A 143,821-nucleotide genomic window follows, 5' to 3' on the forward strand; every position below is an offset into this window, starting at 1 on the left:
AATAGAGTAGTAATGGGCTTTGTGTTGATAACAGCGATGTACCGGACTATATACAAACATTACCTATACATACAGAAAGTGTTTCGCTTTTTCAGCGAATATGAACATTGCAATAACTGTCTGTTGGAAGGCAAAATTGACCAAGGGCTCGTTGTCTTTGTTATGTGCTACCTCATGACACCAAAAACAATGGAATCAGTGAAAGTATAGGGGCTTTATTTGTATTTTACAACTGTAATGTGGTCATTACGATATAATTCTAAAGAAATTAAAATAGACGAAAAGACAACTTGCCGCTGGTAGGGACCGAACCTACAACCTTCAGATGCACTCGCCGAGGTGGTCTAGGGGTTGTGGTGCTCGACTGCTGACCCGAAGGTCTCGGGATCAAATCCTGCCCGGGGCGGCCGCATTTCGATGGATGCGTAATGCTAGCTCTAGGCTCGTGTTCTTAGATTTAAGCGTACGTTAAAGAACACCAGATGGTCGAAATTTCCAGAGCCATTCACTACGGCGTCTCTCATAATCAGATCGGGGTTTTGGGACGTTAAACCCCAACAATTATTTTTTTTTGCATTTATATCATCATCACATTACCGTTAACCACTACGAATAGCGACGCTTTACTTTTCTTGGCTTTATTTTTTGTTGGTTTTATTAGGTTGTACATAGTCAATGTCTGTTGTTTTGTATGCTCTCTTGTTCTCCGCGAGGACTACTACACTTATGAGTAGACTAGCTGCATGCGTGTAAATGGTGTCATCAATCTGTTCCTAATATTTTGCAGTCAACTTTATTTGACACTATTCAGCGTCCTTAAGGAGATATCTGAGGTTTTTACATTGATATACTACAACATAGACAAAAATTCACAGGAAACAAGAAACATTTTGTGTATTTATTGGCTAATGACTGTACATGATCCATTCAGATTATTTTTGTTTTTGTGTTGATCTTCCTGACTATTCTTTTTTTTCCTCTCTTTCTCTCTTTGTCTTGAAGGTTTTTCTGAGGAGCACATGATCTCTTTTTTGCTTAGAAAACACAGTCAAATGCATGCATATAGTGCGTCTTCGTTAGGAAACATGTCAGCATTCTCCTCTCTGGACCAAATCGGGGGTTTTAATCATCTGTTTGGCTGTTGGTGGGTTCGTGCTCTATTATATCCATTTAACACTATAGCCTTTCAATAACACTATAGCACTTAGGCCCCCTTGACCATGCCTCCCTTGGTGCCAGCCTCACCCTTGGCAGCAGCAACAGTAAGAGCTTCATCTGCTTTGGCGGCTGCTGTCGCGGCACCCGCCTCTATTGCATTGCCAATGCCTGAAACTAAACCTGCCCCGCCAGCACCTGTGCCGCCGCCAGCTCCTCCTCCAACGCTTACGCTCATACCACCGCCGGCTCCACCACCGGCTCCAACACCTGCTGCACCGGCGCTAGGCCCACCGACGAGTCCACCGGCTTCACCGCCGACTCCGCCGCCAAGTCCGCCGCCAAGTCCGCCGTTGCCTGTAATGACATTGATAGCTCCTGCTCCTCCACCACCAGTGGCTCCTGCGCCGCCACCGGCACCGCCGGCCATGCCTATTCCTCCTGTAACACCACCTGCGCCACCCGCTCCGCCCTTGACACCCCCTCCGGGGCCGCCCTTCGGGACTACGACGGCCACACCACCGCCTCCACCAGCCGCGGTTCCTGGTGGCTGCTGTGGCTGTGGCGGCGGTCTGGGAGCGGGTACTGGCTCGGCCCTGAGCATCACCACTCCGGACGGGTTGACAGTCGACGGGATGTCTTCGAACGGCTTGAAGACGACCGGGGTCGCGTGCGGGTCGTACAGGTCCCACACCTTGTAGCCGTGCGGGTACGTGAGGCCGATGCTGCTCAGCTGCAGGGTGACCCGCACGGGGCCTCCGATGTGACGCCTGTTGAACAGCACGATGGCCGCGGAAGGGAAGCCTTCGTCATTCACCGGCGTCAGAGGTCGTGCCCACACTTCGATACCGTTGACCTGCGAGGAAGGGGAGAAGAGCAGAGTAAATAACACATTCGTGAAATAACAGTGCTCTTTCTAGAAGAAGCAAAAGACCGGAGGGACGTCCAGGTCGTGGCAAATATGAGTACTGTCGAAAGTAGTGCGGAAGTCAGCGGCACGAAAGAGCAAATGCTAAGAGTTTAAGTACGGCCGCTTCACATAGGAGTCAAGAATCTTAAGTTCTATGTTGTTATCATAGTTATCAGTAAGCAAGCAGTTATGACTATATGATTAGATGAATTCACGGCTAATCTGTATTGCGGGGGAGAATAGTGCTGTGTCAGGAGAAGTGTGCTTAGTTTAGTTTGACATTACTTGCCGCTTCTTGCATCCTTATTTATTTAATGTCAGCGCTAGCTTATATCAAGTTTATGCACGCCCCGACGCGATAGCTTATAGCGTTGCACTACTAAGCGCGAGGACATGGGTCAGGTCCTGGCTGCGGCGACCGCATTTCGATGGATGCGAAATAAGAAAGAAAAAGCCCATGGGTCTACTTAAATTTAGACGCGGGTGAAATAACTCCAGGTGGTAACTACGGCAATGAGGTGGTCAGCAGTGTGCGTCATGATGAGATAATAATTTTGGCACCTAAAACCTAAAACCACAGAATTTCGTATACGAGGGAATATCTTAGCGCAACTCTCTCGCGATTCCCCCCCCCCCCCCCCCCCCAAATATTCCGTGAAGTCGTAGCGGTCTCCTACGACTTCATAGAGGCGACCTCCACAACGTAATTATATGGTACCACGAAGTAGACATACTCCGGACGTTGAGCACTTCGGAAACAGCGCAGAAGGCTTGCCTGTCGTGTAGTGAGACCTATCAGACTATTCCGCCGCATACGTGCCTGCAACGAATAGGCTCTCGAGTAGGTTTTGCTCACCGACACGATCCGTCTTCCCATCTTGCCAAGTGGGTCCTGGTTGACGGCGATGATCTGTCTGTTGAGCAGAATTTCTTTGAATTCGGGCCGGATGGTCCTCAGGTCAACGGACATGAAGAGCGGGGCGGCCATGATGGCCCACAGCGCCATCTGGGCCTTACTCTGGTCGTAGCTCAGGCCGTAGTTGCCGATGATGAGCTGAAAAAATAAAGACCGTGGTGTGGCAATCAGAATCGAAAGTTTCAGTGACAAAGATGCACGAGAGTTGCGCCAAAACCTGCACAACGCCTTGTGTGAACATTTTTGACACCATAGAGTGCCCTTTTTCAATGCCCCTTGACAATCTATAATTTACTCACTCGAAATGGTCCAATGCACTCGACACTTCATCAAGTTCAATTATGCTGGAAATGCAAGTGTGATCGATACGAAATGGAGTGTTCAACTATGCATCACTCGCATCCTGCCGAAATACTTTTCTTTTAGGCTTTTTTTTCACCGCATATATCGTCATCGATCACTACACGATGAATTCTTCTCTCTTCCCCATTATGCATTGCGATTCTTTCTGCGATTCCTTTCTGTCTCATGCGAAGGTTTATTGGTCGGCTGCCGGCTCCTAAATATGACGTAGGGGGCTCTCTAATATCACGTGCCACGCGGTGCCATCTATAGCAAAAAGGAGTGTTTCACATTCGCCGCCGTGGCTACGTGTGGCGCTAGCTAACACTACGAGGCTTAGCCAGCGCCGTGCTAGTGTTTGCCTAAGAGAGCGGACGGTGGAACAGCCGTCGCCGTAGCCCATCGCACACGTAATGCGTACGTTGTGACATCACTTCGCATTGGCGCAAGTTGTTGTTTTTTCGCCCACATTTCTTTCATTTCGTCTTGCAACCCACACTTCAAATAAAGTACAAATAATGCTCCCTATGCTTTCCCTGGTTTCGTTATCTGCTGAGTTCATAAAGGAGCAATATTGTTCGAACTTAAAGACGGCGGTACATCAGAATCCTAATTGCATGCGAAGTGACTTTCGACAATACTGACAACTGGTGTACTAGATGTAATGTACCTTGGTGCGTCGACGCCTACGAAATTGTATACCTTTCTCTCACGCGCCTGGACGAGTGCCGGTATATAATGTTCGCTCATCGAGGTTTGAAAATGGCGGCGGTTGTCGTGCGGTAATACGGGACTCATTCGCACTAGATTATGTTAGTTCAACTGAAACTACAGGTGGACTACATTAAGATGTTGCGACGAAAGGAAATGATGGCTTAGCGCGTTCCACCAGCGCATCTTCAACTGTGTGCGCGGGAACATATATACCAGCGTCAGAGCGTGTACACATCGGTGTACAATGAGCTGAGGCCAAGAGCAGCATTGTCGGACCTTAAACTCCTAAGGACATATAGGACGAAGAGGTACCATGTCCGGGTCGCTCCATCGTCCTGGTCCGGATGCACGGATCAGCGTGTCCTGGACGGAGGCGTAGTAGTCCAAAATTGAGAGCACGCTCTCCCATGAGTCCGAGATGTCGTCGTAGTAGCGCCATAGATTGCAGGAGTGGGCAATTGCCCGGTAGTTGGGCTGCATATAAGACAAGCAGGGTGACTGTGAGTTCTACAAGCCCTAATTTAGGCACTCACTGTAGAAAACAGCACGGCAGCACAAATCGTGCACATTCAACAAACCACAGTCTGAACCTCAACATATTCATTACCAGTACAAGCGCCAAGGAAATGCTACCACACGTAAAAACGTTTCGGTACGTATGTAGAATTTGAGCCTTAATGGTTTTCTTTTTCGTTCTTTTTGTCTTTGGCGCTGCGGTAGAGCTTCAATAAACAAAAAATTGGGGGACGCCTAAGCTTCGCCTTTAAGAGTTGAACGCGATAGCGATATTCTGTTCCTAGTGCGCAGTTCGAACACTACGAGTGTTTAACAGAATGCGCGCACTAAGGTGTGTGCCTTATGTAATGGGTAGCATGCTTTAAGCCAGGAGCAATTATGCGCGAGAAACTTTTTCGAAGTTGCGATGCACCCACTACGTGGTCCTAAGGGTATACGAGCAGTAATGTGTGTGCCTTTTGTAATGGGTGGCTCTCTTCAAACCACGAAGTCGTTATGATATTGACATGGTGTGACGCCCGATGGCAATGTACGCTTGTACCACGCAATATTACTGCGATATTACATCTCGTACTGTGACACCTGTAGACAGGACACGTATTTTTGGGAAGCATGAAAGTTACTTCCAGTGAAGCTCCCAGCAGAGGCGTGGCTGTGTGGTAGAACATCTGCTTGCCACGCAGACGGCCTGGGTTCGATTCTCACTCGGACGCAACATTTTTATTATTTATTTTATTTGCAGCGTTTTCCATTTTTCGCTCACGGACAAGATGATGATTTTTCGCTCACAACCAACGGCCCCGACGCCGACGGCGGAATTTCTGCGATACGAGCTCTTTAACGCTATCGCGTTAAAACCAGAAGGATACCTATGTGTCGTTCACTTTTGCAATTAGCTGTGACGTCCAAAACCCACGAAGAGTACTCGTGCGAATGCTGTCTCAAGTGTAGTAGTATCTAAGTTTCTAGGGCACTGACTACAATTTACATAGTAACAATGCTTTACGCACCCTCATTCCAAGATCGACTTGATAGGCAGGCCAGCTGCAAGAGAAGACTATCGGCCGGCCGGTCCTGTTCAGGGACTGGGTGTACGCTGGATACACTGCACGGACACCATAGAATTCACCAATGAACATTCAATGGAGGTACTTATGTACACAAAAAATTTTCAGAGCACTATTTTGTCGACACGTACGATGGAGGGGCCACTCATGGCAAGCGATGTTCTGAGTAGCGGTTACCTTGCTGAGTAGCCCCTCGCTGAGGGGCTACTCAGAGACAGCTACTCACGGCGACCGCGACGTGCGCTTCGTTACACCCGGGAGTGCCACTGTTTACGTCCGTTTATGGCACTTGTCGTTGCGAGCACAACTACGGCCAAGTAAAATAACCTTCAGCATATTTCCAGAGGTATTCCGACGTCATGCTTCTGCACCGCTGATTGGTTCAGCGGACTTGCGACTCTAGTCGACGTGCTCCAGTCGTGGAGCTGCTCCAGTCGTGGACTATCGGCCAGTGAGCGAGTTCACCAAAACTGTCCCTTTTCGACCAAAGTGACCATTTGCTACCGTCACCTTGCGACCAACCTGATCCCGTTACCTGTGTCAGGCGACGGTTTGAATGCGCTCTAACAGATATCACGCAAATCGGTACATCGAAACATGATGCAGCAATATTACATCACACAAAAACGACGAACTTTTGTCTTCCAATATGCCTAGTATTTGCATTAAAGGGACAACTGAAGAGAAAAACTATTTTTCACGCACTAGTGAATTAATCTTTCACAATACCAAAATTACCACGCTTGCAACGAGAAGAGGCTTAATAAGCGAGAAAACGTGTAAAAAGAAAATGCGGGTGGCGACGCCACCTTGAACTTCTCTCACCAGTCGCCGTGACGTCGCAGAATTTGACGGCGTCCACTGAGAACTACGTAGTTCCTAATCGGTCAGCATGTAGTACACTGTCCTCTGAGGGGGCCAGAGACTTAACATATCAAGTTTCAGGAAATTTCGTTGAGCCAATATCGGCAAAATATGAAAGATACACCTTGAAATCCGTGACGTCACGCGCGGAGATTTCGGTGCGAAATTTGAAAATGAAACTTTGGCCTTGATTTTCTCCTCTCTTAATAAACCTATAATGGTAAATTAGCGTCATTAGAGTTTTCAGAGCAGAAATTTTCAATCTAAACCGATTCACTTTCGTGTCTCTTTGAGAGAGACAAAACACGCTTCAAACTAAAGCCAGCCAACAGCTGGTCTTTCCATCCTTCCTGCACTCACTTCTCGGTTCTGTGCCTCTCATATTTTTTTTAAGATGTACAAGCCAAACCCAATGAGCACGCTGTTAGCTTGCAGAGCCGAAGGGCAGTCGCACCGTCGTTCTGTCGGTGGAGCTTAATTTTTTTCTTCTCAGTTTGTAACCCGCTATAGGAGGCCCTGAGCTCAAATTTCGCCGTCAGAAGATTTTAGCATTTTATTTACGTTTATCCGACGTACACATGTACTTCGCCGCCGCTACGCGCGTGCATGTGACGTCACTTGCTGTTAAATGACGTTACTCGTGTGTGCGTGAGGTCACTGGAGATGCTAGATTGTCCACTCCTGTGACACCTGTCGTGCTAGGCAAAGAAATACGATTCACATGAAAAAGGAAGCATGTAACAACCAGTTCTGCCTCTGCACAACCAATCACAGGGAGTTATACGTGGACAGCCTTTCTGAGTGGCAAACGCTAGGCCCACCTTGAACAGAACTTAATACATGAAACATTCGTACTTTAGAATAATTTTGTGACGAAAAAATTTAAACATATGATATGCCTGCAGCTAGAGCGTAGCGCAGGGTCACTCACAAATGTCCATCAGGCGTGGGTTCAGGTTGCACCCGTCTAGCTTTACCATGTCGACACCCCAGTCAGCGTAGGTACGCGCGTCGTTGACGTAGTGGCACAATGCACCCGGGTATCCGGCGCATGTCTTCAGACCGGAGTCCTGGTAGATGCCAAACTTCAGGCCCTTGTTGTGTATCTGGTAGGAAGAAAGAACGTTTGGAGAGCAGTGTTCGAGCGTATTGCTCACAGAAAAGAAGCATTAGCGGGCGAGACTTCCAAAAGTCCACCAACACCGTTGCAGGAGGGCTAAGTTCGCCTTTTAGCAAGACTTCGCTGGCGCCAAAACTCGTCTCTTTGTCAAAGGCCACTTGTGAAGAAGTGCGCAGAAAGTAATTATTAGTTCTGGTTTCGTCAAGTTTATCAGAAAAAATTCCGTCAGCGGTTAACGTCATGTTGACTGTCATCTTGACAACAATGTTACTAGAAAGCAAAGGGTGTTGTTGCTACTTGAAGAAGCCGACTTTAAAACGTTGGCGATAATTGGATGCGTCAACACGGGCAGAGAAAGAGAGATGTAATGCGGAAAGGCAGGGATGTTAACTGGAAAATAAATACCCAATTTGCTACCCTGCACAAGGGAAGGGATAAGGGCAAAGAACGCGTGCAATTTTCTAGGATATTCTACGGGCTTACACTACTGTGAGACCACGTTTCATCTGCCTGAAAGTAACATATTGCAAGAAAAACATGAAATGACTTTAAAATGTCGGCTTTAAATGTGCGCTAAAAATTTCCACCATTCATTCGAACATAACTTTTTAAAGCAAAAGTGAGCGATATTTTGTTTCTTTAAAACGCCTTTAATCAAGCTGTCTGTCATGGCAAAAAAATACTTGAAAACAAAATGAATGTCGTAAACGTTCTATCCTTTTTTCTTCCCTAGAACAAGTGTAATGTCCTGTTTCTTTGGACTTAATTAATTACAATGCAACAATGCTATGCGGCGAAGCATACGTAATGTATTTCAGTGAAGGGAAATGACAATTAGCTCACGTACTAACTCTAAAAACTAAACAACGTACTGTTATTCAGTGTGTTTGGCAGCTTCAAATTAAGGCAGAAAAGGCAACGGGGCTAGAATTCCGAATGATCCATCGTTTGGGGCGTTTGCCGAAGCTTCCGTGTACAAGAGTAGCATAGGATCAACTGTGCACGAATGTCCGAGATAGCGGACTGCCGATATTGTGGGCGAACGCCCTCTGTACTCTCCGGCCTCGGTGGCACCTAACAGCAAGCCACCCTAATTCCAGCTTTGGCACCTCCTTTCACGGCCTTTTCGGTGCACTGTATATGCTGTGCCACCGGTTTTGCTATGAGTATAGTCTCAGGTTCCCTACTGAGGTTTTAGTTGCTGGTGCTCCTATTTCCGCCTGGCAAGTAATCTTGCACCGCAATACTCTTCTGCATTACGGGTATAGAGTGGGAGAAGAAAAGGAGAAAAGGGATAAGCCAATGCAATCACCTGCACGCTACCCCGTGCTGAGGAAAGGCATAATGAAAATAAGACACGATATAAGGAGAAAAAGAAACATTTATAAAAGGTAACGCAAGTTATGTAACAAGCTGCAGCCCTCAGAGTTTGTCAACAAATCAATACTCCTTAAGTAGGTTACTACAGCACATCCGTCATTACAGAAGGCATATGAGACCCTTTCTTAAGTATCACCATTGTAGCAGCTTACCTAAGAAATTTCTCATATATCTTCGTAAATCACACAAGACTCGTGGTACGTGGAAGCAGTGTTCGGCAGCATCAGTATGCGCCCTGTACTGAAGGTCCTCGTGTAGAGGCAATTAATCAAACGCTGACAAACGCTGATAGCCGGCGTTTGTGTTGTCTTGTTCTCTCCTCTTGTATCCGTGTTTGCACGCCTTGCCTTCTTTATGATGAATGCTTACCAAAAATTCGGCAGATCCCACGTAACCCGGGAGTCGATGTTATGCGAAGCATGCGGCGGGAAGGTGACTGGCGTATTTTTTTACTGAGCGAAACGATATAAAATGACGCTAAAGATTTGTATAACTTTTATACGCACACATATATGTTGAAGAGCCGCATATTTGTTATACAACCAGTTGTTTACAGATGGGCAACGCTGCCAACGGCAACGTGGGTGTTACCAACACCAGAAGCAGTAAGCTGATATGTAGTGCTTATACGTGTCCCTTATGATGGAGAACGCACGCACGTTTCACGAACCCGTGTGCATGTGTGAAAGAAGTTTTTGACAGTTCTTGAACAAGGTCATCATCACCGTGGTCATTGAGCACCAGCAGCTGGTCATGACTTGTTATTGGATTCGGTCTGATCGCGCTGACGAGTGGTCCCTGTGTAGTGAAGTATGAGGTATAGTACATCTGTTGGAAATCGTGGATGCCTCGGTACTTTCGTCGACAAATTGTCTGTTGATAGAGCCGGCGACATTTCGGAACCTTAAGTCACCGTTCGCGTTAATGAGGTATAGGCCGTCGAAGCCGGTAGGCCTGGATAGTGCTAGGTAGACCAACATCAGTGGATGGCGCTTGCCGTATTCGTAGGCTATCTGGGTGCATGTGGCCTACGTAGCCTAGTCTACAAAGTGGCTGTCCGTCAATCTGGCATCATCCTCGGTCAGCATGAGGCCATCGCCCAGCTTTCGTAAGAAATGAAGAGGACACTGCGCCGTTCTGTCGGACTAAGTGCACTTTACGGTGCGGTGATGTGAATATCATACGTAACTTTCGTTAATGTATTCCTCCGGGGTCGAGCAATGCTTCAGTATAGCTTGTTGGATCATAGGAATACAAATGTAATGTTTATTAGACTGCAATAAAAGCGAAGCCAACACCGGGATCACAGACGTTAATCTGATAACACGCCTGTATCGTAGGAGTATCATGTAGCGTTTATTACTTTCTTGCAAAATTAGATAGCCAGCACCATATCCACAATTGACGCTGCACCGACATTACGCCTGCATAGGCTGCTTTTTCAAACCAGTTTATATACCTGGCGTGGCTCTGTGGTAAAATACCTGATTGCCACGCAGAATGCTTGGGTTCGATTCCTGCTGGCATCCTGATTTTTATTCTTTGTATTCGTCGGGTCAACGCTGTCGATGTCGGTTTTTCTTAACGCTCTCGCATTTAAGATACTAATGTCTGTTCTCACCGTTCCTGGGTAGATATAAACTGCCAATCACCTGTGGCGCATACCCGTACACCGCGGCCCGTTGTAAACGGGTATGTGCCGCACGTGACTGAAGGAAAGGGTTTGACGACGTACGCGGCAGGATTTTCATGTTATTCATGTTATGACCCGACAGTCATATTCGTCAAATCCTGTTACCCTTCCATGCCAATTTTGGTCTACACCAAGTTAAGGAGGCGATCATGAGAGCACCCAGACGTAGGCGGCTAGATAGATAGATGGATAGATACGTAGATAGAAACGCTCAAAGTGCCAGAGGTTCACTCAGAAATGCTTCGCATTTAAAAGCACAGCTTTCTGTCGCTGTCTTGTTCGCCGGGTACCGCTACATGGGCTGTTCTATGTGCAGCGAAAAAACAGCAATGGCTGTGAGTAATAAGTCAGAACTGGGTACGTTCCGAAGCTCGCCTTACGTAAAGCCGTGCTGTTGTTAAGGCATACCAGGATATCAGTGAGAGACGGTAGACAGCGAAGAGAGCAAATAAACAAAACCAGTTAATGTAGTGATTTAAGGTGGACCTCAAGTTGTCTCGGCCAGTGGTCACTGAGAAGGCGTAGCCATAAATAATTTTCGGGGTGGAGGGGGGTTTAACCATACTTTATATATGTTCGTGCGTGCGTTTGTATGTGTTCGTAATATATTACAAATACAAAATAGAAAAATTTCGACCCCCCCCCCCCCCCCCGGCACTTCTTGTCTACGCCAGTGGTCACTGACGTAAACATACTTTTTAGTAAACTATTCACGCGTACTTGAAAAGTCAATAGAGAAATTGATCGGGCGATTTGATATCTTGAGAAGTTCGCATCTTGAAAATTTGTTGAGCGGTATCAGCAGATAGGCACCGTATCGAACGACGAAACCTTAGCATTTAGGCAAACATAATCACCCCCCCCCCTTTCATCGCTCCCCAATTTCCAAGAAAAGAAACTTACGTATGCGGCGAGTGCCTTAATGCCATTGGGGAAGCGCGTGGCGTTGGGTCTCAGGTGGCCGTCAAAGTCTCGCTCGTCGGCCATCCAGCAGTCGTCCACGTTGACGAACTGGTAGCCCGCATCCCGGTAACCCTGGCTCGCCATGATGTCCGCCATCGTCTTGTACAGCTGCTCGCTGCACGCAGTGCGCCAGAGTTAACGTGCGTAGTCACAAGATTCTATGCAGAGCAAAACTACAAAAAAAAAAAAAGAGCGAAGCTTGCATAATGTCGCACAAGGCTTGTAACCGCTGTACTGGACGACTCTGAAGTCTAATCTGGTTGCTTCTAGATCAGTCAAGACACGGATGTCCAAACTCCAGATTCGAGCGTTCGCGCCTCTCATAGAATGACCCTTTCTTTATCTCTGCTGTTTTCTCTCTCTTTCTTTCTGTTTATTTCTGTCTTGATCTCTCTTTCTCTCTCTGCTTCTTTCTCTCTCTTTCTGTGTCTCTCTTTCTTTCTATTTCTCTCTCTTTCTGTATCTTTCTCAGTCTATCTTTTTATGTCTTTATTCCCATAGGCGTGCGCACAGGGGGGGGGGCGACACCCCCCCCCCCTAATCACCTAAGATGGGGGGCGCAAAATCTGTCCCGTACACTGACCCTTCTAGTTATGTAAGAGGGAGGGGGGCGCAAAATTCTCTCTCTCTCTTTCTCTCTATAGCTTTCTGTCTCTCTCTCTTAGCAGACCAGTGGTGAGTAGTGGTATTTGCCCAATTTTAACAGCTAAGCCTAAACAGCTTTGCTGTTAAAATTCTCTGCGTGTGCGTGCTTCTGAGCTTATTCCTAGGATAATAGCGTTTTGACAACAGACATTCATGGTGTAGATAATGCAGCTGAAGTAACATTTATCTGCAAATACACGCACACATTTACTGTTTTCCCATCTAAACAACTCTAGCAGCAATTAAGCCACATTGCGTGCTCTTATGTCGCGTTTTCGTAGCTTATTTTCTTGATGGATTGATTTCCAAATAACAGAACTTTCTTTCTTTCTTTCTTTCTTTCTTTCTTTCTTTCTTTCTTTCTTTCTTTCTTTCTTTCTTTCTTTCTTTCTTTCTTTCTTTCTTTCTTTCTTTCTTTCTTTCTTTCTTTCTTTCTTTCTTTCTTTCTTTCTTTCTTTCGACGTTACTACGGTGAGAGTGATCATTTACACTGATAGGTGAACAGACAGGGAACCTGCCTCACCATACGGCTCTTTTTTCCCTCTTGGTTTGGTGTGATTTATCGCGTTTTGGGTAGTGGCAATATTATTATCGGTTTCCCTCTCTCTCTCTTTTTAGATATAGATTGTTTACAGCCCGATAGAACTTGATTGAACTACCAGTGTCGACTTGGCGTATTACGCACTTAGCTCGAAGCGTTCGGCGCTGATGGCGGCATTGTGTAAGAGACAGGGTTATTTGATTTGTTTTGTAAGCGGTTCTTCGAAAGGTACTGCGACGATCAGGATTGCTGGCAGCTCAATGAACACTCGTTAGCGGCCTATCGAGGATGCGGAATTAAATAATTCCAGAAGCAATAGCTTCATCACTACGGCATGAAATGCAAGAATTAACCTACGGATATACTGCAGAAGTATATCATTAGTGGTTAAATAAAGGTTGAGGCGTCCAGCATCGTTTTTTTTTTTTTTTTTTTGCTATGAGGCCGGCTAACAGCTTCGCAATAAGCTGCTTGTTAGGTAGACATTCAATTCATGTTTTAAGTACTTCGATTTTTCTTTCAGCGTTTATTTGCCCTCAGTCTGCACAATCCGAGTGTATATCTGTATATGCCTCCATATAATTTTTATATCTAAGTGATTTTTTTTCGACAGAAGTCCAAACTTAGCGCTTCCTTACGAACCGCGTACTATTAAATTTTGAATCAATTTCAGCCTGCTAAATAATGGCGTTGTTTTTAAGTCTGTTAGATATTTTAGTTCTGACGAAGAAATTAGAAGACGAAAAGTGCAATCTGCAACTTATACTGTACTTAGCCGGTACCTAACGTAAGATAATTGTACGTGTACAAAATACAATCAGAAGCCTTTCATAACGACATCCCTCTTTTTGTGGAACGAACGGCCGTAATAAGTTCTAAATTGTTAGTTATTTGGTATCTTCCACGACGAATGTAAGGAAGAAAAAAGTTCGAGAAACAACAGGAACGACTGAGGCATTTCAGCGTCTTTGTTGTCATTGTCTCGCACTGATTTTTAAATGCGATTTTCTCCACCAGTAAGCAATCTTTCTTTTTCGAAAAATAAAAGAGATAAACTCTTTAGGTGGTTGCAAAGACATACTGCAACTGTCTAGCGGGAGTTAGTGCTCGCCTTTTGTGTCACTTTATACGGAGCTGCGTTCTATACGGATTTTCTTTTGTTTTTAATCCTTTTATATAAAACTAAATTGTGCATTACAAAGCCTGCTTTTCTTGTTAGCGATCCGCTTTCAGCTCTGCGCAAAAATACTGATTGCTGTGTCCTCTTTGTCCTCGAGGGTCAGCTGCTGGCCGTTTTTTTTAGAGCGATGTCATGTTCCAACGTCGCTGTAGAACCACGGCCATCCATTGTCCGTGAAGCAAACAAAAGCTCCTAAAATGGCGGTGTGATTGATACGTCTCATCTGTTTTCCTTATTTTTATAAAACAGTGAGCGCGCATGCTCATCAAAAACAAGGCAGTCGACCACACCTGGGCTACATAAAGGTCATCGGGACGATCGTCTCGAAGTAATTCAAGCTTGGAGCTGGCACGGCAGCTGGAACAGAGAACCTGCCTGTCCGAACTTTTTGTTGCACAACCCTACGCACTCGTCATAACTTGCACATTATCTGAGTCGTTACTGTACTATAGGCCGTGGTTCGTGCAACAAAAGAAGAAGGTTTAGTGTCGCGAACGCGTCTGAGTAATAAGAAAGAAGGCACCATGAGCACAATTAAAGATTTACTGAAGCGGCGTCCAAGACAGAGTTGACAGGGGAAACGGCTCACACTTTCACTTCGTGCGTTCTAAGAAGCGAACGCACGCTGCAAGAATGATGACATGGTGGAATATATTTAAGCGCGAGCATTTTGCTCTGTTTTCTTTAACGCCAACTGGCAGCCAAGTAATTATTAAAGGATGAGGTGTCGATGTCTCTGCGGGCTCTACAGGAACTTAACGATTAATGAAGCTTGGGCACTATTCTGTTCTTTTTTTTTGGCCAGTAGCCTGGCGCTACTTCATTAAGATATCGCGCCATTTCTAAGCAAACCGAATCACCAGCTCTCCCAATCAACCGCTCTGCGAAACTGGGATTGTCTCCCAAGAGCGTGAACCGTATATACACCCGCAACTTATATAAAATCACTCTACATCACGTGGTGTCTCCTTGCCGTCACGTGGTGCCTGCGCTCTGGCCACGGCTCAAGTGCTTCTTATGTAATCGTAAACTGAAAGAAGCTTTGATTAATTCTAACGGCGCGAGGGGGTCTGCGAGCCGAGTACCTGAACGGCGGCCGTCCGCGCTTTATTACTCTGGGATGCGTGGGGTTCATCGAGAAGTAGGATCCCCCTCTTCGCTATTTACCGACATCTTCGGCGGCATGATATCAACCTTCTGAATGCAATCTCTCCCCAACGCTCTTTCTTGCTGTCTCGCCATCTTGTCTCCACTCCAGCCTTTCCCCCTTTCCCCTTGTAGGGTAGCAAATCGAGCAAACATTGTTAACCTCCCCGCCTCCCCTCTCGCTTCATCCCCTCTCTCTCTCTCTCTCTCACCTACCCGCATTCTATAACAGGCTACGGCGATGTCCGATTTGCTGACCAAAAATATGGAAGAATCCCGAAGGCATCCAGTTTAACAGAGCGCCTCACTAAGTCACGTAACTTCAACTACCGTATTTACTTGCATACTACCAGAGCTTGTTAACACTGACAAGTCTTGCCTAAGTTATGGCTGATGTCGGCTAGTGTCGGCTGCTGTTGGCTAAACGTGACTAAATGACTGTTAATGTTAGCTAATAATTTTTGCTGTGAGCTCTGACAGTGGCCGCCTTGGCTTCAGTCAGTCCAATAATTCACTTCTCCACAATTTGCTTTAATTTTACACGCTTAAGGTCACTCGCGTGGCTCGTACCTGATGCAGTTTTGCGGGTCCTTATTGCAATCGATGTTACACAGGAAGCGCTCCCAAGAGAGCCATCCCATAGGTGGCGTGAGGGCCACCCCGTTGTCCAACCCATGGCTGCAGCCCGCTATGTACAGGATCCCCACGAGGGGAAGCAGCAACCACGACGTCATACCCTCCTGCACAAGTCGAAAACATAAAAAAATCGACAACGATGTTCAGTAACCAAGTAAACAAAAAACAACAGTTAAATAGCATGAACACACCGTGTAAGCCCGGAGCTAAGCAAAATATATTGTTTCTTGCAACCAAATCAATAAAATAGATAATTACGCTGAGGAAAGCATACGGGCCATCAATTGATCTCTTTAACTGTCGTGTAGTGATCATTGCATAAACTGAAAGGAATTTACGTAATTCAATTTAGGTAATAATTATTGCACTAAAGTTAAATAATTCAATTGGTGACCCGTACGCTTTCCACAGAGTAATTGTCTGTTGTAATTGATTTGGTTGTCTAACAAAGAAACGAGGCCCTCGAAAAAGTTCCCATTCTCTTGTTGTTTCGTTCAAGTATTACGCGGAGAGAAACATTTTTTTTTATGTTGGTATAAGATAATCTTATCTCTCAGTTGAGTTAAAACTCCAACGGCAATTAAAAGGTGCAGCTAACTAATTTATTTTAACCATCGTTGTTAAAACTTCATTTCCTGTCCTACAGCAGTATAGTTTGCTCCTTTAATCAACGCTGTGTTCTAAAGGCGAGCACCGGAAAACAGCAGACTTGCTCAGAACAGTGCTTAATAATGGCCAGTGATGGGCCCCTACGTTCTACTACAACACCACTTTGTGTTTAATTTTAAATTTTGTATTTAGCCCGCGAATTTCTTAAGAGTTTCCAGAGCGAGAAACCACAAGCGGCTCATAATTAGTAAGCTCCATATTTTGTTTCTGTGGCACTGTATTTCGTCTCTGTGTTTCGTTCATGTCTCGTAAGAACTGTCGGACATCAAAATTCGCCAAGTGGAAAGCAAAAAAAGAAATATCAATCATTATATCAGAAGTGCTTGCCAGGGCCTCAATTCTGTGAATCGTCTTTTTTTGGTGAAAGACAGCGAGGATGAGGCGCTCGCAGAAAGGAAGTCGCCTGCAGCGTGCTGTGATGCGAGTGGATCTCAGTAAGCCCCCAAAAGCTGTGAAGCGAATATTCCTACTAAAGCCATCTTAGCCATCTTCAGAAGAAAAAAAAAACACACAAAAGTGAAGTGAAGGTGAGAGAACGAGAAGAAGAGATGCAAGACCCTAACAGTGCCACAAGCAAGTGGAGGAAGGACTAGTCAAGGTGTAACCAAAAAGAAATGACACTTTCCTCCAAAGGTGAAGTACTGAAAGCGATGGCAAGGCTTAGCGTTCTGAGGAAAGACGTGTCAGAACGCTGGCGGGATGAGGCGCTATTCTTTTGTCCTTCATTCCATATTTAATACTAGTAACCGAGTAAAAAATGGGCAGCTGTTGTCAGAAAATCGCGACAAACACTCCTCCATCTTTAAAAAAAGAAAAAAAATAGGAAAGGAGTGCCGATATCTCTGCACCGTGGCGTCGCTTTCCTTCGTATGACCAGGTTAAAGGAGAATGGTAAAACATATTGCTTTGAAGAACGCAGGTGCTTCCCGCCTCCACACCCAAAACTATGTCGATCTCAAGCGATAACGCTTAGGATGATGTCATATCCCTCGCGAGGTTTCCTAAGGTGGATCGACAGAGAAAATGATCCACAGTGCACGGATTGCGGGGAGGAGTTTAGCACTCTAGCTCATATGATCTGGCAGTATCCTGCGTTATGGAATGCGTCGCTCACCAGCGAACAGGACTGGGACGAGGCCATCTCAAGTAGCGCGCTCAAGATCCAGTCAACGGCCGTCCAGAGGGCCCGCGAAAGAGCGGAGAGGCAGGGCCTCCCGATTCCGACATGGGAACAGCCAGCGGCGAGCTGGGGGCCCCAACGGCTCCTGCCCGGCTAGTCCCTTCAACAAAGTTCTTTGCCTGCCTCTCTTTCTCAAACGAGTGCATGCACTCCCGTTGGATAGGCACTGACACAAGAGCTCAGAGGGAGCGCCTGCGCCCCGCCTGATGGAGACGGCACGAATTAACGAGCCTAGAGCATCCGTATAATTCGTACAAAAAGCAGCCTTTTTATGGACGCTTATAAGAGAAACTTGATGGCCAGTACTTGATGGGTGTCCGGCGAGGTGTCCAGAGGGAGGTTAATTTCAGAATCTGCCGCGGTCCACCATCTGAGTTGAATGACCTGTGCTCATCGAACGTCCTGTTCCCATTCCTTCGTCTCATTGTAAAATGCCAATGCCGCGCGCGTGGGACTCGCTAAAATTGGATCTCGTTCGAGATACGCATGTCTCTCAAATCCTTCAAATATAAATACTAAGCAATTCCATGAGTAACAAAAGAAAGGCTGTGGAACCACGACCATAGAAAAAAAAAAAAAACGAGAATGAGGAAATAAATGTAACCGCAGCGTTAAACAAACGGTGTGTGCAACAAATGCATGCAGTGGCGTCGGGTTTCTCTTCAAATCTCGTTTCTATTAGGATGAGCTGAATTTTGATAAAGCAGCCTTCTCAAGTTCTTGAAGACATCACTGACACTAGGATATTCGATGTTCCGCCTTTGGGAGAGCGATCATAACCAGTTCATGATGGCTATTGCACTGTTCGCTCGGTCGCGCTTTTCCTCGCAGCGTTCGCATGAAGTTACACGTGTACAAATCGAATAGTTAACTGCTTTAGTGTAGTTGTATCTGGATTTTGCCGACAGCTTCGCATACTCCAACTTCTTAAGTATTCCTGACTCGCATACTTTCGATGCGAAAGAATGTCACAGTTAACCCACCATGGTGGTCTAGTGGCCAAATGGTGCTCGACTGCTGACCCTAAGGTCGCGGGATCGAATCCCGGCCACGGCGGCCGCGTTTCGATGGAGGCGAAATCCTAGAGGCCCGTGTAATTAGACTTAGGTGCACGTTAAAGAACGCCGGATGGTCAAAATTTCCGGAGCCCTCCGCTACGGCGTCCCACATAATCATATCGTGGTTTTGAGGCGTAAAACCCCACAAATTGTTATGTTATTTCTACAGCATTTAATGAGAAAACGCCGCGATAATGCTCCCTCTTTCGCTTCGCGTGACTTTTGCACGACTTACAATTCACGATATGTGCACGTTTCTCGTTTCTCGTTTCCTTTCTTTACTATTAATCGGAATTTTGTCCTCGCTTGCTCACACTTGCCTCCGTTCAACGCAGATTATTTCTCTGAAACACGAAAGCTGATTCGAACGCTATATAAAAAAAGTCGCAGAAGTTCGCTAAGAAATGCTTCGCATTTAAAAAAATCTAGCATTTGGGGAGTATTTCTACCGCACAACTATAACTGTCATCTGGCTTGCTCGCTTTTCCTTTCTCGAAAACCCGGCTCTCGCCACTTTCCTACCAAGAATGCTATGCCACGCTGATAGCGCGCACACGTTCGTGACCGGGAAGAGCCGGGACCGCTGGTATAGCGCTAGGAATGTACGCAAGCTAGATGACGATTATAGTTGCGTGCCAGAAATTTTTCCCCAGATACTCCATTTCTTCTTAGAGAGAAGGGCTCAATTATCGGTCCTGTTTTCTCTGTCCTTGTGCTCCTTCAAAAGGATAAGAGCAAAAAAAGCGATACGACTGCTGAAATAACGGTAGTCCGCCAGTTATGTATTGCTCCTATACAGGAAAGGGTTGAGCACTTGAAAGGGTTGAGGGTTGATGAAAGGGTTGATGAAAGGGTTGAGCACTTGACATGTACAAGTTGAAACGCTCTTTTTGAGGCTGTATTTGCGCACTGATTAGATCTTAAGCCTATTCTCGCAGACCACTTGGCAACAATTTTGTGACGAATCTTACATATGAAGGATGAGTAGTTATGCGCTGAATACTTCACAGACGTCCCCGTGTGTTTGTCGTGAAGTATTCATCACAAGAATGTCCGAAGCGAATTCTGCCACTTCCTCAATAAGATATCTGACAACGTGAAAGGGGCTATGATAGAGTGGCGCCATTTAGCGGGAGTTGTAGACCGTAGAGAAAAATACTAAGTTCTGAGATTTTACGCGCAAGAAGCACGGTATGATTATGAAGCACGCCGTAGTGGGAGTCCCTGGAACAGCAGGTTTGACCGCCTGGTTTGCTCTAAAGGTAAACCGAAATCTGGGTACACGCTTGTTTTTGCACTTGGCATCATTGAAATGCGGCCGCTGTGGCTGGGAGTCGAATCTGAACCTTCAAGATTAGCAGCACAGTATCTGTGCCGTTACAAGGTACCACGGCCAGTAGGTTACATCAACGTTACTGAGGCAGCCGTACTAGAAGTTTGTTTGCTGCTTGACCACACATGTAAATGATGATATACATTTGAGTACGAATAACCGCGCGGCTACCAAATGGCTCGAGTGACATCAAAACTTGGGCTCGTAGAACAGTAAACAGTTGACGCTCCCGTAAAACCCACCACAACTAGTTTAAGCATTGATTTAGGCCTAATAAAGAACGAAGAGCAAAAATTGGAGGGGCGGACGCTTGGCTAAAATACTTACCGTCATCGTTTTTATTTGTTTATTATTATTTTTTATACGGGTCGTTTTTGCCATATCGTCTCTTCCGCCAACAGAAAATTCCGCGGCCTCTTTCAGTCTTAGATAACAAGTAGTCTATCTTACGACACCGAAACGCACCTTAGCCCAATGGGAATAACAATGGGCACGGAAAAGTAAACGAAGAGCGCTATGCAGTAGCCGTGACCTAAATGCCGGCATATTGCATGACATAATTGTGAAGGCTATTACCACTGACTGTTTTCCCTGTTTCTTTCTATCATATAATTAAGTGTAGTCGACTGAGATTGTAATTCAAGTCTATATAGAGCAACGAGATGAATTCTTTCGCACTGTTCTTTTGAATGAATGCGAAATGTACTTTTTCTTTTTAATACTGGAACCTCTTGGATCTAGGAAATCTCTGAGTACATCGTTCATAATTGCACGCCGTTTTGACGAAGCGAAAATTTGGCGGCGGAAACGACTGATTATTGAGTATGTCGTCGCACATATCCTTGCCAATGTTTCAGGAGGTCGCAGTTATTGTTACGTTTTGCGACCTTAAAATCTAGAATGAAGAAGAGGAACAAAGGCAGGCTTAGTGGCAGTGGCGTTGTAAGTAAATGCTTTGTGAGCTAAGACTTCGTGGCTTTGTAAACATAGACAGCAGGTTAAAAGTTCTGCCTGTTATCATCGAGATAAGCAAGCAGTCTGATTATTGTTCCCCGTCGAAGCACCTTAGTTCAGCGCTTTGAATATTTTAAGTCCCGGCTGAAGTAAAGTGTAGCAATCAACATTACTTCAGTATTAAAAAACTCCGAAGAGACTCAACCCACTACTTGTACTGAAAGCTGGCAGACTTTTAGCGGCGACGCGGACAGCGTAAGAACAAACATGACTGGTTGAGAAGTAAACTTGAAATCAGTCGCCAGGGAAATTATGAACGAGCTTCTTAAACTAGAAATAATACTTTGCAAATCAAGGGTCCGACATCTCGTCGCATTTTATCAAACACTAGCGTCATAATTAACAAACTTATAGTTCTGTTTCTCAGGTTGTGAAACTCCAATGTGCTAATGCTCTTTGAGTACAGTTTATAAATAGCATTATTTTTTTTCTAAACACGTACTTTTGTTGGCTGCATACGCGCCACGGTCGTCTAGTGGTTATGGTGCTCGACTGCTGAACCGAAGGTCGCGGGATCGAATTCCGGCCGCGGCGGCCGCATTTCGGTGGAGTCGAAATTCTGGAGGCCCGTGTGCTTAGATTTAGGTGCACATTAAAGAGCACCAAATCGGCAACATTTTTGGAGCCCTCCACTACAGCGTCCCTCATAATCATATCGTAGTTTTTTAGGCCCATAACCCAACTGTTATTATTATTCTGTTGGTTGCATGTGAGCTATGACCTCAAATCAGCAGTGAAAAATTCGGGGACTTTCACCGTCGCCTTTGCGTGTAGCTTAATACACAAATACGCACGAAAACTCCGCGTCACAACAGTGAACCGTCAAGTATAATCGATGTCCGATCAATTAGAGGAAAACCATTAGGCACCGGTGCACTACCTATACCAACGCCGTGATATAGCACATGCTGGTACACACGTACCTTTGGTTACAGGCCCTCGGTCCGATAGCCAGCGAGGGAAAGAGAGGAGGGTTGCAAAAGTAAAACGCTGCGCTGGTCTTTATGCGGCCGAGTGATCGCTAAGGGCGCTCCGGCCGCTACTGCCGCTTGCTGCCGCTGCTCCTATCTCGAACGCCCAGTGCGTCCAGACGCGTCGCGTGATAGCTGAAAGAGGAGCGGCGGCGAACGAGATTATCGTGACGCAAGGAGGAGAGTGAGGGTTTGTGCCTATGGATTCCTCTCTCTCTCTCTTTGCATGCTTTTCTATGCGCTTCCTACAGATCCATGCTCTTTCTTTGAAGCATATCTTTCCTTTCCCTCTTCATTTCTCCTTGTCTTGTTTCCTTTGTTTTAACTGTTGTCCTCGACGATCCTGAGCGTCAACCGCGTGCGACTCTTCTGAGGACGGACTACGTCCCTTCGTATGTCTCGAATGCCTGGAAATAGCGTTCCCTTTATTGTTCTGTTCGTATGTCAGATGTTCGGTTCTTTTCCAGCTGCCCCTTGTTTTTAATCAAGCCGATTTCACTGTCATGTCTCGCCCGTTTTCGTAGCACTTATGATCGTAATTAATTTCTTCTTTCCAAGGGGGATGTAATTGGTTACGGCATGCAGCTGTAACGCAACGTTGAACAAATATACATTTTCCGGAGCTTACCACACAAATCTATCGTCCTTCGTATTGTGCTCTTTGCAAGATCAAAGGAAAAGCTTCTCGTCAGCTTTATTTCTCGTCAGCTTTATTACACAATGAAGCCTGCTCGGCAACCTAAGCTGACTTAACAAAATCAAAATTTTCGCCAACGAATATAGATAATATTGAGACGTGTCAATTTTTTTACTTTGTCAATGTTTTGAAACCGATAACTGCGGATCTGAGCAGAAACTACTGTATAACGTTCGTCAAAAGCATGTCTTAAGTATGCCTCCTGTTGTTTTGGTTGGTTGATTCGATAAACCTGCTTCGTCATCGTCTTCGAGTTCTACACACGCAAACGCGCAAAAGGAAAGAAAAAGCCACTTGGCGTCAAATGAAGATTGCCACACGTCGTAATGGAAGGCTAGCCGAGTTTACAGACGATAGAACATCGAGCCATTGCAGATCTCTGTCAGCTGCAATAAGTGACGTTGCAGTTTATGTTTACTTGCATGAATGGCAAGTAAGTTTGCAGGAGATATTAAGGTCGATAGGACGTGTTCCGGTGAAGAAAATTTTCATCTTACCGCAGAAACGGTTAATGGCTAGGTATTTCAAAAACTTGCGGTATCTCAGTGCAACGGAGACAATGTCATACTGAGAGACATGACAGCCTCCAACCTGAGCGCTTCTGGTCAGGCGCGCAGAAACTGCAACTCCGTTTACACTCTTTCACTTGTAAATGAGGGGTGATGTGAATTTGCTCTTCTTTTAAACTCACATTGGCAGAAACTTTCTGCCGCTATCTCGGTGGCCTTTCTGAGAATTGTTGTTGACATTCGTGGAATGAAGGCCAAGCCTAATATGTGGGTCCGTCACTCTCAAGGCCCATTCACACCTGCGACGAGCACCGGTCGCGCGACCAAGTTAGCCGCAAAGCGACTGGTCGCAAATGGCCGCTTCAGTCAAAAAGCATCTGCTTTGGCCCAGACGCTATCTGCTTGATGTTACAGTCGCGCTGCTGCAGTCGCAAACCTCTGAACCAATCAGATGCCCAGAAACAGTATGTCAGTTCATTTCGCGAGGCAATGGCAGTGCGGGCAGTCTCGAATTCCGTGTAGCCGCGGGGATTGGTCACATTCGCCGGTGTGAACATCGGTCGCCATGAGTCGCCTTTTGGTCGCGGGACCGATGCTAGTCGCAAGTGTGAACGAGCCTTCAGAGGCACGTCGCCGTGTCAGAGGCTTGTACTGGCTTGGATTCAGGCAGCATACACCTGCGTATGTGCTCTCCTCCTTTACTTGTGCGGCAACTCGCTTCTTTGAACGGTTTGGTCTCGTACCGGTCATTTGCACGATCCCGACAAAAGCTGACGGGCTTTATATTTCCACATACCTTTATCATTACTTGCACTGCCCACGTAACACTCGCCAGTTTCAGTTTCTGCATTATATTTATTTGACTGAACACTCAAGCACCCAAAACATTTTTTGAGCCATGCGATAGGCATTGACATCTATCACTCGAAGTATATTGTTCTTCATTTAGAAAGATAAACGACGTCTGTTCGCAGTGTGCGTATGCGAAGCGTGGCAATGCCAATGGCGACAGCTCCCGTATGGAAATGAATGGGCTGCACTAAACATTGAATTTGCATTCACAAATATTTCCATTCACTAGAGTGGCTTACATTCACAACGTATTGCACAGACTGGCAGAGTATTTTTAATAAATAAAAATAAATTATTCATCTCTGTCGGATTTATTATCTTCTCACTGGCTGTCAAAAGTCATGCACCGACTGCCCTTTCTACAAAACGCTTTTGCGATATTCCTACTTCGAACCTCTGCAGAAACCAAGATTATTTATCCAGGCTTGGAGCACACACACTAAACGGTAGCAATTATACTGGCGACGTCAAAACATATTCTGAAGAAAGGATGCTGCTCTAACTCTGCTTCATCGGAGAGCTTTGCGTTTATTGGTATAGAAAAGTGTTACTTTCTTTAATTGTTGCCCGGGTTTAATGCTTCTACTACATAGGCGCACCAGGTGAAATGTGTACGCACTCCTGTTCTTGGTATTCTTTTTACCTTCCCTTCAGTGCTGGTAAACGTTGTGTTCATAAGTTATTTCTCATATATTAGCGCATTTGAAGCTTCGACGAAAGCCGCGTGATGAGATTGCAGCCAGTTCTCGAGCGGCTAAGAATATGCGGCACTGTCGTCGTCATCAGCATCGTCTTCACTCGCATCTTCACAGCCAAACTCCATCGTCTTGACGCAAGGCTACCATCAGAGAATAAAATCCTGGGACCTTCTCCCAAGGTTGCGTGCAAACACGAGGTCACGAAAGCCCTATTGTGCAACTTGAAGACGACCGGACTTCGCGAGCGTCCGTGAACTATCAGCGCGAGTTCGTGTTGTGTGTGTTCACACGAACGGTTCATTCCTTCGTTTTCTTACTCTTATTCTCTCGTGTCCATCCCATCTATTATTCCTCCTTTTCCCCACCGCACGCGTAGGGCATCCAGCCGAGCCAGTGCTTGGTTAAGCTCCTGCCTTTCCCCTTCGTTTCTTTCTCTCTCATCGTCTTCATTATTTATGTCTACCGTGAACGAAAGCCTCTTCCGTCTCCTGTCTAAATATAGCTGATAGTAGCCTCTCTGCAAATTTTCTTTCATCATCACCGCTACTTGACAATATCGCATCCTAGTAAACTCGGTCACACCCAGATCGATCCCTTAAATCAAATTGCGCCCGCGTGGCGCTGCCAGCTGTGCTCTTTTGGTTTTTTTATCTCCCGCGAGCGTAAGACAAATAAAAAAAAGACCTTCAGAAGCTTTCTTGCGAAGCCAGTATATAGCCCGAAGTTCTACGTCATGCAAAACGTTGAAGTGTCTCGAGCTTAAAGGAAAATTTTCGTTTTCCCAATCTACCTATCTGTCGGTAGTCATTTTAAAGCCAAAATGCGGGGAACGAAGCGACCTTAGAACTTGGCTTCCGAAAATTCTCCGGAAACAATAGCTTGCTCGATATGGTCCTCTTATATTTCACTCGTCGCCGAGCGCCGATGCTGGCTTATGCAGCAGGGCCTGCCCTTCTTCGACGGACAGAGCTACGCGGTCGAGGGCATGTTATTCCTGGAGTGATGGATTTCGTCCTGTTTCGATGGAAACAAAAGCTTGTGCGAAGCAATTTCTTTTCTTTCTTTTTCTGACCCTGGACCCCCTGCACTCGCGCAGAAAATACATCTTTAAGAATAAACAAAGTTCTCGAACCTGTAATTGCACATACGTTGCAAACGTGCCTCCGCAGAGAAGGTCGAGGGAAATCAGTTCGAGATAAAGATTCAGCGTGTGTGGTCTACCCTGAATGGCAAGAAGTTAATGGCTATGGCTTTGTAGCCAGCGAAACGAGAATAATTAAACTTGCTTGTTTTAAAGTGGAAAATGAAAAAGTAGAGCGTGATAAAAGGAGAGCTGGATTTGCGCGCTTATTATTACTATTTTTTTTTTATTCGCGGGAAGGTTTATGAAATCAGACTATCTAAGGCTCTTCAGATCCCAAATGAACAATTTGGAACACTTTTTATCGTCTTGGGAAGCACGGATTCCCGAGACGATAAAAAGATATTAGCAGTGCATAGGCTGCGCTTCGCAGCAGTGAATGCTCGACAAATCGAAATAATTTACTGTACAGCATACTTTCCATTGTCATAGGGGTTAAGACAGACATTTCTTGCAGAACTTTATTTTATTTTAATATATTTTGGGATTTTACGTTCCAGAACCACGAGAGGATTACGAGGCACATCGTAGTGGAGGGCTCCGGAAATTTCGACCAACCGGGGTTCTTTAACGTGCACCGGCATCACACATTACACGGGCCTCTAGCATTTTCGGCTCCATCGAAAATGCGGCCACCGCGGCCGGGATCAAACCCGCGTCTTTCGGGTCTGCAGCCGAGCATCGTAACGCATGTGCCACGGCGGCGGCGTACAGAATTTTATTTCACTAGTATGCCATATCTTCTTTGGAAGCCAAAATGCGTGCACTGTCTCGCGAGAACAATTATAAGGCCAGGACGAGGACTCGATTTTAGGCCAAGGTGACCTCGATGGAAACGAAGTGCAACAGCATCCGCGTAACTTAGGTTAAGGACCACGTTTAAAAAACATAAAAAACATGTGGTAAAAATTTTTGCAGAGTCACCCACTACGGCGTGCCTTAACTGTAATTATCGTGGTTTCAGCGCGTGAAATTGGATGATTTAATTTGTTTTCAAATTTACGGCTAATCGAAACACATTTCTAATAAAACTCTTGAAAAATTCAGAATCTCTGAAGGAGTACCGACACAATATTTCGAAGGTGAGATGACTTGTCAGGTAGATTTCCGTGGACACTCACCCGTCACGTACAAAATATCAAAGGCAAATATAGCCTAGAACATATTTAAAATAAACTTTAGGGCGTGTACCGCGCAAGTGCACGCGAACGGGAGCTCCTGTCGACATCGACATGAACTTGGTTTGAATGCAAAGGGCCAACGACCACCTACTACACGAGTTTGTGTTGGCTGCCATGTTCATTGCGTGCGCTTAGCGCTGTCCCGCGGTTGCCAACCCGATGTCGCCGCGCGTGGCCGACACCTCCTAGCGGGTGTTGGCCGCGCGCAAACTAAGATAGCTGGACGGCCGGAAAGAGGAGCGCGTTTGCAGTACACGGCTCATTCGTGAGTCATTACTTATGAGACTTGTTGGTAGTCGCCGTACGGTAAGTCTGGGTCTTTATTACAGACATGCATCACAAATGCGAGACTGAGGAGAAGAGAGAGAAAAAAAAAAGCCGCTGAATCGCGGCTTGACGGTGCTGCCTTTCCTCACTTGTACATTGGTACTGCAGTACGCACAGAACAGAAACAGCACAGGCTAATGATGTTGCATGAAAAACTCAGAAAAAAAAGCTAGAAAAACACGCGGTGCACCATAAAATGAGCATGCAATGCAACAAATACGACATATATCGGGATATATACAACACAAGTAATAAAAAAACTAAAAAAAATTGAGGCAGCTACGCTCTAGTGGTGCGAAGACTGAGGAAGCAGCGGAGCTGGTGGCATAGCCCACCTCATTTCCCGCCTCCTCACCCTTACAATTCTCTTTCCCATCTCATGCTATACCACACTATACATGGCTATGCTATCTCTCTCTTTTAAATGCCAAGCATTTCTTAGAGAATCAAAGGCACTTGGACCGTTTCTATCTACGTATCTATCTATCTGTCTAGCCGCCTACGTCCGGGCGCTCTCGTGGTCGTCTCCTTAACTTGACACACGCCAAAATATTGCATGGGAGGGCATTAGTGTATGACAAGTCATTACTTGAATAGCGCGAAATACTTGTCACGTACGTCATGAAACCCTCTCCTTGAGTCACGTGTGGCACACACCTGCACCCCGCGGCCCATGGAATGCGGGTATGAGCCACAGGTGATTCCACAGAGTCCAGGAACAGCGATAATAGACTTTAAAAAATCTTTACGTGCTCGCGTTATGGAGCTTGTGTCGCAGAAAAGGCGGGGCAGTCGTAGGCGGCGTTCTCGGTGAGGTAAATATCCGAAGAACGGAGATTTTGAAAATCGCGTTTAGAGCCGCATTGAACCAAGGCATTCTGCGTCAAGTATTCATCCACAGAGCTAAGCCAGTGCTTGAAACAGCTTACGAAAAATAGCCTATAATGGCGTCATATCGCGGCAACGTCAACTGGGGTTGCAGTGGTCGCTATCGGCGTTTGTAAAAATGTAATAAACATTACATATTAACTTTTATGACTCTGCAAGCTCTGGTCAACCATTGCCCAAGCCGGAGAAATACGACAAAAACCGCTTCTTATGATGTGCACATCATCGCACCATAGCGTGCAATTCAGTTCGATAAAATTGTCATATGTGCTCTAGCGTGAGTACTGACCACACGTCGGACCATAGGACACCCTTTGGGTGTCAGTGTAGTCGACGTGCCTGGTAAACCCCCGAACAATCCCGTAGCCAGGAAAGGGGGGGGGGGGCTAGAAGCTTCCCTCCCCTCCCCAAATTGTTGGGGGGCTTCCCTAGGGCCCACCAACAGGAGCTCCTAGGGCCCTCCTCCCTCCCCAAATTATTGCTTCCTCAAATAGGTACTTCCTGAAAATAGGTGCTTCCCTCAAATAGTCAAGGCCTTCAGCAAGTGCTCCCCCCCTTCCCCCGCCCCCCCCAAAAAAATCGCTAGGGGCTTGCCCACGATACTGAATTCTGATACATTTCCAGCGCTTAAGCAAAAAAGAAAAAAATACAGCATATCCACGGGGTGAATGATGATGAGTGGGGCGAAGCTCCGGAGGGCATCATCGGTAAACCTTGAATACGAGTAATTCGCCCCACTAAAGTAAACACGTGAGAAATGTTAAACATCAAACTTTCTCGCATCGGCTGCTCAACAGTCACCTGTGAAGCGCCGGCGGTGGCCATTTCTCCTGATGTAGGGCTTGGCTGGAGAAGTTCCAGAGGGATGGCCTCGGGACTAAGGCCTCGCAATCGGCGACTGTAGCGGTGGACAGGAGTGTCCACTGCAGGAACGGGTTGCGGGATCGGACTGGCAGAACCGCTCCGTGAAGGGGTGGTGAGCATCAGGCGTTGAAGTCCGAAGAACCTAAGACCCGAGCGTCGTATTCCTCAAAGAAATCGTGGTTGCTGCTCGAGCTTCCCACTTCGTCGTCCTCAGTTATCTAGCCGGCCTTGAACACGTCCGAAGAACCGAAGACCCGAGCGTCGTCTTCCTCGGAGAAATCGTGGTTGCTGCTCGAGCTTCCCACTTCGTCGTCCTCAGTTATCTAGCCGGCCTTGAGCCGTGTTTTCGTCATATACAAGTACCGCCATCTAGCGGACACTCCACGAACTAAACGAGAGGTGGCTATTACATACATCGGGGACGCACGACCCACGGCTTAAGGAGCTTCGCCCCCCAAAAAGAACATACAGGCACGGAAAGAAAAAACAATGAATGCGTTAACAAGAAAGTGGAATGTCACAGGAAGAACGGCAAGCAGCTAGACTTAACTGCGTGCGGCTCGAGCACAAAGGACGCAGCAAAAGAAAACACACAAGGTGAGTGCGAACTAACAACTGTCACAGCTCGACACTGGCAGCGCGCTGCTCAAACACAAAGAAGGACGCACGAAAAGAACGCACAGGTATACGTAGGACGAGCGCGAACTGTCACAGTTATTACTTCAACTTGCCCCTACTTTGGCTGTTCTAGATAGCAGCTCACTGCTTTCGCAAACGCGGTCGCTGCAGCTAGCAAAGTGACGTTCGTGCGTTCTATAGCTTCAACGCAAACTTTGCGGTGGAGGCACAAGACGTACAAAACTCCCCCTCGAGAGATAATCGCACGAGCACAGTCGACCACGCCCTGTATATCAAAGTACAAGTGGGAGGCACACTTCACAACTCCGGCGAAAAACTTGAGTTTTAGAATTGGGGACCCAAGAAATTTGCGAGTCGCCACGACGCATGCGCAGAACGTAAGCCACCCTCGGAATCTTGCACTTGCGTTTTCCCAGTACCCTGCAGCTGCTTCATTTGAGCAGCGAACAAAACGAGAGAGTGCGCGACCTCAAGATAAGAAAATAAAGACGGCGCTTGACAGTGGCACGTGAAGTCACGGCTCGCGTTCCCTGCGGGCGTCGATTCTGGTCACTAAAATAAAACTTCTTTGAGTGTAGTTGGTACATATTCCTAAGGCTAAAATTACAGCGCAAACCCACTTCTTTGTCTTTCTTAATTTTTCTTTGCGTCTTGGTCCCTGCGCTCATTTGCATATGATTTCATGTCTTCGCGTATCTAATGCACTATCATCCTTGTTACACATTTTGGTTTACAGCTGTTGTTGTGTGTGCATGTGCGGTAAGGTTGCCTTGGGCTTATATATGCACTGGCGTATGAAAGAATAAAGCAGTTGTGAGTCAGTGCATGTGTCGTTCGTTCTGTTTCTTCGTGGGTGTCTTGTGCGTTTGCGCTGTAGGATGGATGGATACAACTTTAATTGAAATAATCAAAGTGAGTGTGGTTGGGCTCCTAGACGTCCGGGAGCCCCCTGGCCGACATCTCTAGGTAGGCCCGGTTCACCAGCCTCAGCTGGTCGTCCGAGCCAGTGGCCCGAAGAGCGGCCTCCCACGAGGAAAGGGAAAGATTGGGAATAGGGTCTACCACAAGGGGCTTTGGGCAGCTCCACAAACAGTGGAAAAGATCAGCCCGGGGAGCCCCACAGGTGGTGCAATGTGGGTGATGGAGACCTGGGTAAAATAGATGTGCCAGATAGGGGGAAATAAATGTTTTCGTCTGGAGCTGGCGCCAGACCGAGCTCTGATTAGGGTTAAGGGAGTAGTGAGGGGCAGGTAAATCTCGTCTGCCGTTCCTGTAATAGGACGTAATCTGATGGTAGGTGCAGATTCCCTCTTCTGGTTTTGTCACGGGTTTGGGTGAGTGGTCCTCCAGGGTCCGGATGGAAAGACCTCGGACATACGCATTAACGCGCTCATTCCCGAGGATACACTCACGCCCAGGTACCCACGTGATAGTCACCGGATTGGGAAGCGAAGGAATGTTTCGCAAAATGCGTGAAACCGTGTTTGGTGCTATGCCTTGACGGAAGTATCGATATGCGCTTTGGGAATCGGTACAAATTTCTGTAATAATTTTAGCATCAGGATTCTGGTCACGGTGTGACATATATACTGTGGTTCTGGTTCAGCCGCTTAGTTTCTTCCCTCTTGTGGCATAAGCCTACAAGAGCCAAAGCGTACACACTAGCTCGCGCCACCACGAGCCACGGGACGCTGTTCTTTTTCCCTGACCGACAGGCCACGAGTGGCGTGGCGCTACAACCCCAACTTGTAAAGCCAGGGTGGGTCACCAGCGATACAACGCAAACGCAGCGCGGGCAACGATGCAGCATGGCCCGCGTCTCACAATTTCAATTTCGCCACGTGCGGCGTCTCGTGCGTTTCATCCAACGCCGCGTGCGTTTGTATTCTGCCGTTAGTATCCTGGAGAAGGAATGACGCATGGCGTAATTGTGTAAGGCAGCACGCGGCGGAGCAAGGGTTCGCAGGTTCGAATCCCCGGTCGAGCACTTCGGAATTTTTCTGTGCTGAATTATTAAATACGAAGGATTTCTTAGCGAACCTTTCGCACTTCAAGCATTTCTATCTATCTATCTATCTATCTATCTATCTATCTATCTATCTGCCTACGTCTGTGTGCTCTCATGATCGCCTCCTTAACTTGGTGTAGACCAAAATTGGCATGGGAGGGTAAGAAAATTTGGCGAATATGACTGTCGGGTCATCACATGAATAGCGTGAAAATCATATTGCGTACGTCGTCAAACCATTTCCTCCAGACTAAAGTACTCCAGACACGTGTGGCACATGCCCGTTTACCACGGGCCGCGGTGTACGGGTATGCACCACAGGAGAGAGAGAGAGAGAGAGAGAGAGGAAAACGTTTATTGGGTGGCCAGTAAGTGAATGTGGGAGGGTCCCTTATTCCAGAAACCCTCTGGCCTGGACCGCCTGCCGGACCCGCGCGACGAGTTGACGCTGGTCGACCAGGTCCGGCTTGGAGATCGCACAGGTAATTAACAGTTTATATCTACTTAGGAACGGCGAGAACAGACATTGGTAATTTAAATTCGAGAGCGTTAAGAAAAACCGACATCAGCAGCCTTGACCCGACGAATGGAAAGTATAAAGGTTAGGATCTCAGCAGGAATCGAACCCAAGCATTCTGCTTGGCAATCAGGTATTCTACCACAGAGCCACGCCAGGTCGATAAAGTGGTCTGGAAAAACAGCCTATGCAGGCGTAATGTCGGTGCAGCGTCAATTGGGGTCTTGGTGCTGGCTATCTAATTTTACAAGAAAGCAATATATTAATAGTACATATATATACTCCTACGATGCAGGCGTCATATCAGATTAACGTCCGTGGTTCCAGTGCTGGCTCCGCTTTTATAACAGTCTAATAAACATTACATCTGTATTCCTATGATTCAGCAAGCTATATTGAAGCATTGCTTTAAGAAAGTTACGTGTGAGATTCACATGATTGCACCATAGGTGCCCTTAGTTTCGATAATACTGGCGTATGTGCTCTAACGTAAGGGCTCACGTTACGTCGCACCATGAGTTGCGCTTGAAACGCCAGTGTTGAAGACGTGTCTGGTAAACCCACGATGTGCACACAGCTACTACACTTACCAAAACACGTCGATCCACCACGTGAAACTTGACTCAAAGCCAAAAAGACAGCATAGAAGTACTCGCTGACTTCTTCACATGAAAGCGATTCCCACAACGCGTGGGAACTTCCGAATTTTTGTGATACGTTTTCTTTTACTGAGAACGTATAAAGCTGTGATAAGCCCACGGAATTTCGCACACGCTTTTACAATCCTGTCACGTATGCACTCCGCTGGTGAATAATGGAGTCAGCAGAATTGAGCGTCCTCACACGGGTATTTATATACAATGCGCTTATAGCTGTTTTTGCAAGTTCTCATAATTTGCGTACGACACTACAACACTTCCGTCGCTTGACGTCGCGGCCTTGGGCCGCGTTACCTTTCGTCGGCCGATTTTTATTTAAAAAAAAAGCAACGTTTTCCGTTCTAGCTTACTGCGTAAGCACTTCCTCAACTGTTTTTTTTTTACTAACATTTATGCTGCGTCATTCATGTAGATGTAGTCGCTTTCCTACACTGTACTGCGTGTCTCACGTAAGAGCTCGGCTTTGAGGGAGAGAAGGAAAATCCACGGTGATACAGTGCTTACGGTATTGGACTGCTGTCACGAAGGTCGCGGGTTCGACCGCGGCCGCGCCGGTCGCATTTCGAAGGTGGCGAAATGTTAGAGGCCCGTGTGTACTTAGACGCGCGTTAAAGAACCCCAGCTGGACGAAATTCATCCGAAACCCTGGACCACGGCGCGCATTATAATCATATCGGGTATTTTGGGTACGTAAAACTACAGATATTATTACTCGAGGAAAAGGCGAAGAAAATGCAAGGATGTTAGCCAAGTTGCATCTGGTGCTTTTTATTCGAGCAGTAGCAGCGAGAAGAAAAGAAAAAGAAACCATTAGTCGCACTGTTTTCAATACAACAAGAACGAGGAGAGGCTGTGTTTAAAGGTACCAGGCACTGAAGTTTTTGAAATAGTAAAAAAAAAAAAGCCGGCAGATCCCACGCATTGTGGGAATCGATGTAATGCGAAGCAGCCAGCAAAGAGCTGCATACATCGTCTTGTATGTCATTGAGGAAAATGCGTGTCATGGTTTTCATGTTAACTTCTATTATTTATGTTCGTCACGCAGTAACGTCGCGCAATACCAACTTCGGGGTCGATCAAGCTAGAGAAACGGCCGCCAGCGCCCCATGAGCGTGGCACGCAAGTCATGCTGCACATGATATACGTGTCATGACTTTCATGTTAACTCGTGTTTTTATGTTCCTCACACGGTCACGTCGCAAGATCTCCACCTCGACTCCACCTCGACTTCCTGTTTGTTGTTATGGGGTACATCGAAAGCTCCAGGCTTCAGCTCGAGTAAATAGACAAGAGGCGGCATGAACAATCGATTTAGCGTGTTTTATTGTATGAAAACAAAAAGAAATCTACTTGACGTTCAAGACTGGCATAAGGGGCAGCCAGCTGCTCCTCGAAATCAAAACAACAATACGCAAAAAAAAAAAGCGCAACAAAGAAAGCAGCGAGTACAGTGTGTCAAAACAAATCGTGTTCCGTGCGCCTATGTAGCAAAGCGCGTCACATCCGATAGCATGTGCCCGCGAAGGGTAAAATGCACAAAAAGTATGTCCAATAGGACTTAATTTTTCTAAAGAAATAAAAACTCCGTGTATTTCATACAATTATTGACATATACGGGCTTTGATTACAGGAAGAGTTCAGGCAGCCGCGCTTTATTTATCCGTGCGTACTTTCCTGTAGAGGAATTTTGAGTATTGGGTCTAACGGTAGCGCTGCCTAATATTTTAGTGATCTCTACCTGACTCCCTTCCCCAGCACAGGGTAGCCAGCCAGTCTGAGAACTGGCCAACCTCTCTGTCTCTCTCTTCCTCCTCCTCCTATCACGGGGAAAATTTCGACATTCCGTTGCTTCTCTGCATGCTTGGCAGGTCTGCCCTATCAAGTATCAACTGAGCAATGTAAATAATTGTAACCAGCCTAAATACTGCTGTTTGCTACGCTTGCAAACAGAGCACAGAGCGATATACATTATGACTGAACACAACTTGATGTTTATGTTCCCGCACTTACTCCTACACTTATGTGTCCGTTCAAGGGAAAGACGACTAGAGCCATAGGGCATTATATCGCACTGTTCGTATTCCGAAATTTCGTTAATTCCAAAATTTGAATGTACTTTCATTTCGAATCTATCGTACGCACAAAGATTCAATAATGATTGGAGGGATGGTGAGTTAGCGAAAACTGCACACATGGAACACAAAATTTACTGACTCAAGTAATACTTAACAGAATGCATTTCTTCGCAACAAATATCAGTCCTACTTTCACCATTATTCACCTGTCTTCACCAAGCCATCACAATGATATCGATTTGTTATCGGCACACGCCACTGCACACTCTGTCGACGTCTGCTGGGCAGTAGCTGGGTGTCACTTTTTTCCGTCGCTGCAACAAGGTCCAGGAGATCATGAACATGCCCTCAAGCAACGTCTCTACGTCGACAAGGGCAGTCTTCAGAGGCTTCTTGGGGACCCTGTGCTCCTCACTGCATGAACTCGAAGCCTTCGTCTCAAGGCTTCGGCGCCCACGATGTAATCGAACGGGACGCCGATTCCGTTTGCGTTTGTCTGAGGGGGAAGAGTTGGTATCACAGGCAGCGGCACGCTGCGGCCCGTCATTGCGATGCCTGCCACGGGTAGCTCTTGCCTCTGTGGGAACCTCGGAAGCGGTGTTGAAAACGGCCTGCGCACGGGAGGCGCCGGTGCCACGGCCTCCGCCTTCACCATGGTGACGCCACCAGCTGGGTTGACTCGTACAGCCAGGTAATCGTCGGGGAAGTACACGCCCGAAAACCTGCGCGAAATGGTCGTTGAATGTCGTTTGCGGCAGAATATGCGATAAAACGTTGATCTGCGCAGTTACTCAAACCGATTCTTTTGTCTGCGTTTCTCTTTGGACAGTGAGATAAAGTGTAGTCGTAAAGTGATCACGCATCCCTGCACGTAAGCCTTAGTGGTGTCTCGCGATGGTGCCGCAAAAAAAAAAAAACGAAAAAATAAAACAGCTGAGTTATATGAAAGATGGAAGTTGTTTCCCAGTGTTTTCTGCATGATTAGTATGATCTAAAATAGTAACTATATGCGTTATTGTCTCAGTAAAGAAGCTTTGTTATGGTTTGTTGGTTCAGCATCATGGTGAACATTTAGGACCAGTGAAAGCGTGACGTCGCTATGACGTCATATAACGTGACGTCACGTGATGACTTCATCATACGACATAGTCGCTTGGTCAAACGTGGGCTGCAATACCACGTGAGGTGCAGAAAGCTGCTATGCGTACGATCCTGGAGGCGGATGGATCAGTACAAACCACTGAGAAGAAGGGCGAGGAGGAGGTGTCTTTCGCCTTCGAAATGTCTTAGGCGAATTCACAAGGCACCGTGTGACTTTTCTGCGCCCTCGTGAGAGTCACCTGTTCTCGAAGAGGTCAGTCACGCGGTAGCCAAGCGGGTGGAAGAGGCCCAGCGTCCTCAGCTGCGTGATGTGTTCTCGAGTGGTGCCCATGATGTTTCTGTTGAAGAAGACCACCGCGTACGAGTATCCAGACACGCCCACCACGGGGGTCACCGGACGGATCCACGTCTCCACACCGTCTTCCTGTTTAAAAAAAAGAGAATTCAAAATGAACTGAAGAAGAAATTTCCTGCTGGCGAGTTGCCAAATAGTACGTAAACATTCTTTACAATTTCACTATTTAACCAACGTATACCAACATATAAGACAACAATAGCCAATATTATCCAACACTAGCTTGTAAGGTGCGGTCACTTGTTGCAGGAACGGTACTGTACTGTTCTGCCTCCTTTTCCTAGTAACATGACATTGTCGCATATGCCTGCATAAGATCTAACGCCTTCATATGCACCGTAATGCGGCATCTTACGGACGAGCACGTACTGTTTTCCGAGAGAAGTAGCCCTAAAATGCACATGGAAAAAAAGAAAAACTAACAACTATTTGCATTCATCTAACGAGTAGCATCTATGTAGTACCAAATATTTCTTGTCTATAGAGGGCTGCAACAAATGCTTTTAGCGGATGCACGCTTTGGTGAACTTGCAAAAGGTGTTCAACACCACCGTTTAACACTACCCTGTCATGCGTTCTGAATATGCGTCATTCATTACGTCTAAATGCTACCTACGTACTTCGCTCCTTAAATCAAGCCCAAAAAAAGCCAACACTCGGCTTCTCCGTGGCAAGATATTCATAGTTATTCTATGTATGGGGAGCTCCTCGACGGTTGTTGGTTGTCAAAGGGCGGCGGGCAACAGCAGGCTGGTTTGGCCTCGCATGCATAGCCGGGAAATGTTTCGCCTTAGCCTCTCGTGAGTTGATAGCTAGGTTGTGTCAACAGGTGTTCATCAGCCCCGTGCCTCACAAGAAGGTAATCAGCAGTCGGTTGAATTCACCACAAAAGTAGGTTTACGCACGTAAGTGGTGGGGATGGTAAATGCAGGCACCTTGTTTGACCCGCCGCGTCTATTCGCTGAGGAGTCACGTTCGTGTTGTGACTTTTGCGTGAAAGAAACGAGGCAGGTCGAGCTAAATAAAGGCTGCTTCGAGGATCAGGACATCGACCTTCCTATGCAGACTGTGCCCGTCCGAGCACAAAGAAGGCAGCTCACCTTACAACCCACGTGAAAAAAGAAATGAGATGGCGCAAGGCCGATGTGCTAACAGGGCACAGCAACTTCGCTTATGCACGTTCCGTTCATATGAAAGATGCGATGGTCCGTGATCAAGTGCGATATAACTTTCCAGCGAAGCACTTTTCTTTTTCTGCTGGCTGAGGGTCTCTACGGAACAATGCTGTGACAGCGAAGATCTAATAAAAATCAAGCTGATGGTTATCATGTGAAACTTTTGAGTGCGATACACGGTGTCCTCGCACTAAGTGTTACTCTAAGAGGAAGGGGATGGGGTTTCTATTAAAAGAAAAAGAAAAAAAAAACTTGGGGGCTTCCATCTAAGTGAATGGCAACAGATAACTTGTTTCTCTCAGCAATCAAGCACTTAAAAAACAGTTAAAATCTAGTGGACACAGAAAGCATTTGTTTTGTTGGGCCTTTCATTTTTTTAAATAATGACCTAGAAAATCACTAAATTAAAAAAGAAAAGAAACGAGGCTCTGTAGTTTAGAACTCTGTAACTCTTCAATGAAAAATTATGCAATAATTCTGAAAATCGCACCTTATAACGCATCTAAAGCGACAAAAATGCTGCATTATGCAACCCCCTGCCGCATTCCTCGAATTTGTACATTAAACTCTTTCAATACCTTAAGTTTATGTAATCTGCGAATTATTTTGTATATTATCCGCTTTAGGCGCTCCAGTAGATGTAATTTGCACCGAAACAGGTATTGCAATTTTGGAGCGTTACAAAGTTGTAAACTTCGTGCGTCAGTATTTTTTGTACTGAACAGTTACTCACTTTTATTAAATATTCCAGACCCTAAATTAAAATACGCCTTCGCAGAGTGACGCATTGGAGCTGAATCCGAGTTAAAAGTATCTTCTTAATTCTAAAGGAGCAATATCAGGACGACACACAGACATTGGCCTGCGACTTCTACACATACACAAGACAAGAAGATTTTGATTTCCTTTTCTCATTAGAAAAAGCCATTACAAATTACATGCATATATACATGTCATGATTAAGCGTGTTGGATGAAAATGTTATGCATTGCAATTTCAAGGGTCCTAAAGTGCAAGGAAAAATGGGCATTGTTGAATTGACGCAGACTAAACACTTATGCGCAGCTTCAACAAGGCTGATTAAACAGCGGAGGCATCAACACTCGGTGTGCCCTTCAACCTCTCTCATCAGCACCACCTGTGCTCGAGTGCACGCTACCATTGGTCGACTCTTTTCACCGGGCACAGCCAACCGCGCTCCTGCCGTCTTCTTCCCTCTCCACCGCCTGCTCCACTCCCGTAATATCTTCGCCTTTGCTCTCCTCCTCTCCACCCAGCTTCACCCTCTCAACGTCGCTACCCTTTCTCTACCAGGCTCAAATCGCTACACTAGGCTTCCCTCTCGCCCACTTAGCTTTACCCATGCTTTCCCTCTCGTCAGGCTTCGCTCTCGCAGCTGGTCTAGAAAGGGCGGACGACGGATCCCCGGGGATTTAACTCGGCTTTAAATAGCTCCGCTGTTACAACGATACACAACAGGAAATGTCCACGCCTGTAATCGAGTAAACTTAGTTACACCACCCGGCTGATTGAAGCCGCCGACCAATGGGGTCCCGGAATAGAAACTCCACCTGGTCTGTAGGAACCTCTAAAGAGGTCCCAGACCTCTCTTTGTAAATAAATGCTTTTCACCACCACCACCCAGTAGCACCGACGAGACCTTTAAACTCCGCGCAGCACTGCTAAAGCAAATAACGTGCGAAATGCAGGCTTACCACTCTTATTTTCCTTCCCATTATGCCGAGTGGATCCTGGTTCACAGCAATGATGGCCCTGTTCTGCAAGATCTGCTTGAATTCCGGGCGCATACGGCGCAGATCGTTAGACATGAGCAGAGGAGCGGCCATTATAGCCCAGAGCGCCATCTGGGCCCTGCTCTGGTCATAGCTCAAGCCAAAGTTGCCGATCACCAACTGAAAAAGGAAGAGAAGCCGACGAATGGATCGATAGACCACCTTCTATGGTAATGGACCATGATACATACATACATTCATACATACATACATACATACATACATACATACATACATACATACATACATACATACATACATACATACATACATACATACATACATACATACATACATAATACATACATACATACATACATACATACATACATACATACATACATACATACATACATACATACATACATAGTGTAGTGCAAAAGAGCATGCCCTTTGGCCGCATCTACATCGCCTCGATCAGAGGAATCCGCGCTCAATAACACGTGTCTGCTCATTATTATAGCTGTAGTCATTAAACCATATTTATTTATTTATTTATTTATTTATTTATTTATTTATTTATTTATTTATTTATTTATTTATTATGCTTCAGAATGCTCCCAACAAATGAAAATTCAAGTATCGGGACGATGCGAAGACCAGCGTTTAGAGGCAACGGGAGAAGGAAACGGACAGCATTCACTTCATGCTTCATGAATTAAATAACTGGAACGATGAACAAAACAAGTCATGCTCGTAAATAGAAACGATGTCGGAGAAAAAGTGGTTCCACTCTTCGTAAGCACGCGGTACGAAACTGTTATTGCAATGACAGGGTGTGCAAAATTTAGCCTCTGGTTTAAAGGCTATTTACAACAATGCAGTCAGGTGCATCTATGATTCTTTCCTTTCCGTGCACTCTAAATAAAACGAAGCGATAGCGTTTATGGAAGTTTTCATGTATAATAAATAGCTTGAAGCGCACCGAAAGCGCGGACAATTGAGGCGGACAGAACAGCGCGGATCGTGTCCACTTCCATTTTCCACGTCTTCGGTGCGCTTCAAGCTAATTTTTAAACGGGAACGTCTACCAACTAGTCCGACTCGCCATCTTAATTTTAGACAGTGTGACAGTCATGGCTTTGTAGTGTAGTTTCCTTCTTTCGCACACCTTGTCTCCTTCCCCTGCTCAGGGTAGCCAACCGGAGATTTATCCTGGTTAACCTGGTTGTCTCTCCTCTACCTTTCGCTCTCTCTTGTTGTTTACGTTCCGTTGTGGGAAAGAGCCATTACAAGATGCCACTATCGGGTCAGCCGCCGCCTGCCGTCTTTGTTATCGGTGTCCCAGTAGTCTATAAATCGCAATGTTTGCACGGAAACTTAAGAACATCCATTAAGTTGAGACACTGGCCATATAGTATCATACTCACCATGTCCGGGTCGTTCCAGCGTCCCGGTGCGGCTGCTGCTGTCAGTGCATTCTGGTTCGCGGCATAGTAGTCGATGACACTCTCCACACTCTGCCAAGTATCGGCTATGTCCACGTAGTTCCTCCACAGGTTGCAGTGGTGGCCGATCAACTTGTAGTTTGGCTAAAAGGAAGAAGGAACCCGAAGACGTGAAGAAAGCTGTCAGATGGATACTGAAGCAGAGAAATGAACTGGCATATTCCGATAACTTATCATTTGAGAAGCCAGTAGTTGTTAACTTCGTCGCAATATTTTCATTATTAGAAAAGGAAATGAAGGCCACAGTTTGATTTTTTAACTTCAGGTTGAAGCTTCGGCACCTGGACGTCATTGTGACGTGAGGGTTTCCAACGAGTTCTGTCTTATTTTGGCCATATATGATGAGTACAGTTTCCTGAAACTTGCTATCTGAGATCTCTGGCTCCCGCAGAACGGAATGTAATATATTTTTACAGGAAAAGGATTACGGTATGCCGTAGCAGAGGCCGTCAATAATTATCACGTTACGGTGAGTTCTTGCAGAAACAGCAGAGTGCCGTCAACACTTGTACTATTTGTGCGTTTTCTATATGAACAAGCGTCTTCTCACAGCAAAACTGGTGCTTGCGTTATCTAGAAAGGAAAATTTATCAGAGAATAATTGTGCTTTTCTCTTTTGTGTCCGTTCTATAAAGAAAGCAAGCTATGTGTGACGCTATCTGTCGTGAAAATAGTTTCACTAGGCGAGTGGTCTTTCCACCTTCCCTGTGTGGAAAACGGGCGCCCCAACCGCGTATACAGACATGTCACCTGTAATTTATAACCCGACATTCGGGTTAAGCTCCGCCCACTGAAATGTAATGCGCCTTTATGCTTTCTATGTGTCCCCACCCTCGAAAGCATAGTTCCTGAGTGAGATCGACATTGAATGAGTTATCATTAGGTTTGACGTCATTGAAATGCACGAACGCGATTCACTGTAGAATTATTTTCGTAGAATGACCTGTATAATTATTTATAGAATGAACGGCAGCATATTCGCCATTGCATCCTTGTGCTCTCAGGCACCATAGTGCTCAGTTTCAAATTAAGACTTCTAGAAGGGCAGAAGTGTGGCCTGTGAGGCATCTTCCACCGCTTGGCATCACGCTTATCTTGTGCTTTATTCCGTAAATCTGTCTATATACTAAGAGGTTCGGTTTTTTATAGTTATTCACTCAGAATGTGTCCTTTGATCAGTTGAAACTTTTGCATGCAAAACTGAAATTTTGCATGCAGAAGTTGTATGCAATTTTTAGCATAGATGCTAATATTTGTTATGACTCGCTCCGGCATAGACAGAACTTCAGAGGAAGATGAAAACTTGAAGTGATGAAAAAGATCGCAGCCCTGAAGAAGACGAATCGAAACGTTGCCCCCCGCGTCTTCTCACAGCAAAACTAGTTAATGTGTTATCCTGAATGGAAAATTTCAAAACCCGCCATGGTTGTCTAGTGGTTATGCTGCGCGAGTGCTGATTCGAGGGCCGCGGGATTGAATCCAGGCCGAGGCGGTGGCATTTTCGATGGAGGCGAAAATACTCGACACCCGTGTGCTTATAATTAGGTGCACGTTAAAGGAACCCCAAGTGGTCGAAATTTCCGGAGCCCTCCACTATGGCATCCCTCATAATCATATCGTAGTTTTGGGATGTTAAACCCCTACAGTTACCATTATTATAAAATTTTAAAGATTTTTCATCACTTCGCTAGTGCATGTAAGATCGTACATCGGCAGCGACGTTCGCCGTCGTTGACTTATGGAGCATTCCAGAAGAAAAAGAAAGGTCTAAGAGCTAAAAAGCTCTTAGACCTTTCCTGGTTACTTTTCTGGTTTCTTTTCTAAAACAGAAAAAGTTCTTTTCTGTTTCTGGAGGTGGCCAGGTTCCCCTAAAGCTGCTCAATGCAGCTTTTTTGCCTGGTAATCCTCGCAACCTTGTTGTGAATAAACACAATTCAAACGTCAATTTTTCTTCTGCAATGTTCTAGAACAATAATATAGAAGTAATAAGACGTTTGACGCCGCTGGAAATTTAGTTATGACAAATTTTCGATGACAGTGTAGCACTAAGGAGCTTTAAGAAATTGACGAATGCGAGCTGTAAAATGATCGCGATGCTTGTGCCGCCTTCCAATCCCACCTTCACTTAGCCGCCGTTCTCTAACGACGCGCGCAGGGACTAGACCCGAATTGGACTAACTTTAGAATAATATTACATGCTAAGAAGCAGAAAGCCAGAGCCGCCGAGTCACGGTGTCGAATGAAAGTTAAAATGAATATGATCGGGAAAAGTTGGCGATTGCATCGGCCCTACAGAACACGAATTTGCAAGTGGTTCAGCGGAAATACGTAGACACATTTCCATAGCACTTCTACTCTGCGAAATACGTACTTATGTGCACGTGTAGTTAAGGTAAAAGAGACATAGTGCAGTTTCAGCTATAGGGTAATGGAAGGCAAGCTGGCGCCGCCATTTGCTTGACTTGGAACTCGGGACTCGCCAATCGATCTCGTTGTAATCTAGTAGAGTGGTGAATGCGAAATGTTCGAATATTGGCCGGCGAGCTCGTTCGGAAGATAGAAAGACGTGGTAGTGCTGTGAGGGCTAGGAGGTCACGTGATGTAGGCGAGTGAGAGAATCGTGCTTCAGTTTGTTAGTTCTGCACCATGCAGCGATCGCGGCCTCCATTGTTTACAGCCTCTATCTAATGTTGTCTTATTAGGCGGTGCCCGCATGCCAACAAGTACTTTTCGTGGACTTAAGTAATGATGTTTCCAAGTCACGTGCGAGGCACCCGCGTAGACTCTGTATACCTTGCTTCCCTTTTTCTGTTTATTTCTTTTTGCTGCGTGTGGCTGTAGTTACCCGCATTCTTTTCTCTCTAGGCCATGTTGACATCCGTCCATTCTAATCGTCTATTTACCGGTCTGTATAAAGCTTCAACAAAAGGAGGAAATTTTACAGTTATGCTTATGCTCTTCCTCCACTAATACGCAGTATTCCACGCTGTTAGGCTAAATTACGTTTGCCTTTGCACGTCGTCCATAACACTTGTTCTATCTGAAACACCTTAAAGGGACACTAAAGGCAAATAACAATTTATGTTAGAGTGAAAGCCCAATGTATGACAACTTCTAAAACGGCAATATTATCAACAGTAGTGCCCTACTTACCGAGAAATTGAGCTAAATGTATCACATGACGAGCGCCACGAGTGGGACATTTTCGAAGTGATCCCGATGACGTAGGGAAGTCGGCCTACAATAAATCACTAGTAATCAAACTAGCAGCAGTAAAAAAAGAACATTCCGAGCATCAAAAGACGTAATAAAATGCTGTTTGTTCGTTTCCGCTTGATTCATGGAAAACAAAACCTCCGTGGCGTTTCCATGGGGAACGGCGCGCGTGGTTCAAAGGTTCCGTTTTCGCCGAACTGCGCCTCGCCCGTCTGAGTGGTAGTTTCGGGATCGCGTACTGCCGTGCGTGTTTTGCGCGCTCGTGAAGGTCGCTCTGACAGAAAGTTCGACAAAATGCCGCATGCGTGTGATATTGCCGGATGCCCGAATGGTACACAACGCCAGTGCTGCAGCAAGGAAACCGGTGTGTTTTTTCACTTGGTGCCGCGAAATGAACCCTTACGCTCGAAGTGGCTTAGTGTCATGCCATTGCGCCAGTGTGCTAAACAGTCAAAACCTCTGCGTGTGTGCTCGCTGCACTTTCATACTGAGGATTACGAGACCAACCGCTACTTGGTGACGGCTTTGAATGTGCCCATCCGAGCAAGTCTTTGCCGCAGCGCCGTTGTTGCTACTGTGGGTCCCGCTACTTCCGCTCGGCTGCTACTAGTGTCGGCGGCCGCGCAGTAAAAGCGGGCAACGTTGGGCATGGCAGCAGTGACGTATGAGAGTCGTATTTTCAGGCGGGAGATTTGAAGCGCGCTAACGCGATGCGGACCACTAAAAACGTGATTTTATTTCAAAATAAGCACTTCCTTGGCACAAAAGCAGCGCTACGAGGTTTCTGGACCGCTATTTCAACAATCAACGTCGACTTAATATTTGCCTTTAGTGTCCCTTTAAGGAACAACTCGGCGTTTATCTGGACAGTAGTTATTTTTCAATGAATGCAGAAGAAGAAGAAGAAGAAGAAGAAGAAGAAGAGGTAGTAGTAGTAGTAGTAGAAGTAGTAGTAGTAGTAGTAGTAGTAGTAGTAGTAGTAGTAGTAGTAGTAGTAGTAGTAGTAGTGTTTTTGTGGCTGAATTTCTGGCAGCGGTGCTCGCATTGCGCAAGTTAAACTCTGCAATTACATCTGCCGTTATAATCACAGATCTCTATCTCTCTGTGCTGCACTTTCTGCTGCCTGATTCCCACGTAATAAAGGCGTTTCGTGCACTGGTACCCGCGCATTTGAGAAAAGTTTGATTAGTTTGGATTCCTGGACGTAAAGGGTTGTTCCTAAAGTCGAAGTAGTCTATCATTGGAGCGATTTTACCTTCTTTTCCACCATCCGCTTATGTGACGGCTGCGCGATTTCGCAGGCGTAGCATTATAGAAGTCTTTGCAGACACAGCACTGACAAGTTCCACCGAATATCGGAACCTATTATATCCCTGGTGGCGGTCACTTTGTCAAACCCGTAAACTGGAAGTGTCAGTTACGAGGCTGCACTGTCGTGTACCGAACCTAAATTTTAACCAACACAGGTCTGCTCAGGCACCTACTCCATTGTGCGCATTCTGTGGTGAGCTGGATACTATCCATCATTTCTTTCTGACCTGCAGGCAATTTACTACAGCACGAAAAACCCTTTTGAAAACACCTTTACGTGCTATAGAAATGAATTGATCTGTGCCTGTCATTTTTTCTTTTGGGGCATCTATTTCTGGGTTCTCCAATGCGAAGGCTTACCTGGCTGTGCGGGATTACCTCAATGAAACCAATCGGGTAACTAGCTAATCGATATTATTATCCACCTGTGTCGGCACATGTATATATTTTAAAAAATTAAGGCATTTATTTATTTATTTATTTATTTATTTATTTATTTATTTATTTATTTATTTATTTATTTATTTATTTATTTATTTACACATTCGATCGAGCGCCAAAATGTTCTATCAAATTTCTAATGTATTTAGTCTACAACCTCCTTTATACTAAAGTACTACAGCAGTATACATAAAACCACTCAATTCTTGGCCAATCCCCCACAGTGGGTGTGAGCTACAGTTGAAGGTGAACAAGAACAAGAACTAGTGGTGGTGGTGGTGGTGGTGGTGGTGGGGGCGGTGGTGGTGTCATCTTGTTTTTATCGCCTCCAGACACATATATGCTTTTGGCGGCGCAGGGTGCGTCTGCCCAAACACTAGAGTTTTATAGCAGCACCGGCTTACCGTATGGTAAGATCGGTAATAGAGTACCGTCGCAGTCAGAACGCGCCATTTTTATACCACAAGGCTTCTGTTTAAGATCAAGAAGGGAGCCGACGGATGGATACACGTTATAGATTTCAAAACAGGAGAAAGTGCCTCAGATCAGGCTGGCCGACGTTTCGATAGGGGACCTATCTTTGTCAAAGGCGCCTTGTCATCCCTGGCGTGTTAGTTTTATGGGGTTAGTGATGACGTCATGTCCAGCGGCGGCGCGTCTGTTGCTGTTGGTAATTGATGCCTGGAAAGAGAGAAACTCGAAAGCAGAAGAGTAAAGCCCTTGCCACATTTCAAGAGAGTTTGCAAACACGTTCGGGTCTGCCATGTCAGAGTTAAAGGTAGCTGCAAAGAAAGAAAAAAAAAGAGAGAAAAAAAAGGGGGGGGCGGGTACAACCAAGCTAGAGGGCGAGTGCAGCCATCACAAAGAGCTGCAGAGGTGGTGAGGAAGGGAACTACAGGCGGGGAGAAAAAAACCGGGCGGCTTACGTTTAAATGTCCGCCAAGGAGCTGCAGAAGGTGGTGGGGAAGGCAGCTACAGACGACAAAAAAAAAAAAAGGGAAGGTACTCGGGCGGCGTACGTTTGAAATGCCGCCTGCCTACTTTAAGTGATATTGAAAGGGTTGCCTGAAAAGCAAGCTCCTGCTTAATGGGTGAAGTAATTGGCTGGCATATGCATCCAGTGTCGTCGGTGGCTTCCAAAAAATTGGGCGCCCGTCAACTAAGAGGGTGAAGTAATTGGCTGGCATATGCATCCAGTGTCGTCGGTGGCTTCCAAAAATTGGGCGCCCGTCAACTAAGAGAGGGAAAAAAAATACTCTCAGTTTGAACAGCGTTCCTGTTGCAAAGGCGGCCGAAGCAGCGAAGGAAACTAGCGTGCTTCAACTGTCGAGCTGTGACACTTGATAGTTCGCGCTCATCTTCTGTTTGTTCGTTTAGCGGCGTCCCTTCAGCTCGAGTGACTTTCGTACGCTCGGTAACATGAGCGCGGACATCACGGTGAAAGCGTGAAACATTCCTCTTCCCCCCACCGCGAGAAAACCGCGCGAGCAGACAACGGAAGGGCAATGATCTCGCTGCGCAAATATAAGAAGCGAGCGAGCTCGACGACGACTTTTAAATGCGCCCGTCGCGCTGCTAGCGCCATCTCGCTGGTAATGAAGAAAGCTTATTATCGCCTGCCGTCTGTGAGTCCGTCCAGCGGTAAAGGGTATGTATATAACGCTCGCCGTTAGCTACGTGGAGGATCTGCGTTTCGTGGCGTAGTGGATAGCGCCACTCGCTGCGGAACAAGAGGTCCCTGGTTCGATTCCGCGCTTCGGAAGCATTTTTCTGAATTATTTTTCTTTGGGGCTTTTATATATATATACATACTTATACATATACGGTGCATGACGGCGACGGCGACGGCAAAATCCAGCCGAGACTGTCCATATAATTGCTATCGCAATAAAAGTTGAAAGGAACGAGGGGCGGCCGGGGGGGAACAATCGGAATAAGACTCGTAGAACTTCCTGAGAAAGCGAGGGCTGTGACAATGCTGGCCAGAAGCGGCCTTTGGAGCGCGGAAAGGGGGAAGGAAACCGTGGCTCGGATTCACTAGAAAATGAAAGCTCTTAAGAGAATAATATCTACACGTATGTGCACATTTATACATGCAAGGTTAAGAGATATTAAAAAAGAATATTGATAGTGTATTATGGGAGCTGGTCGGGATTTTATTTTGCGAATAGGTTAAGGTTTTTGAAAGCTGAGCGTACTTCATGTCTCTTAATATTATAGGAATCATGCTATGGCTTTTAACGATTCCAAATTACCACGAGCTAGGTTTATTCCTGATGGGTGTAGGGATTGAAATTTGTGTATCAAATACGATTCCATGTATTTCGTCTCACGTGGTGACCGGAAGTTTGTTTGTAGAATGTAAAGTTTGGCTTGATCGAAATTGTGGTCTTGTTGATTGAAGTGGCTGGCTACTGCTTTTGGTAAGTTGTGCTTTGTGTCTGCGCGGTGGCCGTTCAGTCTTACATGAATTGGTTGTCCAGTTTCGCCTATGTACTGTTTTTTACAGGTGGCACACTCAATGCAGTAGATCAGGTTGTTTGAGGTGCACGTGAAGTTCGATGTTACCTTGTGAAGGTAATCGGATGCTGTGCTTTTTCCGTTGGTGGCTGGCTGTATATGTTTGCACGTAGAACATCTTGGACGCCCACAGGGTCCAGACGTTGGTGTAGTTTTTGTTGCGAGTTTTGCATGTACGAGCATATCTTTAAAATTGGCGTTGCGTCTGTAGGCAACCTTAGGCGGTTCGGGGAAGATTTTTTTAAGTTTCTGGTTGGTTGTTAGAATCGGATAGTATTTTGCGAGGATGTTGTTTATGTTCGGAAGTGCGTTGGAAAATTTTGTAGCGAGAAGAGGCGTTGTTGTTGTTCTGGTTTTAGGGCGTGGTTTGAGTGATCTAGTTTTAGTGCGTCCGTGTAAGCCTTATGAAGGAACGCGTTTGGATGGCTTCTGTTTGCTAGTGTTTCTTTTAGGGTAGTAAGTCTGTTTACGTAATCCTGATCCTCTACGCATATGCGACGTAACCTTGTTGCTTGGCTCCTGAAAATGCCCTGTTTACAATGTTTTGGGTGATGGCTAGTATAATCTAGGTATTGTTGCTTGTCAAATGGTTTCTTATACAGCGTAGTCTTTAATATACCATTCTCAAGATATATGGTTGTGTCAAGAAAGTTGATGCTCTCAGCTGAGGTCTCGGACGTGAACTTTATCGTTGGATGAAAGGAGTTTAGGAATGATGTAAATTTAGCTAGATTGTCCCTGCCGTGACCCCATATTATAAGTATGTCATCAATGTACCGAAGGTATGTGTGGGGTTTGTCTGCGCAGCGAGCCAGGAAGTCTGTTTCCAGAATTCCCATGAATATGTTTGCATAAGTGGGTGCGAATGGGGTGCCCATGCTTGTTCCTTGTATTTGAAGGTAGTAATAGGTCCCCTATCGAAACGTCGGCCAGCCTGATCTGAGGCACTTTCTCCTGTTTTGAAATCTATAAGGCTTCTGTTTGTCACTTTGATCATCTCATCATGTTACAGTATGCAATGAACTATACGCGCGGCTAAAGCGTCTAAAAAAAAATGATGGCTGATCCCTCCGTCATAGGAATCGGTATAGCACGAAAGTGAAACGTGTCGTCACAGAAGTAGTTTATTGTTTATAGCGCATTGGTATATGGAGAGCTCATACAATGTCTACTGTTGTTTGGCAAATATAGCACCACTTGATGTGGACGCATCTCACTCATGTTGACGCCTAGTGGTACATCTCCGTACCGACGACTAACGCCCATGATCATGATTTAACCCTTGCGGTATCTGAAGTTCTTAAAGGGACCGACAACTGATTTTTCTCGAACCAGTTTTTTACGGCGCGACAGGAAGCTCACCCTTCGTAGCGTTTGTAGCTGCAGTGGTTTATCCGAAAAGCACGTAGTTATTTTATAAGCAGTATTTTTCGATCTGAAAGGCTCCAAACACGCATGGAGGCTTGCTCCAGCAACGCTGAGAATTGATAGCGATTCCGCTAGCCCTTGTGAAAGCTGTCGTTGTTCTCCTTTCGCAGGAGTTACTGTAACTATGCTTAACCACCTTTATTTTGAGCTTTCCAACCATTTTTGAAAATAGCAAGCTGTTACAATGAGATGTGTGGCTTTATACACCTTCCCGGTATTTGTACAGCGTTGTGTGTGCCTGCGCCCAAGGTTGCCTGCGCCTGTGTCATGGATGGCTTGTCCCGGCGTCGTTACTCTCTCGATACACGAGCCAAGCCAAGTAATCGAAAACGTAACTGTGCATATGCACGGCCGCACCGAGTAGCAGCGCGCGTCATTTCTGAGACGAAGTGTAGGTAGCAAAACTATGTCGCTCCAATATCTTAGCGACATGGAAACTGCGTGCACGGTTGCATGAGCACGCTGAAACGTTGCTCAAGACGCGCTGACGAGCATGGGCTCATTACGTCACGCGAAGGCAGCGCCACTTTAATGCATACTACTAACGCAGGCCTATATGTACATTATTATGGAGTAATACTTTTTAATATAAAGAAGCGAACAATATTTCAATACAAAAAAAAAATCGTCGACCGCGTGCAGCAATCAACGGTCACGTGGCCGTCTTCATCGGATGATTAATGTTTTTGCCGCCAGAGGCGCCACAGGTCATTTTTCGCGACTTTCAATTAAGAAATAAAAATATAAATCCATCTCTCACGAAAAAAACAGGGTTAGTTTGAGTAAGTGCAACGGACAATCTTTACATCAATGGAGTCAACTCAATTCATGTTCTGGGCAGTTGTCGGTCCCTTTAACACAAACGTGGACACCGCATATGGTGAATCCCGCGCAAAGATGCCATCAACAAGCATATAATAAACACTGATACTCGATATGCACACCTTCAAAGCGTCGTGAAATGCCAAGAGAAACGCTAGGCGCGTCGTGTCTTCCCTCTAGCCTGGCCGTTACTTCTCACAGGACGAGCGGGGAACGCGGTGCGACAGCCGGGCGAGCGTCGGAGAGCTATTTTTCGATATGGATGGATGCTGTGAGCGAGGCTTGGGCTCAAGCTGCCACCTCACGGTGTGTTAAAGCGTTGACGAAATTAAACTTGTATTGGAAACGCGCCGAATGGGACAGTCGTAGCAACGGCGCGTTTTTTAGGGGCGAAGCTCCTTAAAGGGCCCCTCACCAGGCCAGATATCAAATTTTAGTTAGACGCTGGAAGTTGTTGTGTGCCGAATGAAGAGCGGTATGCCGCAAGAATTTTTCAGATCGGTTCATTACGAGCTGAGAAAAACAATAATTTGTAGCGGCGCGAAACCATGATGTGAGGAGGCGAGTTTCAAACCCTTGCCACTCGCCCTGTGTAGCCTTCGCAAGCCAAATCTCTTCCCTGCCCTCTTAACTTGACACATACGCATGAACACGTCATGCGCATGCATGGTCGCGTGCGCATGACGTGCCCGAGCCAGCCCGAGCACGCGAGCGGCGTTGCACCACAGAATACTTATACTACCATTTACAGAAGGGAAACTGTACCTTTGACAGTGCAACGGAAATAAGGATAGCGGTGGCGTTGTGAACTAAAGTATCCGACCAAGGGATGGCGCTGCGAAAACTATCATCATCATTGCGTTGAGGCAATATGGCTGCCGCATTGCTGGCGGGTGCGGGTGGTCGCGGTGCGCGCCCGCTGGTTCTGGGCGTTTATTCACTCCTGTCCGGGGGTTGTATTCGCGCGCGCGGCAGCCTATCGTTACTACTAATATTTCCGTTACGTCGCCAGGTGACCGAAAGGCCTCAACTGGCAAAAAACACGCCAAGCAAGTAAGCTTACATTGTTTATTGGCAATCGTGAATGTAGCAGTATACATGTAAACAAGCAGCACTGTCACTTACAGAGTTGAACAATACATACAAGAAATAGAAATATCCATCTGCTTAATAGAATTGCCAGCTGAAACTGAGCAACTCTATGTCTCTTGGCTCGTTCAGCATACCTCTTATAGTACGCAGAACGAAGCGTCAGACGATACTATTTACGATGGGTGACCCTTGCACAGTACTTGCGTACAGTGCTGCCCGTCCTCTTTCTCACTTACACATGCGCGTTTGACGATTTGAGCGGTAATAAACAAACAGCATCAAAGCTCGCAAAAGATGCAGTGCCAGTAAGATTAGCCTCAGCCCGACGTACTATTTTGACAACACATTGGCGAGACCCACTCGGCGCTGAAAAAAAAAAAGTGGAACCACACTGTTGTGCTAGCTATTCCTGTACATAACGTGTTCTCGTTATTGTGCTCAATATCCTTGTGTTCGTGCCTGCGCGCCGATCTTTGTACGATGAATTCCGACCATTTAGCTCAACTTTCAGTTCAGCTAAGCTCGTGTGTTCTGGGAAAACACCATTTACGGTATCACGTTGAAAAGGAAACTTGGTTCATGTTTCAAAAGAGGTTGCAGTGACAAACACTTCAGTTGAGTAACTGTTGGCGAATAAGGAAAGCCTTAGCCTGAATCCAACATTTCAGCAAGTGAACATTCCTGTAAAGGTTGTCATGGAAGACAAGTTTCGAGAAGTGAGCTACCCTTGCTCGCCCACTGTTTATCAACTGACGTATGTGATAGCGGATGCCTGCGCGTGTTCCTGAAAGCACTCATTTATAAATAAAAAAGAATGATGTACCAGTGGACAGCACCGACAATAGACTGCACATGATGTGTGCGCGCACAATAGAGACATTTGGAACAGTAGTATACTAGACAGCTAGGAAGTGCTGGAAGTAATAGTAGCAATGTTGGAAAAATGGGCAGTGAGTAATCATTTCTGTCAAATGTGCATAATTAGCTTCTTTGTATAATTGCTATGTTTCGCACTGAAAAATAAATTAGTCCATTTTTTCTGGTGCCAATGGTGCATAGTCGTGAAAGACACTGCTTAAACGATGGACGATTGCAGAAGCTGAATTTACATTTTCATTCTTCACTACCTCCTAACTGTCTGCCTCACTCTTAACACGGGTGTCACACAAAACTAATAAGGCGGCAATAGGGGCTAGATGGCATGTCTTCATGCTTGTGATGCGCTGCAGGTAGACACGGACCAGAAAAAACGAGAACAGCACAAGGTGTTGCGCATCACCCTGTGTTGTTCTCGTTTTTTCTGGTCCGTGTCTACCTGCAGCGCATCACAAGCATGAACACAAAACTAGCCTTTTTTGGATATATAGCTCACGCCAATATCAAAGAAATAGCAGTTATTACACATTCAAATCTTCAACATGCACAAACACTGGCCAACTCTATTGAACTCTGATTGTATCTATTGAGTGCACTCATTTATTTTTATGTTAAAAATAAACATACTTTTAAAAACTCCGTGTCATGTGTCAGGTCTGTTATCTAGAACAAATATTATTTGCTACTTGTCTGTGGTTCCACTTCACATACAAAACAAATTGCTTGCACAAATGCAACGGTGCTGTACCCTCTTTTCTGGATGCGTCTGTTTACATATCATCCCATTAATGTATTGGCGAAGTTCATTGAATAAAACTAAAGACTAAATTTTCAAATGCTTTACAAATTCAACAGCCTGTTTCATAGAACACTGCCCAAAATGTCCTTATGCACATTCTTCTATTCTCCTACTCCCATCATCAAACGTTATTTATTCCAGAGTAGCGACCCGGAAACTATTCTCCAGGTGACCACTACACGAAATGCCTTGTTTAATGAAGGCACGAGTGTTTGCACACAGTTTTCTATTTTAGAACCTTCACAATGTCCCTCCCTACAAGCAATCGGTGCACGTACATAACTCTTTGTTTCAGCACTACTGTAGCTTTCCCTGCCATTGCTTTCCAACAGCCTCCACAATTGCAGCAAACTATATTCACTGGGAAGAACAAGTGTTGCTAAATGTACACTACTACTGGCCCACTTGCTACCAAGTTACATGTGATACTCTATGCAAAGTTTCACACGTAGATTAAAGTACAGTATGTGCACCCCATCAAATGCACTATCCAAGAAATTTGAAGCCAGCACATTTCCTCTAAACTGAGTAATTCATGAAGCAAGAAGCAATAACTTGTGGACCCAATTTCGTACTGCTTCAACATGCCGTACACTATCACTGCTTTTCAGTATAAGGCTTGCATTTGTCCGCCTGGTAAACTTTGGTGGTGGATAGGCGACTCTTGAGCTTCTTACGACTTTGTGCGGGTAGCTTGAAAACCAATGATCTCTCTTTTGTCCAGTTTCCTGAGAAGAAAAAAATTGAGTCATGAGAAAAAGCAAGAAAGAAATGATGAAAGAAAAAAAATTGGTTCAATAAGTAAAGTGTCCACAACCATACCTTGTGAGGATTTGGGACGACGAATTTACTTTCTGTAGTGGAACATCCTCTGCTGACTTGAGGTAGGTTCAGAGATAAAGCATCCGAGCGGGTGCTGATATGAGCAGTTTCTTGGAGGCTGTGGTTGGGTTGGAAGAGGAAAAAATAAAGATTACTGTGGTAGAAGCGTGAGTGGACTTGTGATTCATGTCTGAGAAGAATGTATATGAGAGCACTGCATGAGAAAAATAGTGTGCACATAACATTGCTTTGTTGTGAATTTGTTTTAGTGGTGACCTTCAGTGGACCGTGTCTGACCAAGCCTCAATTAGAGGATACTAAGTCAGTTAATTTCCCAACTCTATAAACTACATGGTATGTGCAAATGTAATATGTATGATTGTAAACTTACGAAAATGTATAAATGCATATACATACTATAAGTTCACTTGGCTCTACCATGCATTGGACTTATGAGCATTTATCTCAGAAGACTAATTTGTGCAGAAATAGGTAAAACTTATGCTGTGATCTGTGTTACAAAGTTTAGCAGTAAAGATATTTTTTGCAAAAGTGAGAACGAAGTAAATAATCTTAGAAAATGTCATTGTAATCCACAAGCGGTGCATCCGATCAGCTGGACGAGTCGTAAAACCTTTTGAAATGACAAAAACCGTAGCGCATGCAAAAAAAAAAAGCTATGTTCAAATGCAAAGCAGTGCATTTTCACTCACCGGTGCGCGCACCCACATGGTCCATGGTTATTCCGTTTTCGTAGGTAGTCTCCAAGCTCCTTGCTGGCATTGAATTTTCACGCTGGCAGCCGGTGAAGCGCCGCAGCTGACGTGATTCACAGGCTTTAGACACGTTCGACCGCGGTACAATTTGAATGAAATAACCGACCGAAGCGCAATCGATGCCAATGGGCTGCTGCTTTTCGAGCGTCAATGTAATCTCAATACTTGTCCTCAAACAATCAAGCTCTTGTATTAACTCTAGAAGTAACACAAAAACTGGTCCCTACTAGCTGTATGCAAAATGACACGGTAACTAAGATTTTAACAATCTTCTGATACATTCTGAAATAAAATTTTTGGCTGCGTTGAGCGCCCCTAACACGGAAAATGCGAACTAACTTATCCGACCGCTAAAAGAGGAGTTAGTAGCTCCACTCTCCGCGCATATCGATGGAACTCGCCGCGGTTGATTTTTTCGCCCTCTGCGGCGATCACTGGAACTTGAGACTTTCCGGGGCCTGGTTGCACGGCCGCTACCGTTTTTTAGGGGCGAAGCTCCTTAAGGCGGCACCCGTTCGTCCCTCGTAGTCGTCGTGGTCGTAGTAGTGAGTAACAAGTCTTACGCTTTGACCTCCAAGGTGGTGCCGGTGGGAGATTTCTCCTGTGCGTTGTTGAACAATAAAAAATTCGCAGCGTGCGCGTTAACTAAAAGCCGAATTCTTCTGTCTCTCATTCCCCATTAGCAGCCATTGGCATGTTCCAGTAGGAAACGTTAGTAGAAGTAGAAGTGTAAGTGTTAGCTAAAAGCCGACTTCTTCTGTCTCTCATTGCCATTAGCAGCCATTGTTTACCTCCAAGGTAGTGCCTGGTGAGATTTCTCCTGTGCGTGATTAAACAATAAAAAATTTGTTCAAAACGCCGTTGATTGATGAAATAAACCAACGAAAGACGCCAGATGTTTTGTAAAAGCAGAACGAAAGAACGCCAGATGTTTTTCTTAAAGTGTAGTAGTAGTAGTTGCATGTAGCCACCTCGCCCGATCGTCAACGGGCGAGGTGGACCGGCAACGGCGCGAGGACCCTGCCGTACGAGAGTTAAATCACACTAAAAGACATACTTTGCGGGCGATACACTCTAGTGAGCTTTCAACTTTTCGTCTTAATGTACATGATAAAGAAATTATTTCTACGAAAAACGCAAGGCACACCTTGAGCAATATGTTTGGTTTTGGGACGCTAAATGGAACCATGAGGCGATGCGAAGCCGGAACACTTGCACGATCGCGTTCCGTTGGCTTTCGTCGGGCATGCTACCGACCTCGCGTCGTGGAACGCGCGTCCTGTCTTCCCTCTAGCCTTGCCTTTAATTCGCACAGGGCGAGCGGGGAATGCGGTCGCTCTTGGCGCTCTTTCGCTCGGGAGCGGACTTCTTCCTTGCATTTCACCGATCACAAGTGATAATGAAGGGACCACGTAAACCAATAGTACAATAAAAGTTTGATGTTTAATATATACACGATGTTTCACACTCTTTATATTATGTACTGGGCGCATTTCACGGAAGAGTTTCACGGTTTACAGATGATTCCCTCCGTAGCTTCGCCCCACTCATCATCATTCACCCCGTGGATATGCTGTGATTTTTTTTTAAAGACGATAGTCTTTCTTGGGGAACTTAAACGCAGAAATTTTGGTCTGTCTTTCTGTCTGTCTTTCTTTTTGTCGGCACGTCCCTCGATTCAACCACTCGGCCAAAGTTGAACCACTTGCCCAAGGGCCAGCCATCGTGAACGGCTGACTAGGTTCATACTTGTGTACATTGTTGATCAAAAAGCAAACATTACGCATATCTGAGGCGCAACATCACTAGGTAAGCATTAGGCGGTGTGTTCCTTTAACAGAAAATACATAGATACGCAATTTTAAAGACCTTGATGGTATGCGTTTAACGTTGAGACAGTAACGCGTTTATTAAAAGATTGCCACAGCTGAAGCGATCAGCGCTCCAAGCCGAGCAAGCGCGAGCGCCAACAGCCACCGTCTTCGTCTTCTTCTTTCGAAGGCGTTCTTGTCTGCGCCGTACCATGTTACAAATCACTCCCCCGCGGAAAAGGAGCCATCCTGGCGACCTAAGGAACAGGTACAGCTGGTGGGTCATAATGCGGCTTCAGTCGATCGACGTGAACAGTCTCGCGGCCGCGACGACGGCGGCCCGTAGATGATTGAACAGGCTCAATCATATAGTTAACTGGGGATGCTTGACGTAGGACGCGGTAGGGGCCTTCGTACTTAGGCAGTAGCTTTGTGGAAAGGCCAGGAGTGGAGGAGGGAACGCGAAGCCACACCAACGTTCCAGGCGAATACGACTGAGGAGGCAGGTTTTCGTCGTGACGGTCCTTCTGGCCCTACTCGCCCTACAATGTTACAACCCTAGTTTCTTAAGCTGCGCTGAAAATGCGACTGCGCTGAAACTTGTCTTCCTCCGTGCCCTCTGCACAAGCTCATGTTGTGTTTCGGTTTCGGTTCAGTATTGCATTGTACGAATGACAGGGGGCGCCGCTCTGGCATTGCTGTTTTACCCAGGCGATGTGTAAATAAAAGAGTGTGTGGAGAGTACTCGTTGAGTGCGGACGTTTCTTCTCCTTCGGCGTATCGCGCCAAACAGCGTGTTCGGGCTGGCCGGCGTCGCCACCGGTCGCGTTGGTCACCGCCGGTCTTCGCCTGCCGCTGCGCCGGGAGTACCAGCCCGCAACACAGCACTCGTGTTTCCCGACGTATTGCCAGATGGCGTCCATATCTCACGCAGCGCCTCTTCTATCGTCTTTAGACGACATTTGCAGCGAAGCACGCAGATACGCGGCCAATTTTTTATGTGGCGGCCGTGGGCGTTTTGTCGGCGTTCTCTGTGGTGTACTGCCTGTTTCTGCGGGGCGGGCGTGAAAGTTGAGACATTTGTACGGGCACGAGAGTGGCGGTGTCATGAGCCAATGCCGCATTAACGTTTACTTGGACGCGGTAGAATAAACGAGCATAATGAGTGCTCGAACGCGCCAGAACATTACTTTCGTTTCCAGGGCTGGCGTCTGCTCGATGCGCTAACCGCGGGGACACGAACGCATGGGAAAGGGAGGCACATTAGCCCCGAATCTCGCTGCAATTCGCGAAAAAAAAATATGACAAAGATGCACACATTCCCTGTGTGTGTCTCATTATTTCTCTCAAGTTTTATTAATCAATTCAAAAAACAAATTACACAAACTACACATGTCGTGTCAAATAATTATCGCAGCGTCACGTGCTACTGTTGGCGACGTCAGAGCACAGTCGTCTACGTCGAGGAGCGACGTCACAGCACTACCATCTACGTAGGGCCATTTTCTCGTGTACGTCATCCCCTCATTCTCTAAAGCGCGCGCCCGCGAGAGGAAGGGCAAGCAGCGTTCACCTTGAAATATGACCCATTTCCGCGGCGCGCAGCGTTGCAAATTTTGGCAGACGTGATCGTGAACGCCCAGTGTATGCATTGCGCTCGTTAGCTCAAAATTGTCAAACCTGGTGAGGGGCCCTTTAAGGCGGCACCCGTTCGTCTCTCGTAGTCGTAGTAGTGCGTAACCAGTCGTAACGCTAGTACCAGATCTTGACCTCCAAGGTGGTGCCGGTGGGAGATTTTTCCTGTGCGTTGTTGAACAATAAAAAATTCGCAGCGTGCGCGTTAACTAAAAGCCGAATTCTTCTGTCTCTCATTCCCCATTAGCAGCCATTGGCATGTTCCAGTAGGAAACGTTAGTAGAAGTAGAAGTGCAAGTGTTAGCTAAAAGCCGACTTCTGTCTCTCATTCCCATTAGCAGCCATTGTTTACCTCCAAGGTAGTGCCTGGTGAGATTTCTCCTGTGTGATTAAACAATAAAAATTTTGTTCAAAACGCCGTTGATTGATGAAATAAACCAACGAAAGACGCCAGCTGTTTTCTAAAAGCAAAACGAAAGAACGTCAGATGTTTCTAAAGCAAAACAAAAAGACGCCAGCTGCTTAACGAAAGACGCCAGAAGTTTTCTAAACCAATGGTTTTCTAAACAATGAAAATTCACAGCGTACATGTAAAATTAAAGTGAGCTGCAAGTCGTCATAACTCTCATCGAACCTTTAGTATAAACGCGCCCGATCTCACGTCGGTGATGATGTACTGGGCAGAATTCACGGAAGATTCACGGTTTACCGATGAACCTCCGCAGCTTCGCCCACTCATCATCATTCACTCCGTGGATATGCTGTGATTTTTTTTTCTTCGAGTCTGGTGGCACGGATGTCACCGCCCTGTTATAAAGGGGACGCTCATAGCATCCATCCATGAATCCAAGAGCACTGCGAGTGGAAAGTGTGAAAGAGAAAAGGCGCGTTCATGTAGCCTCTGTAATGTGGGTGGCGGTAGCTCAGTTAGCTAAACGCCCGCCAGCCATCGTCGCGGACCGAGATATCATGGGTTCGACTCCCGTCAACGAAACTTTTTCTTATAGTTTTTTTCTTTGCCATCTGATGGCGTTTATTTTGCTGACGTACTTCCGTGACGGAAATACGTCATGAAAGTCTTGGTGGACCCCGGCATAAAACACTTTCGTGTTAAAATAAAGAAATCTACGTGCCGACTACGACGGTACGACATTTTCGCACTTACTGTAGGTGAACCGACACGGCTAAAACCCCCTAATACGCCGGGCACCGCACCTTGCGCTAAGTGGCAGCACACTATGATCTCAGAGGCAGTCAGATGCAGCCTCATTAAAGCGAGGTGTTCGACTTCAAAACGTTGCGCTTGGTAAATGAAAAACAGACGCTTCGTAGCAGCAAACGCGAGACTTGTTCTCTTTCGTGCTTCTGTTGTCACGAGCTCGTTGTGTGGAGCGCAAATTATCAGCCGTCATGACGTGCGTTAGTTCACATCGCTTCTCTTTGTATTCCTGACATCGAACAGCAGAAGTGGCTTTTCTTTCTCGATCGATGCACTGTCTTCCTCGTCGCAGTGGCGACTAATTTTGGACATCAAGAAAAAGAAAAAGAAAAGGTGGAGTTGGCGAAAACAAGACAAAATCTGACTTCAATAAAAAAAAGAACAAAGTGTGAGGAGCATGACGAATGAGCGAAATACGAACGCAGGACCAAAAAAGAAAGAAAAAAAGAAAGGAAAGACCTGTGGAAGGCAACGGTGTCGCTTCATGCGCACACACGTTTCTTTTGTTCGGGACACTCGAGACAGGTATTGATTAGCCTTCCGCTCCCAAAATGTCCCTGATGTCAACGACTGTGAGAATGATTGGCCGCCCCTAATTATGCACCCGCTGGCCTAATGTGTGTGCAGAGAGAGGGAAAAAATAGAATGCATAGAAAGGCGGGGAGGTTAACTAAAGATTGTTCCGTTTTGTTACGTTGCGAGGAGAGATGGGGCAGATTAAAAAGAGAGGGAGAGTGGAAAGAGAGGTGAAGGGTGGGGGAACGTAGACGAGTATAAACAAAGCAACAGCTTACACTGACCAGGCGCAGTACACAGTGATGTTAAGTTCTATCATGAAGGACCGTAGACATCATAAACCTGAGTAGCGCGAATAAAGCCATTTGTGTGGAGTTAATTTGGGAGCAGTGACCTAGCATTTTATGTTTCTGTTAGTGGACGGTTGCCCAGTCATCGCAAAGGAATTCCACTAGTCGTGTGTTGCAAGCGCGCTTTCAAAGCAGGAGCCGAATGAGCATTAATTAGCACGGCACCGATGCCCGAGTTAGTTGAAATTGCACACAAAGCCTTGATCATGGCTCTGAAACATTACTCTGTATATGGAAGGGCCTTAATTTAACTTTTACAAAGAAGCATGGCCTCCGGTACTGCGTTCATCAAACTGTGCAATTACCAAATGCGGTCGGAATACGGCAGTAGAGGTAGTGCCGAGAGATTAATAAAAAAAAATGAAGGTCTTCTAACCTCTACGAAAGAGTTGCGACAGAAAAATTCAGAAGGTGCAAGTAAAAATATAGAAAGAGAACTGCTGTTGAAACATCTAGAGTCTATAGATGTACACTAAGATAGCGGACGGTCGTTTAGGTAATCGGGGACAGTGCAGAGCGTCTTCGTCTCGACAAAAAAATTCAACACGTTTTGAAATTAAGTGTGCGACCAGACCAAGTAGTCTAGCAGTAATAGCACCTTGCTACACCAATACAAAAAATATGCACAGTCGTTAACGCTACGATCGTCTAAAAAATCACACGAGTGTTTGCTAATGCTGAAGAAATGCGTTCGCTATTAGCATAATTGTAACTGCCTCTTCACTGGCTTATCGTCTCGGCTGAAGTTCCTGCGTGTGCTCGAAGTGGTCCTACACAATATAGTATCGTAGGCCTCTAATTTCCCAGTGAATGGTGTTGTTAGAAACATCGTCGTGCCTCCAGCACATGCCGGCCGCAGACGCCAAGCATAAGCCTATACGCATATTATCGAAACTAAAGGCACGCTGCGGCGCTTCCTTGTGGGACATGCCGGATGTGCCAACCGCCGCAGGAGCTGCCACGTGCTTCGCTTCCTCCTGTTATGAATAGTGGCCATCTCACGGAATAACCTCCACCTTTCCCTTCTCATCTTTTATTGCTTCGTCCGTAACTTGTGTGAATAGAAGCACTTCACAGATAGCTCATGCTCCACTGTTTCTGTGTAACTCCTGAGAAATCTACAAAATATCACTTTTTTTGCGCATCAGGAAAATAAAGATGCACTCCGTTATCTGGTATTTCAAAAATTCGTGGTAGCTGACACCAATTTCTTGTCGTTGGTAGCTCATTAGTTAGAAAGTAGTGGCTCGAAGGCCTAAATAATATCGTATGGATTATGCTGGCACGTAACCTTCGTTTGACGTTACAGTGTATTCGAAAAGAGAAAATTTCATTTCTGTTCTAATCGCTGCCCAAACATCTGTTCATCGTATTTAATAGGACAATGCCAAGCACTGCTCCCGCACAACTTCAAGCCATGCACACCTTTCATTTGTGTAGAAAGCAGTGACAGTTGAACGTGAACTTACGCTAGCTCCATACGAGACTTCATAGGCAGGCCAACTGCACGAGTAGACCATCGGTCGTCCAGTCCGGTTGATAGCGTCGCCGAAATCCGTGTACACTGTGGGAGGGTGGAGAGGGAACCACCGTTCGTGTCAGTGCAATAAGCGACTTTAAGAGTTCGGCATGTCAATGCTAAATGCACCCGCAAAGCAATACAGCGTACCGAAGCCGTGTACTGCAAGTATAAGTCTCGTACGAAAGAAGGGGAATTGTTAGGGAGGCTCGCTTCTTTGTTAGACTCAACCAATGAAACCAATAGACAATTAAACGTAAGAGACATTATCTGTTGTTTTTAACTGTAGTGTAGTTATTATGACGTGAAGTGAAAGAAATTAAAGTGGAAGAAAAAGCGCCCTTTCCATCGGTGGGATCCGAACCCACAACATTCGAATTACGCGTCCGATGCTCTGCCGATTGAGCTACAGCGGAGGACGCTCTCTCGTCCACTTTGTTTGGTATTTATGTGCGTTTATTTTCTGGGAGTGTTAGCCAGCGCCACTCGTAGCCATGTGGCAATTGTCTGTTGGCTTCGTTGGAAGTGCAAGTTTGACAGCTCTAAATAACAAGATACATTCTTTTCTTCCTATTCTTCCATACGCATATCAAGCGATACCATCAACTCACTAATGTGTTCAGGGCTGGGCAAAGATACCTTGAAGTTGTATCGCGATACGATACAAGATACTCAGGCAAGAAGTATTGGAGATACAGATACAAGATACTGCCGCAAAAATTGTATCCGATACGATACTTGGCAATTGTATCTTAAGATACTTCGATACATTCTCAAATTTGTTACTATAGATCCATATAATGTAACAGCAAACGCCTATGCACGAAAATATCTGCTTCAAAATTTCTTAACTGTGACCTGTTTTGTTTTACTTGAATGAAATGTCTGTTAGTATCTCAAAAGTTTTGCCCTTCTTGCTCAAAGTACATTAGTTTCCTTCCAAAACAACTTATTGTCGTTTCTTTTAGCTTCTTCACAGGACAACTCTTAGTACACTTCGCTGACAGCGGTACTTGCTTTGCACAGCTTGCCGACCATCTAGCAGGTTGCCATATAATCAAAATACCTTCAGTAAGAAGCCTTCGCACGAAGGCGTAAATATTGGTGTGGACGTTTACCTTGTCCGTAAAAGACAGCTTGCACAATACCGTATATCCGGACAGGTTGCAGCAACAACAACGCTCGTAGCGACCTTTTTTTTTTTTTTTTTTTGGGGGGGGGGGACGCATGGTTTGAGACCTTTCGCTAGCGGCCCGGCCCGCACACATGACCGTCTTTGTCTCATTTGTTTTTATTTTCGAAGTAAATATGTTCGTGAGCTGCATAAACATGACTTGTCTCAAGTATTCCTTTCGTGAGGAACATGTGGTCACCATGTGCTAAAACATAACCGTAGAACAAAAACTCTATATTTCAGAATCCGCGTCCAGATATCAGTCCTTCTGTACATCGGTATCAATGTTTCTCGAATCCTGACTCCAAATCTCCTTCAGAAATGACCTATATAAGACATATGGGAAAGGCTTGCTTGCAAACGTCATTTTGTTCAAACTTTCTCACCAACTTCACTGTCCCGGCCCTTGCAACTAAATTTCGCGACTGCGGCCCGCTGGCTATAAGCTCAGTTTGAGAGCCCTGGTGTATACGTAGATGACGTAAAACTGCAACGAATTTTCATATTCTACTTATCTGCTGGCGTAAAGGATTCTTTGTTGATATACTCACTAACGTGCAATCTTTTTAGCAATTTTTTTTCAAGAGAGAACATGTGCAATACAGAAATGTCTTAGACGTATTGTATAGTTCCACAAAGCGTTGCAGGACACCGCCGCTATTCGCGCTATTGCCACTTGTAGCTCCCATTACGTGGCGATTAGTAATGGAAAAAATATATAAGAAAGCCTTAAACAGGAAAACAAATATAAGTAAAATAGAGAGGTGGCTGTGTATCAAACATTCACATTGAATAAGTACAGAAACACAATACAGACGGCGCCCTTATTAGCTATGAGCATGAAGTATTGTCAACTTACCTGTTGAGACAATAGAAAATTCAGTGCCCATGGAAAATTGCCTGAAATGGCTCGTTGGGACGCTCATGAGCAAAACAGAGCATTCAGTAAAACAAAGTTTCTCGAATCCCCTTCCTAACATCTTTAGATGACTCCTAATGATTTCCATTCTTGTAATGCAAACTCAATTTTGCTATTTTCCTAAGCGGTAAGCATAATGTTTTGTACTTTTTACTCAAGGTACGCCCACATAATTATGTATTTGTTTTCAAAATCGCCTTGGCAACGTGTAAATGTGTAAACAGTAGGGGAAATAAAGTAGACAAAAGAATAAAGCAGAGATCTTATTTTGGGAGCGCGTTAGAAAAGACATACTGCAGTGACCAGACCGGAAAGACAGTGCAGAGACTTATGTAATGTAAGGGATGCAAAATGACAGCTAAGAAAACACTTGTGCTAATAATCAAATTATGATTTCATAAATTATTTGAATAAATGTAGCAAAAAGTGAAAAATACCGTACGCCAAGATATATTCTGTTAGGTAAACGCTTGCTCTTTTAGATCTAGCATCAGTACCAGTGGTGCTAACGTTGTTAGATTCATATTTGCATATAAGTTAATTCATGGCATGCAAGTCAAACTAACATCCACGAGATCCTTCAATTTGCTGATATGTAAAACCCACGCGACGCAAGAGAACCTCATTCTTGCACGCATCGCATTTCGTTACGGAGCAAGACGCAAGAGAACCTTCAATAACGACACTGTAGCAACATCGGAATTTGCGCGATAGACGCGGCGCAGGACAGAAGCTAAGAGCAAGTGCCGCGGCATTGGCGCACTAAAAAGAAAAGAAATCGAGCAAACAAAAGGTACGTGGGCTGGGCGTAGACGTCCGCGCGCTTGTCTTCCTCATCTCCTGCCCTCACTGGGGTACTCTGGCGGAAAAATAAAATTGCGTCACTGCCCCAAGACTTATTCAGATGGCTTAGTGGCACCAGTACCAGCTTGAGAATCGGAGCTTGGCCAGCGATTATTGTTTCGCACGGTTTTGTTTCGATAGAAGTATCTTGTATCTTATAATACACGATACATTATCGAATGTATAGGAAATACAGATACAGATACTCGTCTTTCGAGAAGTATCGCGATACCGATACAAGATATCCATGGAGTATCTAAGATACATGTATCTTCGATACTGCCCAGCACTAAATGTGTTATTTGTAAGCACATATGTTAGGTGTAAAATGTTTTATCACCCAGTATTCATGCCTACATCAAATATTTCCCTTCTTTGGCAGTCGGCAATGAGCTCTTCCCCGGAACAGCATGCGACATGCCTTAACAAAATGCAGGTTTGTGAAGTTTTCCAGTCCTATACACAGATCTACGTGTATCTCGCGTGTTGCTTATATTGTCACGTGGTCGTGACGTCGACGAAGACAGCAGCCGGCCTTTGCAGGGTGAAACTGTTTATTTGGCCGAACTTGTGGCTGGAAAATAAGAACTAGCACTACAGCAATACACACTGTACAATGATAGCGGCGAACAGGGCGTCGTCCGTCGATCAACTGACAAGCGGTCAATCGCGTCGGCTTTTATATAGGCGGTATCGAACTTTCCAGCAATATCGCTGGTGGCGGCGTTATCTCTAGACAAAGCTGGAACATTCGCGTGCGGGGCGCAATCTTAACAGAACGATCTACTATAGACGTGAAGCTTCTCGAACAATGCTTCGCGGACAGCGTCGAGCGTTGATAACCGTCCCTGCCGGTCAAACCCGAATACATCAAAACAAGACAAGAAGTGGGCGTGGCATTGCCCCCCTCTGAAAAAAAAAGCATCGTCCCGATGCTTGTGAAAGAACGTAGAAGAGAGAAAAAAACAAGTGCATACAAAAATAAATTACAATAACAAAGGAAGAAAAATAGAGTCCCCAGGTTCGCTAACGCGCAAAAAACGGCTTAAGGCGCACGTCATGGACGACTTCAGGTCGTGCGCGGCGTCGCTGGGAGTTCGTAATGCCGTCCGGGATCACCTTGTAGTCAAGAGCGCCGAGGCGTCGAAGAACCTTGTATGGCCCGAAGTATCGCCGAAGGAGTTTTTCGCTAAGCCCACGTCGGCGTATCGGCGTCCAGACCCAAACACGGTCGCCGGGCTGGTATTCCGCGAAGCGTCGTCGAAGATTGTAGCGACGGCTGTCGGTGTGCTGCTGGGTCTTGATGCGCAGGCGGGCGAGCTGTCGAGCTTCTTCGGCACGTTGTAAGTAAGCGGCGGCATCGAGGTTTTCTTCGTCGGTGACGTTGGGTAGCATGGCGTCGAGCGTCGTCGCCGGGCTCCTTCCGTAGACCAACTTGTACGGCGTCATCTGCGTCGTTTCTTGGACGGCCGTGTTGTATGCGAAGGTCACATACGGAAGGATGGCATCCCACGTCTTGTGTTCGACGTCGACATACATGGCCAACATGTCGGCGATGGTTTTGTTTAGCCGCTCGGTCTGGCCATTTGTCTGTGGGTGGTACGCTGTGGTCCGGCGGTGGCTTGTTTGGCTGTATCTCAGTATTGCCTGAGTTAGGTCAGCAGTAAACGCCGTACCTCTGTCGGTGATGAGAACTTCTGGGGCGCCATGACGCAGGACGATGTTCTGAACGAAGAACTTCGCTACCTCGGCGGCACTGCCTCTAGGCAGGGCCCTCGTCTCGGCGTAGCGGGTGAGGTAGTCTGTAGCTACGACGATCCATTTGTTTCCGGTATTGGACGTCGGGAACGGCCCCAGTAAGTCCATCCCGATTTGCTGGAACGGCCGTCGAGGTGGCTCGATAGGCTGCAGAAGTCCGGCTGGCCTAGTGGGCGGTGTCTTGCGTCGCTGACAGTCGCGGCAGGTCTTCACGTAACGAGTGACGTCGGCGGAAAGGCGCGGCCAGTAGTACTTCTCCTGTATTCTTGCTAGCGTGCGAGAAACACCCAGGTGTCCAGCCGTCGGGTCGTCGTGCAGAGCCTGGAGGACCTCTGGCCGCAATGTCGAGGGTACCACGAGAAGGCAATCGGCTCGAAGCGGTGAGAAGTTTTTTTAGGAGAACACCGTTGCGCAAGAAAAATGACGCCAGTCCCCGCGTGAATACCTTCGGAACAACGGTGGTCCTGCCCTCGAGGTATTCCACAAGGCCCCTGAGTTCTGGATCCGTTCGCTGTCGTTCGGCGAAGTCGTCGGCACTTATGATTCCCAAGAAGGAGTCGTCCTCCTTGTCGTCCTGCGGCGGTGGGTCGACGGGGGCGCGAGACAGGCAGTCAGCGTCGGAGTGTTTCCTTCCGGACTTGTAAACGACGGTAATGTCGAATTCTTGAAGTCGTAGGCTCCACCGTGCGAGGCGACCTGAAGGGTCCTTCAAGTTAGCTAGCCAACACAGTGCGTGGTGGTCGCTCACAACTTTGAAGGGCCTGCCGTAGAGGTAGGGGCGAAACTTGGATGCAGCCCAGATGATCGCTAGGCACTCCTTTTCTGTTGTGGAATAGTTCGTTTCTGCCTTTGATAGCGACCGGCTAGCATAATTGATGACCCTTTCCTGCCCGTCAGTCTTCTGCACAAGGACGGCGCCGAGTCCTACGCTGCTTGCGTCGGTGTGGATTTCCGTATCGGCGTATTCGTCGAAATGTGCTAGTATCGGAGGCATCTGAAGGCGTCGTTTTAGTTCTTCAAATGCTTCGATTTGCGCCGTTTCCCACTTGAATGGCACGTCGGTCTTCGTGAGGTGAGTTAGCGGTTCGGCGATTCGTGAAAATTCCTTGACAAAGCGCCTGTAGTAGGCGCACAAGCCGAGAAAACGGCGCACGGCTTTCGTGTCGGTGGGGGGCGGGAAGGCAGCGATGGCAGCTGTTTTCCGTGGGTCTGGGCGAACACCACCCTTGCTGATCACGTGACCTAAAAACAGCAGCTCCTCGTATGCAAAGCGGCACTTTTCAGGCTTCAAGGTGAGGCCAGAAGTCTTGATTGCTTGTAGTACAGTGTCAAGGCGCCGGAGGTGTTCGTCGAAGCTTGAGGCAAACACAATGACGTCGTCCAAGTACACAAGGCAAGTCTGCCACTTCAATCCAGCCAGCACGGTGTCCATAACGCGCTGGAACGTCGCAGGTGCTGAGCAAAGACCAAAGGGCATAACCTTGAACTCGAAGAGGCCGTCTGGTGTTATAAAGGCAGTCTTCTCTCGGTCTCTCTCGTCGACTTCGATTTGCCAATAGCCGGTCTTGAGGTCCATCGACGAAAAGTACCTCGCGTTGTAGAGTCGATCCAGGGTGTCGTCTATCCGTGGGAGAGGGTAGACGTCCTTCTTCGTGATTTTGTTCAGGCGGCGATAATCGACGCAGAAGCGTAGGGTTCCGTCTTTCTTCTTCACTAACACCACGGGTGACGCCCATGGACTCTTCGACGGCTGGATGATGTCGTCGCGTAGCATTTCGTCGACTTGTTTCTTTATGGATTCGCGTTCTCGCGTTGAAACTCTGTACGGGTTCTGCCGGAGTGGCCTGGCATTTTCCTCTGTTATGATGCGATGTTTTGCGACTGGGGTCTGGCGGATTCGTGACGATGACGAAAAGCAGTCCCTGTATTTCAAGAGCAGGGTTTTGAGCTGTTCTTGTTTATGCTTCGGAAGGCTAGGATTAACGTCGAAAACTGGTTGAGAAGCTTGGTTCGTCGGTGTTGGCTCGGAAGAATCGGCGATGGCGAAAGCCATCGACGTAGCCGTGATTTCTTCGATGTAGGCGACTGTCGTGCCTTTGTTTACGTGCTTATACTCGTTGCTAAAATTTGTGAGCATCACTGTTGCTTTGCCTCCCCGCAACTCTGCTGTTCCTCTTGCGACGCAAATCTCGCGGTTAATCAACTGGTACTGGTCGCCTTCAATGACGCCTTCCAGGTCTGCTACTTTCTGAGAGCCGACGGAAATGATGACGCTGGAGCGAGGGGGAATGGTGACTTGGTCTTCCAGCACATTCAAGGCATGCTTCCCTGGCGGCGTGTACCGCGGTAATGCTTTTTCTGTAGATAGTGTTATCGACTTCGATCTGAGGTCGATGACTGCACCATGAAGGCCTAAGAAGTCCATACCAAGGATGACATCTCGGGAGCAATGCTGAAGGACTACGAAGCTTGCGGGATAAATCCGGTTGTTGATGGAGACCCTCGCTGTGCAGATTCCTGCCGGCGTTACTAGGTGACCTCCCGCTGTGCGGATTTCGGGGCCTTCCCAGTTGGTCTTGACTTTCTTCAGCTTCATCGCGAACGGTCCACTGATGACAGAATAGTCGGCTCCAGTATCGACGAGAGCGGTGACGTTGTGGCCGTCGATGAGAACGTCGAGGTCACTCGTTCGTCGCCTACCGTTTCGATTTGGTCGCGGCGTCGGATCACGGCTACGTCGGTTTGTCCCGCTGCTTCGTCGTTGTGTCGTCAGGTCTTCTTCGGGCCGTGAAGTTTCGACGTCAGGGCTTCGTTCGGCTTGCGGCGTGTTCTTTAGATGTCGTTGCGGCGTTGTCGTCGGCGGCGGAGGATCTTCGGTATTTCGTCGTACAGCAACCGCACCTCCATCGGTTGCTGCCCTTAGTTTTCCGGATACGGGCTGGGTGACCGGCCTCTCGTTGGGCCAGTGTATGGTCGGCGTTGGGGGGAGACGTAGCGGCCTGGCGACGGCGAACGGGAAGGTTGTCGGGGCGTCCATTGCGTTCCCGCGAGGTAGTCGGCTATGTCGTGTGGTCTTTCCCCTCGCTGTGGACGCGGCGCGTCGATGGCGAACCCACGCAGTCCCATCTGTCGGTACTGGCAGCGGCGGTAAGTGTGGCCAGCTTCCCCGCAATGGTAGCAGAGTGGGCGGTGGTCGGGGGTGCGCCAAACGTCTGTCTTTCTCGGCGTGTATAGGTGGCCGGCTGGCGGGCGGTATGACGTCGGTGGCGGCGGCGGTGGCGCCTGGCGGCGGAACTGCTGGGGTGGCGCGGCGTATTGACGTGGGCGAGGAGGGGGGGCGTTGCGTCGGGCTGCAGCGGCATAGCTCACTGCTTGCGGTTGTGGCTGCGCTGACTCGGGGGTGCCCAGAGACTGCTGTATTTCCTCTCGGACGATATCAGCGATCGAGGCAACTTCAGGCTGTGGTAAGGGTAAAAGCTTGCGCAGTTCTTCCCGCACGATCGCTCGAATCGTTTCACGCAGGTCGTCGGAGCCGACGGCATGAACAGCTGGGCTGTCTTGAATCGATCGGCGATTGTACTGGCGGTTGCGCATTTCCAGGGTCTTCTCAATCGTCGTCGCCTCTGAGATGAATTCTTGGACTGTCGAGGGTGGGTTCCGCATCAGCCCAGCGAAGAGCTCTTGCTTTACCCCTCGCATGAGCAACCTGACTTTCTTGTCCTCGGGCATGGCTGGGTCAGCGTGGCGGAACAGTCTGGTCATTTCCTCTCCAAAGATGGCAACACTTTCATTTGGAAGTTGGACCCGCGTCTCCAGCAAGGCTGCGGCCCTTTCTTTTCTGACGACGCTTGCAAACGTCTGCAGAAAAGCGCTGCGAAAGGCGTCCCAAGTTCGAAGAGTGGACTCCCGATTCTCGAACCAGGTCCTTGCTGCGTCTTCGAGGTAAAAGTAAACGTGACGCAGCTTGTCCTCGGAGTCCCAGTTGTTGAATGTTGAGACCCTTTCGAAAGTCTCGAGCCAGGTGTCCGGGTCTTCGAATGACGACCCGCGGAAGGTTGGCGGCTCCTTGGGCTGCCGGAGTAGGATCGGCGCAGGCTGCACGGGGTCGGTCATCGTCGCTGCGGTGGGTGTTGGGACCTTGGGCTGCCTGGTTTGTTCGGGAAGGAGCCCGTGCTCTGGCTGCAGTCCCTTCTTCCTGCGGCTTGTTCGACGATCCGGGTATTCTTTGCTGTCGTCCTCCTCGCGGCTTGGACTTGGGTCAGCGTTTCGCGGGGGCGTCCGGATCATGGAAGAAGCAGCACCTCCACCAGATGTCACGTGGTCGTGACGTCGACGAAGACAGCAGCCGGCCTTTGCAGGGTGAAACTGTTTATTTGGCCGAACTTGTGGCTGGAAAATAAGAACTAGCACTACAGCAATACACGCTGTACAATGATAGCGGCGAACAGGGCGTCGTCCGTCGATCAACTGACAAGCGGTCAATCGCGTCGGCTTTTATACAGGTGGTATCGAACTTTCCAGCAATATCGCTGGTGGCGGCGTTATCTCTAGACAAAGCTGGAACATTCGCGTGCGGGGCGCAATCTTAACAGAACGATCTACTATAGACGTGAAGCTTCTCGAACAATGCTTCGCGGACAGCGTCGAGCGTTGATAACCGTCCCTGCCGGTCAAACCCGAATACATCAAAACAAGACAAGAAGTGGGCGTGGCAATATAGTGATTCAGGTGTTAATGAGCAGATACACTCGCGAATTTTCTCGCGTGTACGCCGTCGGCTGCAAGCACCAGAAGTCGAGCTGCTCCGTGCGTTAATATCATTCGGCTTTTCTTTCTTGGCAGCTTGGCGCGCCTTCGTGTTATAGCTGCCAAGCCAGTACGTGCGGACTTCGCCTGCAGCGGCTCGCGTAACTTAAAGGCACTTTGCCGAAGGACCAGCTTATGAAAAACAAAAACAAGAATGCAAGCATTGGTTGACCTACGTTTACGACCTTCCACACCGCCTACTCACTTCTCGCATTCCCCTTGCGTATATTGAGTTAAGCGCTTTTAGGAAGCGTGTGCGTTTTACGGCAGGCGTTCTCGCTAAATTGCTCCTGCTCGCTTTTTTGTGCCTTATGTAGTATTCATAGAACAGGAGTTGGTATAACTGCCTCTTGTTGACAGGTTTTTTTTTTTTTTTTTGACAGGCTTTTGAGAGGCTGCGGGTTCGCTGTAGGAAGACTTGAAATGTGTGTAATATCATGCGTGTATGTGTGCACTTTTCTTCGGGTGCAAAACACGCTGAGTAACACGCTTCTTCGAAGAAGCGGAGCTGTAGGGAGCGATCTGCCCTGAAACGTTTTTGAGCCAGGCTAGACGATCAGGTTAAGGAACATGAATGCTTGTGAAGCTCATCAATGTTTCAAGTAGCATCAGAGATAAAAAGACGTATTCTCTAAGCTATAAACCATAGTAATGGCAGCGAGTATAGTATACAAACACAAAAAAAAATTGATTTAATATCTGCGCTGTCTATACTTACGACCAGGATGCTATAGAAAACATAAGCTAAACGTAAGCATGCTGTTGTGATGAATATATCTATGACGGAGCGACTTCTCCGTGTAAGAGACGTTTACTAGATGTACTTAAAAAGATATGTCTACGCCTGCAGCCCAAGTCGGCTTCCCATCTCTTATGAGACGTTAAAATGCTTTAAAAATGCTGCAAAAGAAAACAGAAAGCGATGCAAACGCGTCATTTGAAAAGCTAACAAAATATCGGGTCGTGTGCGAACGAGGCCTCTTATGGCGTGCCTCATCGCAAACACACGACTCACGAACGCGGAAACGAGTTACTCGTATGCTCTGCCACGCTCGCTTAATCATTTTTGCGATACACTCGACTACGCTGGAAAAAAATACACAAATTGGAGGAGAGGCACCCGGAGAGAGCCGATGACCACGCGAACGTAGGGTGAGACTTGTGTGAGAGTTGGTCTTCGAAACACAACATTTTAAAAGAAAAAAAGAGGGGGAATGTACAGTGTGTATCACTTGAAAATACAAACAAGTCGCATCTAGCCGCTTTGCTCCAGAATGCAGCCAGGTTAATTAAGGCGTCGTCGTCATTTTTGTTTGAACTTTGCAAATGGTATCTCAAGGGACGTTTCGCGTGGGGGCCGACATTGCACGGAAGGAGCGAGGGGCCGCATACTCAGATGTGTATACAACACCCTTCACTGACCTACAAACCTGCCGCTCAATGCTCTTCGTGCACGCCGGCAGCCTTCGCACGTTCGTGCTTGAGTAATTTGCATTCACAGCGGTTACGTCGTTATTCAGCTACGCGCTCTGCACGAAGTCGGTCTGAGTAAACTTTCCTAGCGTTCGCTAGGCTGACTGAATCGCATATTTCTCTTGCCGCGGCTAGCAATGTGTCCCTGGTCAGCACTTCGTGGGTGCAATGCGTGGACACCGAGCCGTGATCTCACTCTGGAAGGTCGAATGTCCACACCTTCTACGTCTGGCGAAAGCAGGGGTGTTATCTGCAGTTTTTGATTGAAGTACAGCAATGGTGAGATAAACATAAATTTACTTAAAGTGGACGAAAAAAACGACTGTGATTTTATGAGGACTTGCTCCAGTGTCATGCCATACATTTGCGACAGAGAGTAAGACATCACTGACGCCATGTAATTAACGCTGTGGGAAACCTGAAGTCAGTTACTGTCTTCGCTCCGGCTTAGTCATCCTTATAAACAGAACTACCCCTTCCATCTCCTCTGCAGATTTCAATGCTATGATCCTAACCATATTCAAGGAATGCCACAGAAAGTGACGTCAGCATGCGTGCTGGTCAATCGCCACTACGCAACCAACGTTCCATGCGTCGCTTGAAAGATAGAGAACGAGAGAAGGAGGAATAGCCAGTAGGTCCTGCAGTGGGAAACAATGTGTGCATGTTGCAGCATTAGTGTGGATGGAAATGAAAGGGAGTATTTACGCCTCGGATAGTCTTGTATGTTGGCGTAGCAGCCGTCCATCTTGACCATGTCCACCTCCCAATCGGCGAAGGTCTGGGCGTCCGTATACAGGTTACCTAAGCTGCCGGCATAGCCTGCGCAAGTCTTCGTTCCTACGTTGCCGTAGATCCCCAGCTTCAGGCGGCGAGCGTGCATCTGGGAGCCATTTAAAACCGAAAAAAAATCGAGTAGGAAAAAAACGGTTAGTGCAAATTACGCCCTCTTTGTAAGGCACAGAGAACAGTTGATGCAACAAGGACATCGTATACGATTTCGAAAACTTATTGCGGCAGTCCATGCTACTACAGTAAAAAAGTGCTTACAGCATAACAGTTGCATTCACCATGGTACTACATGAATCTTTGGAAGTTCTTATACAAGAGACCTGTGTGATCTTTCGAATTTTTTTCTCTATACGCTTTCCGTCGCCTTTTATGGTACTTTATGCTATCATACCCACAATCTGTCTATCTCTCGATCTATCTTTGGTCTAACTGTTCTTGCAAAATACAGAACACCCACATGAGCGTGAGCGAAATTATAATAGAGTCGACCCCCTTCTGAACCCTCTGCTCCTATTTTTTGTTTTTTTTTTGTTCTGAAACAACTTCACTGGGACCTGTGTCTCGGCGTGTGATGTCGAAACATGTCTGTCACATTTCGATTAAAAAGTTAAGACGTAGTGTCTGTAAGAAGGGAGGAGCTTTATGCTATCGTATTTTTTAAAATTAAAACTGTTGCAAAGTGAAAAGTTTTCAACTCCGTAATTCAACAGCGAAAAAGAATATCACAACACCGTGACCTGCATTTAGTAACACACCTAAAGCTGATAAAGTCAATGTATCGCAGATTGCTCTAGAATATATCACTGATATTTGAGTGAGTCTTTTGCAGAATCACTGTGAGCGTTCATTCAAATTCACGTAAGTTGTTCCATTCGTAAATCAAATTTGCCTACATTATATATATCAGCTGACGAGTGGAGATTGCAGAACTGCGATATCGCTTTTGCAGAGTTACGGATTCGTAAATCTAGTGCTTTTATTATTACTTACCGAAGTGGCAATAAAATTTTAATTTGAAGTCCTAAGGGAAAACTGTTACCGCGTTTTTTTATGTGTATGTGGTCTTAATCTCTCTCTCTTTCTAGCTTTATGTCTCCCCTTACGTACTCAACACTGCAGGGTAGCAAACTGAATATTTATCTTCTGGTCATTGTCCCCTAATTTTGCCTCTCATTTATCTCTCTTTCCTACAGTCATTTAATTTTAACTTCACGTTTAAAACGTAGAAGGTTTCATACAATTTCTTCCTGGTGCTGTCTCAAAAAATAATAATAAATAAAAACATTTTGAACAGGTGACATAGGAGTTGGCCCCAAACTAAGGATTCCTTTAAGATTTACCTTAAGATTTTAACGGCATACAGCACAAATATCGAAGTCACCAACCACTGCGAAAACCAGGGGTTCATACGAACAAACAATTGCTTAAGGACATGGTTTAGCCGCGAAGTAAAAACACATACAAAGGGAGGATCACTCGTCCTGTAGTTGTGTTCCTCCCTTCGTATGCGTTTTTACTTCGCGGCTAAATTATGTCCCTAAGGAAATATGAACTGGGCCAGCAGGCAGTCGTGTTAAGAGCAAATAATTATATGTAGTACATACCCTAACAGGATACCTAAATATATTGTATCACATGTACCGTGCCATATAATCACAGTAATGAAGTGACAACTCCCCATCTACGAGGTCTTCGCAACCACCCAAATGTTGTATGTCTTGCACCATTAAGTATAAAGAAACTTATGAATTATGTCGTAATGCACCGCAATGCTTAAAACATTGCATTCTCATGAATAATCAACAAGATGAAGTCTAAAAACATTTTTGTTCTGCAGGCATCCTCGGTTTCGTTTATTTACATGTGTCCGGGGGCGTCACAGCCCTTATCAGGAGAGAGAGAGAGAGATAGTAAAAAGGTAAATAAAGGGTAGGGAGCTTAACCACGACTAAGGCTAGTTGGTTACCCTGTTGGGGAACGAGAAAGCTAAGGAAAAGATTCAAAGAAAAGGACAAACTTCCGTGTTCATGTGGCCGTCGAAGTAACAGTTCTCAGTCAGATGGTCATTCAGCTCGGTAACCTTCAGAAACTGTAAGAGCGGTTTCAATGTATTTCGTAGCTGCAAATTGCCAGACGATGGTCCAAAAGTCTCGCTCAAGGGGAAAGGTTTTTTTTTTTTTTGCCGTTTAGCTGATTCAAAGCTGCGCGGTGTCCAAGTCTTCCTTTTTGAAATGACCGACAATAACGGACGATGTGTCTGATAGAGTCGTCGACACCGCAGTCATTGCACGCAGCCCTGTCGGCCATTTCAAGAAAAAACGAACATGCATTCGTGAATGTAACATTCGTGCGTAGGCGAAGCTAGATGTCGTAGTTGCAAAGACAGGTCGAGAGAACGCAACCGATGGAGTGAATTCTGATATGTGCCATTTCTGCAGTGTCTACGCCGAACGCTACCTTTGCTCATATATATAGGTGTAAGTGTTAGCTGAGAGAAAGAAAGAAATCGCAATTTTTAATGACATTCCCCGATATTTTAGCCTGGTTTATCGCCTGGCTTGCTACTCCAGGGGTCGGGTGATGACCATGATATATTCAGTGATCATAAATACACACAAATAATACGTGCAGGCCCAAACGTACATACATAGACAAAACAGTCATTCATAACGTTTCCTTAACGCGAGTAGTCCTCGAAAACACCAACAGCGCTTTTGTGTTGCGCATCGCACAAACGCTGCCGAGAAGGTGCCGCAGCTCCGAGGTCAAGCCGCGTCGCAAATACAGTGCTGCCTTCAGATTCCGTTCTTTTGCGTCGTAACGGGAACACTCACACAGGATGTGTTTTAAATCTTCCCGAGTGTTTGTTAGCTGTGTCAACTATTGATAAAGCTATAGAAACAAAGTTTTGCCAGGAAATCTTATATGGAAATACTCACGAAATCTGCGAGGTGTTTGATGCCGTTGGGGAATCGGGTGAGATTAGCTTGCAGCCTGCCCACTACGTCACGTTCCTTATTCATCCAGCAGTCGTCGATGTTCACGTACTCGTAGCCAACGTCCCGATATCCTTCGTACACGAGTGCGTCGGCCATCTCCTTGAACAGCCGTTCACTGCACACGCAGAAGACATCGTGTGGCGGTATGCGTCATTCACATGCAGCATATACAATTCCGGAACGAAGAAAATAAACTTCTGGTTTTATGCAATATAAAGCCTGTTACATACTGCAGAATATGAGAGTTAGTTGAGCAGCAAGGAGAAACCATTCGTTGTAAAAAAAAAAGGTGTACCCAGCGCGATAATTTCAGGTGCAACTCTCGAAAGAACATCTAAAAAATAATCTATTTTCGTGACATGCATTTACTGTATGCCATGGCACCCGGCAGCAATCTGTGGGCGATCGACCTAGTTTAGTCAACCGCAAAACGCGAGACAAACCTCTTACTTTTTTTTTTCGAAGAGAGTGAAATGCCGTCCGCGTGAATGTGCAGTTCACGAAATACTGTCCCTTCCTTTAAAAAAGGCACATACAAGTGGTGCAGTCAACGGAAGCTGAATGACTTTAAAAGAGTGCCTTAAATAAAATTTGTTCACGTATCAGCTGGTCAGCTCCATATATCGCGTCATACTGTAGAAAGATACGCTTTTGGCAACCATTTACGGCAAAAGGCGATAGGCGTATTTTTTGGTGTATTTGTCCAACTGAACCACCCAACGTCCATTTTGTGTCTCGCGAAAATTATAAGCATTTTTACCAGCCGTAGGTATTGCGTACTTAGGATCTGATTAGATAGTTACATTTCGACCACCATCAACGACGAGGTTGTTGCGCGGTGTCTAAGTGACGAGTCGACACCGCAAACACGTAGAATATACTTTTTGACGTGGTTGTAGTATACTGCGTTTAATTTTTTTCTAATAGTTGGAGTTTAACGTCCCAAAACCACGATATGATTATGAAAGACGCCGCAGTGGAGGGCTCCGGAAATTTTGACCACCTGGGGTTCTTTAACGGGCACCTAGATCTAAGCATACGGGCCTCTAGCATTTTGCCTTCACCAAAATGGGACCCCGCAGTCGGGATTCGATCCCGCGACCTTCGGGTCAGCAGTCAAGCACCATAACCACTACGGCACCACGGTTGGTTGTATACTGTGTTGAAGTTGTGGGATCGAAGGCGGCCGGACGCTTGCACTTCTTTAAAACAAAGGAAATAAAGAAAACCAGGAATACAAGCGAGTTGTTTGCAAACAAGCACTGACCTGATGCAGTTCTCTGGTTCCCGGCTGCAGTCAATGTTGCACTGGAAACGCTCCCAGGCCAGCCATCCCATGGGTGGTGTCCTGGCGAGACCATTCTCCAAGCAGCGAGCCGGCTGCGCCCCGAGGAGCAGGAGAAGCGCGGCGCGTAGCATCAGTCTCGGCCAGCTCGGTGTCTGCGTCGCGGTCGTGCCGGTGGCAGCAGCAGCCCCAGGTCGTCCTCCCATCGAAGCCCTCTGAGCGTGGTGGATGCGGGAAGGAGGGCGGGGTTGTCTGCGCGACGGAAAAGCAGCGTGCACGCGTTGGACTCGATGTCTTCGACGTTTGCCAGCCAAGAATCCGGACGCTTGCCGGCGGGCAAGGAAGAAATGGAAAGTTTCTCGCGTAGAGAGAGGAAAAGTGTGGAATGAATAAATGGCGAGAGAAAGTGCTGGCTGCTTACACGTGCACGCACCACAATGTCGTGGAAGGCTGTGGAGAGACTTGGAAGCCTCTTAGCGGGTCGAATACCGGTAACTGTTACGCCACCGGAGGGTCTTATGCGCTTAAGGATGGCGGAGCCGTTGGAGAGGAAGTGGAGGAAAATAAAGACGGAAAGAGAGGCGGTGGAGAGAGCCGCCAAAGCACGCGGGGGATCGGCGGGCGAGCGTAACAATTTTGCGCGACCGGCATCCGTCAGTGCAGCGTGGCGCCGGTAGAAAAAGATTGGCGGTTGCGAGGAGCCTATGTACCTATAGCCGGGCGCAATACGTAAGAAGCTGCGTCTTGACACTGGGGCGGGCCGGGCTCCGCCCGAGCGCTTTTACGGAAGCCGGCAGTATCAGACCTTGACGAGCGAGCTTCTTACGCAACCGTCGAGGAAGGAGAATAAGGAGCGACGGTGAAAGTATGGCGTGCCAGAGAACGTAGTACACAAAAATATATCCAAAGAAGCCACGTAATGTAGAAATCTCGCGGTTTGGCCGTTTTTCCTTCTTTAACGTTGATGTTAGCGACGCTTTTCCTTCGTTTTCCTATTTCTCGCGGTTTTCTTCCGTTTCCTTTATCGGCTGAAGTATCGTTTTTTATTTGACCCATTTTTACGGGAGACATGGTTTTGAGTTGCGCATTTATATGCTGAAACGACGTGTGTGATCGCATTTAGTTTGCAGAATGATCCTGAGCTGTCCGTAATGTTGCTTGATCGGCAGAGAGCCTTAGTATATCAACTTCAAAAGTTAACACTCCTCCCGCTATCTTTTCATGCTGACCTAGATGTACCCCACCTTGACAACGAGTGCGGCATTCTTTTCCAGAAAAGAACGAGCGCTCAACAAAATATTCGATAAAAAGATTGCACGAACATTGCTTTCAAGCAAACAAACAAATAAAAAAGGAATTAATTTCTTGGCAATGTATACTCCGGTTTGCTCACGTATTTTGGGGGGATAACAGCACCTAGTGGTACGCGGGTGTCGCTATTGAAAAAATGGTCCGTGGGCGTAGCCTAGGAGATTGCAGATTTAACACAATGAGGAGAATGACAAGAAAAGACGTAACATACAAGGACCACAATTTAAGCGACATTGGCGCAGAAGAATTACTTGAGTCGGGTGTACGGTTCTACGTGAAATGCTTAATTGCGTGTACAAAATGGCATTTGCTTGGCATCCATCTTCTGTAAGCTTTAAAGCATGAACTGCCGCAGTTGGCTTCAATATAGGCTATAGGTTATCTCTGATAGCATCTCGTCACGGTCTTAGACGTCGCGCATAGTTCGGAGTGTTTTAGCGTAATCTACAGATGCTTCACCGCTAGCGTCTTTTTCTCTCTTCAACTCCTCCTCCTCCTCCTCCTGCTCTGAAATCCTAAACGTTCATAGGTGAACATTTTTTTTTATTCTGAATCATCTTCTGCCCCAGAGGCATGCAATTAACTTCTCAAGGTATGTTATTTGCAGTGACGACGGTTGGAGCCCCAGTTCAAGTTCAACAATGAGCGTTGGAAATTACCTCTTTTTAGCGTAAAGCAACTTCATTAGATTGTGAATTTGCTTTTCGAGACCACTCAGAGTAGAGTAAGCACATTACATGCTTAATAATCAAATGAATAGACACCGCGTCTATTGTTCGTAGAGTACAATAGCTCAGAGCGTATGAAGCGTCGTTGTGCCTTTACGCACACGCGTTTATAAATAAGCCTCGAGACGCAAGTTACTGACGGGAAACTCGAGTGCGACGTAAACTAAAAAATCCAGCTGTTGCGTCCCCCATCTCCACGGCCTTAGTGTCTCTGTCACAGTGAAGTCTCTAAAAACCTAGACTGCCATAACGACGACTGACCTTGCATTTGCTTACTGGCTACCTCACTTGCAAAGTACCGCGTATATATAATCAAAGCATATATAGAATACGCTCTACGTTCTCCACACTAACGAACTAACTTATTGTCTCATTGTATTCGGGTTTGCTCCGTTGACCTTACATGTCATACGGGAAACCAGAGTGACAACAGTGGCTACGGCTTACAAGAAGACGTCAGAGAACACGTGAACAACACACTAGCCGCTTCGTCGCTATAGTTTCTTCTTTATTCTAGAAAGGATTTCCAAGCTGAAAAGAATTGCTAATCTATAAAGGATTTTGATGTATAGCTTATTCTGATGTAGTTACTCGTTTTATGTGGCTATGAAGAAACGAGAGACGCATTCCTGTCATGTCCACGTAACTAAGTTCACGTAACGGAGAGGTATCGTGATAGTTATGACATAATGTCGCATCACTGTCACTGCACAAATGACGAATAGGCTTTGCAAATGACATCTACAGTATATACAAAAGCGAGTTTTTCGACACAATTTTCGCTCAACACAGAATTCTGCGTCAGATTTAGACACCGTTTGTTGTAAATAAAGGGCAGACTTTTGCGTGTTTAATGATATCTCGGATCGAGTCCACTATTTGTTTGTCAAGCTTTAAGGACGATTTGTCGTTCGCTCACGCATCCAATGTTACGACATCCCCATCGATTATTGGCCATCGTCTGTTTTAGATTATCCCTGTCTACTTTGACGTGCTCGGTAATCTGACCTAAAAACTCTTTGTGGAAACCCGTGGAACATTTACTCTCTTACCGCACACAAAATAATGGTGACATCGGGCGTGTTTACGAAGAAAACAGAGCTGGGTATCATGTGGCTCCTCAAAGAGGTGATGCGCCTATCGCGTCAACCAGGTCACGCGCGTTTGTACCAGTGCAGACGTGGTCTGTCGCAGTGATTCAAAGAGCACTATACGATCACCTAGCCGAGAAGCTAGGCGTTTTTAGACACGTGGTGAGATAACAAAAAGAAAAGAGTGAAGACATATCGTTTCGTCGGGATGAGCACAGAAAGGTCACTGAGGTCTCTCGATATTAGTCTGCATCATTACACTTTTAATTTTCTGGACTTTCGGCAAATGAAGGGGCATGGCTCAAGTAGACTACGATAACTCTTTTTGTGGAGTAAAAAACAGAGCATAAATACGGTCCACCTCTCTGCCCTTTCCTAACCTTTTTTTTTCTTTAATATCTCCTTCCTTCCTCTGTTTCGAATAAAGAAAAGAAACCGCGAAGGGCACTTTTCGGGTTAAATGTTTTTGCCTAATGCGAAGCGCAGAATGAAAATCAAGGAATGGTCGATGCGGCGGCGTGCGCCAAGCTTTCGGCGTCACCGTCGTGATGTGGCTCTTGACCGTTGCACATCCATGACTGACTTAACGAGAAGGCGAGTAGCGCGGTTTTCCAATAAGTTTCCAACAAAACCTGTCAGGATTTAACAGCTTGAGCAGCGGAATATAGGACGCGTAGTATGCCGTATAATATAGGATAGCGCCTCGTACACCCCCCTCCCCCTCACGTGACCACCATCTTCAACTTTCGTGATATAGCGCAGTAATGCCTAGCACGCTTCATGGACCATAAGCATGACGCAGTTACAAGCGTATTCCGTTAGCCCCTTAATGCATAAATTCATTCGTTATTGTTGGGGCGCTCATGGAATTGAGACAGGTAATTACGAAAGCAAAGAAACTGAGGCAAAATTTTTGTGTCACTGCTATTTTAATTGAACTCGGAAGCTTGCACTCACGCACATGCAACGTTAGACACATAAGTAACAATGCAACACAGAAGTTAGCACTGAGTGACCGATACATTGTCGAGCAGTAGACGGCCCATGAGCCAAAGTATCGCCAAGGAGACGTTACAGTTAATCTGAGGAATCTCTTTTTCGACCGCTATACCCCACGAATTGAGGTAAAGTCATGCACTTCAGTTATGTCCGGCATATTAAATCTTTGACGTGACTGTACTATTTCTTGCATCTGTTTCAACATTTTATAGTAACGTACAGACTGCCAGCATTGGTAACATCTTCCCTGACACAAAAAACAAACAAACAAGAACTGCCAACCCAACTGCCTTTGAGGCATTCAAACTTTCTCTCCTCACCTCTGTCGCTGTCGGGGCCTTGCGCGTGGCCTGCTGGCAGCGCTGCGAGCTGTGTACGCCCGCACCGTGCAGGCTGCTGATCTTGCGACTCGTAGAGCGCTGACGGGGTCTCCCCGTGGCCGTTGCTTGCGGGTTCTATCGCTGATTGCATCTTCTTGGGTTGCGCGCACACTTGCGGCCACACGTGACCGCCAAACGATCGCCCTGCGATTCCTTGGCGCCCTTGCCCCTCTTAAATCGAGGCACTTACGTTTCTTTCTTTCTCTTTTTTCTGGCCCCCGCGATGTCGTTGGGCCGCAATTATCGGTGTTTCCCCGCAGCTGCTTAATTAGCCTGCAATGCAGGCTGCATATAGGGAACGCGAGCCGAGAATTCTAGGACGGTACGAAAGCCACTGCGGTGTGAACCGGAAGGCAGTAAAGGATTGTGGCCTTGACGCTTAGTGTACTGCTGGAAAGACGAACGCAGACACTCTCATCGTCACAGTAGCGTCTCTACTTTGCGGGTGTATGCGCTTGCTGGCCTACATGTGCGCGCGCGCGCGCGCGCGCGTGTGTGTGTGTGTGTGTGTGTGTGTGTGTGTGTGTGTGTGTGTGTGCGTGTGACAGCAAGAAAAAAAAACATTGCCACTTGTTTTTTTGTACTGTGTCTCCTTTACTGGCTCACGATGTCAAATTGTTACGAGATGTATCACACATTATACAGAGATTACATCAGAGATTATACGGTATCCACGCTGAAAATAAGTCGCGCATGCATTACCAGGAATAAAAATATAGTGTTCTTGAACAATTGTGAAACAATCTATGTAGTTATAATACGAAGGATTGAAAATGCTAAGCACAAGAACACCAAGTGGCTGTAATAATAAAAGACGATGAACTGGACCAACAATGTTTGCAGTACTCTGCCACTGTGCCCTACCATTTCGCTAGACTTATATTTCTCGTCGATGGCAGCTCATATGCTGTCTTTCCTTTCCCCATACATCGTAAATTATTGATGAGATGATGTCCAACACAAAATGTCACTCGTCCCAACGTCTCGACCAAGAGGCAGTGTCTTCCTCAGGACAGCAACAAGATGGGCGAATAGTGGTCCCGTTTTAGGAAAGTTGGCCATGAAGGTATTTCTTGTTTGCCCACTTCTCATCGCTTCGTCTTCTCCTGAAGTACTGTCTTGTTTGGGGCTTAAATCAGTGTCACTGTGAACGGAAACGCACACAACGAATGATTACGGGCACCAATTTATTTGCTAGCCCTCAAACTCGCGTAATATGAGCCCATAATAGCGCTAGGCACAAGCTGTATCGCCCGCCGTCAGCGGTCGGTGATAGTTGCCTTGAAAAGGATGACGTCCAGAGGTGGAACAGCGACGCTGAGCTTCTGGCTTGGGTAAAAAAGACCGATGAGTGTGTTGTTGTTGAGCACATCCTGTAGCACGTAGCCGCGAGGGTTGTGCAAGCCTAAGTCGGCGACGGTAATCTCAAAGGCAAGCGGACCTCCGCGAATGCTCGGGTTGTGCACCATCAGCACCATGGAACTGTCGCCACTGGGAAGTCGGGGCATAACCCATCGGGTCCACACGTCCAGGTTGTTTTTCTGCACGTATTAAACGAACACAGATGGAGCACAATGACATGCCAAAAATGAACAAAAGAGTCAAAACGAGCTGTCGGAGTTTACTGAACAAAACGAAATCCATCTCGCTGAAGCTGGTCATACTATGTCGGTATTGCGCTGCACACTTTACAATGTTGTAGTATCCGAATACTTCTTATAGATGGATGAACCAAACTGTAGGAACCCGTTTACGCTGTGTGTACTTCGTACGTATTTCTGGGTATTTTACTTCAACATTATCACTACCTAGTATGCGAGAATAGGTGGAGCTGAGAAAATATAGCTTTTTTGCCGCTCTTCAGTTCGTTTTATATTTATTTTATTTTTAAAGATCTCGTGCGGTCTCCCTGTTCAGCGTCGCAATACTTTAAGGACATCCAATTTTTTCTTTTACTTCGTAATACTTGAACCTTGCGAACTTCTGCGTAATTTCTGTGCACATATTTTCGTGGTCACCTGTGGAAGTTGGCTGGCCTTTGAGCGCAGTGGGTCCTGGTTAACGGCGATGACGTAGGGGCTGAGCAGTAGGGACCGTGCCGCGTTGTCTACGCTGCGCAAGTCAACCGACAGAATCGCCGGAGAGGGCGCCACCGCCCAGTATGCGATCTGAGAACGTTGAAGGGACTCGGACAAACCGTAGCTGCCCACAACTACCTGTAATGGAAAGTTTTACATGCATGCGTTAGTAAAGATGACTTGCACTGACGCACCTGACGGGGAATGAGAAACACATTTTATTGCAATAGCATTTGTATGAACACTCTCGACGGGATTTTGCCGTCGGCATCCGCGTCGGCATTGCCGTAATGTTCCGTATAAACTCCAAATCGAAAGCATCACCCCGCGCATCGTATCTTCTACCCGCGAGTAAAAGCTCGCGAGGCCTGCCGTCGATTGCTCCTCAAGCAGAGAGGAAACGTCCCGCCCATCCTTCGTCAGATGAAGAAGCATGAAGGGACGTCGGGGCCGAAAGGGGATGGGGGTGGGGGGGAAGGGGGGGGGGGCTGCGTCGCTTAAGCAGCAATTGCGAGCTTTGATCACAAGGGCGCCCGTATCTCGTATGCCCTTCTGCGGCTCGCTCTCACAAACGGCTCGTGTGCCTTCTGCGTGCTGCGTTTTCACCGCTTCGCGCTGAGACGACAGACTGCACGAAAAGCGCTTCTCTCCCTGGAGCGGCCGTATTCCCTTATACCTGAGCTTTGTAGAGTTACGCGAGATCGGATCCAAAAGAGTTAGCTGCTAGCCTTACTTTGTATAACACTACAATTCGTTGCTATCACATTCATTGCTTCGCCTTTTCGGCGAAACTGTGTGCGTTTCTTTTTTCGCAGTACTACCGATAACAAAAACAGAGCCAGCAAATGTTAGATGACTTTGCCTGTTTGCGGAGGAGCAAAAAAAAACGCCAGGCCTGCGCTGAAATCGCAGCACAGTCACAGCGAAAGCTGGAAGAGCGCCGTTTCTAGAACCCGTTGTAAGTTCTCTTGGGGCTACAATAGAAGTACACTAGAATGGTACCCACTACGCCATAAATCAGAATTTTTGTGAAGTTGGGAAGCACCTACTGAGACATTATTCGTCATTCTGCGGAGAAGCGAGGCACCAGCTACACGTCTGTAAGGCATTATGTGCACTTTGCTGACGCGACGACTGATGACGATGAAGAATTATGGCTCAGCCCTTTGTAATGGGTTGGAAGCAGGGGCGTAGCCAAGGGGGAAGGGGGGGGAGGGCTGGGGGGGTTCAACCCCCCCCCCCCCCGAAATTTTTCAGTTTTGCTTGCGTATATAGGCACGCACACATACAAACGCACGCACGAACATACAAAAAGTACGGTTGAACCCCCCCCCCCCCCCCGAAAGAAATTTCTGGCTACGCCCTGGTTGGAAGCTTTAAACGGCCCACCAGTTATGCAATTTGCATTGGATGATGCCCGGTCGCTATTTCCCTCTCCCGTCATGCTGTATAACATACGTTGACGTGGGAGAGAGACGGGGGGGGGGGGGGGGCGAAGACCTTTACTGAGACCCCGAGAAAATGGATCATGCGCTTATGGGCTTCCTTGGCAACCAATACAAGTGCACTTGCGAGGAACCCACTACGCTATAAATCATTGTAATTTTACTGAGACCCCGAGGAAATGGATCATGCGCTTATGGGCTTCCTTGGCAACCAATACAAGTGCACTTGCGAGGAACCCACTACGCTCTAAATCATTGTAATTTTACTGAGACCCCGAGGAAATGGATCGTGCGCTTATGGGCTTCTTTGGCAACCAGTACAAGTGCACTTGCGAGGAACCCACTACGCTATAAATCATTGTAGTTTTTGAGAAGTAGGGCAGCAGGCACTGTGCCATTTTTCGTCATTCTACGGAGAGCCGTGGTACCTGCTAAACACATGTAAGGCATTATGCGCACTTTGTTGATGCTGTGCCTGATGACGACGAAGAATTATGACAGAGCCCTTTGTAATGGGTTGGAAGCATTCAACAACCTACTCGTTGCGCAATTCGCATTGTATGACGCCTGGTTACAGAATTCGCGTTGTGCGACGCTTGGTGCTTATTTTACTCTTCTACCACGCTATATTGCATATGCTAATGTGGTTCCTTCTCGACATGAAGCCTGTATAGGACCTTTTTGCAAAGCAGTTTCAAGCACCGGCATGGCTCAGAGGTTGAATACTGGGCTCCCACGCAGAGGGCCCAGGTTCGAACCTCGTTCCATCCTGGAATTTTTTTCTTATTTAGTTTTTTTTTCTTATTTCGAGCGATACTGGTTACGGACACCGGCGGCGGCGGCGGCGGCGGACAACTACGGCGCCAAAAACGGCCGGTGAAATGATCTCATAACAGCTTTCGCTGTAAAAGAATATAGTCACAGAGCAGCGCATACATACGAATGGTGACGGGTTGCTACTATCGGAACTGTTCAGCGTAGTCGTTGCGTAGGGATACAGATTCTGTTTGAGGTGTTCGCGTTAACAAACTTGCTGGCAATGCAATGCACTTGCTGCAGTGTCAGAGTGTAACGGCCGCCGGGTTGATCTTTCGGTATTTTGATACCAAGTGGGTTGTATCTGTGTTTGAAGTGTAGTTGTAAAAATGACTCGAGGCAACACTTGCTCTACACGAAAAAAAAAAATACAGGACGAATGAGATCGTAACTGTTTGAGTTCTGATGGAAAATATAATGTGTAAAGCCAGACAAGGACGAGAAGACAACACGGACAAGCGCAAACTTTCAAGTGTGTTCGTGTCGACTTGTCGTCCTTATCTGGTTTTGCGCATATTATTCTTCTTCAGCATCTGAAGCAACTAGGTAAAAAACACGTTTTATTGAACTGTTTCTGTAATCTATAACATTTTAATCGGCAGAGAACGTGTGACATCCACTTAAGATATAGCTACATGGAAATGTAAAATTGGGCTATACTTGCGACAACTTATCCTGACAGTGGAGCGAAAGCTACGGAGGCGGGGCTTCCGCACATTCGTGTTGCTCCGCAAGTAGGAAGCTTGCGGCTGATTTAATGCCCACTCGTATCCTTAACGCGTTTAGAAAATTATATACACGAAAAATGTGAATGAGAGAAACATTTCGATTGGTCAGCGTACATTTTATTAACATATTACGAGTATATTTTTCTTGGAATACTAAACAGCGCGTTTGCGGCCGGGCACTGACCCCCTACGATGTGAACGCCATGTTTACTTTGGAAAATGGGCGGGCTGAAAAGGTGATGCTGTCTAAGAAATGGAAATAAAAGGAAGGCATGCTTGCAAATTGAACAATAACTGTATTTTACGTACGACTTCCCGCAGCTGTTTGAGTCTCATAATAAATAAGGCAGCATTTATTTCAGCAAGGCCAATGAAAAAATTATCAGTAAACTTAAGTACTATTTTTTGATGCGGTAGCAGGCATGCGCTTAGGTTCTGTAGCTTTCACAGTGTTGTCAAAAAATGTCGCCGAGTATTGACCGCTTTAAAAAGTTATAGCGAATGAGTTTATCAGTGATACTCAGTGATCCAATCTTCTGCGAATCTTCTTACGGTGAAATCTGCATACTGTATACCAACGTGCATCTTCGTAGCTCACACAACGTAGTTTTCATAATTTAGAGCTTTCGGTCATGTGACCTCCGAAGTATGTGTACAGGCGCCAATACTCTCAGAAGACTTCGTAATGTACATAAACTGCGAAGGACATGTTTTCTGCAACAGCTCAGTGGTTAGCGCGCACGGCTCTAAATTAAAGATTCTCGTTGCTCTCTCTCACTCTCACCAGCTATATAGGCATGAGCTGCACTCAGCATAGGTATGCGCAACTCATGCCTAGCCGATGAAGGTGATCGTGTTCGCCATGGGCAACCAGCGTTCAACCTTTGCATGACAACAGCATGCACCGCCGCATAACACACAGACTAGCTGTCGGAAAAAGCCAAATTCAGCAGTATTTTCACTATACATGCATGCCACGCGAAGTGTGTGATACGACTACAATTCGCTTTCGTTTTGCTGTGCCTAGGTTTTCGGCAAGAGCGCCAGCGTACACCGTTGACATCACCGCTTGAACGGTAAGAACCCCCTAGCTTTTTTCTTCCTTATCTAGTACGTCTTTGCTAGCTGTCTTGCGACACCTCTCAAGGCTGCTTATGTACGGACTACTTGCAACCACCCAGTTCTACGTACGTGGTTTCTGAATCTACGTACATAGGGCGGTATAGGCACTTGTTCGAACCGTTATGATAGACAAGGTCTCTGTACTTTTAAAAAGGTAAAACAACAGGCAAGTTTGTAAGTATTTATGTTTTCTTCTTTTCAGTTGGCCCCTGTGCATTCCACAGACGCGCTTCTCGTGCGACGTGCATTGAAAGCGCTCTTCTAGTGAAATATTGAGTGACTAATCTTTATTGCACATTCTGGATTTCCAAAGAAGCTACGCTGTTTAAGGCTTTAACCCAACACAGCCTGATGAAAGCCTTTTCGGACATTTCGGAACCTTCTCGTTAATTATTGTAACCAGCGTCTATCGCATACCTTTCCAGTTCCTTTTGTTCCACTACAGCTCTGTACAGGTGTAACAGAGGGCACTAACGATTGGTTACGGAGAGAACTTCGGCCTTTGGAAACGCTGTGTTATAGAGCGCAGCAGTAATCTCGCTTAAATAGCACTCGAAATTTCATAGCGTTCGCTGTGATTGCCTCAAAAATACTTATATTATCCACGGTCTGCTAAAAGCTTATTATCGTCGCCGAAAAGGAGAAAAATCCTGGAAGGTAAAGCTGAATGTTTGTTAAAATTACAACGTTGTCGTAGTTTCCAGGCCAGAAAAAGAAAGTTCCTAAAGTAAGTGAGAAAACCCTTATTTGAACCGGTCGCCCAGATTTAGTGATAATAATTTGTGGGGTTTTATGTCCAAAAACCCCGATAAGATTATGAGAGACGCTATAGTGGAGTGCTCCGGAAATTTCGACCACCTGGGGTTCTTTTACGTGCACCTAAACCTAAGCACATGGGCCTCTGTAGCATTTTGCCTGCATGGAAATGCGGCCGCCGAGGCCGGGATTCGTTGCCGCGACCATGGGGACAGCAGCCGAGCACCATAACCACTAGACTAACGCGGCGGGTACCACGGTTCATGGCTTAGCTATCGTCATGCACATATACCATTAAAGCAGCCCCTACTTACACAAATAGTCGCAAAACGTTGCATGTATGCGATGACGTATGAGAGAAGTTGAGAAATGATCCGTTATTACAGTGACCGATGATTGCGCGGAATTTTACCGTGCCGTAGTCAGTCCAGGCGCCCGGACCTGTGACATTCATCAGAAGGTCGTGATGCTTGGCTTCATACTGCACCACTTCGTATATCTGGCTCCAGTTGTACGTCACGGCGGCGTAGTTCCGCCAGATGTTGCAGGTCTTGGCTATCTTCTCGTAGTCAGGCTGCAACGAATAATAATACCATAATACCTGTTGGGTTTTACGCCCGAAAACCACGATAAGGTTGTAAGAGACGACTACGGAAATTTCGACCACCCGGTGTTCTTTAACGTGCAGCTAAATCTATAAGTACAGGGGCCCCCAGCATTTAGCATCCATCGAAATTTAGCCGCGGCCGCCAGCAAATTCTATTCACAACTTACTATGTCACGTTTCATGCACGTTCTCCATGTTTACGTAAAGGTATTACGCAGTTTCCAATATATAGATCGCGTTTTTTTGTCATTGTTGTTTTTCATGGGAAGTTGCGGTTAGTGCATCTTATACAACGATGCTACTGATATATATATATATATATATATATATATATATATATATATATATATATATATATATATATATATATATATATATATATATATATATATATATATATCAGTAGCATCGTTGTATAAGATGCACTAACCGCAGCTTCCCATGCAAATATATATATACGATGGGTCCGGTGGGATGGATGATTGAAGATGAACAGAAGCGTTAACGTACGAGATGTGGTTTTAATAAAACGACATGTCGTACGTGAAGCCTTCTCTTCAATCATTCATACATATACATATACATATTTGTGTGTTTGTGTGTGTGTGTGTGTGTGTGTGTGTGCGTGCGTGCGTGCGTGCGTGTGTGTGTGTGTGTGTGTGTGTGTGTGTGTGTGTGTGTGTGTGTGTGTGTGTGTGTGTGTGTGTGTGTGTGTGTGTGTGTGTGTGTGTGTGTGTGTGTGTGTGTGTGACGTACTATTGCGCTCAGTATGAGCTGCATCACGCGAGCTCGTTCAGTGGCGCCGATCATGGCATATTTTTGAGTTATCGGTAGAGAGTTTGGCTGCTCGTGCGAGCGCGCATCTCCTCACTTGCTTGCTTTCACCCTCGAAGTTGTCATTTTCGAAGCTGATATCACCGCAGGGCAAAACGAGGGCAAGGATGAAGGCAAGTGGAGGCGATGCGCGCTCCCAGGGACAACCAAACTCTCTCCCGATAACTCGAAAATATGCCATAATCGGCGCCACTGTACAACGTTGCAGTGCGCTCGGCCACGCGCTCGCGTGATGTAGCTCATACTGAGCGCGATAGTACGAAGGAAGCGACGGCAGGCAAACGGCCGACGAGAAAAAGTGCGCGTGAGATGGAATAAAACTATGGCGCATGAGCCAAATCACGTCTACCACATTGGTTGGTTGGTAACAACTTTATTGATGGTCCGGCAGAGCTTTCGCCGACTGGGCTTTAGTTCTCCCACGTGGGGACGTCGAGGCCTTGCCTCACCGCCGCCTCGCGGGCCTGCTGGACAGCCCAACCACATCTGTCGTCATATATACGTCGTCGTCATATATATATATATATATATATACATACACATATATATATATATATATATATATATATATATATATATATATATATATATATATATAAACGAAGGAGTGTCGTGTGAGATGAGTTATTCAGACACCAACTGCGTGGAGCCACAGCGATTTTTCTGTCGAATTGAACGGCTGAACTTTTTTGACAGTACTTTGGAGGACGACGCTTTTGATTGATTCGAGTGAGGCACAATAAATTTTGGTTTGCGGCGCTTGAGAGAAGTTCTGGCTGAAGTTTATTTCTGCTAGAATTTCTGGCTCGGAAAAATATCGTGTGCAGAAATTTTGTGTCTTGAAATAGGTAAGTAACGCGTTTCACGTTAAGTATTCAAGCATGTATCCTTTCGCTAGGACGACCGATTTAAAACAGGTGCGTCTTAGGCCACTTGTATGTCAGTATAATTCTCTCAATATTTTTCAATATTTTGCTCAGCACTTATAAATAAAAATTTTCCGAGGGTTGTAGGTTCAGTCCCTACATGTGGCAAGTTTGATTTTTCATCCATATTAATTCCTTTCTATTTATGCCATAACTACTACAATACAGTTAAAGTATACAATTATTATCCACAATGCCTTCCTTAGTTCCATTGTTTGTTGGTTTCCGTTGATTGTGTCTAGCAAAAGGAACGAGCCCTCGACCCCCTTTCGTTCATATTTTTCTTCAAAACACGAAATGTAGTGCGTGCGACTTCCAAGATGGTACAACTTATAATTCAGAAAATACATCACTCATAAGTATGCATAGAAAGAGAATGTAATCACCATTACCTTTGAAAATCAACACAGGACCCATAAGCTTCATATCGCGTGCAGAGGATGCGTATTAGAGAAGATAGTGCATTCAATTGGGAGCACATCAGTTATACATAAGCGACGTGGTGCCAATTTAATGCGGTATCTTCCCTGACACACGACCACTGCACGCGATTTGTAGCTTATGGATTCGTGAATTAAGCATAGATAAGCTTTGAGCTGCTGCAACGTGTCCGACAGGGATTACGAGTGCTTCTTTTCGCTGACACCTACCGTGATGCCGGACTGCGCCTGGTACATGGGCCATTCGCATGAGTAGAGCATTGGCCGGCCTGTGGCATTCAGGGCTCGTCCGAATTGTGAATACACTAAAAAAATAAACAAAGTGAGTAAGTATTTCGTTAACATTATTTTATTTAGGGCGTACTTCAGAAAAGAGAGAGAAAGAAAAGTTTAATGACGTATACAAATGGCGGATAGGTTGTCCTCGGAAATATATTATTCAAGTCAAATGTTATGTGCTGAGAGAAGGAGAAAGCGAGTGAGAAACAGGTATAACAAGGAGAGGCCGAGGGTCTAGCCAAGGAAAATCCCCGCATCTCCACTCATGTGGATCATGTCGAGCGGCGAAGCACTGGGTACCGTACCGGTATGTCACCGTACGTCACTCGCGCGTTGCCACTGCGAATGTAAAATGCGTGACATAAAGTATATATATATATATATATATATATATATATATATATATATATATATATATATATATATATATATATATATATATATATATATATATATATATATATATATATATATGCACAAATGTATTTATTTGGTTCCTCTTTAATGCTTTTCTATGTTAATCTTCTTGTTATAATTCGTATATCGTCTTGAGTTCTGGATTCCGTTTTCCCTTCATTATTACTGTATTGTGGCCTGTGAAAGGGAGAGCCAATGGTTCTTAGAGTGAGTGGATCAATCTAAAGTTGGCAAAGACATGGTCTATGCATGTCCCTCGGGTGGTTGTTGGTTGTTTCCAGTCATATGAAATGCGTCGTAGAGCGTATCGAGACATCATACACTGCATAATCCAGTCGCTGTCCATAATGTCTACGTTGAAATCGCCGACTATTGTATAATGGGTTCGTGCTTGTACTTTGTTTCGTAATCGTAATCGAAACATATACACATATGTTTCCCCTTTGAGGACGAAACGCCGCGGACTTCTAAAGTTGTCTCCTACCCAAGCTTTTACGAAAGCATTTCTTCAAGGTTTCTCGTTGAAGACAAACTGTCAGGCACGACACCTTCCACATCCCACTGTGCACATCCTTTAGAATTGTGACTGCCAGATTTGCTGATTTCGGGAATATAGTGCATTTATTTTTATTCAATTTCATTTTTATTAAGATATTTCAGGAGTGTTTTGTGTGCTGCATATGACTTTCATCTAGGGGTGTGCGAATATTCGAAAATTTCGAATATTCGTGGAATATTACATTCGAAATATTCGTATTCGATTCGAAAATCGCGTATTCGAATAGTTTCGAATATTCGATAACTTCGAATAATCGAAAATTTCGAATATGCGATTTGATTATCATGCATAAAATAACTCGTCTTCCACATTTCTGCTGCGTTCGTATAGCTAAAAACGTTGCCGAGAGGAGCGATAAATATCGTAAGTACACGGAGGCACGATATCTGCCTGCGACGAGCGCCCCAATATGTATGATTTATTGCTGGTGCATCTCCCACGTGCAGCGCTGTTGGTGATCATGTAACCGTACATTTTCAATATTATGCGGCCGTAACGTGCCGCACTACCACTCGTTCACTATGCGGGACCACTTCTGAAGAAAGACAGTGACCCACGGGACTGGTGGCGGACTGTAGGCACCTTCAGATACCCAAGTCTGTCAAAGCTTTGCCCCATGTAACTCCCTATACCAGTCACTTCTGTTCCAAGCGAGCGTGCCTTTTCAATGGCAGGGGGGGGGGGGTTGTCTCTGTTACAAGGGAGCGCCTGCTGCCTGATCATGTGGAGCAACTCATATTTCTTCATGATAACATATAGTCATTACTTTCATTGTGCCTTGATATTTGCTTGTGTTGTGATGTGCATTGTGCTAGCCTGGACATTGTGTTCTGGAGTGTATGCTGTGTTGCCAGTCAGTCTGTTAATGTTTTTTTTTTTTTTTCAAATAGCTACATGTTAAATAAAATATTGTTACTGTGGAGGCATTTTTCCTTTGATATTCGATATTCGATTCGATATTCGAAGGTGGATATTCGTATTCGATTCGTATTCGAAAAATTTGATATTCGCACACCCCTACTTTCATCTGATACTTTATAATCGTAATCGTAATCGCAACGTACACACATATGTTTCGACTATAGCAACGGTTTTCTATATACCGTGACAGCGGACGGTGAGTGTCGACGACAAAGCTAGGTCCCAAGGTGCTTCGCCCCTAAAATTTGGGTTTTCTGTGGAAGAAAGTAAGTCTAAAAAGAGATAGGAAGGAGTCTTTGTGCATGCATAAGTCACCAAGTTCTAGACAGATGCGCTTTCGCCGCAGGCAGGCACATCTGGTGTGGTTAAGGATGAGGCGAGTGGCATGAAATTGGCTTGAGTGCGGAACAGTATCGATCTAAAGCTGACACGACTCAACAGTGGCTTCCATGATCTCTACGTTTACACTTACGCTCATCCATCTTCTTGGGGTCCATGTTGCAACCGTCCACGTTGACAAAGTCGACGCCCCAGTCTGCGAACGTCTTGGCATCACGCTCGAAGTTATTGAGGCTTCCCGGATAACCATTGCACGTCTTCGCCGCAATTCCCGCGTTTATGCCAAATTTGAGGCCTCTGGAATGTACCTGGGTGAAAAAGAAATCTGCGTAACCAACACTGCATGCGGAGCGAAATGGTCAATGTGAAAGGAATAGGAGGGGCTTCAATAGAAAACCCAGCTGCTTCATAGAAATATGTCATCTCTCTCTCTTTCATTCTTCTTGCGTTTTAAAACTTACTGAACCATAATACACCATCTCATTTCCATTGATTTGATCATCAAGTTCGTCGATCAAGTTTGTCGATCAAGTTCGTCGATCAAGGTCAAGAGAGAGAAAAGAGAGAGAAATAGATGAAAAGGAAAAGCAGGGAGGTTAACCTGGCGCGAGTGACCGGTTTGCTACCCTGCAAGATCAAGTTTGTCGAATGTTTAACGCAGCTTAAGGGCCGGCAAAGTTCCCAGTCACTCGTTCATGCAGCATAAGCGCCAATCAAAAGTGCAGCTTTATTTTTCATATCAGTTTAAAAATAATAAACGCTTTGGTTCAACTTAGGTGGTTTATCCACAATTTCCGCAGCATTACCAATCCGCTCAAGTTGCAGCACTTGTGAGCTGAATGAGTATATATTCGTGCTATATCGAACCGGTGATCTTTTAAAAGCTCTGTTTACACCAAAATAAAGCATTCATCGCTTTTAACAGATACTGTACTACGTATACCGATCGCCGCTTCACGGCGCAAAAAACAAAAACAAAAGCAACGACGCACGGAAAGTTGGACATGTTATTTCTTTTTCTCGATTCCATTCGCGCACAACGCGGTACCGATGTCATGAAATATGATAGCAATGCGAGACAAGCTCCTATAGGCTTTTTTTTTCACTTTTCTTTCAGATCAAATATCAGAATATCAGACGGCTAAATTTCTGTAATATCATCAAATTTGATATGTTAATAAAAACTGAACGATGCAGTTGCAAATATTAAGTTGTAATGTATGGTTTCTAGGATGAAGAGCGAAAAATTTGTCGATGAAGAACTACACTGTCGAAAGGGTCACGGAACTGACCGGAAAGAATCTCTATAGTTGAAACTGAGTTTGATAGGCACGGCCCTCATCGACGCCCTGGTCGACAGCCGCGCATGCGCAGTAGTGCGCCTCTTATGAAAACGCGCGAACCAAAAAAGCAAAACGTAAAAAAAGTAAAAAAAGGTATAATTTGATCTAGACACCATAATACCGATAATACGTGGAGAAGTGAACTAAACAATATGATATGTAGGCTGTCCACACCTTATGCCATCTTTGCACTTGGTTCCAAATCAGTGTCAAAACGAAACACTTGCGGGGGCCTACACATAACATATTGATTAGTACACGGCGTAATATGGTGTCTAGGTCAAATAGTACCATTTTCTTCTTTTTTCTTTTATATTTCGCTTTTGGTTTGGATGTTTTCATAAGAGGAACACTAGTTCTTGTTCATGCGCGGTTATCGTCCAGGCGATTCTTCGTGCCTATCAAACTCAGTTGCAAGTAGAGCGCCTTTCCTGTCAGTCCTGTGTCCCTTTCGTCGGTGTAGTTTTTCATCCAGAAATTTTTCGCTATTAATCCTAGAAACCACACCAACCAGCCCAACAGTTTACACTTCTGCGGTAATGTATGAATCATGTTTTGCTCAATTGTTCCTCTGTTTCCCCCAGTGAGGCAGTGTTCGAGTTTATCTTACGTAGTCCACGACAGTCTTCATTCCTCTCGGAAAGCGGCGGGAATCGGCCACTAGATTCCCTTGGGCATCTCTTGATTTGGCACTCCAGCAGTCGTCCATAATGAGGTACTCGTAGCCGGCCTGGCGGTAGCCGTCCAGCAGCATACGGTCGGCCATGTCTGAGATAAGAGTCTCGCTGAAAGGCAGCAACAAACTTACGCAGGTGCCCATGAGAGGCCACGTCAAGCCCTCCCTAAGCATACCAAGTGTGGGCAGCCGCGCACACTTTGAATGCCGGTTTGCTTCATTCTTTTTTTTTTACTTTGCTGATTGTTCAAATGATTGATTTTTGTCCAGATTATTCAGATGAATAACGCAGGTGCGCAATAAAAAGCTAAACCACTTAAGGTTAGCTATAGCTCAAGTTAGTTCAGTGATGTCTGGCTAGATACAACGTGCTCCTGCTCTGTCGGTTGCATCGGTAATAGCCTAATCAAGCTTAATCAAACAAAACAATATATGCGATCCTTACGTCATGTGGGAATTTGCAAGAGAGAGAGAGAAAGGTTGAGAGGCAAGAAGGTTAACCAGAAGAAAATTTTCCGGTTTGCTACTCTGCACTGGGGAAGGTGTAAGGGGGGACAGAAGAGGTAAAAAAGTAAAAAAAAAGAGAAAGGGTTAAAAGAAGAATTATGGCGAGGCTGCCATAATTTTTCTTGTATAATGGTGACTTTTATTACTGCTTTTATTGCGTCCATAACGGCGCTACATACATAACAACGTCTTATTTCGCATGGTGCGCACGAGCAAAGGTCCTGCGCTCGCTCGTGCACTTCGGTGAAGTACAACAATTAATTGCAAGACGATTAATGACCACCGATAAAGACTATAAATGTGTGTTCGTACCTCTCGTCAGGATGATCACCGATCGAAACAACGAGTTCGTACCTTTGTTCAAAATTATGTGTCACCGCTTTGTCGTGTGCTCAACAGCTTCGCTGGTCGCCCACCTTCACAAAATGAAATGGCTCACAATATTTGCCGTTATTTGGTGCTGTGTTACCGAGTACAGTGTAAACTACTTCTTATTCACTCGTATATTTGCCCACAGCGCCACAAGCGTTGCAAATAATAAAGAACACAAAGTGAGTGAACAAAAAGTGCTGTGAGCACTAATAATAATACCCGTTGCCCCACGTGAAGAAAGTCTCATATCGATCCCTATATAGTGTCCCGCCTCGAAGTTCTCTAAAGTGTATCAAAATTTTTAAAAAAGTAAGGAAGCAGTGTTTCAGGCTTGATGCAAACAAAGTTGCAAAGAGACTGGAATACACGTGGCTCCTCATAACTTTGCGTAATGTCAGTTATGAATAATGGCGATTTTTTGAACTGTGAGCGTATATACGCAGAGTGACATCATTTTGTTTCGAAGTCAAAAATGCGATCACAATTATGGGAAGCGAAGGCGAACAATTGTCTGACGAAGCAGCGGAGCTGGAGGCGTCGCCCTCCTCCTTTCCCTCATCCTCACTTCCCTTTCCCACCCTACTACACTGTATACATGGCTATGCTTGCTCTCTATTTTCAATATCTTTCTTGTGTCTCTTTATCCCTATCTCTTTCTTTCTCTGTCTACTCCTTTCTCTGTATTTCTTCCCTTTCTTTCTCTCTTTTTCTTTCTCTCTTGCTTTCTCTCTCTCTCGCTCTCTCTACTCGTTCTCTCGCCCATCAGAGTTACCGCATCCCACGCCGGACAAACCGGCGCACGTGTTCTGGTTGCGAAGAAGAAGATGAAGAAGAGGACGAAGAGAGCGCGTCCCGGTTCATGGCGATGGTAGTTTCCAGGCCACGCCACGCGGCATAACGAATAGCTTAACAGCTGCGCCGTAAAATATAGTGGCGGGGCAATGCACACTTGACGAAATAAGCATATAAGAGAATTATACGTTGCATTATAAACAGCGTAACGCGAGCTAGTTTAGAACGAAGTAACGTCAGCTTTTTACCGCTGTTAGTTCATCTTCAAGCTAACAAACCTTTATTACTCAGCCTAGATAAAGAAGAGCTTTAAGTAACAACGTCTAAAGACACCGAACCACTACTTGGTGCAAATGCTGCTGCTGCGAGAAGTCACGCCAGCCTCCTCCGCAGCGTTTCACTCTATATATGAAACGGAGTATACAGTGGGAATTGTGGTGCGCATCTTACCTTATGCACTCGTCGTAATGCAGTACCGGATCGGTGTTGCAGCCAAATCTTTGCCAGGTTCGCCATCCCATCGGAGGAAGTAGAGCGAGACCGTTGTCAAGGCAGTTCCCTGATGCCAGAAACGTGCTCAAAGCGAGCAAAATCCTCAGCACCAGGTACATAGCAACTAACAAAGCACTCCTCTCAGAGAGATTTCGACAACACCTCAAACACGTTCAATGCGCAGCTAAAGACAAATCAGTTCAAATCAGATCCGAGACTCTACAGTAATCACGCGGCACATTGATATTTAACCGGTTCGCAGCAGAATTCGGTGCTTTAAACCGTCACTGTTTCCGGCGGCAAAATACTAAGCGAGCCTCTGGCGATAGCGGCGGGATTGCTTTATCGACTGTCGGAATTTGATCCTGCGTGCTTAGCGAAAAAAAAAAAAAGAAAAGAAAGAAAACTAGGCGCCACATGTATGCCCATTGTCTCGTGCAACCTCATATAGATCCGTACTCTATCGGGAGCCGTTGTTCGCTTGTCGCTATCTGCTGATCGGCAAGCAGATTAGCAGATAGGGAGCTTGTAATCAAAACGAGGAAAGAAAAGTGGGTGCAGGCGCATAGCTTCAAAGCAATATTGGAAAGCGTCAGAAGCATAGCTGATGATGAGGCTTAAATTAACCACCCAACATAAGGATGCGATTAAAAAGGAATGTTCAATTTTTTGTGTTGGTCTTGCTGGGAACGAGCATAATCTCGCGCATCTCTCTTTCTCTCTCAAACTATCAGAATCAGTGCTATTCGCCTTTTGCGAGTAAAACTGGGGTTGACTCAGCGTCTGATACTTGTTTGAATGGCAGCCTTAAAAAAACGAACCTTATAAACACATGAGATGAGCTATCACATCATTGCAGCCGCCAGCAAAACCAGAGAAGAGACAAAGCGATTCACTGAGCTCTTCATATGAACTGAATCAAACTTCTCACGGTGCCCTTATTCAAGGCCTAAGTATAGCCGCCGCTTTGTATGTTGTTTGTTTATTAGTTAATAATAATTGTTGGGGTTTGACGTCCCAAAACCACGATATGATTACGAGGGACGCCGTAGTCGAGGGCTCCAGAAATTTCGACCACCTGCGGTTCTTTAACGTGCACCTAAATCTAAGCGCACGGGCCTCAAGCATTTTCGCCTCCATCGAAGATGCGGCCGCCGCTGCCGGGATTCGATACCGCGACCTTCGTTTCAGCGGTCGAGCATCAGAACCACTAGACCACCATGGCGGATGTTTATTAGTTGCACACATATTTGAAGGTACGTGACATTAGAGCCCGCTGTACCAATAAATTGTTAAAAAGCTTCGACTGCTCATTTTCCCTTAAATGCATAATGTTACGAAGGTAGTGAACAAAAGCTCATTGGTTGGTTGCTCCTCAGTTCCGTACCTGCACTTCGTCGTATGCTCTCTGGCGATCGACCGGTGCCTGTCATAGGTAGTTCACTTCGCGTCGATATGCAGATTACGCGAACAAAGAACAAGCGAACTGTAAAAAAAAATATGAAGGGGAAACACAAACAATACAAACCGAACAAAACTACGAGAAGCAATCATTAAAGTGCACGTGAAAGTTCAATAAAACAGTACTACGCGTAAAGTAAACAAATGTCTTTTGGAAGTGGTTACTTAATTAAACACGCAATATCGATTTCATGCAATGTACTTATCAAATCAAGCAATAAAACTACTGCCTATGAGAAAATTTCGTAAAGCTGCCAACACGCATCTCCGTTTCGGATAGTGTTACCATAGCCGTCGTCATGGCTCAGGTGCTCGTGAGTTCGATTCGTAGTCGCTGCGTGAATGCATTTCAATGGTGACAAAATGTAATGACACCAGCGCATCATGCACCTTCCCCCGTCCCTGCATTTAAATTCAAAACTTGAATAGCCACCTGGTTTTGGTTCTTTTGTTGCACACAAACCTTGAAAGCCGCCGACTAATTAGTTTCGGCAAGTTCACGCATGCATATGCTTCGTAGGTGATGCATGCATACCTTCTACAGTGTACTGATAATCGTGCAAACGTTTTTTTTTTTTTCGTCACCGAGGACAAACGGGCTTGGTCGCCACAATAAAGTCTATTTCGCATATTTTGTGTGCTGCTGCGTTCGGCGATATGCACTAGTAATAGTTGCACGAGCGCAAGAGAGTTCTCTTCTATTCTACACATTTTTCTTTACTCCGTCTTTTTTTTACCTTGTGTTGGACAGGAAAGGCTGTGTGGGCAATATTTTACCCTAAAATAATATAGCTTAAAACAGCAAACTAGGCCCTGACTAATTAGAGACGTGAGTTGGGCCAGTTGGTGCGTATTAACTGCAGACATGACTGAATAGCGCAAAAACACCACAGACAAGGTATAGACGACAGACAGGACGGAGCGCGCTATTCAGTCATGTCTGCAGCTATGCCCTGCCTGCTGCACCGGAGTATTGCAAGCTACCGAAACGGGAAAAAAATGAATGGTACAGACGTCAAAAGAAGATTTTGAATAGAGGGGGAAAAATAGTATAACTACCGGCTAGGAAACCACAGCCAAGGGAACAAGCCGCCAGATCAGCGGGTTTTATTCATCTTATTTTTGCCTACTACACATAATTTATACAGTTTTGACATTTCGAAGTCGTGTTCCATGAATTTGCTTGACTTACAATTGCTCTTGATTTACACAGATATATCCGTCTTCGACAGCTTGACTTGAGTGTGTGTATCCTTGTTGATACTTCTCTTTTGTGTTTCCGCCATCTGGGTTCTGGTGCTGCCTCTCCCTCTCCGAGTCCTGTGAAGAGCGGCCGAGGACGCTGGAGATCGACCTCGGTTCTTCCTCAGCCTTTTCCCCCTCCCCACCCCGCTCCCTCGTTTCTTTTTTCCCCTCCCTGCCCCCCCCCCCCCCCCCCCCAAACAACAAAAAAAAAGATTCTGAGTTACAAATATTCGTACTTTCTTTTTCGGCTCTCCTATCGGGTCCTGAGTCTCTGTCACTCCCATATCATATGCAGCAAACCTAAAGCATTCACATGCAGCACTCCTAAAGAAAACCACTGTCTAATAGTAAAAACATCTGTAGAATATATAATATACTTGATTATCTTGGTTGAATATTCTGTCTTTTTAGTCTTTGTACTTTTCTGTTTTATTTATTTTATTCATTTATTTATTATTTTTGGTGGGTGGTTCTCCTTCTTTCCTCTTTTTTTTCTTTCTGGACAGGATTCTCCATTTTCTTTCCCTCTCTTGTTCTCCCCCCCCTCATTTTTTTTACTTTTTGTTTCTTTATTTTTATTTTTTATTCAAGTTGTTTTTTAATACAAGACAAGCCCACTTGTTCAAACGTCGGTTCGAGCACTCACCCCCTGTTTACAGATTTTTTCACACTATGTATGGCTACGCTATCCTAGAAGCTGTTTGGCGCATACCCGCTTCCTGTGGCGCATACCCGCCGAGGTTTGCGCAGACGACAACGCGGCATTGCTCCAAGCATAGACAGCTCCGGTGTTAATATGTTCTATGTGTTTGAGCTGTTGGATGTCCAACGAATTTTCTCAGTTAGATATCCCGGAACGGACGTCAGCCTCGGCTAGGGCGGTATCTTGTGGAGCATTCAGCTCGACTAGATATCGTTTCCGTCAAAGACTTATTACAAACTGCATACGTTTTGGGTTATGTAAGTCGATCGTCACACTCCAGAACAAAACGAGGCGCCCATTTCAGCCAGAGACTAGCAGAAAATAATGAATTTAATGCCTTTTTCGCAAATTGGCGCGTCTAGCGGCCGCGCCGCGAACTAGAGAGGAAGTGACGCGAAACTCGGCGGATACTGACTCGCCAACCGTGCTCGCTGCAAAATCGCTTACCAATCGACATCGCAAGCCGCCACCCGCTGCCGCGCGTCTCTCTCAAAACGTGTTCTCACGGTCGGGAAGGTGTTCTTGCGAGGAGAGGTGCAGAAAGGGAAGTGGCAGGGCAGGAGAGAGCGTGCTGGTTGCCCCCTTCTTGCTGGAGCATTCGACGTCACGCCCGTCGACAAGCGCACTGGCGTGCAGCCGCCGCGCTCTCACAATCCACTAAAAATATGGCCAACTGTTCGAAATTACGTGAAATAAACGCTGTTTATAGGAACAGTCGTGTCATCCGAGTCGAATGCAAGTGTTTTCGTAGCTCTTTCAAATCTTTGTTCAGTATCCCCTTAACGTCTCAAAGTGTCTCAGGCTGTGAGAGATGCCATAGTGAAGGGCGCCCGATAGTTTCGACCGCCTTACCAGATTGTGCATGGAGGACAAACATGTGATAATAAATACATCATGACATGAATGCCTTGATTTACCTCAAATCCAAACAGTTCGGTGTATGCAAATCCTCGCTGACTGCTTCGCATTACATCGATGCGATATGCAACTTTCGATGCTCGAAGAAAAACTTTATTCAAGCTCATACGTACACACTATGGTTCATGCTCGCTCTACTCATACTCTAAGGTGCACATACTCGAGTCTACTCACACTCAGAAACTCATCCACGTTAATACTGACGCCTACTCACACTCATGAACAGTCACTCACTTTCACATTCAGTTTTCACTCATAGGCACTCACGATCACACTCATGTCCAATCACACTCGCTGGCACGCACTCGCGTTCATACTCAATTCTCACACTCATAGACACTAACGTTCATACTCATTTGTACTCACACTCATGGGTACGCGCTCATGGTCACGCTCACGTGAGCTCACACACAGGCGCTCACTCACGTTCACGTACATACTCACGCCTCCTCACACTTATCGGTACTCACTCGCGTTCATACTCACGCTTACACTCATCGGTGCTCACTGACGTCATGCTCACACCAACTCACACTCATGAGTACTCCCTTACGTTTTACTCACGTCTACTCGCGCACCTCGTCACTCAATCATACTCACACTCACGCCTTTTAAATGAGTGTGAGTGAGTGTGCGCGAATGTACTCATGAGTGAGTATGCCGAGCTATCCCTTCAAGAAACATCCAAAAGCGCAGGCGAACATGTAAGTCGGTTAACAAACAGTCATAGAACAGAAAAAAAAGGAGGGTTACCAATCTGTAAAGAACATAACAGCGTGATTGCTATCGAACACACTAGCTGCATGACATTGTTAACAAGTGTTAAAGGGACACTAAAGAGCAAAATGATTTTTCTCGAATTAGTAAAGTAGTCTTCCACGATACCAAAAAACACCACGCTTTCTGTGCTAATACGCTTAATAACCGAGAAAACGCGCAAAAAGAAAATACAGGTGGCGACGCCACCTTGGAATTCCCGCACCATTTGCCGTGACGTCACATAGTTTTGACGGCGCCTGCTTGGGCCTACGTAGTTCCTAATCGGTTAAATCGAACTACATTGTCATCTGAGGGGGGCCAAGAGACTTGACATAACGAGTTTGTGGAAATTTCGTCGAGCCAGTGGCGCCAAAATACGTTAAATGCTCTTTGAAGTCTTTTACGTCACGAATTACAAAGTTCGGCGCGAAATTTAAAAATGATACTTTGAACTTGGTTTTCTACTCTAATAATAAACCTACGGTGGTGAAATAAACTACACAAGAGTTCTCCGAGCACACTTTATCAATCTAAACCAATTCATTGTTTCTCTTTAGTGTCCCTTTAAGAAACATCGTTTCATTGTCCAAGAGGTGCTCTGAAGGTTGGCTCACGCACGTGGCTTCCTGCTTTTGGATATGAGAGGCCTCTCTGTTAATTCCCTAATTAACTTTGCCGGAAAAGCACGGCTGTGCTTTCCAATACGGACTTGCACCCGCATTGTTCGCAGCTCAGCGCTTAATAAGAGTGGCGCTTTTAACGAACCAAGGCGCTCTCAAAGTGTGGCAAGCAATGCGGGTGCGAGCCCTTATTGGAAGACACAACCGCTCTTTTTCGGCGCAATAATGAATTCACTTTTAATGAACTGAGAGACCTTTAATATCCGAAAGCAGGAAGGCACGTGCGTGGGTCAACCTTTGGTGCACCTCTTGGACAATGAAATGATATTCCTTAATTCCCGTTAACAATGTCATTCACCTAGTGAGTTTGATAGCAATGATGTTATGTTCTTTAGTGACTGCTATCCCTTTGTTTTTGCTCTTTTTTTAACACGAAACTGTTTTATGCCGGGGTCCATCAAGTACATACATCTGTTAGGCGCGGCGGGGCGGTGCCGCCGTCGGTGAGAGGTGAAAAGAAGTAATGCGTCACGATCAACACTTACTAGCGCTTACTCCGAGATTGCGCGCAATATCGGAGGTCATAGTTAAAGCGTCTCGATAGCCGCGCTGGCGTCGCCGAGGCGGCCGAGGCACCCTATATAAACGCAGTCAGTGATGTTCCATGCAGGGTTTTCGGGGAATTTTCATCCGTCATTTTGGACAAAAGGGAAAAAGGGAATCTTTGAGATATTGCAGGGAATTTCAGGAATGGTGAAATTCCCCCATGATGACCAATGGCGCGATTTTATACGCGTTCTTAAAACGGACGGAGGCGGTCCGTTAAATCTAGCCGAACGCGATTGGTCAATGCAGGGCCATGACGTCTGTCGCGGTTCACATTGGCCATTCACGTGCGGCTGGATGTAACGCCACGCCTCCGTGCTTATTTGGAATGCGTACAAGATGCCACAAGACATGTCGGTCGCAGTGCGCTCTCGCCCTCTGCAGTCGCTTCTGGCGCATATAGCATGCAAAAGCATAGCCCTTGAGATTTGTTTCTGATGATGATTTGTTTCGGATCGATTTTTAGCCCACTATGGATGTTAGACTCGAAGCCCACGCATGCATAATGTACTAATTGCAACGCATGAGTTTCGGAGGCCATGCTTTTGTGTTGTGCAGGAGCGCAGGCGCTAGTCATGATCTTAATAGTCCTAAACACGTAGTACGTCACAAACATGCATTATATATATGGGTGTGGGCGCAGACGTTATTGCCATTGGGCAGGAAAATATGCAGGGATTTTTTTCGAAGTATGGAGTGAAAAATACCCGAAATAGGGAATTTTCATGTCCTGGAATGGGAATTCTTCACCGTAGTACGGAACATCACTGGACGCAGTTACGTTATTTGCCTTTCGCTTCGTGTTAGCTAGTGCCGGCAAGGCGCCGGCTCATCGGAGTAGTGCAGTTTCCACATGCGCCAACGGGATTGGATTTCTCCGCCGCCGACTGCTTCGATTGCGAGAGCACCGACTAACAAAACTGCTGCAATACGCGTTGCAGAAAGAACACGATTTCGACTGCCGAATGTCGTGCCTTGGTGGAGCGAGACAGAGGCCAGCGGGACGCACGCGTTTGTGGCTCAAGCTACGTATCTCTGCCTTCCGTGTTGCGGAAGCGCAGTGTGGTAGTGTAGTTATCCATTACTTGAAAGCGCACACCGTGCCGTTTCTCTCCTTTATTGAAGACGTTTTCAAGAAGTGCATATCGGGTACCAGCGTTGATTATGATCTTGTTGATGTCATCTTTACGTGGGACTCACGATTCGCTGTGTCCAAATATATGTTCACAACATCAGCTACTAAAGTGTTGCATTGCGCAAACAGCACAGGAACTAAAGGAAGAGACGACGACACACAGTCGTCGTCTCTTCCGTTAGTCCCTGTGCTGTTTGCGCAATTCTACACTGTGGATCATAAACCAACGTGCCCAATCGTCAGCCATTCAGCGACCACAACGGTTTAATCATGTTCATGGGCGTTAGTCGTCGCGATGGAGACCTGCCACTTGGCGTCAACATGAGGGCATCCACGTCAAATGGTGCTACAGCTGCCAAAGACGAATAGACATGGTACAAGCTCTCATACATCACTACACAATAAGCACTACTTCTGTGAAGACACATTTCACTTTCGTGTTATACCGATTCCTATGACGGAGGAATCAGCCATATATTTTGTTTTTTACTGTTTGTTAACCGACTTACAGGTGCGCCTGCCGTTTTGAATGTTTGTTGAAGGTGATAGCGCTGCATGCCTTTTAGTCTTTTGGATAACAAATATTCAAGATAACTGTGATAAGAATAGAATATATTACGTGTGTGCTTCTGTAGAAATGTTGTTTTCAAGTCAGCGCCTGTCACGTGCAACTTACTTCTACGTCCTTGTCTTTTTGCGCTAGTCAACGAGTCACCAAAACGGTCACCAACGAGTCACCAAAACGGTAACCAGTGGAATTGACCAAGAATCCTGTACATTTCATGTAGTGGTACTTCAAATGTATTTTCAAATCGTTTTTCAGGCTTTTCCAGATGCCTCATTAATTTTTCTCTTCATACTTGGATGACAGTGGCCTTGAAAAAGAAAAGATCCGATGGTGGCACAGTCACGGTGATGCTGTGCCCAGGGTAGAAGACTCCTATAAATGTGTTGCTGTGAACCAAATCGGTGATCTGATAACCGTCTGGGCTGTCCAGATCTAGGTCCGATATTCCAAGCACCACTCTTGAAGGGCCACCGAGCACGTTTGCGTTATGCACAAGGACGGCCAAGGACATACGACCATCGGGAAGCTTGGGAGCAACCCACCTGGTCCATAGCTCCGTGTCATTTATCTGGGGAAAAAGCAATAGGAGATGGTCAGAAACTGAGATACAAATCTCGGGTGTGTTAGAATTACTGCGCAGCGCAACAATTTTATCATTGCAGGAATATCCTTCAAGTACTGACGGTACGACAAATTCGAATCGTTCGCGAGGCACATTGCCTTTTAACTTCTGTGCCGTAAGTTATACGTTAGATAACGTTAAAGCTGGATAACTCAAGCACTATATGGTGAAAATAACAACGTGTTAACTCGATTCTCATGAAATATTTTATTGACCCCCATGCTGTTACATTTTTTTCCTATTTATCGTAGTATGCTAATGTGGTGATAAAATATATTAAGTGCGAATTCCGAAAACGGAGATGGCAATTAAGTTTAAGTTTCTCAATGTCTACTGGTCCATGGGCTAACAGTGACAAAGACATGTTTTTACCTTTGAGAGGCGCCTCCCCATCAGTCCCAGAGGATCTTGGTTGACAGCTATTATGTATTTATTGAGAAGTAGCTCCTTGGATTCTCTGTTGATGCTTCGGAGGTCGTTCGACATGATCATAGGTGCCGCCATTATGGCCCAGTAAGCCATTTGGATGCGCTGCTGCTCGATGGTCAAGCCATAATTTCCGGCAACGATCTGAAATATGCTATCGTGGTTTAGGAGATACGGAGTGTGCGCAGCACTTGAGGAGAAAGGCATACAAAATGCACAAACAAAAGGCAGACGTACATGAGAAATAAATTGACGCAAAAGGAGATGAAAAATCAAGGATTCATTGCAGATTAAGTTAAATTTAATAGTAAATTAGGTTACATATCTGGATACAAAAAATATTGTGTCTTTAAGCTTATTCCAGAGAACGTCAATGGTGGTGGAGGCGTCTGCTGAAATTTCTTCAAACGAAGTGTACTGAAATATCAAGTAGTGAAGAATGCTTGTGCAGTCGCTTTGGAAAAATCTAGGAAAGTCCGACGCGTTTTTAAAGCTGCCAAGGATCCATGTAATGGAATGCCACAGTATATTAGGTTGTGGTCGGACATGCCATACAGTACTTGTATTTCAAATTTTTCTGTCCGCCGCGGTGGCATAGTGGCTATACGGTGCTCGGCTGCTGAGCCAAAAGTTTCGACCGTGGCGGTCGCATTTCGGGGAGAGCGAAATGCTGGAGGCCCCGTGTACTGTGCGATGTCCGTGCACGTTAAAGAACAGGTGGCCGATATTTCCGGAGCCCTCCACTACGACGTGCCTCATGATCACATCGTGGTTTTAACGTAAAACCCCAGATATCAATATTTTAAGTTTTTCTTGAGCGAAGCGTTCGCTCACGAAAACCAAGTCTAGAATGTCTGACGTGGAACCTTCAGTGCGCGTGGGTCGATTCACAACTTGACGCAGGTTAAAGTGCAGCGCTACGTTGCTGAATAATTCAGAACAGGGCGACGGAAAATGCATATATTTGCAGTCTAGATCTGGTAAGTTGAAATCTCCTAGCAGAGTTAGTTTGTTGTTTGATACATGGCGTTGCGGATTATATGTAGCATGTGGATGACGTCACTATCGGCTGAAGGACTACGATACACACAGCCGACAGCAGTGATCAAGTGGGAGCCAACAGTTAGCCTACAATACACTGCCTAAACACTCAGTGCGAGGCAGCATCAGTCATTGTTACAAAGTTTGGCTCACGACTAGTCAGCAAGGACCCAAGTGAGTCTACTTTGATCAGAATGCTCCAGGAATTTAAATTGATAAAATTTATTTCCGGCGTTGCTGGTTGCGGGGCCGTAGCGGCCTTGGTTCGCTGCTCTGTTTTTCGTTTTTGTTTTTCGCGTGTACCTAGTGAGCGCTGAGCCGCACATGAAGTCAATTCCTTGTTTGATTTGTTCCAAAAGAAACTTCTCGCCGTTAATCTACAGTTTGTCGGATGCGAGAGGCACTTTATCACCGGCTTCTTTTCTGGCTTTAGCAAAGGTCCAAAGCTCTTTCCTCACATCACGAACAATTCCCAAGAAATCTTCACACATAGCAAAATTGGTTCCCTTATACTCGTTATAAGTTATAGTTATTACTTCATGTTAAGATAACGGGGAGCGCGGGCTACGGCGTAGCAGGCCTAGGGAAGAAGAGAAAGCATGGGCCCCACGTTGGGCGCAAGTGTGGAGGCTCAGGGCCTACAGCCGCCCGGAGCCCCTTAGAGACGATGCGGAGACACTGAGCGACACATCCTTACTACCCGAAGGCCCGGCCGCGATTGGTCGTCCAGCGGGCGCTGAGCGCGAGCCGCGAGTGCGAGCGTTCTTACGGTATACTAGTCTTTCTGTTCTTCCCTGGGCCGGCTGCGCCGCAGACAGCGCTCTCCATAAAATATAATAATATACATGCCGTTAGAAAACTCAAGATACCTTAGCTTATCATCTTTACTCGCGTTCCTTCTTTACCATCGGAATATAGATAATAAAGTGAACCACCACAGTCTGCTTTTGATTTTGATTTTTTTTCTTCTGCTGTCGCCCATTACTTTGTCTTTAAGCCTGTTATAATTTGTCTTCTAACAAGAACTTTATAATTTAACACTATCAGTTGAGATGAAAATAATGCGAAAGAAAAATAAATTGTATAGATTATGCTCTAAACACCCTCAGGGTATCTGTAGCTGCACCATCAAGTCTCTCTGAGTTAGCAGTTTCATTCATTCATTCATTCATTCATTCATTCATTCATTCATTCATTCATTCATTCATTCATTCATTCATTCATTCATTCATTGAATTCTGTGACGTGGCAATGGCACCATCTCCGTCATTATTTAAGAGCAAAAGAAATATCAAGGGGAACGTTCCTGAGCTTACGATTTCCTTTGTTATTAATCCATCTTTCAAGCCAACCCGCCACGGTTGTCTAGTGGTTATGATGCTCGAATGCTGAACCAAATGTGTATTTTTTTTTACTTGTAATCGTGTTACGTAACTGAGATGTCGGAACCGAAACAGCCCATGCAGTTACGCACACATGTCACGAAATTTACGCGGACTGGAATTTGCTTCTAGATGTGTTTCTTATAAAACAAGGTCAAATCGAGCCCACGCACAGTATTTTGTACCCGCCACGCTGGTCTATAGAGGTTATGCTGCTCGACTGCTGACCCAAGGTCGCGAAATCGAATTCCGGCCGTGGCGACCGCATTTAGATGGATGCAAAATACTAGAGGCCCGTGTGCTTAAATTTAGGTGCACGTTAAAGAACCCCAGGTGGTCGAAATTTCCTGAGCCCTCCCCTACAGCGTCTCTTATAAACATATCATGGTTTTGGGACGTAAAAAATCATTATTATATTATCATCTTTCAAACCAAGCGGGAAGAAAAATTATTTCAATAACGAAATGCCGCACTCTGGATAAGTTTAGAGAAAGCTAATGTTTTGACGGTGGCAGAGAGGCACACGCTTTGATTATATCCCATAAATGCTAGCCTGAGTGACGGGTTTTCTGATGGCTGCTCCCGTCATCTGTCTTACGAGGGGGTGAACTACGTGCCGCGTCAGGATCAGTCCAGGCTCCAGGCCCTGACACTTCCGTCAATACATCCTGGTTGGCGGCTTCGTACTTGACAGCATCGTAGATGCTGTCCCAGGAATAGCCGACTTCGTCGTAGTTCCGCCACAGGTTGCACGTTTTCGAGATGTTCTTGTAGTTGGGCTAGGCAGAGTAAAAAGAGAATACACTGACAGAGAAATATATGTAAATAATATGCGAATAGCAGGGAGGTTAACCGGAAGAGAAATGCCCAAGTCGCTGCCCCGCGCTGGGTAAGGGCAAGGCGCATACAGAAAGTATACTCAAGTGGCAAGCAGTAACTGTGATAAAGGAAAGAAGAGAATTTAAGGGCTGGTTTTTATTTGTTAGACATAACCTTACTGAAAAACCAACAGACAATGAAGACAAGGAATGCATAGGCTTCATTGTCTGGTGGTTTTTCATTAAGTTTGTGTCTAACAAAGAAACACGAGCCCTTAAGTTCTCTTCTTTCGTTCATTCATAGCGAGGCTCTCGTTGCGGCAGGCTTGATGCCTTCAGGTGGTAAGCGAGGGCTAAATGGGCAGCTGCCGGCTCGATAAAAAGATTTCGTGCTGCGTTACGTCAGGTGGCAGAAAAAGAGTGTTCCACACTTGCCGTCATGGCTACGAGCGGCGCTGACTAACACTACCAGGTTTGCATGCACAGACATGCCCGATCAAGTGCACGGGAGGGCGACCGCGTCTGTAACTCAATTGGTAGAGCACCGAGCGTGCTATACGATGGTTCGGTACCTGCCGGCGGCAAGTTGTCGTTTCGTCCACTTTAATTTCTTCACATTTGTATATCGTAATTACTACAATGCAGTTAAAAGACTACAAATACCGTCCCTTATACCTTCCTTGGTTCATTGTCTGTTGGTTTTTCATTAACTGTGATAAAGGCCACATCACTCAGCTTACACTGTCGATATGAATAGGTTATCTGTGGAATGTGACGTCGCGTGGTACAAAATGAGAAAAGAAAAGCTACATTGAATCAGTGTGCGTTACCCAAACAGTGTCGTTGTCTATACTGCCTGCGAGTATTTGAGTGTGGTAATTAGCTAGTATACTCATTGCATGGCGATGTATGCGCAACATTCAAATGTTATTTATTTGTGGCGCTAGCACCTAACGACATTATTGAGCGTTGGCTCTAATGTTATGAAACCTTAATAAAAAAAAACAACTCACGTAAAAAGGAGGCAATGCTTCATGTTCAGAGTTGTATAGGGTACGTCTGACATCGGCGCATAACTTTTAGTATACATATAAGAACCAATTATTAGCCCGAATAAGTAATTCAAAAAATTAATTAATTGAATGCGCTCATTAGAAAAGCAGGCTGCTTTCTTATGGGTATATGCCATCACGATGGCACATATCAACTGCGCACATGTCATATACCTACTACGGAACTTTTTCCACTCGTCAGTTCTCTCATTCAAGTGGATGACGATGAAGAAGCCGGTCCTAGTGGATTGTGTGTGTACACTGATGCTATGCAAGTCGACGACCAAAAGTTAATCTAAAGTCTACCTAAGGGAACCAGGAGTTCACGTAACGCTGGGGGCTAGCGCCATGAACGCCACTTAAGCGGAACATTATTGTCACCTAAAAGTTGTCTTTTTTTTATCAAGGCTTCTTTTTCCGTGAAGTGATAGCAAGGCATTTTTTCCCTGTGTTTTCAGCGTAAGATATGATGCAGCGGTTTCAGTAGTGTCTTCACATTGGTCAGATCATTATTTACTATAAAAGCAAGTCCAGGAATAAAGTCAAGACTTTCGGGCTCGTTACCTAGAGGACTGTTTACGCATGGCCACGGCCGCTGGATGAAAAAACGCATTTTTCATCCAGCGGCCGTGGCATGGCACTACCGCTCTACCATTACAGCTACAGCGTGAGCCGCAAACCAGCGCTCAGACTGCTTCTTAATTGCACCGGACGTTCACATGGCGAGGCTTAACTAACACGGACAGAGCTAGCGGACGGCTGGAGTGGTAGCGCTATTCTGACACACTAGTAACGATGTGAGAGCGCAGGACGGTAGCAGAAATTGAAGCACGCTCACCGTGATTCCAGCTTTCTGCTGGTACAGTGGCCACTTGCAAGAATAGACCATGTCTCTCCCACTGGAACGGAGGGCGTCACCCATTTCCACGTACACTGCGGTAAAGTCATTACAATGACAATGCAGCAACTCTCTCTCTCTGCGTAGCATACATGCGGATGAAGGTATGCAAGCATTTAGTCACGTATTAATGCGAAAGCATTACATGCGAATCATTGTATACAAATATACTTTCGGCGTCCATCGGCGTTAACATACGGTCGTAAGAAAACTCACGTCATCAAGCGACGACGTGACGTGATTTGTGTTGCCTAATTCGAAAACTGAGTTGACCCACTTTTAAAACCGACCTGAAATCACTGCCAAAATTGACTTGGTTTATACGCCTAAGTTTTCGGTGGTCCACCCTCGATATTGCCTTTGCCCGATTCGAGCGCGTAAACAAGTATTCACGTCATATAATGTAGTCACGTGACCAAGTAATAACATTAAGTTGCAAGGTCACATGACCAAGTGGTAACGTCATGAGACAATCATATGTCACGTGAAAGCCGAAATATTCGGGATGTCAGTATAATCGACGCCCCAGACACGCCGTGCGCAGACCTCGCCGGCCATGCCAATCTGCTCCATGAGTGTCTGCGTGTTCCGCGTTGCATTTGCATCCAGTGCATGTAAGGAGATTTAAGTGCCTCCGTAATTTTTTACGGTTAGACCAGCAAAGTTCTGCAAAGTGTTTCGGAAAGTTCAGCGCCGTGTTCAATAGAAAAAAGAATACATTGAAAATTGAAGCCCACCTGTCTGTTCAACATATTTTCAAAAGCCCGCGAACATATATATCTTTAAATCTTCGGTTACCTGTAGCATTCGCTTATATGGCGCCAGATACCACTTCGCTACTGTCTCGTCAACACTATATCTCTAATTTGAAATCAGAGTAAGCCAATTTACGATAACTGTGCGGACATGACGTTTGCTGTTTATAACCGCTTCCAGTTTCCAGCAACTATGAGCTGGACAGGGCAAGAGGACTGCTCGTATCAAAATTGGCTCGTTCAGTTATCAACACAAGTGCGCTATCACAACAACCTGCTGTCTCGGAGAGCCCGACGCTACAGGCGAAAGCGGATAGCGCAGATGAGTAACCAATACATTTGAGCCGCCAGCGCGAAAGCTTACGATCATCCATTTGCTTTGGATCCGCAGAGCAGCCGTCAACTTTGACGTAATCCACTCCCCAATCAGCGAAAGTCTGGGCGTCGGTTTTGTAGTAACCATAGCTTCCAGGATAGCCTCCGCAAGTCTTTGTCCCAATGTCGGTGTAGATGCCAAACTTGAGTCCCCTGTCGTGAACCTTGACACATAACAAAGAGAGCGATAGCAAAGTGCTATCAGGTTATACGTTATCGAAGCCGAGCAAGTGATTATCATGATACCTCCTCAGCGACTGCTTTCATGCCCCGTGGAAACCGCCGCGTATCTCCAACCAGCTTCCCTTTGCTGCGGTAATAGAAGCTCCAGCAGTCATCGATAATCACGTACTCGTAGCCAGCAGCCTTGTAGCCATCGTACATTAAGCGGTCGGCCATTTCAGTGATAAGCCTCTGGCTAAAGCAAGAAAAACAAGTAAATAGAGGTAAATTATCATAGCGCTCATTACTCAGTTGCATCGTAGAATGAGACATGCACAGATACAAGAGCAAGACGAATATATCAGCAACCAAACGTTTCCATTGCGAAGCTCATTGCTCAAGTCTTTAGTATTTATGGTTGAAACGATGAGAACGAAGGCGCAGAGCAACTCACGCTTAATAACTTGCCAATGCTGCCTTTACGTCAAATCACAATATCTGCCTCTGGCACATGGCATTTTTTTGCCGACATTATCGTCATAACCTTACGCTCCTGTCACTCGGTGATCTGAGACCACACCGATGTTTCCTTGTTGGTTCCTCGAATTAATTGTCATTAAATTAACGCTATTAAGTTGCGCTATTCGGCAGTAGAACGTACGCTTACCTTGGATTGTCCATATAGCTTCCTGATCACTAAGAACTGTGCCGAGCAGTCTCGAAATGTCCTGACGTTTTATTTGTTTCCGAAATTGCTGACCATTAGCATCTACGTGCGCGTTTGTCGCACTGTCATTTCATTTCTCTAATACAGTTTACTTTCCCCATAGCACAACACGGTTTCCAACACATCTACTCAGTGAACGTTACACATCGCTAAAGATTGGAATACAATCACGGAGCAAATATTGCAGAACGAAGCGGAGCAAAGAACGCTACAACGGGACGTGTGTATATATATATATATATATATATATATATATATATATATATATATATATATATATATATATATATATTGTCACGTGGTCGTGACGTCGACGAAGACAGCAGTCGGCGATTGCAGGATGAAACTGTTTATTTGGCCGAACTTGTGGCCGGAAAATGAGAACTAGAGCTACAGCAATACACGCTGTGCAATGATAGCGGCGAACAGGGCGTCGTCCGTCGATGAACTGACAAGCGGTCAATCGCGTCGGCTTTTATACAGGCAGTATCGAACTTTCCAGCAATATCGCTGGTGGCGGCGTTATCTCTAGACAAAGCTGGAACGTTCGCGTGCGGGGCGCAATCTTAACAGAACGATCTACTATAGACGTGAAGCTTCTCGAACAATGCTTCGCGGACAGCGTCGAGCGTTGATAACCGTCCCTGCCGGTCAAACCCGAATACATCAAAACAAGACAAGAAGTGGGCGTGGCATTGCCCCCCTCTGAAAAAGCATCGTCCCGATGCTTGTGAAAGAGCATAGAAGAGAGAAAAAAAAAACAAGTGCATACAAAAATAAATTACAATAACAAAGGAAGAAAAATAGAGTCCCCAGGTTCGCTAACGCGCAAAAAACGGCTTAAGGCGCACGACATGGACGACTTCAGGTCGTGCGCGGCGTCGCTGGGAGTTCGTAATGCCGTCCGGGATCACCTCGTAGTCAAGAGCGCCGAGGCGTCGAAGAACCTTGTATGGCCCGAAGTATCGCCGAAGGAGTTTTTCGCTAAGCCCACGTCGGCGTATCGGCGTCCAGACCCAAACACGGTCGCCGGGCTGGTATTCCGCGAAGCGTCGTCGAAGATTGTAGCGACGGCTGTCGGTGTGCTGCTGGGTCTTGATGCGCAGGCGGGCGAGCTGTCGAGCTTCTTCGGCACGTTGTAAGTAAGCAGCGGCATCGAGGTTTTCTTCGTCGGTGACGTTGGGTAGCATGGCGTCGAGCGTCGTCGCCGGGCTCCTTCCGTAGACCAACTTGTACGGCGTCATCTGCGTCGTTTCTTGGACGGCCGTGTTGTATGCGAATGTCACATACGGAAGGATGGCATCCCACGTCTTGTGTTCGACGTCGACATACATGGCCAACATGTCGGCGATGGTCTTGTTTAGCCGCTCGGTCAGGCCATTTGTCTGTGGGTGGTACGCTGTGGTCCGGCGGTGGCTTGTTTGGCTGTATCTCAGTATTGCCTGAGTTAGGTCAGCAGTAAACGCCGTACCTCTGTCGGTGATGAGAACTTCTGGGGCGCCATGACGCAGGACGATGTTCTCAACGAAGAACTTCGCTACCTCGGCGGCACTGCCTCTAGGCAGGGCCCTCGTCTCGGCGTAGCGGGTGAGGTATTCTGTAGCTACGACGATCCATTTGTTTCCGGTATTGGACGTCGGGAACGGCCCCAGTAAGTCCATCCCGATTTGCTGGAACGGCCGTCGAGGTGGCTCGATAGGCTGCAGAAGTCCGGCTGGCCTAGTGGGCGGTGTCTTGCGTCGCTGACAGTCCCGGCAGGTCTTCACGTAACGAGTGACGTCGGCGGAAAGGCGCGGCCAGTACACTCTAAGAAAAAAAAGAGTATGCGTGACTCTTTTCGGAGAGTTTTGACTTGCCACGTATACGACTCTCTTTAAATAGTCACGGTGACTCTCTTGGTGGGTCAGGGTCGGCTCGCTCTAGGAGAGTCCCCCGACCCTCTAGGAAGAGTTGAAAGACTCTTATCGGGAGGATCACGTTACCACTTATAGGGAGTCAGACGACTCTTGCCGGTAACGCTCCTAGGGTGGTCAAGGGACCCACACCGAAGCATCAAGCGACTCCACAAGTATTTTAAGCTACTCATTTGATCCTTGCTCTACTTTTGCGCGATTACTGTTGAAAATAGTGGAGTATTCATTTTAAGCAAGTCCAATAATACTTGCCGTTCTGCCCAGCGACTGTAAAAAAGGAATAGTTCAGTTTTAGCATTATTTTAATAAAACTCGTCAAAACAACACATATTTTCCAGCAAAGTTATATAGAAAGCGCGAAAAGATGGTCTGTGATTTCCAATTAAGAAGTTCGGGTATTCCTCATTTACATGCTTCTATGAGTATAGCCAGCCAAAATGTGTGACTGTGATGTGCACAGTGTCATAAGGTGCTAAATGAACAGCAGAAATCGCCATCATGTTTCCATATTTATTCCTTGTGATTAAAAATAAATCAAAAAGTGGTGACGGCTTGAGGCATCAGACTTGTGGCTTGCTAGTTTGTCGCTCCTGTCCAGCGTGAGCACCATGAAAAACGGTATCTGAAAAGCAGAACGTGATATTATGATGAGAAAATGAAATTGCAGTAAACGTTTGCAAAACCTACACAATGAGTGGTTCACACAGACATAATAAAGGCTAACAACAAAACAACAAATGCAAACAGGCATGGTCAGGAACCAAGTTTTTTGACGTCGAGATCAGATATGCCATATTTTAGAATTACCGCACATAGCTCCCACAATCACGCACACTCACTCGATTCTGTAATAACGCCCAACGTCATCGCAGTGTATGCAAATCACGAAAACAGCAAACAGAAACGAGGGAAGAGTGCACGGCCGCGGCCGCACCAACGGGCGCCGTCGAAAGTCTAGAGCTTTTTCACTTTACCGGTGAAGCGTGTCCAACTTGAATGACCGCATACGTTCTGGAAGCACCGTACTATATCTGCACCTCAAACTACCGTCTTTAAGCCAACAAAAACCATTATATATAGTGCGTCTGAGCGTTCTGTACACAGGCATTTTTTTTTCACGTTCCCACGCGCCGAAGCACGCTACACACTCAAGGTCGATGGAAATGTTATGAAGTAGACTAAAGTGCATCTCAAAACGACATCTTGCACATTCAGTAGCGCAGACACAACGTGCGATCAGCAAAAAATGACCCTTGATAATTGTTTGCATCGTTCACTATAAGGGAGCTTGCACAGCAACGCGCATAGCGGTGGCAACTCGTTAACTGACAGCTTTAGTTGGGCATCCGCAACAGCCCTGCGGACACAGGCTGCTGTTGGAAATGGCTGGCAGATAACTTCCGCAGAGCTGCTGCAGACGCCCAGCTAAAGCTGTATAATTAGTACCAACGAAAGCAGTACACTCACCGTTAACTGGCGCCCGTTGTTCCTGTCGCAGCTCCAGGAATATTCCGTCCTCCAAGCGTCACCGCGTCACTTCGTGCACGGAGCCGGCGTCAACACCAACACCACCGAAGACGCGCAAGAACACACACAACCCGTGCAACCAACACGCAACGCATTCCAATAGACGAGGAGACAGAGAGGAAAACATAAGCAGCACGCCACCCCGGCGCCGTTGTGGCGCGTTGCCTCGCCTCCGTCGTCGAGCCAACGCGCCACAACGGCGCCAAAGGGCAAGCGCGCGATATGTATGGCGTATACGGCGGCGCCGCCAATCGAAACGCGCTTCAGGAGAGTCCCGTGACTCCAGTCGAATTGCGAACTCTCTTTCTCTGCCTGTACCTTCCAAAAGGGGTCAAATGGACACCCGAAGAGAATCACGCGGCCGTGACCCTCTTTTGACTCTTTTTTTTCTTAGAGTGTAGTACTTCTCCTGTATTCTTGCTAGCGTGCGAGAAACACCCAGGTGTCCAGCCGTCGGGTCGTCGTGCCGAGCCTGGAGGACCTCTGGCCGCAATGTCGAGGGTACCACGAGAAGGCAATCGGCTCGAAGCGGTGAGAAGTTCTTCTTTAGGAGAACACCGTTGCGCAAGAAAAATGACGCCAGTCCCCGCGTGAATACCTTCGGAACAACGGTGGTCCTGCCCTCGAGGTATTCCACAAGGCCCCTGAGTTCTGGATCCGTTCGCTGTCGTTCGGCGAAGTCGTCGGCACTTATGATTCCCAAGAAGGAGTCGTCCTCCTTGTCGTCCTGCGGCGGTGGGTCGACGGGGGCGCGAGACAGGCAGTCGGCGTCGGAGTGTTTCCTTCCGGACTTGTAAACAACGGTAATGTCGAATTCTTGAAGTCGTAGGCTCCACCGTGCGAGGCGACCTGAAGGGTCCTTCAAGTTAGCTAGCCAACACAATGCGTGGTGGTCGCTCACAACTTTGAAGGGCCTGCCGTAGAGGTAGGGGCGAAACTTGGATGCAGCCCAGATGATCGCTAGGCACTCCTTTTCTGTTGTGGAATAGTTCGTTTCTGCCTTTGATAGCGACCGGCTAGCATAACTGATGACCCTTTCCTGCCCGTCAGTCTTCTGCACAAGGACGGCGCCGAGTCCTACGCTGCTTGCGTCGGTGTGGATTTCCGTATCGGCGTATTCGTCGAAATGTGCTAGTATAGGAGGCATCTGAAGGCGTCGTTTCAGTTCTTCAAATGCTTCGATTTGCGCCGTTTCCCACTTGAATGGCACGTCGGTCTTCGTGAGGTGAGTTAGCGGTTCGGCGATTCGTGAAAATTCCTTGACAAAGCGCCTGTAGTAGGCGCACAAGCCGAGAAAACGGCGCACGGCTTTCGTGTCGGTGGGGGGCGGGAAGGCAGCGATGGCAGCTGTTTTCCACGGGTCTGGGCGAACACCACCCTTGCTGATCACGTGACCCAAAAACAGCAGCTCCTCGTATGCAAAGCGGCACTTTTCAGGCTTCAAGGTGAGGCCAGAAGTCTTGATTGCTTGTAGTACAGTGTCAAGGCGCCGGAGGTGTTCGTCGAAGCTTGAGGCAAACACAATGACGTCGTCCAAGTACACAAGGCAAGTCTGCCACTTCAGTCCAGCCAGCACGGTGTCCATAACGCGCTGGAACGTCGCAGGTGCCGAGCAAAGACCAAAGGGCATAACCTTGAACTCGAAGAGGCCGTCTGGTGTTATAAAGGCAGTCTTCTCTCGGTCTCTCTCGTCGACTTCGATTTGCCAATAGCCGGTCTTGAGGTCCATCGACGAAAAGTACCTCGCGTTGTAGAGTCGATCCAGGGTGTCGTCTATCCGTGGGAGAGGGTAGACGTCCTTCTTCGTGATTTTGTTCAGGCGGCGATAATCGACGCAGAAGCGTAGGGTTCCGTCTTTCTTCTTCACTAGCACCACGGGTGACGCCCATGGACTCTTCGACGGCTGGATGATGTCGTCGCGTAGCATTTCGTCGACTTGTTTCTTTATGGATTCGCGTTCTCGCGTTGAAACTCTGTACGGGCTCTGCCGGAGTGGCCTGGCATTTTCCTCTGTTATGATGCGATGTTTTGCGACTGGGGTCTGGCGGATTCTTGACGATGACGAAAAGCAGTCCCTGTATTTCAAGAGCAGGGTTTTGAGCTGTTCTTGTTTATGCTTCGGAAGGCTAGGATTAACGTCGAAAACTGGTTGAGAAGCTTGGTTCGTCGGTGTTGGCTCGGAAGAATCGGCGATGGTGAAAGCCATCGACGTAGCCGTGATTTCTTCGATGTAGGCGACTGTCGTGCCTTTGCTTACGTGCTTATACTCGTTGCTAAAATTTGTGAGCATCACTGTTGCTTTGCCTCCCCGCAACTCTGCTATTCCTCTTGCGACGCAAATCTCGCGGTTAATCAACTGGTGCTGGTCGCCTTCAATGACGCCTTCCAGGTCTGCTACTTTCTGAGAGCCGACGGAAATGATGACGCTGGAGCGAGGGGGAATGGTGACTTGGTCTTCCAGCACATTCAAGGCATGCTTCCCTGGCGGCGTGTACCACGGTAATGCTTTTTCTGTAGATAGTGTTATCGACTTCGATCTGAGGTCGATGACTGCACCATGAAGGCCTAAGAAGTCCATACCAAGGATGACATCTCGGGAGCAATGCTGAAGGACTACGAAGCTTGCGGGATAAATCCGGTTGTTGATGGAGACCCTCGCTGTGCAGATTCCTGCCGGCGTTACTAGGTGACCTCCCGCTGTGCGGATTTCGGGGCCTTCCCAGGCGGTCTTGACTTTCTTCAGCTTCGTCGCGAACGGTCCACTGATGACGGAATAGTCGGCTCCAGTATCGACGAGAGCGGTGACGTTGTGGCCGTCGATGAGAACGTCGAGGTCACTCGTTCGTCGCCTACCGTTTCGATTTGGTCGCGGCGTCGGATCAGGGCTACGTCGGTTTGTCCCGCTGCTTCGTCGTTGTGTCGTCAGGTCTTCTTCGGGCCGTGAAGTTTCGACGTCAGGGCTTCGTTCGGCTTGCGGCGTGTTCTTTAGATGTCGTTGCAGCGTTGTCGTCGGCGGCGGAGGATCTTCGGTATTTCGTCGTACAGCAACCGCACCTCCATCGGTTGCTGCCCTTAGTTTTCCGGATACGGGCTGGGTGACCGGCCTCGCGTTGGGCCAGTGTATGGTCGGCGTTGGGGGGAGACGTAGCGGCCTGGCGACGGCGAACGGGAAGGTTGTCGGGGCGTCCATTGCGTTCCCGCGAGGTAGTCGGCCATGTCGTGTGGTCTTTCCCCTCGCTGTGGACGCGGCGCGTCGATGGCGAACCCACGCAGTCCCATCTGTCGGTACTGGCAGCGGCGGTAAGCGTGGCCAGCTTCCCCGCAATGGTAGCAGAGTGGGCGGTGGTCGGGGGTGCGCCAACCGTCGGTCTTTCTCGGCGTGTATAGCTGGCCGGCTGGCGGGCGGCTTGACGTCGGTGGCGGCGGCGGTGGCGCCTGGCGGCGGAACTGCTGGGGTGGCGCGGCGTCTTGACGTGGGCGAGGAGGGGGGGCGTTGCGTCGGGCTGCAGCGGCATAGCTCACTGCTTGCGGCTGTGGCTGCGCTGACTCTGGGGTGCCCAGAGATTGCTGCATTTCCTCTCGGACGATATCAGCGATCGAGGCAACTTCACGCTGTGGTAAGGGTAAAAGCTTGCACCCATGCTCTGGCTGCAGTCCCTTCTGCCTGCGGCTTGTTCGACGATCCGGGTTTTCTTCGCTGTCGTCCTCCTCGCGGCTTGGGCTTGGGTCAGCGCTTCGTGGGGGCGTCCGGATCATGGAAGAAGCAGCACCTCCACCAGATGTCACGTGGTCGTGACGTCGACGAAGACAGCAGTCGGCGATTGCAGGATGAAACTGTTTATTTGGCCGAACTTGTGGCCGGAAAATGAGAACTAGAGCTACAGCAATACACGCTGTGCAATGATAGCGGCGAACAGGGCGTCGTCCGTCGATGAACTGACAAGCGGTCAATCGCGTCGGCTTTTATACAGGCAGTATCGAACTTTCCAGCAATATCGCTGGTGGCGGCGTTATCTCTAGACAAAGCTGGAACGTTCGCGTGCGGGGCGCAATCTTAACAGAACGATCTACTATAGACGTGAAGCTTCTCGAACAATGCTTCGCGGACAGCGTCGAGCGTTGATAACCGTCCCTGCCGGTCAAACCCGAATACATCAAAACAAGACAAGAAGTGGGCGTGGCAATATATATATATATATATATATATATATATATATATATATATATATATATATATATATATATATATATATATATATGATGCATAACGCAGACAGCGTTATGCATCAACTGACCCAGTACAATACGCTCCTACGAGTTCTGCAGCTTTCATTGTAATACTGCAGGCCACTGCACAAGAAAAGTAAGATGAGGCGAGGAAAATCGGCATAAACTGTCGATGAGAAAACAAAGCAATCGCCAGCCTTGCGACAACCGTATTTTCGCCCTGACGAAAAGGAGATGTGGGGTGCTATAATGTAAATATATTTGACTATAATTTTATCTTGGTGTCCTTGAGTCAAATGTATTCAACCACCGACGGAAGCGTGGGCCAGAACCCACAAAGTTTTATGAAGCCTAATCAAACACTCCCTTTGTTTGTACGAGGTATTCGAAAACTAATTGTCTCCATTCTTTTCGGCTTGAAAGCAAGTAGCATCGACCGCATTCTCATGCACGTAGTCTTTTTTTTTTTTATCTCACCGGCTGAGGACAGGAAAAGAGGAAAGAAGTGCCCACGAAAAAAAAAAGGAATAATGCAGTAACTGCTTAACACAGTGATAGTCACATACGTGTGCAGGGAATGAGCCATCAGAAGTGGAGAAAGCTTTAGTGGGACCGAGTCACAGGAGCGAAGACACTTCACCAGGGTTAAACGACATCATGTTTGGCTTATTGGTGCGGCAAACACGATTCTTCAGTGAATAAGAGTTGACGTAGCAATATTGTATGCTTGGCAAAACCTCTCGACAGCGTTACATCGCCTCGCTAAATATTTATTATACGCAAGGAAATGCATTCTCGCCGACAGCTTCGAGTAGCCCATGTTAGAGAAATCTCTGATGTTGGCTCCACTCCAAGGAATACAAGACCGGGAGAATTCTCAGCATGGTGTAGACAGGGTGCCAGGAGTTTTGTTCCCTGCTAAGGACTGCCTTGCGTATTCACCGTTGATCAATAGCATAAGTGCACCTTCGCATGGGCGGCCACAAGACCACTGCGGAATTTAGTGGGCATTCCTTGCCGACTCACGTGAGGCAGTTTTCGTAGCGGCCGAGTGCGCACTGGCTGCACATGAATCTGGTCCACGTGATCCAACCCATTGGCGGAGTGCGAGCCAAGCTGTTTTCCAGGCACTCGGCTCCCAGCGCTAATAGAGAAACAAGCGTCCATGAAAGCCATGACAGCCGCGGGAGCGCCATTTAGACGTTTCCGTACGACAAACGCGACTCGAACAGCCCTTCGTGAAACGTCGAAAGCGCCTCCCCCGTCCTGAATGTCGTGTGTTATTGCGACAACGATAAGCGACAGTTGTCTTAAATGAACGATATGACGCATGCGACATTTAGACTGCTTATCTCACATCCTCTTGCAGATATCACAGAGGCACGTTCATTACTAATTGTGATGAACTCATAAGCTATTGTACTAGCACCCATAGGTTGGCAAAATAAATAGAGCTCACTCAGACCCTCTCTCACTCAAATATTCTTTTCTAATGCTCATTTGTACTCGCTCAGCAATTGTCTGCTCAGTTACGCTCACTTGGACTCAGACGTACCATAGTTGTACTCAGCCGGGTTCATTACTTATTCTGATGAACTCATAAGCTATTGTACTGCCATCCATAGGTTGACAAAATAAGGCTCACTAAGACTCTCTCTCTCTCTCTCAAATATATTTTCTTTAAGGCTCATTTGTACTCACACACCAATTTACTCATAAGCTCACTTGGACTCCGACTTACCACATTTGTACTCATCCAGGTTCACTCATAATCATACTCAAGGGTCGGTTTGTGTATGAGTATGCGGATGCGTCCATTCTGTTTTACGTACGTGTCGCTTCGCTATCCATGTGCTCTTTTTTTGCGAGCTTTTGTGTATATACTTAGTGATTCAACTACAATACATGTACTACTGGCGTTCCGAAAACTAACTACGTTAGCAAGTTTGACAGTGATTTTGACAGATTCTCGGGCCCTGCTGCCATCACTGGCTTGGATCACAGGGACCCCATTTTAAAGACGAATTATGCTGCTCAAATTTTGTGCCATCCCCAGGATAAATTTCCAGATTTTCAGCGGATATCGCATCTTTAAAACAATTATCTTTTTTAAGGGCAGATACTTAAGGTCTCGGTCAGCAGACTACTCTGTGGAAAATCATTTTCATTCGAAACATTCACTTACACGGGGACGATCTGCCACATTCACCCAATTTTCCTTTTCGTGAGGTAAATGTAGCATTCGATTGATTTATGATAACTTCCATAGATTTTTTTTCCGAAAAAGAATGTGAGAAACATCGTTCCTCCTACTTGGGTTATATTCAAATGCCTTAACTTTGCTAACCTAGCAGACTCGACTCTAAAGCACAGTCGCGGGAAGGCTTGCGCTCTTATTCCGGGCTGTCATGCATGATATATGAGATTTGAATTTCAAATCTAGACGCGAAGGTTGTCTTTTCTTTCCACCAACTGAGTTCCATTACGAGATTATTTTTTGCTTTAATCTTCTTCCATTTACACAATAAAAAATGTTTCGAATCGATATTGTCACGGGGTCGTGACGTTAACGAAGGCAGCAGTCGGCGTGTTCAAAATGAAACTCTTTATTTAGCCGAACTTGTGGCCGGGAAATGAAAACTCATACTACAGCGATACACGCTGTACACTGATAGCGGCGAACAGGGCGTCGGCCGTCGATAAAATGAACCGCGGCAAGGCGCGCCGGCATTTTATACATGCGGCATCGAACATTCGAACCTTATCGATGGTGACCGCGTTAGTTCCAGAATAATCTCAGCTGTTTGCATCTGCGCGCTCAAGCCTATAAGAAGATTCTAAGATAACCTGTAAGGTTCTCAGGCATTATGGCGCGGCTTGCGCAAGGCAGCGGCTACGCGTGCAACGGACTTGGTAGATAAAAATAATAAGCGCGCGTGGCAATATATTCTAGTATTTTGTCTAAAAGTTTATTTTTCTGAGCTTATCTTGAACTGTCCTGTTGTTAGTTACTCGTGCAGAGTGGGTATGTGCCAATAACTCCAAGGTTCTACACTCTACAAAAGACTCACAGGATCCCTTGTGCACTCACTTAAGACTCGAAGCCATCTTCTTTTCTTTTCCCGCCACCCACCGAAAGCTTTGTGAACCTAGCGTGGTTATGCGCTGCCTCCAGGATCGGAGGCACTTACCTGGTTTTCCAGTGCCTGCGTGATCGGCCCACCTTTGACCAAGCTACGATTTCATGTGGTGACGGCATCATGTGACGTTACGTCACGTGACGTCACGCCAGAATTTATGGCGTCATGATGACGTCACAACTGTCTGAGATCTGTGACGTCATCACGCGGTGATTTTTTCCCATCACTCTGCTGTGCCCGACGCCGCAGGATGCCGACGCCGCTGACGCGGGACGCCGACGGTCAAGTTTCGGGTTTGATAAGGCAGAAGCGTAGCCAAAAATTTTTTTTTCGGGGAGGGGGGGGTTGGGGAGTTTAACCATCCTTTTTTTTACGTTCGTGCGTGCGTTTGTATGTTTGCGTGTATATCTACACATGCAAAATAAAAACATTTAGGGGGGGGGGGGTCAACCCCTCCAACCCCCCCCCCCCCGGCTACGCCCCTGTGATGAGGCATCTAAGGCTTTCACCTCAAAAGCTAGCGCATCCTGCTTGAGTGGTCACATTCACCTACTGCAACCCGACACCATCCCGGGATGGTCTAGCAACCTCACCTCGTTATCGTTTATGTGAAAAAGATATGCAGCATTAGATCATATTGTGTATGCTTGTGTTGTGGAACATGGTTAGCGGCGCCTCCCTAAGGTCATCTCCACATAATTGGTTGCTTCGGGCGACCACGCCAACCATGCTATACATAACTTGCAAGTGACGTCAGTTCCTGTCTTCCGTCCGCCATCACCGAGCACATACGTCTCAGTGGCCGCGCTGTGTTTACGTTCGTGCGCGGATCGTTCGGCGTAGTGCGCGTGTTTTGATTGTTTGCTTTGCGCTTATGACGAGCGAGAATCGTTCAGGACATTATGTAGCCTGCAGTGTCGTCAGTGGTGTCGCACGTAATGGTTGAAACAACTTCGCACGAATCACCTACAGCGGCGCTCTTCGCCGCCTGCATTTTTCGGCGCTCGAACTGCACAGATTTCGTCGCTGATTGCTGCATAAAACCATGGCCCAATAACATGTTTGGCGCCCAATCGGGGTTGTTTCACCGAAGAGCTAAAAGGGCCTCCCGAAAACCAAGGCGCGATCACTGTGTTAAATTCGGTGCTTCACGTTTCGACAAAAATTGACATCGCGCATAACTCCGTGGTGATACACTCGGCGAAAAGGTGAGGAGATTCGGAAGCATTACTTGCCTGTTATGAAGTGACACCCGCACACACAAACGTTGTGCAACGTCTGAGGTCCTTCCTGTTTACACGCGTAGTAAGCCACGTGCGGCCGCATGAAAGAGCTGTCCGAGTGCTCCGCTTCTCGGACAGCTCTTTCGTGCTGTCGCACGTGTTTGTGGTCACGTTTGGCAAGCAGTACGTCACCGCGTCTGTTTCTTCTGCTTCTTCTTCTTCTTCTTCTTCTTCTTCTTCTTCTTCTTATTATTATTATTATTATTATTATTATTATTATTATTATTATTATTATTATTATTATTATTATTATTATTATTATTATTATTGATTTACACTTCTCGTGCAGCAGCGAAATATCGCACAAATCGCCGTTGCGATGTGCAGCGTTGACGGGAAATGCGAGAGCCGCACAGCTTGAGTCGGTGTCGTCTGCTGCCATGTGCTCGGTAATGGCGGCGCATGCCACGGAATCGTATCCCTGAGTTCCGTGGTGTGACGTAGTTGCAAGTTATGTATAGTGCCACGAAAGCGACTCAGGGGCGGCGAGTGTGATGGCAGCGTTTCTGCAACAGCGAACGTCTTGCTGCTGTGCGGCCTCCAGAACCTCTACGTCAGCCAACCAGCACCATTGAGTCGGAAGGCACATTATTAACAGCGGAGTAGATTAAGCCGGGCGTTATTTGTCTGTCGGAAACAGAAAACTGTCATCATCATGAAACGATGCGTGCTCTCTTCGTCCTCTTCCTCACCGTCGTCGTTTTCTTCATCTTCTGCTTCGCTCCCACAACAGGCGCGCCGATTTCTCCGGCGCAGGATGCGATAACTCTGATGGGCCAGACAACGAGTACAGTTCCGAAGTCTCTGTTGAAGTTACGCGCTCGTATTTTAAGTATAACGAGTACAGAGGGAGAAAAAGAAATAGAAACAAAGAGAAATAAATATAGAGAAAGCAAGAAATTCTAGAGGGAAAAAAATTCTTCCCGAGACGAGATTCGAACCCGCGTACCCACTATCCGAAGGCGAGCGCCTTAACTACTCGGCTATCCAGGCACGCTAGCAGAGCATAGCATAGTCTTGTATAGTATAGTATAGCAAGGAGGTGGGAAGGAGGAGTGATGGTGAGGAGGACAGATGTGAGGGCGAGGAGGAGGGGAGAGAGCAAAGCGTAGAAAGAGAGAGAGAGAACGAAAGGCAGAAAGAACAAGAAGAAGAGAGAGAAAGCCAGAAATACAGAAAGAGGCACAGAGAAAGAAATAGAGCGCGAGAGATGAACAAAGAAATAGAAATAAACACACGAAAGACATGCACAAGAGACAGAGAGAAAAAAAGGAATAAAGAAAGAGAAATTTTGCAAAACTATACAACAACGGCCAGGGCTACCTAGGTGTCCAACAGCTCCGCTGCCTCTTTAGCCTTGCGCCTCCTGTGCAAGCTACGCTAATAGTTTTTTCGCCACCTCATGGGGTTACTGAGACGTAAACTTCAAACCTATGGTTCTATGTTTCATAAGTTCATGTTCTTATCCAGCGGGTGAAATGAGGTACCAACACAATTGGCAATTCTTCTTTATTGTTCATTACAAATGCCTTTAACGCACAAATATGTGTGAGCAAATATCAAACAAAACAGCGTTTTATAGCTTCAAATTATCTGCACAGCCGACAATTGACGCTGTGTAAGGTACAAATGCTTATTTTTCCTGAAACAGTGCATAACCGGAAATGTTTAAGAGTGAAGCGAAAAAAAAAGGATATTTTTCGGCAGCAGGCATATTACTAACATATACAGCTGCCCAAATTCTTAACTAGCGTGCGCGAGCGGCGACTTTTCTGTGCGTCAGTGCCATATGACGAAGTCAAATTCTAAACAGGACGAGGCTAAAGGCATGCCCACAAAGCGCGCTCAGCTGGGCCTATCGTCTGCTAGGATGTTCTTCTTTAAGGACATCACCCCGTATCAGCGCACCTCACACGAACCGGCGCAGTGAGTAGGCCAATGTCTTGCTCAAGTTTTCCTGTTCTGAAGATGAACGTTGCAGCAAGCAATCGAGGAAAATAAAATTCAAAGATACGCCGCACGGCACCAACCGTGAGATAAGCCGAAGAACATGGTTCGTCGGAAGTGCACTAATATGGGTTGACGTCCTTCAAGAGGAATAGCCTAGCAGACGATGAGCCCAACCGAGTGCGCTTTGCGGGCACGTGTTTACCCTCGTCTCGTTTACAACTCGGCTCCGTCATATGGCGCTGGCGCACAGAAAAGTCGCCGCTCGCGCACGCTAGTTAGCTGTACGTCTTTGTGGCTGTACGCTTGAAAGAACTTGTCGACTGCTCCTGAAGTTCTGCGAATCTCCAACATTTGATTCGCAGAGAGTGGCTCACTCATTTTTAGGGCGTTGTCTCGAAAAATGGGAGGTGAAGGATGGGGGAGGGGAGGGGGGTCTGGCATAGCCCCGTGCGTGGGTTGGCTCACGGACCGTCAGTATGCGTACTGTTCCGGCACTCTCTTCAAGCCATCTTGCTCACCGTGTGCACCGTGCTTTTAAAGAGCAACAAGTCTTTCTAGGATTCAGTCGAAGAATGCGCTCGCGCGGGGACATTATGGCATATTTTGCAAAGTTAGAGCCACTTTTAGTCAACAGAGTCCTCCTCCTACAATAAAATTTCGCTTGGGCCTAGTTGGCACATAACTCTTAAGATGTGAATTTCAGCGCAGACCACGACAGACCCTAAAGAAGAGGCAAGCAAGACAAGTGCTTATCTCGTCTCTTCTTTCTGGACGTTCGTCGTCGGCGCTGAAAATTTTCCTCCTCCTCCAACATCTTTATCGAAGAAGGATATGCAATGCTTCCGGTCGCTCGGCACGCAAAAAAAAATTTTAAAATTGATATTTTATTTTGCACCATCTTCCCACGCCCCACCAGGGCAGACGTTTAACGGAAGGTAGTTCCCATGAAAAATATTTGCCCCTGCGCATCTGCAGAGTTTGGCAATGCTTTGTGGACTCTTAGAAACTACTGTAGACGCAACTGAATTTTATAAATAAACAAAACCGCACGTCAACATGCTTCAACAGTAAAGAGCTCCGTCGAAACTTTATGTTTTGGTTTTATGGAGAAAAGTTTCCATGCTGGCATAAATGTTCGAATCAGCACACCTTATTCAGGAATCTAGTTGACATTCAAACTGACGTCAGGAGCAGCCTCCTCTTTCAAATAAGAGCGAATGTGTGAAGAAAATTTCCATCAAGAACAGTCTGGAAAGCGGCGACTAGATCAAGCAGCCATGCGTAATTTTACTTATACAAAAGCCAGTTCGCCTATAATATCGCTAAATGTCTTATGGTAGTGCTACCAAACCACACATTAATCACAAGCGTCTCTGACGCTTGCATGTAGCGTTCATTTTTTGGTGCGCGATGCCGCATAAAGCAGTAGAGCTTAAATTTCATTCGATATGTAGTGAAGAGGAAGAGCAGAGCAGAGTGAACTAAAAGAGCAAACTGCCTAAATAAAACCAGGCAAGGCAACTGGTACAAGCAAACTTATAACGCGCTACATAACCTAACCGCAAAGGTTCCTTATGCTTGAATCCCTAATTATATAACCGTTTTCCCGATACCATCATCATATATACACAAAACGATTTCTTATCAACAAACACTGGCCAACTCACACGGGTATCGCGTTTGTTATAGCTGCTGCTGGGGATCAGATGTAAATCCTGAAACGACGACACGGTGTCGAAGGTAATTGGCTAAGGAAAGTGGTAACCTGGGCAAGTTGGTAATGGTTCGTTGCAGAACAGCGCAAAATAGGACAAAACACCAAAGAAGAGAAAAAGACACGCAAGCTTTGTTTGTGTCTTCTTCTCTTCTTTGGTGTTTTTCCTATTTTGCGCCATTCCACAAGGAGGCCTAGGACGTTTCTTGTAAGCGCCGGGCTATGAGCACAGCCTTAAGACACTAGTGCCTTTGCCTGAAACCTTTGACTGCCGCAGTGGAACCGTTGGGTGAGTCGATGTCATTACCGATGGTCAGAGCTGGGCTGCAGTGATGGCTGCGCTGAAGTCCCTGTAACACCAGCACTTGCCACGGGTTCCGCACCATTTAGTGTCTCTCCGTGGCTCGGGACCGTCGAAGACGGTGCCGCTGAGACGGAAGACACTTGTGGCTTCACGGGTTCCACGCCCCCCAAAGCGGCACCACTCGACGGGGTGCCTGTGCCGTTTTCGTTGTTCTGATTAAGTACTTTTTGCGGCTGCTTTTGTGGGTACTTCAGACACGGTTTTGGACATGCAGGAGGCACCGGCTTCACCGCTTCCGCCTTCACCATGACGACACCACCCGATGGGTTTACTCGTACCTTGAGGAAACTGTCGGGGTAGTAGTGTCCCAGATACCTGCGTACAATGGTCGTCGAACGTCAGTTGCGATAAAACGTTCACGTGTGAGATGCTGAGTCGTTTTTTATTGTTTCTTTTCAGACTGTAAGGTGACGTGTTCGAGGTTGCTTCTCACATTTCGCGGGCTTTCTTTATCAACCCGAAAAAATGAGCGCGCAATTACTACGTTGCTGAAAATAGCGCAGTTAGATGTCATATGAGCATACCTACATATGCCTCATTGCCATTTTGATAATTAGGTGAGTATCAAAATGGGTGAGTACGGCTGAAAGAGTGACTTTTCTCTCCTCTCTAACATTTCTTCCCCCTCCCCTCTTCCCCAGTGCAGGGTATCCTACCGGGCTCAGCCCTGGGTAACTTCCCCGTCTTTCTTTTATTCTTATTCTCTCTCTCTAGGTGAGTACTTTTCTAGTTTGAAGTATAATTATGACTAATTAATTAAACCTCATTAACCAAAAATTAGCAGTGACTACTTCAGTTCATTCGGAAAAATATGTACTAGGTTTGCTTCGCGTAACGCCACTCCTCTTTTTTTAAGTTGCGCTGCGTGAGCGTGGGGGCACCCTGTATGTATAGACCAGAATTTTAATCGCTTGCAGGGGGCAGTCATCTTTGGTGGGGGGCTGCGGATCACATGGAACGGATGACTGCGATAATGCCCGGCCGGTCCTTATCGCATGCTGGCTGTGCTGGCCGCGAGTGTTGGCTCGCCATCAGTTATGACATAACCATGCCCGCAGCCCCTAGCACTGGTCACGCTGACTGATGATAGCTGGGGTCATGATTATGTATGCTTGCTCTAAACGTGGGTGAGAGCGTACGCGGAGAGTTTTCATTTTCCCGGAGGGTCTCTCTCTCTCTCTCTCTCTCTCTCTCTCTCTATATATATATATATATATATATATATATATATATATATATATATATATATATATATATATATATATATATAGAGAGAGAGAGAGAGAGAGAGAGAGAGAGAGAGAGAGTTCAATGTAACCTGTAACTTTAGTCTCTTAGGTGCCGACACCGCGATGGCATTATGAAGATTTCTAGTAGGAGACTACAGATTTATCTTTCAATTTCCGCAAAGACATCGATCCACCTCGTAACGCTTGGCTCAAAAGGAAAAAGGCCGGATAGGCTGCTACTCGATGACTGCATCACATAAAATCGATTCGCACAATGCGTGGGATCTGCCGAATTTTTTTATGGACATGCTTGCTTACTTTGTTAGAACGTGCACCAGACAGCAGAGAGTATACACTAATGCTGGCACAAGAAGCTTTAATAATGCCAGTAAATTGAATTTAAGGTGGCCAAAAATAATTCTCAGATGGTAGCAAATACCATTTACTACCATCACTGACTGACTGTGTCGGGATTGCTTTGTATTCTCGGTAGCATTTTTGTGTTCTGAAAGCCAGGCGCTACGGGGCTCAAGACTTTTAAACTTGTCATCGCTTAAGCGGTGGCTTCAGTTGTTCATCAACACAACATATTCTGCACATACAAATCCGTTTGAGGGGCATTTTCCACTGCATGTTTAACTTGTCACTGGCCCATGATCCAAATTTAAAAGCCTGAAAGGAAAAAGAAGAGGGGAAATAAACAGGCCCCTGTGAAATAGCTGCTAGACAGGACGGCCCACAGTCCGTTGTCAATGGACAGGGACCTAAGCCACGCTCTTAAAAAATATCCCGGACCGGCGCCAGGGGGGGTTGGGGGCTCTGCCCTTCGTGAAGCCGACCGGAGGGGGCCCGAGCCCCCCCCCCCCCCCCCCCCCGGTATTTTCCGCCTCTGGGTGCAGGAGTAGAAATAATGTGGTCTGTATGTTCTGAATAAATGTTGCTGTGAAGTCAGTGCCTGTCTCATGTACCTTTCATCTTTTGTCGTGGTTATTTCGCGCTTTTCAAAAAGTCACTATACACCTTTGCCAACCAGCCTAACTTGCTGCACTTGTCATAACTCACGAATAGGCTCGCGCGCGCGCGCACAAGCACACACACACGCACGCACGCACACACACAAACACACACGCGGGCACTATCGGATTTCTTGAAGCACTGCTGCCATATAATGATGGTCACCTGTTCTCGAAGAGATCGGTCACACGGTACCCATACGGGTGTTCAAGTCCCAAAGCTCTGAGCTGCGTGACGTGCTTTCGGGTGTTGCCCATGCCGTTCCTGTTGAAGAAGACCAACGCGTACGAGTAGGCAGTGCCCACTACGGGTGTCACCGGACGGACCCACGTCTCCACTCGCTTCTCCTGTCAAAAAAAAGAAAGTAGAACAAAACGTCGAAAGAAAAATAAGTACGGTATTCTACCAGCCAGTAGCTCCGAAGTATCAGATGCTTCAAATTAAGTCTGCGACAAATGCATTGTGGTGACACGTGGTTTGATGAGCACGCACATGTATTCACCAACGGCGTTTATCACTGAATTATATGCGCGATCACGCTTCGTCATTGTATGCGCCTAGATGTCACCTACGCGATTATTTCGCTCCTTAAATCAAATTATGCTCAACTCTTTTCGTCATGCAGCAGCAGTGCCACCTATAAGATGCCTCAGTGGAGTGAGCTAATGCCACTCTCGTGAGTGGGGCGCATGCAATATATAATGCGCAGCTTGTGCGCTATGTGCGCTATTTAGGGGCCAGTAGCTTACGCCGTACCGTTTCGCGGTTCACACTGTTTTGGCAGCATCACTGTTGCCAGAATAAGAGCCGACAACGACGTGACGCACTACCACTGACGTCATGCATCATCACCTGCGCTATTTGAATGTGTTGCTGCTTATTTTCAGATGCTTTCAACTCATTCATATTTGCTTTCTATATGTTCAGCATCCTCAGACTATGTGAGAGAGAGAGATGCTCTTTATTAGAAATGCAGAGATTTTTGCCGGCGTCAGTATACCGCTGGCATGCTACTCTGTGTAGGGATGTAGTCTATGTGCTGTTCCATATGCAGCACGCATTTCACGCAAACCGGCTGAAGCCTAAGTTGGATGGACGTCATCTGATCAATGAATGTGAAGACGAAATGCGGGGCACGCATGCGAAACCGAGAAGACAGGGCGGAAAGGCAGCTGCTTTGATTGATAACATTGTTAAAAAAATCATTTCGCGTTTAAACAGTAGCGCATTCGTAACGGTAGCACGTGTGCAGCGTGTTTTCATATCCTAAAGAGAGCAGTAGTGGAAATTCCGGTCGCCGTCACCTGAGCAGAAACGCCACGTATGACGTAATACCACCATAAACTTTGAATGAAAAGGAAGGTTCTACCTGGCGTCGCTTGAGTATCACTATTTTGCCAGTGTCACTGGTTGGCCCGTGTCACTGGGAGGCGGGCAACCTACGCCGTGCCGCATCGCGGTTCTCATTGTTTTGCCAGCATCACTACTGCTGCAGAGCAAGGGTCGACAGCGACATGCCGCACTACCAGTGACGCGACGCTTCAGTTCAGGTCACGCGACCCCGATCTTCTTAGTGCATGTGTCGGCGAAGTTCCGCTGTTGTGCTGTTTAGGATATGGAATCACGCACGTGAGTACTTCGATCCTTCATCACCTTGCGTGAAGATCCGTCAGACTTAGCGAATTATTTATCGTGAGTGCCCGCACGTATACCTACGATGGACAGGCTGGCACTGCCTTCCCCGAAATATACGTAGATAAGTTTCGTGACTAAGGTCATGCGATATGCAATCAAAGTTATTTATAGGCAGGATTTATGCCTTCCTTCTTTTTGCCATTATGCGATCTTTTATTTGATATTCATCTGTTCTGTTCTCCATTTCTATCACTTTTCTTGTCCATGTCGTGTCAGTAACATGGGTCTTTAAAGGGGCCCTGCCACAGTTTTTGAACATGGTCAGCAAATGCTACTGATCGGTAGTCGAGGCTCCCGTGAGCATTTGAGCCAAACATTGTAGCGCAGCACGCGGCAGGGAATTTACAATTAAAGTTCAAAGTCAGCTAGAAATCGCTCGCTCTTCTCTCGACAAATGGTGCCATATACCCAAATCAACTGCGTCACATACCCAAAAGACACAACCATTGGCTGATTTCAACATCGTGAGCTGGATAGTTACAGCGGCCGCCGCGGCCGCCGCGGTGTGTCGCGACGTGGCCACCCCGCGTAGAGTTACTGTATATGCTATATACAGTAACTCTAGCTTCGCGTAAAGTCCCTGTATTTTAACACGAAAGTGTTTTATGCCGGGGTCCACCAAGTACATCCGTCACGGATATGACGTTGATAAAATGGACGCCAACGGGTGAGAAAGAAAAAAACCAAGAAAAAGATACGCCGCTGGGAATCGAACCCACGACGTTGCGGCCGCGACGGCAAGCGCCCGACGCTCTACCGACTAAGCCAACTCGGGAGATGCGAGGCACGGCGCGAACGCGCCTTATATCTTTCACACCTTCTCTTTCGCGGCGGGCGGAGCGGGGCGGTGCCGCCGTCTGTGAGAGGTGAAAAGAAGTAATGCTTCACGATCGACACTTACTAGCGCTTACTCCGAGATTGCACGTGATATCGGAGGTCATGGTTAAAGCGTCTCAATACCAGAGAGGTAGACTGGCCGCGCTGGCGTCGCCGAGGCACCCTTGACGCACTTACGTGCTTACGTTCTTTGCCTTTGGATTCGTGTTAGCGTGCGTCGGCTCATCGGAGTAGTGCAGCTTCCACGTGCACGAACGGGATTTCTCTGCCGCCGACTGCTTCAATTGCGAGAGCACCGACTAACAAAACTGCTGCAATATGCGTTGCAGAAAGGACGCGATTTCGACGGGCGAATGTCGTGCCTTGGTGGAGCGAGAGCAGCGCCTGCGAGACAGAGGCCAGCGGGACGCACGCGTTTGCGGCTCAGGCTACGAACCTCTACCTCCCGCGTTGCTGAAGCGCAGTGTGTGTTAGTGTATGCATGAGCACAGGCGTCGGCTACCCATTGCTAGAAAGCGCACACCGTGCCGTTTCTCTCCTTAATTGACGACGCTTTGAAGAAGTGCATACCGGGTACCAATGTTGATTATGAGCTTGTTGATATCATCCTTACGCGGGATTCACGATTCGCTGTGTCCAAATATATGTTCGCACCGTCAGCTACCACAGTGGTTTAATCATGATCATGGGCGTTAGTCGTCGCGATAGAGACATGCTGTCAACATGGGTGCATCTACGTCAAACGGTTCTATAGCTGCCAAACACGAATAGACATTGTACAAGCTCTCATATATCATAAGCACTACTTCTGTGAAGACACGTTTCACTTTCGTGTTATACCGATTCCTATGACGGAGGGATCAGCCATGTTTTTTCAATGGTAGCGCAAACCACTGTACAAAAAGGAAAGAGAGAATTTCCTCCCCGCCCTCCATGTCTCTCCTCTCTTCTTAGCCCTTTTGTGCTCCCCTATTGGACCAGGCCCGACACGTGACCAGCTATCTGCGATGACTCCTCCGCCACTTGTGCTCTCGCCGGAAAACGACGCCATTATCGTGCGTGAAAACACCGCCGCACGTGTGCGCTGTCCCTGAGCGCACACGTGCGGCTTTTTACAGTTTGCAAGACGCCATCGGCTGCAGCCAGATACCAACTTCTTACGCTGTTGGTTGCTCGAACAGCATTGCCAAGGGTGATATGCTTTTTTCTGTTCCTCATGGAAAGGAAAACCTCAAACGGCGAGCGATATGGCTCCATCGTATCGGGAGAAAGAACTTCGATTGCTACCATGGGAGGCTTTGTGAGGTAAGTCGATCCTACTAAACCATTTCGCGTATATTCGCGAAATCCTTTAGATGAAGCTAAGGCTCGATACTGATTCCTAAGTAAAACAAAAAAAAAGCGGAGTGACATTATCGGCCACGCTTTCTCGCACAGTAATTACAGCGAAATCCTTAGTGTTCGGTTTACTAATCGTTTTGTGAAAATTTACTCCAACGTTTCAGAAAAACATTTTTGCAAGAGCTGTGTTTTCTCGCTCAGGCCCTGGCGCGGCCCCTAGAATTTACGAACTTCATCTTTAGGTTAGGCTAGGTTAGGTTAGGTTATGGTTTTGGGACCTTGGACGAGTCCGTCGTCAGCACAGAAGGCTTTGAAAGCATTATTACGCTTCTTGCGGACAACTGGTCTTAGATACAGACTTTAAGCGGTGTAGTATTCTTTCCTTTTTTTTTGTAACATCTCTCTTTTATCACCTTTTATCCCCCTTACCCCTTCCCCCAGAAGGGGGCAGCCAGCCGTTCTATGAACTGGTTAACCTCCCTGTCTTTCCTCTTGTTTCTTTCTTCCTTCCTTCCTCATTTACTACAAGTCTTTAAAAACTTACTCTGAGAAAGTTGGAGCTGTTTTTTTTTAGCGTTCATTTTGCCAGAGTGCACAAATACAGGGTGGTGATGAGATGTGTACGATAAAGAAAGAGATATGGCAAGTAAGAAGCATCGATTGATGAGCGTAACTCACTTCGCAATACGCTGCAAAGCTACTATAAGTATGCAAACTATAATTTCAAACGCATATTTGTTTTCTAACCGTCTAATTATTTTCTCTCTTTAACTATATGTTTATTTGAAGCGGGTGTAAGTTTTTACTCTTTTTGTTGTCGGCTTTTATATATTTTTAAATTTATCCGCATTTCTCAGTGCTTTTGTTACTGATTTTCTGTGTTGAATAATAATTATCACACGACAGTTGCTGTATATGTTTCTCTTTGATGCGCTTTATTATTCTGTTGTATTCTGGACTAAACTTTTTAAGTACACATTTGACTTAAATAAATAGGAACCCATCCAGTGCAAGGACACCATCCATTTTTCGTCGCCCTTCGCATTTTTGTTTTCGCAGGAATAAAATGTTTTGCAGCGCACTTCGCTCGTATTTCTTTAGGCAAATTGCAGGCGGTGCTATGGAGGATGTCTGTTTTCATAAACACTTCACGGAAGATCAGTTCGAGCCAGTCATACTTGTGAGAACTGGCCGCAATAAGCTAAAGCCTTGTGCGCTTGTAAACGTTTTGTAAACAAACACCACGGTATCCGAAAAGAAAAACGGCAGCTGTAAAGACTTCCTAGGATTGCGTTTAGCGTGTTCTGCCTTTTGTTTTCCTGGTGTGAGCGACGCATCCCACACTTGTGAACTCGAATGCAATGCGCAAACGCTAGGTTTTTCACGTTGTCAAAACAGGTCGCAGGTCCAGAAAGCTCTTCGCGCGTAAGGTTCCGCAATGGGATTTCTTATATATGCCAGTACCAGTGTGCGATTTGTTGCTTATAAAACACGAGATGATAGCTAAGGTCACGACCGACCACATACTATTTGTGCTACACATCTTACGTACGAACAGCTGTGTGAATCTGCGCCCAGAATTGTCGCGTTTCCTAGCAAGTACAAGCAAGTGCTTCGACGCGCCTTGAGAGTCTCGCACGACCATGGCGGCCGAGAGGAAACGGGCGAGGAGGAAATGGCGCTGAGAGGAGGAGTTTGCGATGCCTTTGAAAAATACAGGGGCTTTAGCGCCGCGGCGCGTACAAGTGATCTAGAAGTACACGTTGCTGGGCTAGTCGGTTCATGTTCAAGCCACAAAAGTATGGCTGTTTTTGCGCAAGGAAATAACGAGGGAAGGGGTCCAGGGGAGCGCAAACCCTGGACCCCTTCCCTCGTTATTTCCTTGCGCAAAAACCGCCATACTTTTGTGACTTGTACTTGAGCGTACAAGTGAGCCATGCGCAACGTTTCTTCGTTGGCCGCAAGTGTGTTCAAAGAAAACAAGAAGTAAAGTGCTCCCCTTCACCACCCACTCCCCTGAGTAGCTTTCAGCCCGCTCGCTGAGACGAACGGAGAGAGAAAGCTCTTGAAGCGTGTGACGAACTCCTATCTTACTTGACGTATTCATAATATTTTTGCGGCAGTTGATTCGTGAGTCAATAAACCCCGATAGTGAGGTCATTTCATGATTACTTAGAAAAGTGTTGAAGGGTCTTCTTAATAAATTGCTAAACTTTCAGTCGTTCTGAGGCCTGAAACGACGGTAAACAGTAACCTACCTACCGCAATTCTCCTGGCATGAGGCGAAAAATATTTCGCACTAAATAACTACATTAAGAGACTTCTCATCGCTATAGCCACATCCTTGAGACAAGTGCACTGTCCTGCTGAAGACTGCATCAGAAATACTTCGCTAACACGCCCATCGTAAACCAGACACAAAAATAACATGCCTACCTATGAGCGAAGAAATTCAGTAATCAACTCAGGTAGTGCGTGAAGACTCCTTCGGTTCTTAAGGGTGACAAGCGCTGCCAGGACCTCCCCGAACGCTTTAAACGACTAATACCAGAAAAAATGTTCGAAAGCTTACCTTCCTTATTCTTTTTCCCATTATTCCCAGTGGGTCCTGGTTTACAGCAATGATGCCTGTGTTCTGCAATATCTTCCTGAATTCGCGGCGCGTATGGCGCAGGTCGTGAGACATGAGCAGAGGAGCGGCCATTATAGCCCAGAGTGCCATCTGGGCTTTGCTCTGGTCGTAGCTCAAACCGAAGTTACCGATCACCAACTGCAAGAGAAAGTAGAGGATGAAGGGGTCGGTAGATCATCTATCTACAGCCACAGATGAAGACCGACAGTTCGTGACTTCTTCATATTCACTGAAGAAAAAAAAAAGCAAAGAGTCCAAAGGGTCTTTTTTTTTTAAGAGTGTTGCCATCCAAAGAACGTGATTTTAGATGCCAAGCGACAAACAAGGCCATTTCCGACGATGTCATTAAAAATCTCTACCTATTTCTTTTTTTATATCCCACAATTTACATAATGTGATAATGATAGAGCTGTTTCCTTAATTTCTTTTATACCTACGGCTAACGACTGCTGTAGTTCAGAAGGGGCCTTCAATGGTACAAGAGTGACCGACAAGAACAGAAGACAACCAAACATTCAAAATAACTTATGTAAGTGCATAGGCGGTACATAGGCGTTGCCATAGGAAGGGGCAAGTGTTCGCATCAGCCCCCCGCCCCGAAATTTTTAGTTTATATGTACATACATACATGCACGCATACAAACACGCACACTAACACACATGCAGGTTGGACCCCCCCTCCCCCCTTTTCATCTTTAAAAGTGCGTTGAGTGAACACAGACACTGCACAGAACCATAAAATACAGGACACACGACGTCGAGCGCAAACTTCTTTTTTTATATTAAACTACAGTCGGGTGTGTCCAGATAAATCGAACACGAGGTCCCGGTCACTATTTCCGATTTTGATGAAATTTTCTGTAGGCCAAGGCATTAGACCCAGAACAATGGTTTCGAAGTTAGTCTTGGATGGGTGGATTGATGAAAGAACTTTATTGAGGTCCAATAGGTCTCTTGCGAAAAAAAAATTTGTCCGCCTGAAAAAAATATATAAATTTTGGCCGCAGAAACTCTTTTCCGCCAATGTGGCCATTGCTGAATTTTTAGTGCATCTAGGGAAAAAACGGTGCACTTCTCAGTCACAATATTTGTTCCCCTCAAAGCACAAGTGAAATACAATCTTATGAGTCTATTATTTTCCTCGCTTTTTGACGCACTTTCGAAGAAAAAAATTTAAAAGATGGCAAATCGCACAAAATACCTGTATTTGAGGAATTTATTGCTGCAAGCAAGTGAAAGGGAGAATAATAAAAATCGGTACATATTAACTTTGATACTTTCGCTTTCTGTTAAAATAATTTCCGTGGCTTTATTTCGCTCGAAATTTCCGTCATACTTTTCATTGCATAATATGGCTTTCGTTGGCACTTAACAGCCTTGAACTTTTACAGTGATGCATTCCTTCTCTCGCTCGTCCTCTGAGCGTAGTTTTCGCGCAAGCGGAACTCATCCGCAGTCGAAGCGGCACTCATGTAATGTGAGCGCCCGCAACGTCGAGCGGCAGCTGCTGCGGGTTTGTCAAGCGGCTGATCGCAAGACCCAGCTTGCTGAACCATGACACCTGGCTGCGCAGTCGTTGTTGTGGAGCTGCTGCTTTGTGATTATGTCGTGTACAATGATTTTAAACAGCTTATATACCGATTGTCAGCACACAACGAACGGCGCGGCCGCTTGGCTGACTTGGTCACATTTGACGCACTATAACGTGTTAGCAGCAAAAATGATGCAACGTTTTTTTTTTTAATGCAGAATGGAAGATGACATCCTTGACTTCAATCAGAGACATTTTTAAAAAAATTAGAAATGGCCTTTTTGAGAAAACTATTTTCAAACTTCGGCATTTTTGGTAAATGACTTACGCTTCAGCCAAATTATCGAGTAAAACGGAGTGCGATAAAGCCGCGGAAATTATTTTAAAAGAGAGCGAAAGTTTCAAAGTTAATATGTACCAATTTTGTTACCCTCACTTTGACTTGTTTGCAGCAATAAATTCCTCAAATACAGGTAATTTGTGCGAGTTTCCATGTTTGTGATTTTTGTCTTCAAAAAGTGCTTCGAGAAGCAAGGAAGATAATAGACTCATAAGATTTACTTCACTTGTCCTTTGAGGGGAACAAATATTGCGACCAAGAAGCGCACCGTTTTTTTCCCCAGGTGCGCTCAAAATTCAGAAATCACGAAATTGGCGGAAAAGTGTTTTTGCAGCCAAATTTTATACATATATTTTTTCAGACGAACAAAATTTTTTTTCGCAAAACAAACCTCGAAGCCAATGTTCTGGATCTAACGCCTAGGACTACAGTAAATTTCATCAAAATCGGGAATGGTGACCGGCACCTCGTGTTCTATCTTACCTGGACACACCCAGTTGGTAGTTCGCGCTCGACCTTTATTTTTTCATTCTGTGCAGTGTCTGTGTCCACTTAGTGCACCTTGAAAGATGCATAAACACCAACTGGCCCACCTTGTAGCTCTACTCAATAAACCCCTTTTCCCCCTCTCCCCTCCCCGATATAAAATTCTGGCTGCGCCCCTATGTAAGCAAATAGCATACACAAAACAGCTTATTTTGCGGTCGTAAGAGTGAGACTTCAGATCATTCGCACCATTACCCTTACAGATCCTTGCAAGATGTCCATTTATCTCAGAGACAAGATTAGAAACAAAACTGTACTTAATTGCGTCTCTACTGGCGAAAATCGTGGGTATGACAAATTGCGTCTCTACGGGCAGGTGCTTTATCGCAGGTATGACAAATCAATTCTGCGATATCTGCAGATATTCTGCGATATGTAGTGTGTCATGTCGAGTTTTTCTGTTTCTTTGTGGGGCTTTACATACGCGTATACCGACCTGATAAACTTTTAATTCCCAATGAGACAGTTATGAAAGAAAAGAAAAACGACGACCACATTTCTAAATTCGGACTTCGTTCAGTGTGTTTATTTAAACGAATGCAAAGAAGTCTTTTTTTTTATTTTGTGGGGCTTTACATACGCGTATACCGGCCTGACAAATTTAAAATTACCAATGAGACAGGTATAAAAGAAAAGTAAAATGACGACTATATTTCTAAATTAGGATTTCGTGCAGTGTATTTATTTAACAGGCAGCTCTCCAATAGTACTTTGTTCCTTGCCGACACGTACCGTAAAACACAAACAAAAAATATCCACTGATGTGGAAGGTCTGGCACAGGCTAAATTCCCATTAGTATTGTGCTCGCAGCTCTTCCCATGCAATTTACAGACGAGCGGCTCGAATGTACCTTTTCGTAGGTTTCTGCGTTTTCTGCCTCTCTTGTAAGGAAGCGCGCCGGTGATAAATGTTTGGCGTATAATAGTACCGTTACTTTGGTGCGTTATCCGCATCGAGGATATATGTGAATCGCCGAAATGGAATGTAAGAGATTCGACGGTGACACGAACTCCACGGCATACGCCATCTTTGTTCGTACGTTCACAGCAGGTCGAGAGACCTAAGCTTTCTGTCATGTTCAGATACTGCCGTTATTGGTCACATAATGTGTGCTCACCATATCCGGGTCGTTCCAGCGTCCCGGCGCGGCTGCAGCGACCAGCG

At 46.3% G+C, this 143,821-nt stretch overlaps 5 protein-coding genes across 6 annotated transcripts in view; all 5 read right to left on the reverse strand.

Moving 5' to 3' along the window:
- Positions 1-868: 868 nt before the first annotated feature.
- Positions 869-22,227, reverse strand: LOC119382560 (alpha-N-acetylgalactosaminidase). Its single transcript, XM_037650312.1, has 8 exons — positions 21,966-22,227; positions 15,723-15,892; positions 11,581-11,755; positions 7,416-7,590; positions 5,564-5,658; positions 4,350-4,511; positions 2,922-3,119; positions 869-2,011 (listed from the first exon to the last, which is right to left on the reverse strand). Exons 2-8 carry the CDS (start codon positions 15,884-15,886, stop codon positions 1,205-1,207), a joined length of 1,776 nt encoding a protein of 591 aa, XP_037506240.1. The 5' UTR covers positions 15,887-15,892; positions 21,966-22,227; the 3' UTR covers positions 869-1,204.
- A 12,071-nt stretch (positions 22,228-34,298) lies between these two features.
- On the reverse strand, positions 34,299-78,377 carry LOC119382562 (alpha-N-acetylgalactosaminidase). The gene is made up of 8 exons (XM_037650314.2): positions 78,125-78,377; positions 76,798-76,972; positions 73,775-73,949; positions 62,044-62,138; positions 40,863-41,024; positions 39,415-39,612; positions 36,409-36,593; positions 34,299-35,790 (listed from the first exon to the last, which is right to left on the reverse strand). The coding sequence occupies exons 1-8, from the start codon at positions 78,346-78,348 to the stop codon at positions 35,451-35,453; spliced, it is 1,554 nt and encodes a 517-aa protein (XP_037506242.1). The 5' UTR covers positions 78,349-78,377; the 3' UTR covers positions 34,299-35,450.
- A 5,505-nt stretch (positions 78,378-83,882) lies between these two features.
- Positions 83,883-99,401, reverse strand: LOC119382563 (alpha-galactosidase A). The gene is made up of 7 exons (XM_037650315.2): positions 99,059-99,401; positions 96,872-97,046; positions 95,052-95,226; positions 92,614-92,708; positions 90,009-90,170; positions 84,670-84,867; positions 83,883-84,192 (listed from the first exon to the last, which is right to left on the reverse strand). The coding sequence occupies exons 1-7, from the start codon at positions 99,217-99,219 to the stop codon at positions 83,911-83,913; spliced, it is 1,248 nt and encodes a 415-aa protein (XP_037506243.1). The 5' UTR covers positions 99,220-99,401; the 3' UTR covers positions 83,883-83,910.
- Positions 99,402-107,370: 7,969 nt separating this feature from the next.
- On the reverse strand, positions 107,371-124,231 carry LOC119382564 (alpha-galactosidase A). Its single transcript, XM_037650316.2, has 7 exons — positions 124,067-124,231; positions 114,731-114,902; positions 114,474-114,648; positions 113,295-113,389; positions 111,204-111,365; positions 108,110-108,307; positions 107,371-107,683 (listed from the first exon to the last, which is right to left on the reverse strand). The coding sequence occupies exons 1-7, from the start codon at positions 124,135-124,137 to the stop codon at positions 107,402-107,404; spliced, it is 1,155 nt and encodes a 384-aa protein (XP_037506244.1). The 5' UTR covers positions 124,138-124,231; the 3' UTR covers positions 107,371-107,401.
- A 4,732-nt stretch (positions 124,232-128,963) lies between these two features.
- LOC119382561 (alpha-N-acetylgalactosaminidase) overlaps positions 128,964-143,821 on the reverse strand; it is a 31,480-nt gene continuing 16,622 nt past the window's right edge. Inside the window, exons 5-8 of one of the 2 annotated variants that reach the window (XM_037650313.2) lie at positions 143,775-143,821; positions 140,180-140,377; positions 133,900-134,081; positions 128,964-131,806 (exon numbers count right to left, since the gene is read on the reverse strand). The exon at positions 143,775-143,821 is cut by the window's right edge and continues 115 nt beyond it. In XM_037650313.2, coding sequence (XP_037506241.1) covers positions 131,431-131,806; positions 133,900-134,081; positions 140,180-140,377; positions 143,775-143,821 — 803 coding nt within the window. In that variant the 3' untranslated portion in view covers positions 128,964-131,430. The remainder of the gene's footprint in view (positions 131,807-133,899; positions 134,082-140,179; positions 140,378-143,774) is intronic. The other variant, XM_049412239.1, reaches the window with a different exon arrangement.

The sequence above is a fragment of the Rhipicephalus sanguineus genome, chromosome 2 (genome assembly GCF_013339695.2).
Source record: "Rhipicephalus sanguineus isolate Rsan-2018 chromosome 2, BIME_Rsan_1.4, whole genome shotgun sequence".
NCBI lineage: Eukaryota > Metazoa > Arthropoda > Arachnida > Ixodida > Ixodidae > Rhipicephalus > Rhipicephalus sanguineus.

Coding starts and splice junctions, on each gene's coding strand:
- LOC119382560 (XM_037650312.1), bottom strand. CDS start 15,886: ATGACGTCGTGGTTGCTGCTTCCCCTCGTGGGGATCCTGTACATAGCG. Junction 5,659..7,415: donor CCCACGCCTGATGGACATTT/GTGAGTGACCCT, acceptor GTGTCCGTGCAG/TGTATCCAGCGTACACCCAG. Junction 2,012..2,921: donor TGGGAAGACGGATCGTGTCG/GTGAGCAAAACC, acceptor CCTTCCTCGCAG/GTCAACGGTATCGAAGTGTG.
- LOC119382562 (XM_037650314.2), bottom strand. CDS start 78,348: ATGGGAGGACGACCTGGGGCTGCTGCTGCCACCGGCACGACCGCGACG. Junction 73,950..76,797: donor TCAAACACCTCGCAGATTTC/GTGAGTATTTCC, acceptor AATGGCTCCCAG/ATGCACGCTCGCCGCCTGAA. Junction 35,791..36,408: donor ACTGACCTCTTCGAGAACAG/GTGACTCTCACG, acceptor CATTTCGCGCAG/GTTTTCGGGCGTGTACTTCC.
- LOC119382563 (XM_037650315.2), bottom strand. CDS start 99,219: ATGTACCTGGTGCTGAGGATTTTGCTCGCTTTGAGCACGTTTCTGGCA. Junction 97,047..99,058: donor CATTACGACGAGTGCATAAG/GTAAGATGCGCA, acceptor GCTGCCTTTCAG/CGAGACTCTTATCTCAGACA. Junction 90,171..92,613: donor AGGCGCAGTCCGGCATCACG/GTAGGTGTCAGC, acceptor TATTCGTTGCAG/CCTGACTACGAGAAGATAGC.
- LOC119382564 (XM_037650316.2), bottom strand. CDS start 124,137: ATGGGTTGGATCACGTGGACCAGATTCATGTGCAGCCAGTGCGCACTC. Junction 114,903..124,066: donor CGCTACGAAAACTGCCTCAC/GTGAGTCGGCAA, acceptor TTCTTGCTTTAG/CCAGAGGCTTATCACTGAAA. Junction 107,684..108,109: donor TGGGGAGGCGCCTCTCAAAG/GTAAAAACATGT, acceptor CTTTTTCCCCAG/ATAAATGACACGGAGCTATG.